We start from the raw sequence: 144,179 nt of genomic DNA, 5'->3' as shown, positions 1-144,179 counted from the left end.
ATAGTAGCAACAAGCACCTGCCAGCCTACGTACGCCCCTGCCACTTCACGATGAGGAAGAATAGTTTGCGCCTTAGCATATGACATTTCTGTGTATTTTATTGTCTGATTATCAAGAATAATCATGTCGCACTTACATGAAAGACATTGCACAAGCTGTAGAAAGTCATAGTGTATAATAAATGTTTCTGCAAACAAAATATTGGCGACAAACAGAAATCGCCAGAAACCTGAAATGTACTTGCTGTACTCTCTGTCAAGAGTGGCGGATGCCACGGCAGGAAAAATAGGATCACAACGCAAAACACGAGCAAAAACTTGGAAAACAAAACGATTTAATAACAAAAGGTGTCCACAAGGTGAAAATACAAACAAGGAAAATCCACTAGAAGGTATACTAACAAAAAATACTGACAGCATCAGGCTGTCAGGAAAAAAGGCTAGAAGTATAACAAAAATCACTGCAGGCAAACCAGACAGGAATACTGATACATACAGAGCAAGTAATGCAAGCAAACACGAGAGCCAGAAAGCAGGGTAAGGAAACAGGGGCCGGACTGAGCGTTAGCAGGTAACAGGGTAACAGGAGAGTACAATCTGGCAAAGGTAAGTCGCTGCTGCCTTGCTTAAGAGGAACCCAAGATTGATGATTGCCCGCAGGTGCGCTCCGGCGTCTCCGCCCAAGCCGGCTGAGGTGCACTGTGGACAAATGGCAGACAGGCGGCAGCAGAGCGACAAGCAAAGCGTGACACTCTCGCTCCTAGTCCTGAAGAGGTGGGGGCGTGCATGAGCTGGAAGGTGCTTGTTACTGTTATCCCTCCATAGAGAGGTAAAGCCAACAGAGGGTTTTTTTTTTGGTAGCAGCAGCACCAGCTGGAGAGCAGCAAGTCGAATACATTATAGATATTTTTATGCTCTGCTGAATGAATGAATTAATTTGACTATCAAGGTGGAGTATTATCCAAACTCAGCAGAAAATGATCAGACTTTTACAATAAAGAACCAGAACTTTTTCTGGGGAAATGATAGGGTGCACGTACGGTACTTCATGAACAAAAGGTAAGACCACAAATATTTTTCAGTTAATAAAAAAATATATATTGTCACACTTGACAATAAGGTACACAAAAATACAGTAGTTATTGAGGAACTAATGAAGAACTAATGAGGAACTAATGCAGGATTCACGAGGAACTAATGACTAAGGCACATACATTTTGACTAGTTACTGAGGAACTAATGAAGAACTATTGAGTAAAGTAGATACTGAGGAACTAAGGCACATACATTTAGAGTAGTTACTGAGGAACTAATGAGTAACTAAGGAGTAGTGGTTAAGGTTATGTACTGTAGGTTTGTTCCTCATTAACTACTGTAATTTTGTGTATTATGTAAGGTGTTACCATAAATATTAATAAATGGGAATGAACAAAAGTGAATTATTCTCTTTTGTTGTTCTCCTCTTAATGAACATCCTGTATTAATATGAACAAACCAGCCATGAACCTCACAGCATCTTACTGTATAAGCAATACATTACAAATAGACTGTGTTACACTGAAACACACTAACTATAACAGAAAATATGTTTTCATGTACTCCTGAACCTTTACTAAATGGTTCTGCGTAAGTTTTAGGTGTTTGACTCCGAATGTCCAAAATGAATCGGGGAAATTCCAGTGTATCATCATTTCAGCCCATTTACGGTGCATATTTGCATTTCAAGTCAAGTCAGAGCCGCCTCCAAACTTATGGTAAAATGTGTTCGTATTTTCAACATGTTCATGATTTGTATTTTACAGGGTGCAACGATTCGCTTTCATAACAATTCAATTCGTATCACGATTCGTGGTTGCCGATACGATTCAAGGATGATATTGGTTAATTTAGAACGATACAGTCAGTAACTTTAAATCGATATAGTAACTTTTTAGCCAAAAATTCATACCAAAAATAAATACCTGGATACTGGACAATGCAGGTGAACTTTCCTAGGTTCCCGTTGTTTTTTTTTTAAGGGAATCAGGTATGAATTAATTATGGATATAAACAAACAAGTCACAACAACAATTAATGGCAAAAGCATTCACACTGTATTTGAATCAAGTGCAACCATGGTTGAATTAAATCAAGTCTGTGATTAATTCTGCCTGATAGAACACGACTTCAACTTTAATTTGATACCTCATTCACTTCTCTACCCCAAGTATGAAAGAAGTTAGAGCGTATTTCATACCGCAGCTCAGGAGCACGCTATGTCCGTTTCCACGCCACACTACAAATTGCATGTACACAGTAATTCTGGGGAAAAACTTTAATTTTCAGATTTTAATGAAATTTCATCTGCAGATAGATATTAAAGTGAATTCATATCCTACATACTTTTTATCTTGTCCTGAAGCTGTGATCCATGAGTTTGAAAAGCTCACAGTCGGACTTAACTTTCGAAGCACTGGTATGACTCGATGTGGCCCAACACATAATATATAAATCCCGTAGGAAATTGAAGAGGAAGAAGTAATCTACCTAAGAAACATGGATACGAATGAAAATCCGCCCGATATCGTATGAAAAAGCTGCATTTTCACGGACGTCCCCACGGACTCTCCTAGTCGAGTGTGCACACAGTGTCAGATTTTATTCCTACAACCACACCGTAACCACAATAGTCGCCTTTACATGATGTCATCCCTGCACCCCACTCAACAGGCATGACTAATCAACTTACACCAAATCAAACTATTACAGGAGTAACGTTTGACATCTTTATCATTAAAAGGGCTAAAAAACACACATCCACATAAAGCTTCTCGTGCTTAAATCCAATGCTTTATTTCCTAGTATCGTTTTAAACGATGTTAGATCGATATATGTCATCCGTCATGGCAACTTGCTGCACACAGATCGATGTAGTTGGATCATAGGAATATAAATCAAAACATCGATGCAGTGGATGAATCGTTACATCACTATTATTTTACACTCCAAGCCAATAGGGGGAAGTATTAAACTAGAGGGTTTAGACATCTTCTCTATCATTTTCAGCTCCAGTTAGAAGCACACACTAATCCTGGGCTTGAATGTTGCTCTTAATGATTTATTTGAACATTTTTTCCAGCATGGAATGGCAATACAACGTACTTTCATTCATTCATGCATTCATTAAATGAATTAAAAGGATGGATTTTGAATTTATTTGGGACTTTCTGTAATTTACACAAGGTCAGAATTATACATATAGACTCAACCACGTACACACAGGCACCTACATGTCCGGAATGTCTTTTAACGTGACAGGGCCAAGCCCGATTAGTGGCCTTATTAAGTGGTGATCATGATTGAATGCAGCTTGGAGTGTCTCTTTGGCAGCATAAAATGATTTATTTGACTGCATTTATTGGATCTGTGAATACTGCAATGTGAAAGTCCAAAGAACTCAGTGAAGACTGAACGTAACGTGTAGATTTACACAAGTTGGAAAAGACTTTTGGAAGCATTTTTAAACAACTGCAGATTCCAAGATCGTCAGTTCAAAGATACTGTATTTGGATATGTCTACTACTCAATCAAATATATATAAAAAAATAAAACAAAAATTCTACCTCTGGTGAAATACACCTACCATAAAGGTTCTGGACCAATCACATCTTTGTAAGAGGGTAAACTTACAAATCCCCATTGTATACCTGATTTTGTCTTTTTCAATCAAAGTCGAGGTTCGCAAATCAGACAAACACATAAACTAATCTTCACACTGAAAATCATCCTCGGTGTGCTTCTTTGACACTCTTTAAATTCAAACCTCCCTTCAGATACAGCCCAGCCCCTCTTCAGCCAAGACTAATCCCTGGTTTAGCCTTTGATTTTTTTTTTTAAACTTCAACTCTCTCCCTTCATCCCACCGTCTGCCCAAGACAGACAGAGAGGGCCGGGATAGAGTGACTAGTCAGCTTCCTGCTGCTCCTCTCCTCTTGATCTTTGGTGGCTTTAGACCCTTTAGCCTGCCTCTTTGCTCCCTGCATGCGGACACACAAGTCACACAGGCACACGTTATAGATGCCCAGTCCGCACATGCATATGCGTGTGTGGTGTGATCTGGTTTCCTACAGGACCCTATTATGTCTGGGCAGCTAATCCAGTTGGAAACAGGTAATCCAGTCGTAGCCAAGCCATTTTTGAGAAAACGGGTGGGGGTTTTAAGAAATTTGTTTTACCATTTGGGAAAACAGTGTAATATTTTGCTATATACTGGACCCTTCACCTTTGGTTTGGTTCGGTTTGATTTATTTTGAAAATTCATTTCACTTCACTGTAGATGACATGTCACAGTTCACAATTCCACATGTTCTTAGAGCTTATTCCGCCCTACCCTACCATTGAAAACAGTGATTGTTTCAATACATGACAAGCAGAATTTACTTCAGTGTGTGAATAGTGGCCAGTTTGTCACGGAAAAGCAAAATGTTCAACTAAATGCTTGAAACACACAACTGAGGCACAGCGGCGTAGATCACAAAGTCAGTTTGGAGGTGGGAAAATGACTTAATGCCACAAATTGTACCGTACAGCACATAAGCCGCACTCACTAAACTGAAAGAAAAGAATTGAGGTGGTCCATGTCCATGTCGTAACATGGGATATTTAGTCTACAGAAAGATGCTACACATAAAGATTTTTAAAAAACTTTTAATAATAAACACCTTTTTCCAAACTGTGCCAAACACGGCTGATTAAACAGTAGCCTACCGGAAAAGTAAGTAATCGCTGTCCTCGTCCTCCTCCTGGGAAGTAAAACCACTAAAGTCATCTTCTTCACTCTCAGAACCGAACTACACTCTCCTCACCACACACTTCACTAGTATCTCTCTCTTTTGTTGTCGCTCCCAGTGCCAATTCAGCCCCCGATCCTGTGCTGTCCTCCCCACCATGCAGCAGTGCAGTCTCCTGACACCCGCCGGAGACCCTCCTAACACCACTCCATGATGACATGATCCACCGGCAGAGCCGAGCAAAAGCTTCAACCTGACAGCCGCATCACATGCACCTCTCTACGTGGATGAGGGCGTGTGCAAGTGCAAAATGACCACAAATTAGCCGCATCGCCACAGGGTCCAAATGCCTTGTTGTTGTACAGCCAAACTGTGCCCGAACCACATATTGGTGGCTTGGTGAAGAATATATAGTGGTTCTTTTGGAGTAGGGACAGATTCCAGCCAGCTAATTCTTCAGTCAACTTTATTGTATGTGTGTGTTCTCTACCTGTTCGTAGACACCACACAGAACGATGAACAACTCAGTTTGTCTCCTTTCTTCCTCTAATTAAGTCCTGTGCGATCAGAAAATTATTATGCCAAAATGCCTAATGCCTTTCTTTTTCTCTTATCCACTTATGCACGTGTAATGATGGAAGTGCACGAGTTGTGACGGGTCTGAAAAAAACTAAATGTAGAATATTTTAATTGAAATTTTCATTTTGGATAGGATTTAAGTCCTGAGTACTAAAAGGCTGTACAAGACTATGATTTTTAAACTTTTGTGCGACTTTTTTTTGTAGTTGCTTCCTCTTAGTGGCAAATTGTTGCCAGGCCTTACATCTAGAACCCCATTTTATTGGAGATATTTAAAGAGACTCATTTGAATGGCCAACACTAACATTTTTTCAGTTTCGAAAATTGCAAAAATTCTTTTCTTTTTTTGAGAATCGCAAAAGGTAGTAAGACCATTTTAGTTCTCCACCAATTCACTTTCTCATACAGACAAATGTGTACAGAGACACACATGCACACAGCCCACATTATGGTATGGTCATGGCGCCCAGCATGACACCATTCATTTGACTTCCTACTTCTGCTTTGTTTGATCATTTCACAAGGACCAAAGTCAGCAGCCCACGCGATACATCCTGCACGTGCACGCATACACACATTGACTGACACCCCCGAAAAGAAAGGAACAGCTTGGAAGGATATCCTTATTTCTTCCATATCAGGACTCCTTTGAAAGCTTTGACTCTGAGCTGAATGAGAGGTTTCACTGAAGCCATTCACCTCAATGATCTGCTCTGATCCACTCACAATCCACCATATCTGTTATACATGGCTAGGCCTTTCAGACACCGCCACAAGGGAAAAGAGGACAGCGGGAAAGAAAGAAAGAAAGAAACTAAGGAAGAAAGAAAGAAGGAAATGATATCCGAGCTAAGTCAATATTACACATGCAGACAAGCTAATTAATATCAATTAAGAAGGCATAATGCCAGCATGAAGATACACATACACACACGCGCAGAGTGAACATTTTGCAAAATGGGGGACCTGTCTTTCTTAAGAAGATGGAAGCGAATGTGAAAATCCTAGAGAAAAGTGAAAAAAAGAGCAATACTCTTATTTAAATGGAATAATGGACTGAAATGTTTACTTTTTTATGTCATGTGATTAACATTTCTACAAGGGAAAGACAATATCACCTCGAATATTTTCATTTTCATTGTTTTGGGTGTCTCCTGTCAGCATGGGACGGGGCAACGAGGCACGGCTAGAGCAATCAGCAATCAGGACCATTCTTAATGAAACGCCGCGTCCCCACCAAGAAGATGCCAAACTGGTCTTTGTGCTCTGCCCTGTGCTGTTCTGCCTTCGGTCACGTTCTTGTTTCATCAGCACCTGTTTAGGTACCTCCAATGTATTCGCTGCGCTAGGAACATGTACCCAGTCGCCTGACATGGGATATTTAGTACACAGAAAGATGCTACACAGAAAGATTTTTTAAAACTTGTAATAATAAATGCCTTTTTCCAAACAGTGCTGAACACGGCTGATTAAAAAGTAGCCTACCGGAAAAGTAATTAATCGCTGTCTTCGTCCTCCTCCTGGGAAGTAAAACCACTAAACTCGTCTTCTTCACTCTCTGAACTGAACAGCTTCACAATTTCCTCACCACACACTTTGAAAGTATTTCTCTCTTTTGTTGTCGCTCCAGCGCCACCCCCGCCCCAAGGTAATTCAGCCGCCAATCCTGTGCTGTCCTCCATACCATGCAGCCGTACAGTCTCCTGACACCTGCCGGAGACAGTGGACCTCCTAACACCTCTCCATGATGCCAAGATTCGCTCTCTTCTTTGCTTGTGAATTGAATATCGTTAGCAGCGGCGCCATGACACTCCACGGTTACTGGCATTGGTACTGAAACATGGTACCATTTGATTTTACGCGAACCGGTACTCGGCAGTACCGACGAAATTTGGTCGGTGCATATAAAAGTACCATTATCCATACCCCTCCCGACATATAATATAATAACATATACAGATATAATCTAATATAAATACTATATATAATAAGTAATATAATATAATATATTTAGGGCTGTTAATCGATCAAAATCGTGATTAATCGTATTTAGTCCATAGTTAACTATGACTTGCATTTAATCGCAGATGAAAATTTTTTCAAATCTATAACAGGGGTGCTCACACTTGTATTTATTGAGTGCTAATGTGCATATTTGTAGTACACAACCTCTCTGAAAAACAAGTCTAGGCTCGTACGTGGATGGTGGGTCTGTATTCATTTAATAAAATTTGTGTAAAATGTTCTTTAATTCTGTTCCTGTCATAGTTTTACACAATACATAATAAATAAGATAAATTTGATCGTTATAATGTACATATGTTTTATTGATGTGTTGATGACCTAGTGCGCCGGTTATGCTAGCGCTGCTAGCTCTTCCATCATAGTCACCTTGACAGAAGCCCCCACGTAGCTGTCCTCGGCTATGCTTGTCATTAACTAGCAGCTCATACCCAAATTTTAGCTCGCAGTTCCAAGCAAAAAAATCAGATGAGAGATATAGATTCTTGGTCTTGCTGCGAGAGCCATCTGTCAGGGCTTTGAAGTTTGAAGTATTTGCTTCCGCTTGTAACTGCAAGGTCACCGCTGCTTCCTCAATGTAATATATATAATATATTATAATTGAAAAAATATGTTCCTTCGTATGTGTAAAACATGCGGTATTTGTTTCTGAAACAGGATGTATTTGTTTGATAGGTACGTTTCTTATTTGCAAAACAAAATGCATTACTTTGTGAATGATGCTTTGTCTTTGCAAGCCACACTGAGTTTGTTTGTGAATCACTGGGCATGAGTAAAACATGTTTTGTGTGTTTGTGAGGTTATGGCATGATTTTAACTCCATGCAAAACTTTGAAGAAGGCTGTGTGTAGAGAACGGGCATTTCTTAACCGAAGATCTCAACTTTCATAGACGTCTTGTTTCAAATGTCAGACTATACAGTTCTGAATCTGTCACATAAAAAACATATATACTGTTTACACAAAATCAACATTTGATTCATTTGTGTGTGCGTGTGTGTGTGCGTGTGTGTAATAGAGTGTGTGGGGCGGGGGCCCTGCCAACATCCTTAATCCCTTTAATTGAGTGGCGATCATGAATTGGCCTCAAGTCTTCCCAAGCTGCTGCACTAAACCATATGTTTGAGCGCCACAGCCCGAAACAATTTCTCCTTTCTTCCCAAAGAAACCCTTACTTTGTATTACTTCTTTTCACTCATCCGTCCCCACATCCATCCACGTCTTTTTGTGTCAAGATAATTGTTGCTTTTCAACTTTGATGTTGCACAGAATGAGGGCTTGCAGTCGTTTGCATTTGAAGAGCTAAAGAGTGATTTAATTGAAGCGTTTGAAATTGGTTATTTATTAGGGATGCTCCGATCGATCGCCCACCGATCAGTATTGAGTGATTTCCGTGGAAAAGCATTGGATTGGCATATGCCAATAAATGCCTTTCAATGTCGATGACCTCTGGCTCGTACCGTTGTAGCCTGTATGCCGCCCTCCCACTTTCCTTGACACTGCGCGGGTGGGACCAACCCAAAACAAACATGTCAGCTGTGTGGAACTTACCTGCCGTTTGTGAGAGCGATATAAAGTTTCACCTTGCACCTGTAAAAGGCTTTAATTTAACATCGCATTTGAAAAACAAACACTTGATGAAGTATGGTGAGTTTTCGAGGCTCACGATGTGGTCATCGGTCAAACGGCAGCTAAAGCAGCCAAAAAGCTGGACAACAGGTCAGGTCAGGTCAGATTTCTTCATTAATCCCCGAAGGTAAGTTAGTGTGCAGTGCAAGAGAGGCATCATATCAGCAACACACATAAAACACTTACAGTAAAAATACATGAATAAAGATAAAAGATGAAAAGGTGTAAGTTCATTGCAGTTATTGACGACAGGATATGCTGTTAAGAAAGACAATCGCTGCGGGGATAAAACTCCCTGTATCTCTTGGTTCTGCGTTTTGGGACAACCAGTCCCTGTCCCGATGGCAGGTACTGGAAAAGGTGGTTCAAGAGAGTAAGGGACGAATACTTGTCCCTGACCATCAATAACCGTAATCCTTGCAGTTCTCGTTGGGTGCAACTCTCTACAGTAATTGGGCGAGATGGTTTATTTAATGGACTGTTAAGTGCTTGGTGTATATTCACTTTAAGAGCTTTGTGTTGGATATATAAATCTCGCCAGAACTAATGACTTTTATTTGGAATGATTATTTTGAATGGTTTGAGTCTACCTTAATATGAATGGTAGTCTCACACTCGTGAGAGAGTGGCTCCAAGCTCACCTGTGACTGTCCAATCCGCTTGCCAGACCATTTGATGATCTGATTGAGGGCGGTCTTATTGTTTGCAGACATATTTCCAAACAAAAAGATAAAAATGATTCAATAAAAGTGTGATAAACATAGTCATAAGACTCCTGTCCATGTTAAAAACAGACAGTTTCCTGAGGCAGTGCAGACGCTGGTGTCCCTTTTTACAGACCGCCTCACAGTTGGACGTTCGCATCTTAATCTGCGACGTGTGTTCCACAGTGGAAGAAGATGCCAGCGTCTTCATCAGATACACATGAATGCGATTTGTGAGGTCTGCGAATGCATTTTTCTTTTGAGCGCATATTGTTTTGAAAAGCCAAACTCCTTACTTAAATGACCCAGCAACTAAGCAGAGCTACGTTCCTCCGACCAGAACGGGATTCGCGGGACCAAATGGGGAGGTAAGTCACTGTTGAAAGTCCACTGCTGATGGGGATATCATACAGCTTCATGTCAAAAAATCCAAACTATCCCTTGAAATCGGCAAGGTCAGATCGGCAGTCATCGGTAGAAGACTGTCCGTCCACGTCAACTGCTTTCTGTGTCACAAAATAAATAAAAGTACTGTTGTTGCACACCTACCATGTTTATTTGTTTATCTGAGTGTTTTAGCCTTTTTCTCTGAGGTGGAAAAAGCAAATGCAATCTGTTTATTTGTAGGGGCCGTCTGTTATTATTTTGGTTTTGCTTGTATTTTGCTAACCGTAGTTTGATAAAGGCAAGTAAGGAAGCCACACCAAGTTCAATAGCACATTCTATCTACCAGTCCCACATCTCGCTCGCGTTTTGGTGTTGCTCAAGACTAACATGACAATGAGAGAGGAGGTAGGCATTTTATATAGAGTGCCAATTTTCTCTCTCAGTGCGTTTAGTGGCTCTTATTGTAAGAGCTGTCTAGCTACAAGGACTCTCCACAGGCGGGACTGGGGCATTCCTTCTGCCACTCTAGCGAGAAGATGAAGGGATAAGAGGTGATCAAGAAAAAAAAGTTGGGGGAGCCATAGTGGAGTGAGACCAAAAGAAAAAGCGAGGCAGAGAGGGGGGTGTTTAGTTTTGGACTTTAATTAAACTCACCAGAGGAATTCTAAACAAGTCATTTCTAAAGTTTCTTCCTGTGAGCGCAGGGCTTAATGTGTCTGGGCTTCAATGGAAGAGGAATAAGAGAGGAGTTGAGAGAAGAAGGTACTGAAAGCAAACGAGAGGCTGTTTACAGATAAAGCCACTGTGGTTCCTCGTTAATCAATTAACTCATTCAAGGCTAATGAAAAGTCTAATTAACTTTACGTTAAAGGTCATGGGAGGTTTTTGAAGGAAACACTCTTGCTGAATCGGACGCGTACTCAGAGGTACGGAAAAATAATAGTACAGGTGGTTCGTTACGACATTTCATGATACACGCGTCCATAAATTATTAATGCTGTGGGAAAAGAAAAAGAGAACTAGTAAAGAGAATATGTAGGCCGAGTAATACGTAGTCGCGTCACTACACTCTGGAAGGACATCATTTTTGTTCTGTTTAGTTCATATTTTAACTTGTCTCCCGAGTACGAGGCAGATTCTTCTGGTGGCACAGTGTCAAAGAAAAGGAAAGTGAAAAGTGAAGTGAAATTACATATCATTAAATGCTCAGTCGAGAAATCGACGTTGGCTGCATGTCCGGTCCAAGCTGCTCAAGGAAGAGATGGCATCCTTGAACATGTGAAAGGATCTTCTCCTATGAAATGGACAGTGATAACTAAGGAGTGTATGGTGTCATTATTGAGACTCCCTCCTTCCAATAAGTCTGCCTCCCCCTCTCTTGCAATGCCCCAACAACAGGGATAAAAGTAAGAGTTGTTGTCTTTTTTTTACTACTATTTATTATTTTTTGCTGTATTTTATACGTCCTTCATGTGTTCCGAGTGACTTAGGTGTTAATTTAGGTAAGTTTCCTAACCCGAGTCATATGGAATTCGCCTTTATGCACCGCCAGTCCGTTGGAGAGCAACTCACCGAGGCCCCGGAGCTGGCAGCCATCAAAGCCAGAGTTCAAGAGTTGGAGATGGAAGAAGAGACTGAAAGACTGAATTCACCAAGCGTTGGATTGTTCGCCCACTGATATGGAACGTGAGCTGGATGTAGACCGCCCTGAGACAGGCTAGTTTTACCCTCTTGATGATGTGATGTTGGAATAGCAGTTGTGTTTACGTTAAGAACATGGCCATGCTGGTGGAGCAGCAAGCCCAAGACATCCTCACCCAAACTGCTCGCCCTCTTCAATCCACGCCGCCTCCCTCTCTGACCAGTAATAACGGCCCGGCTCGTCCAACTGGGAGACGCACTTGAGACGAGATCAAACGAACATGTTGAAATACTATTGCAACAACACATCATCAGTAGGATAAAACTAACCTGTCTCGTGACAACCACCTGTATGCATAATGTAAGTCGTTTACAATAACAACACTTCACAACATTAAATATTTGTTTATCAACAAGACTTTTGATGTTTTTTTTTCTTTTTGCTTTAAAACACCTTCCTACCCAACACTCTCTCCTTTTCAAACCAAATGTAGTGTCAAAATTGTGCAATTTTGGATCTGTTATTGCAATGTGAAATTACTCAAATGTTTTGATCATCGACTCCATCCATCCATCCATCCATTTTCTATACCGCTTCTCCTCTTTAGGGTTTTGGGGGCATGCTGGAGCCTATCCCAGCTGACATCAGGCGACAGGCGGGGTACACCCTGGACTGGTCGCCAGCCAATCGCAGGGCACATATAGACAAACAACCATTCACACTCACATTCATACCGCCATAACAAAATTAAGTAACTGGTCTTTTCTCATAATTGCATTTTTGTTTTTTCAGTGTGGCTTTAACAACGACTAAAGCATGAATAAATTGATGAATAAATGATGATCGCATGAATAAATTGATGATCACATGAACACAAGTGCAGTCATTTATCACAATTGGTTCCAGACCCGAATGTGATAAGTGAATTTCTGCACAGTAGAATCCCTTATTTATAAATCTAATATTTTCTTAGTTAGAGCATTGAAAACGTGTTTTCAACCTTCTAAAACAGATGTTTTTAACATTATTAGAGCCTCCTAGACATGAAATAACTCTCCTATAGTCGCCTTTACGCTAATATTACATAACACAATAGATATAATCAGAGAAAATAAGGCATTTAAGACATAAATAAGATTCATGCGTGTTTGTTCCGGATGTGTGTAGAACAGGAAGTGACGTTGGCAGTTCAGAATTCAGTTTTAGCTTAGAGTGGATTACAGCCGCAACAGTAGCCCGTGTTATGAGTATGATTATTATGTTATTATTGTTGTGTCTGTGGTGAGATAATTCAAACCTGCAATAAAAGGCTGTTGTTTTGAAGGTCAAGTCTGATGATTGTGTGCCTCACGGAACATTACAGGAACATTCCTGACATCCAGTGACCAGTGCAGAATACTTCATAGACCATAGACCATCTTTGAACGCATCTTGGGAATGCCATTTGTATGCTTGAGAATGCCTAATTTAGGCAAAAATATGTCAAATGTTATTACATATTTTTGTTTGGTTTAGTTTATTTGAACATGCAGGTTACAATGGAATACATCTAATGAATCATTTTTTCACAGTTCCACATGTCCAAAAGGAGTAGGAAGAAGCAAAACTTATTTCATCCTACCCCCCCTGTTTTCTGTGATAGTCAGAATAATACATAATAGATAATGGTAAGACCCAAAAATATAATAATAATAATAATAATAATAATAATAATAATAATAATAATAATAATAATAATAATAATAATAATAATAATAATAATAAATACATATTTAAAATAAATATGAATAAAGAACAAAACCTTTTTTTTTACAAAACAAAAATATATTTATTGACATATATTGACACAAATATCATGATTTATTAATTCATCTATTTTTGGAAAACGTGATAGAGTCAAGGGAAGACTGCATTCACATTTAAGGCCCCAAAAGCATTTTCCTTGACGGTGCTGCTCACTTCCCAGTAAAATCAGTGAGAAGTTACATTTGTGGAACCGGGCATCCACACCCCTTTCAGTCAGATAAAGAGGAGAAAAGAGGCACTGAGGCATACTGGAGGGTGTAGAGTGATCTGCAGGGGTCTTCTACCTGAGAGGAAACGCACACGCACCACACACACGCTCCAAAGGAAAGGGCTGCCAAGTGCAGCTTATAGAGGCTGTGAGTGGGGCAGTAACAATTGGCTCCTAGGGTTACTGGGTGATCCCTAGGAGTCTATAATTCAGAAAGGGGTTCGTTTATCCTTCACACGCTCACACTACCACACACACTCAACAGATACACAGCAGCAAGATGGGCAGATCCTTACCAGACAGGAAGAGGAAGAGGAAGAAAAGAAAAATAGGCATTGTTTATTATTATTATCATGAGTGTTTGCTTACGACTTTTCACCGTACCGGTCCACTTGCACTGGGACCAAGTGGGGTAGTGACCAACCAGATCCAGAAGATGGAGCTGCACCTCCAGGTTGAAAGTGTAACATTACCTTGCACATTGCGGGATTTCATTCAAACAAGTCAGACTGGGATTGTACCAGTGATGTGCGGATCCATATGGAAATATTGATACTTCTGATACCAGCTCGATACTCGATACTCAAATGAAAATATCAATATGTTTGATACTTCAGTCATTTGAGGTCATGTTTGTCTGAAACGTTTTTCTGTTGAGATGATGACCAATCGTGAAGGGAGCCACGTGTGACTTGTGAATAAAGTTTTCATTCTTATAGTAGTGTCACGCTTTGCTTGTTGCTCTTCTGCTTGCCGTGCACTCCGTCCTGCGGAGGCGGGGACTCCTGAGCACACCTGCAGGCGATTACCTCTAGACCTTCTTAAGCACGCCAGCAGCGATGACTCATTGCCAGATTGTACTTCCTGCTTCCTCGCTACCTGCACACCGCTTAGTCCGGCTCCTGTCCCTTTTCCCTACTTTCTGGTCTTTTTGTCCTTGCTGCTAGTGATATCTAGTCCTGCTTTCAGCTAAGTACTATTCTTGTTACTAGATTCCTGCCTAGGTTTGCCTGCAGTGTTTTTTTTGTTATTCTTGAGCTAGTTTTTCCCTGTCAGTGTTTTCTGTTTTTTCTACCGTTGTGTACTTTCCTGATTAATGTTGTACTTTTCCCCTTGTGGACACCCTTAGTTTTATTAAATATTTTTTCTTAGACATTTTTGCTTGTGTTCTTCTGCGTTGGCATTCACCTTTCATTTTGGCGTACGCCAAACGTGACAAGTAGTTGTTAATTATTGATCATTTAGTTTGACTATTTATTTTTTTATTGTTTAAAATACTATTTTCATATATTTTATATGATTTTCTCCTCTGTTTTGTTTGTTGTTGTTATTAGCTTGGCTATATTGTAACCCCCCCCCCACTAATTAAATACATTAATTAATTACTAAATTATTTGGTTTGGTTTAGTTTTATTTGAACATGCATGCAGGTTACAATGGTTCAAAGTTCCACATGTCCAAAAGGCGTAGGAAGAAGCAAAGCTTATTTAATCCTACCCCCCCATCCGTTATTATTCATTTCCATGTAATATTTTTCATACAATAATCAGCGTAATAATAAATTAATAATAATCATAAATAAAAACAAGCATGACAGAAGTTTTTGGGTAACAAGTTATTAACTTTATGCGTTATTTTAGCTGTTTGAAAATGTACTAAATCAGCAAATTTCAATAATTGAAATGTCTTGTATTCTTTACGCTACGATATGAAATACACTACCTTTAAAAATTTACCAGACACATTAGGTGAGTTTGCACAACTTATTGGGATCGGATCGGTATCGTCGATACCAGCCTGAATTTTATTCAATATCGGATCAGAAACGCAATCAGTGGAACCGCACATCACTAGATTGTACTGAATTGGTTGAGGTCTGCTCTCTATTGAGTGCAATTCTAGCTAAGCTAGGAAAAATGACCTTATAGTTGGTAACAATTTGAAATGACAACATGACACTTAAATGAAGTCAAATTGTCTTTGCAGAACAGCACATTTAGCCAACACTTGGACTGCATCGTGTCAACATATGGTTATTGCTGCGTGTGCGTGTGCGTGTGCGTGTGTGTGTGTTAGAAGATACCACACAGAGCTGTGACGAAAGGAGCAAAATACAGACATTTCACACACACACATACACACAGATACACACACAGAGAGGAGTTTTTCAGCTCATTAGGCAGAGGGCTGCGTGTCAAATCAGGTTTTGTATGGAGGGTGCAGGTTCATTATGATCTAATTTACCTTTAGTGGTTATTCAGCTGGGCAGACAGGGAGAGGAAGGAGGAGGGATGGAAGCGGGAAAGATGGGACTACAAGGAAGGAAGCTAAAAAGGGATGAAAGCGAGAAGCGAAACAATCAATTGCATCTCCTTTTCCTGGCGTCGTTAATCACATTGCAGTATCCATATTTGTATTATAGGACAATCATTTTTTTGACTTTCTGAAATATTTCTATTAGGTTATATTAGGTTATATAGGTTGTTCGTATCACAGGTGTAGACTCGAGGCACGTGACTTGGACTAGAGTACAGTAACATCAAAGTCTTGCAACTCAACTTGGACTTTGACATCAATGACACGGACTTCAGTCTGATGTCTTGAAAATAATTCCGATTTTTAGTGATTGTGTTGAGTAAAATGTGTCCCCATTCAAGGTATTCAACTAACGTGACCATTGTTATACAGCGGTGCCTTGGTTAACGTCATTAATCCGTTCCAGAAGGTCCGACTCAAACCAAAACGAACTCTAACCAAAGCAAATTTTCCTGTAGAAAATAATGTAAATCCAGTGGATCTGTTTCAGACACCCAAAAATGTTAACACAAAACACGTTTTATAGACGATAATGTTTTAAATGCAGAAAATGATGCAAAAATAATTACAATGGATGGATAACTGAACATTTAACATCACTTTTACCTCGTTTTATTGGGAAAAAAAACACAAAACCATCAATTAACAAAATAATATTCTTCTGCAAACACAATTTGCAAAAATGTAAAAAATATATCAACATTCTGCAACCAATAAACTTGTACCTTGCCGTTTAATACAGAAAACGGGAAAAAAACGAGTGCTATGTTTGACTGCGGATGCCACCCACATGCTACGGATGTAAAATGAGACAGGCAGCCTCCATACGCCACCTCGTTGATAGGTGGACTATCGACGAGGTTGATAGACTGTTACGTGGAAACCAGAGTCGATGTGTGTGCAGACAGCCGATGACAGAGACACTCCCGTCACATTTACACTCCTGCTCACAGAACACACCAGTTTTTCCAGTAATTTACTGAAATTCAAGTCGTTCAAGTCCAGTGAATAGCTTGAAATGGTACAAAGTGGTGAAGTGACAGAGGTTGAAAACAAAGTAAGGTTACCCAAAAAGAAAAGTAATGTATATTTCAGAATTATACTGTACAAAAAGGCCTGTTTTAGGGGCCGCAAAATGGTTCAACAATTTAAAGCTGTTCTACCGAAATGGAGGTTGATCAAGCCTTGGCAGTTGGTGCAACTAATTCCTGCAGGTGCTCCAAGTTCTGGAGTACTTACTACCTCCTCTGTCTGCATAAAAACAGTGTTCGAAACACACTGTGGTACCATACCCTCATGAACATCAGTTGAACAGCATAGTACTGGAGAAAATGGCAAGAAAAAAGAGAATAAACAATGGAAGAGAGACAGACCATCTTAAGACTTAAAAATTTTGTTTTTTCTTCCAGAGAAATTGGAATATTCTCAAACTTTTGACTGGTGGTGTACATACCTCTGAAATGACGACGGTCTTGCTTTAAGCTGTAAAATTCTGAGGTACGGTCCATTGCTTTTCTTTTTTGTGTGCTCCAGGTGCTTGCTACGTTGTGTATTTCTCTACGACTACAAACGCTGTTGTCCGAAAATGGCGCCGGTGGCCCACAATGCTTTGTGGGCCACGGGCTTGAGTCTTGGGCTTTCGTCTTGTGCGTGCGATCCAAGGTGGCGACGTAAACAAACCGGACGGTATTTTGGACGCTAAAAACAAGCGAGCAAACGCAAGCGAAGGCACAATTTTAGCAAACCGAAAAACGCACGTTAACCGAGGTACCACTGCATAATTTCCAGCAAGACAACAAATTTTCCCACAGAATCTGCAGCAAAGAATGCGTTTATCAACATCCAATCAGGTTTAAGAACAAACACGGGTGCAATTTACATTTCTGTGAGCGCCAGACAGCTGGAGAGTGGTAGAAAGTCACTCACGTGCACATGCGCACACGCCACACACAAAGTTAATTAATTAATAAATTAAAAATACTTAATTAATTAATCCAAAACAGGCGGAATTTCTGAACAGGAGAGGTGACTCATCTTTATTACGCGTACGGACGTGATGAGCAAACATGCTGCGCGTTTGACTTTTGGATTATTTTGAGTCTTAAATTGTGAATTGTGTTGGTTGTCATGAAGAGTCTGCAAGGAGCCATTGCATTTCAGTCATTCAGTGACACGGCAACATTGCCTGCATGCATGTGGGTATGCATGCAATCAAGGGTGCCAGCAGGAATTCTGGGCCCCATGTGACACAAAATTACATTGGCCCTTTTTGCTGTCCTGGCTCCTCAGTGCAATATCTGCAATGCAATTAATGATCAATTACAGACACAAATGAATTTTGATGCTACAAGCATACTGGAACACCACGAAAATGACATGAAGCTGACACAAGACACTTCATCCTAGTGTCTGCAAAGGGTTACGTCTTTTTTGCACTGCATCCATAGTTATTAAAAAAAAAAAGTGTTTTATCCTTTCAACCGTCAAAAAAGCACTTTACCAGCGTTAACCTTGGAGAGCAGGTGCTGATGTAATTCTACACTGTTCTGTGAGACCGGAACATGTATACATAGGGGTCCTCTGCCTTTGTATGAGTGTGTTAAATGGGTTAGACTGTGGTGTCCAGAAGCAGCAGTGTGTGTCCTGGCCAGGGTGCAGGGATAAAGGCCTCCATATTGTGCTGGTCACTCAGCTCCAGTAGCCAGCCAGAGGGGCCGTCCAGCTGCCAATCACACCGAACTCAAGCAACAATGGGGAAGAGTTACCCTGAGCTTGCACACAAACACACACACACACACACGGAACATGAACTGGATGGCCAACATGGAAATGATTTAAAAAATAATAAAAATAATAGCCCTCTTTTCAAGTCTTACTGGACAACATATGAACAATATTAGCTACTGTGTATTAGCATATCCATGATCTCAAGGATGTCACATGCCACAGAGTGCCCTACCGTACTGGCCCAATCACACACAATGAATCCCAGGACATTTTCATCTCTTTCTAAAAAAAAAAAAAGGATTGGCCAGGACAGGGTGTGAAAACAGAACAGGTCATGGCCTCAGAAAATAGGATATTTGGTCGCCCTTGTCAATAACATCATGAGCATTTGGTTCAAGGTTCTCCTTTACAAAGCACATGATCTCATTCCAACAGTAACATCGGTTGCTATACATTGTAAATCCATCCATCCAGTTTGGCTTATCCTCACCAGGGTACCAGGTAGCCTATCCCAGTTGACTTTGGACGAGAGGCGGGGTACACCCTGGACTGGTCGCCAGCCAATCGCAGGGCAAATATAGGCAACCATTCACACTCACATTCATACCTATGGACAAGTTAAAGTCTCCTGTTAGCCTAATGTGCATATTTTTGGAATGTGGGAGGAAGCCAGAGTACCCGGAGAAAACCCACGCATGGGGAGAACATGTAAATTACAAACAGAGATGCCCAAAGGGAGATACAAACCCAGCTGACATGATAACCACTCAGCCACCATACAGTCATTGTAATTGCAATTGCATTGTAATTGTTGCAATTCAGCCACATTTTTCAAATTCAGCCTTTTTAAGGTCATGCCACAGCATCTCAGTAGGATTCAGGTCAAGACTTTGACTAGACCACTCCAAAGTCTTCATTTTGTTTTTCTTCAGCAATCCAGAGGTGGACTTGCTGGTGTGTTTTGGTTGGTTCATTGTCCTGCTGCAGAACCCAAGTTGGTTTCACGAACAGACAGACGGACATTCATGGTTCAGCAGAATTCATGGTTCCATTTATCACAGATGCTGAAGCAGCAAAACATCCCCCAGACCATCACACTACCACCACCATATTTTACTGTTGGTATGATGTTCTTTTTCTGAAATGCAGCGTGACAGCCAGATGTAATGGGACACACATCTTCTAAAAAGTTCACCTTTTGTCTCGTCAGACCACAGAGTATTTTTCCGAAGGTCTTGGGTATCATCAAGATGTTTTCTGGCAAAATTGAGACAAACCTTAATGTTCTTTTTGTTCAGCAGTGGTTTGCTTTAATATGCATTATTTTTGACAAACAATAGGTCGTATTCAACCACAAAACAGCAGTCATCAATTATTCAAATGATCCATTATTTTAGGAAAAAAACGCAATGTTGGAAGTGCAAAGTGTACCTGTATACATTGTAGAAATATTGTAAAATATTACGGCCTGGTGTTTAACAAAGACATTAAGAAAAATATAACTTTTTATTCCACTTCTTCAAAAGTCAGCCAACTTTCTTTTGGGCGTCCTGCTCATGTCTTACGATTCCTCATGTGTGGCTCCTCTGGAAACCTGGTGAACTTTCCGTGATTTCTTGTTGCATCTGTTTTATGGTGCTTGTATTTTTTGGTTTGGGATCGTTTTCGTGGCCCACCATAACTTTACTCGCGAAATTGACAGGATAGTGACTTTTGTCAACACACCTACTGTATAATTCAACCACTAGGCATGGACAGCCACTTAAAATACTCATGTCTTATTGTTCACACACAAGTTGTGGAGGAATTGTACTTAAAAAACAAAAAGAGATGAAGATGTCGGACTAGAGACAGACTTGAAATGCGGTGAATTTGCAGCAGCACTCCATGCATGGCCCTCCTTTAGCTCCATTTCCAAACCCTTGCATTAATCTTTTGTGATAACACTTGAAGCCTGTCGCTTGCCCATGAGTGCTGGGATTGTGTTTATCTTCTGAAACGCTTTGAGAAGTAAATCACTGACAAGCATTCACTTCAACTACGCTGCCACAATGCAGTTCCGATCCAAATCACAGCCTCTTAATGACCGCATTCTTTTGACACTGAATTTCAACTATTGGCAATTCTTGCCGGAGCTTTCGGCACATTTGATCAGAAGATTAGGAAAAGCACAAAATTGGTAGCAGGATAAAAAATAAGAAAAGCGTCTTTGCGAGGCGTTCAAGAATTTCTATTGTGTCTGCTGACAGAGGGCAGGGTGTGTGTGGTCGAGTTCCTCAAGTGCTACTTCACATCTTTGGAAGGATTGGATCTGCGTGGATCAGTAACAAGAAAGAACCTGCATTTAAAATCCAGTATAGTAATTTTGTAATGACTCAAGAGATTATGTCATGGAAAAGGAATTCAAAAGGCCCGGAGTACCAGAGCAAACAACTATCATGACGTGATCCATCACTTTTTTCTCAAATTAGCTGGTGGGTCCCATCGAGTTTCTTTGCCCGTATATGACCGACCTTCTGTGGGATCTAATCGTTCCAACACAATCCCCGACTTCAGAGAATAGTGCCTTGGGAACAGAATAAAGAAAAGTAGCAGTTTCAAATCCCTTCATTTGTACAGGTGTGTAATAATGCAAGCGTGACAGAGGTGCAGTTGGAATAGGTGCTGAGGATTATGTGGATGTAGTTGAAATGCCGCGGGGTAACACTTGTTAACACAATATCCATTATCATGCATACAGTGGGGGGAATCGTTGTACAAAGACATAAACAGCCCAATTTTAACCGAGAAAGACAGAATATAAATAAATCTTAAACAAAAAATAACACAGAGATTGTAAATTCAATGTTATTTAAATTGAGTGGCATTGAAGTATTTGAACCCAGCTTACCAGATATGTGCCCAAGACGGACACACATTACAAAAAAGATTCAACACAAATACTGTAAATGAAATACAACACCAACATGTCCAGGAACTCGTATTACCGCTAATTTTTTAAGCTGGGGAAAAACTGGTGCTGTGGCTCTGCTAAGGGTCCTGGTGACCAACTACAAGAAACATCTGACCTTTGTGCTTGTGAAGTGGGGTGTTATCGTTTTTTAAAATGTATTTCTCATTTTGTCAGGTGAGGCAGAGACTTTAGGTCCTCCGTGACCTGCCCTGAACAGTACAAGTGTTATAGAAATGGAAAATATACATACAGGAAAATGACTGGTTTACTATTAGGACAACATAGAATGTGTGTCCAACATGTCCATGTAGGGCAAAGTGATTATTTGTTTGCATCCAGTCTGTGTTTATTTCTTCATAAGAAGAGAAGGTGTCGACTTCCACCCCTACCTGATTTCTTGTCCTGGTCTGAGAAGGTTGGGCCCTCAGAAACCAGCATGGTTTATCAAAGCAATCCCATGCTCAAGGCAATACAATGACAGTGATCATGTGAAGTGAGGATTGCAGTCCAGAGAGCAAGCAAAGCATGTCATGATTTGACATTTGACCTCAACTATTTTAGATCAGAGCTATTACATCCATAATCCTAGAACATTGGAAGGAGACATTTGTTCACTTTTAATTCTGAATAGTAGTCATATTTTACAAAGGAAACTCATTCTGAGAGTAAATTTATGCTTCTCATTATGGACCCTAGGGCCTAGGTTCCAAAAGTGGGGCATGCCTACCCCCAGGGGTGTACCAATTGTACTAGGGGGTATGTGAATAAAAATGAAAAACAATTAGCACCTAACTCTCACAATTACGAGTGCGCCTGAACGCCTTATGGGGCTAGGAGAACAGAGCATGATGTTGTTTATTGCTCTGTGTGCATCATATGAAGAAATAAGTTTGATGATTATTTTGTGCATTAAAAGTGTTTAATCTTGAAGATTTAATTTATACTGGTGTTCCAATCCCCGCATGGCGCAGCGGTGAAAACCTGCGAGTGGGATTTCTCTGATATGGCTGAAGGGGTAAGCGACTGTAAAATGTGTAGGACTCACTGCCCAAGGGCACGATTTTGTGGTAATTTGCTGCCACCTTGTGGCGAATTCGATAGCTTGGTCATCGCTCACACACGTTACTTACATTAAACCAGGGAGTCTCCACCCTTTTTTGTGTGTATTCTTACAAAATGAAAGTGGCAGGAAGCCACTCATTTTTGTAACATTAATTTTCACAGCTTATTTCACACCAAGCATGGTAAAGTCAGTAAGACTGTTTGATCCCTTTGCAGAATGTTGGTATCCCCACATCTCGCATTTTGTATTCAAACGTCCACAGAAAATGTTTATCTCCATGTTGTATTTTGGGATGTATTTCCTTCAAGTGTATCTCACATTGTTAACTGGAAACCTGTATGAAAACCATGCTGTGGTTGTGGGCGGCTACTGTTAATGGCCCCGCGTTATACAGCGTATTTACAGTGCAGTAAGGAACACACGTTTCACAATTCATATATTTGAGAAACACAAGCATCACACAATTGCTTATCCATCCGTTTTCTATGCCGCTTATCCTCACTAGGGTCATGGGTTGCCTATCCCAGCTGACTTTGAGGGAGAGGCGGACTGGTCGCCAGCCAATCGCAGGGCACATATAGACCACCAATCATCCACACTCCCATTCATACCTATGGACAATTTAGAGTCGCCAATTAACCTAGCATACATGTTTTTGGAATGTGGGAGGAAACCTTGACTTTCTGCTATGTTTCAATTATATAAGCAGAAAACATAATGACACGCTATAATCCTGGTTCAGTACACGCCTCGGTTTTAAGGTCACATTTAAGGGAACAAAATGCAAACCGCTGTACGGGTATAGATCTGCCAGCTTGTTGGCTCTAGCTGCACGGCTCCTGCCCACAATGTGTGATGACTTTGAAAAGCTCTGAGGTAGAGGAAGTGATTAGAGGTAAGGGAAGATAAGCCAACAAATATACATATGTGAACACTAACAAAGTCCTTTGACATAATAAAACAATGGTGTTCGGAATGAAATATTTTCCACTCTGTGGTAGATAAGCATGTTGCTGTGTATTTGCTATAATGTTCCAGTCCTAATAGACAGCAAGGTTTGCATAAGTACTGCAAAGTAACAACGTGACAATGAAATCTTTGTCACACAAAGAGTGATGAGGACATGTATTTTTATCCGTTTTTGTTAAAACAGTGAATAAAACAGGCATTCAGGTGCTGAGGAATCTGACTATGTGAGTCTACATGTAGTCTATGATGCACTGCCTTGTATGATGTCCCGGATCTTTTGTGTGTCAGCCTGCAGTGGCTCATTGTTTGGGTCAATCTTCAGGGCAGCTTGGTATTCTTGGAGTCCTGTGAAAACAAGTTGGCAGGCGGATTAGTTAATTGCAAATAGTAAAACATGGATGGACTGGTGCTTCATAAGCATAAGTCATGGGTTTAAATGAGTAGGCTGCTACGTGGTTGCACTATGGTCGTGTGCATTACTTGTAACCACACGCTAAGCAGCTTTGTGTCTAGGTGTTTGGAGAACAGTAGGAAGGCTGTTCTCGCAATAAATTAGTACTATTTATTCTGAAAAAATAATGCATAGAATTATCCGGAAAAAAGACAAAAGGGTTAGGGTTTAGGAAGTTTGGGTTAGGGTTAGAGTCTTGCACTCAACATAAAAATGAAATTCTCTAATAATCTAATAATGTAAAAAAAAACTTACTTATAAGGTTGTAAACAGGTCTGACAACTACAAAAACATTACATTTCTAAATAAAGAATCCTACTTCATAGAAATTCACTTATCAATGGACCAATGAACCGTGATAAACAAGGGATTACTGTGCTTAAATTTACATACAGGTTCCCACTAGGGCTGTCAATCAATTAAAATATGTAATTGTGATTAATCACATTTTATTGCCTTACTGAGTTAACTAATTAATCACAATTTATCACAGATAGAAATACGTTTTTATCTATAATAACTGCATCTTTTAAAAATCATTTTAAAGTTTTTAATACACCTATCAACATGAGATTGGATAATATGTTTGCGTTATACAAATGTTTGTTTATTAAACAGCTCATCAAACCGGTCGTGCACATGTTAATCGCGCGTCTGTTAATCGGTTAACTCGTTATTAACGCATTAACTTTGACAGTCCTAGTTCACACATAAACTCTTCTGACAGCAGTTCAGGTTTAGTGGGTTGTTCATACAGTATGAGGATGTGGTAGGGTTTGATAAGCTAAATGTTCACAGCCAGACTGGTGCAGTACATTTCAGACCTTCTGTATAGAGCTCAAGCTGGCAGAAAGCAGAGCCTCGGCGCACATGAGCTCTGGCTCGTGCAGCAGCATTGGCGGCAACGGCTGGAGTCAGGAGTTCAAGGGCCTGCAGAGAAATACAACAGCAATATCATTAGAAATACTGCATACTGGACAGATACTTGCTGTGAGTCCATCCACATGACACACCATTCAGACCACTCTGACCTTAGAGGAGTCTTCAATGGCTTTGTGAAGGTTCCGTAGCTTCAGATGACACGCAGCCCTGTTTGAATATAGAGCTGGGATCTTTCTGTTGAGTCTGATAGCCAGGTTGTATGCGTTCAGAGCGCTGAGGTAGTTTCCAGCTGCAAAACATTTGCTAGAGGACAATATGATTTCATTTTGTGATCTCAGGTGACACCAAGCAGTACATGATTAGAGCGGACTTGACTCACTTTCCTTTCTCTTTCAACCAGTCCGGATTTCTCTCTTCCTCCCTTAAGTCGTTCAGCTCTTCAACATCTGCATTGACTACACGTCTGGCCTCTGCTTGTTTTTTCAGCCACTGTGGTTGGCCAAGACAAAGTCCACGTCTTCGATAGAATTTTTTTGTGTTCGATTTACTCTAACTTGGACTCAAATGTTACCTCCTCCTCCTCAGCAACTCTTGACTCTCTGAGGGCTGTGGGGAAGACTCGAGGAGTGAACGAAACCTCAATGTTTCCCAGACGTCTTGGAGCAGGGAGATCCAGGTGTTTTTTCTTGCCCTGGTCCTCATTGACACTTCTTTTATCTAAATACATGAAAAGAGCGCTTCATTCAAACCCAAATAATATGATTTGTGGCAGGTATGACATGTGGAAATTGCTCACCAAATTTGACTTTTGTTCGACCTGATTTGCCTCCGTCAAAGTTGTCTTCAACAGCTTTTACTTTATTTCCATTGCCTGTCTGACTCTGGACTTTTAGTTGGGCATGGTCTTCCTCAACTTTCTTCTTCTCCTTCAGTTGCCACGCTTCGAGTTCAGCAGTGGTTGCCTCTCTCGCATCATCCTTCATTTTCTGGATTCTTTCTCGCTCATTCTTTTCAATCTGTCAGCAAATGCATATGTTCATATACTGTATGCCTCTTTCATGATATCTGTGGAGATTACAAATGGTTAGAGCTTGAGGGTGTCTTACATCCATCATTGTCTTCAGAGCATACTTCTTTTCTTTATGCTTTTTCTCCGCTCTGGTTCGGGCCTCTGCAGCAAGCTTTGCCTCCATTTTGGACAGAGCCCTGACTCTGATTTCCTTCTTTGTTTCTTTATCGTCTGGAACACAGTTCAGGCATAAAGAATGTTTTAAAGTTCTATTCATAAAGATTCAAAATATAAAAAAACACTTGCATATACAATCAAGCCTCGTTTTTCGTACGCCCATGTTTTCGTATGATTCGGTTCTTGTCTACATTTTTGCCAAAATTTTGCGTTTTTTTGGTACGATATTGCAAGTACCAATCCAGTCAGTTTGCCCTGTACTGTATCATTCCGCAAAACTGACTGCCCAAACAAAGCATCCTATGCGTTGCTGACTCACTAGCCGTGCAAATTTTTATTGAGTATGATTGCTAAATAACCCACAATGGGACCCAAGAAAGTTACGAGTGCCAGAAATGTGATTAAGTAGGTGAGAAACACTATTAATTCAATCTCACCAGGGCGTACGGGAAGTCTGCATCAACAATAAGTTCCAGTTTCCTCCCACATCCAAAAACATGCAGGTTAGGTTAATTGGTGACTCTAAATTGTCCATAGGTATGAATGTGAGTGTGAATGGTAGTTTGTCTATATGTGCGCTGCGATTGTACCCCGCCTGTCGCCCGAAGTCAACTGGGATAGGCTCCAGCATGCCCCGCGACCCTAATGAGGAGAAGCGGTATAGAAAATGGATGGATGGATGATTTCCTACGGGAAAAACTGCCTCAGTTTTCACATGTTTCGTTTTTTTGTCTGAGCTTTTGAAACAAATGACTAAAAGGATACCACAGTATTTGGGGTTTTGAACTGTCACGAGTCATGATGTGTAAAAGAATATGCTTATTTCATGTATGTATAATTAGTAAACTCACTTTGTCATTTTAGTGTAAATAGCATACAATGAGTCAGTTCATAATATGCAGTCCTACATGTGCTGATTGCGAGATGCTCCCACAGTTTGTTGGTTCTCTTTGACAAACTGATGACTGCGACCCCATTTCCAATCTTTGCTGAGCTTTGCTCATCATCAACAAGCTCAGACAGGAAGACCTCCAACAGAAAAGGTGGGAAATGAACCTGTGCACAAAACAAAGAGTCAATAAATAATAACTGAAATGAGGAGCTCACGCTGAATAAAAAACAACCTCTAGAAGTTGCATGCATTTCCTACAAAAATATGAGTAAATGGCAGGCATGATGTATATCTATGATACGTGGAAAGTATTTTTAAATTATTATTTTTTTTCTATTCTTGACTGTGTGTGAAATTGTGTGACTAGACATTTCTAGTACTTTCAGTTCCTGTAATTTTGAGTCACCTTTTTTATTTTGAATTTCACCAATAACTTGTTCTTAAAGAAATGTAACTGATGTTTACGGAAGAGTAACATAGTCTAACAAAGTCTGTCTCTGCTTTCACAGACACCATGTGATATATTCATTTATTAACAATAAGTTATGTATGTGGTAAAGAACTGCACTGTGTCCAATGAGAGATGTGTTGAATATTTTAGTTGCCTTATTGAGCTACAGGACAAGGCGTTAATTTATTATTACAGTGGAATGCCCCAAAAGTGGTGCAGTGTTAAATATGCAGGGAAAAAATGGTCTCTTAAAAAGTCAAAGACAAAACTTGGAGCTTGATCAGTCATCGTGTGTGATGTCACGCAAGACGATGAATCTCATACTTGTAGTCTTGGTTGGTATCTAGAGAATTCACTCCACAAGTGTGTTTTGCTTTTTGTTTGGCTTTATTGTGTTTTTTTGTCACACTGCCACAGAGTGGCACGACTGATGGCAAAAGGGATAAATGTAATGATAACAATAGAACCCAAAATGGACAGGATCAGGCAACTCAGTACATTATGAGCAAAACAGTTAACCAATTAAAAGGATTTTTCAACCTACGACAGTTTGTTGACATTGTTTTCCTCTATCTGTGCATATTTTAATTTTGATTCCTGTTACTCTTATCTAACACAACTGTTGCAGTAATTTTGTTGTGTCTGGACTGCAGTGACAACAAAGCTTTTATATGTGTGCAAATCTTTCTTCCAGTGGCTAACCTAAAAAAACTAAATGGGTGTATTTGGTTACTTGCTGTATTAGAATCCAGGTTAGTATGTCCATGCTTTTATTTTGAAGCTTACTTTGCATTGAATGGGGAATCACTTTTAATGCTCTGTAACTTGCAGTGATGAGAAACTCGATTCCTTTTATCGACTAATATTTTGGTGAGTCACACAACGCACAAGCGCAAAAAAAAAAAACACTCACACGGAGACTCCCATAGGTCAGTGTTGCAAACTTGGCGATTTGTCGCTAAAACTAGCGACTTTCCAAACCCTCTTGGCAACATATTTTCTCAAAAGCTACTAGCGACAAATCTAGCATCGTTGGAAATGTTTCTCGTATTTGGAGACAAAGTGAAAGCTTGTATTGTTCTGCCTTTTCGGTTCTCACTGAGCAGCAGCGGGTGTTGCTGAGAGGTCCGCCCCGCCCCAAAGCAGTCACAAGTGGTCAGTGCACAGCCCACTGCACACTGAGGCCATAGTGGAGATCTAAGAATGCAAAGTGCAAATGAATCACACATGCGAGAGGTGCGATGCCGCTGGGGTGGACCTCTGCGCTTTAAAGAGCGGGATCTAATACATAAATGTTTCTTAATCTTCATTAAATTACTACTCATTACACTCAAGCATCATTCGGACTCACTTACCTGTCAACGTTGTGTGATCAATTAAGCAAGTTGTCGTAACTGCAAGATAAAAAGGTGAACGCGAGTCCGTATGTAATTATTATGCTGTCTAGACTTTGAGAGGCGCTGGCCGAGATAAAATATGATTTTATTTTGATAAAGTGATGGCCAATTTTAAATGAACAAACCAAGAGTCAAGTACTTGTAATTCAAAACGTAAATAAGGTGTTTCCACTTACTTTTTTTGTCTCCACAATGTGGTTATGCTTTTTTCCTACAACACCATATGCAAATAATATGCAAAGTAGTCTATGATGTAATCACTACTTTTCTTACTGAGGAGTTGGCAACAGCGCAGTAGATATACTGTACATGCAAACACCTCATTGAGATGGTTGGTCGTACGTTTGGATGTAACAGATCTGCCCCTTAAACAAATGCAAGAACATTTACTAAACTTAATAAAGCTCCTTTCGACTAAGTTTTTTCAGGCTTGTTTCACCACAGGAATCCGGCACCCCGCCACAAAGTCAACAAATTGTGTTCGTAAAATGATGTTATAATGGCCAAATACAATCAAAAGTATCCTTCAGTCTCACCTGTAAAAGGTCAGATCTTGTTTGGACTGTAAATCGGTTGGTACAATTCCATGCAAGCATCTTCCCGGTTCGCTCTTGCCACATCCAAGATGGCAAGGACGTCGCCGTGTGATTGAGCGTTCAATGCGGCGTCTTCGACGCCAGAGAAACTCGCACATGCGCCACAAGCCCTCCTACCCGACTCACTTCGTTCGTGAACCCAGCAAAACTCACTAAACCCGTTAGCGCAGAGTTGATATGAAGCAGGGAGCAGATCTGTTGTTTTTTCCACGCGGTTAATACGTTTATACAAATGCAGTTAGCAGAGTTAGCAGTTAACAGTTGCAGAGTTTATGCCATATTCCTTTTTAATTTAGAAATGTGGCTAAGTGAACAAGTTAACAAAGACGAATACCCGCGAGTTCTAGTTCGGTTAAAAAAAACTTTCAACGACTCGGTCGATACTCGACCAACACTCGTAACTTGACTGTAGTAAAGTCGTTTCACGTATGCCGCTTACCGATAGTAACGTGCAAAGAGATCGATTTTTAAGATAAATTACACCATTGAATCTAAAATTATGTGGTACCAAAAAGCATTTGATACCATACTTAATTTTACATTTATACATATGACATATTGAATTTCGAGCTACCTTCAAGTACTCGTCTGAAGACAAAATGTCCGCCTTGGTGGCTCCTTTCAGAGGCACACTAATGTAAACCATTGACTCAGTCTGTGTCCAGGAGTGATCTGTCACTAGCAGAGGCATCTTCTTCGGTGGCCCAGCTGCAAGTACAGAAAAATCAATCATCAAATCATACAAAAACTTGACGACGCATTTAGGTATGATTATAGTTGGCTGCACATGCGCTCTTGTTGTCACAAAAACCTGACACATAAAAGTATTTTCTCACCAGGATTCCAATACTTCTTTCAGTACGTTACCACCAACGTGCCCTGCGACGCTAGTTGTTGTTTGTGGTTATATATAGTCACAGTTACTGTTGAACGAGCATTAGCATTAGCATTGTTAATAACAACAGACACCCGCTAACTGTGTACAGTCGCTATGGAGACTGACGGTGGGCGGATTGATCCAAATAACGATGGTTTCGATACCAATGGTAGTGTCGGTATCGCGTCGATATTAGCGTGGTTAGAACAATATTTTTCAGTTCTCATTTTAGTTCAGTTGTTATTTGTACAAATATCTGTGTTGGTGTGTTGAATTGTTCATTTTGCCATATGTATACAGTATATTGTTATATTGTTTACCAACTCAGAGAATTAAGTTCTTGGTCACGGGTGGCTTTGCAGGCAAAAAGCCATAGGATTTGTGAATGAGAATATTTTTTTGTTTAGTTATTTTACACTATTGACTTTATTTTGCTTAAACAATTGTAAGTAATGAAAGGGAACACAGGAATACAATTGTATTATGTTGCTGATGTTGTTACGTAATGTAAACAAATTTGTTAATAGAGTCCAGTTATTTCACAATCATAACTTATGCAATACAGATCACTTCCATCCCTTAAACATAATGTCTTATTCTAATGCTGATACAAACAAGCTGAATCATTGTACTTCAATAGAATGGCAATTATTTATCTCTAAAGCACTCTAACTTTACCAGTTCATTCATATATTATATGACATATATTATATCACATCATACCTTCTCTTCTGTACGTTATGTCCGTTAACTTTTACGTCATTGTGCTTGACTCAAACACAATTTTTTTCTTCCACGTCTTATACTGTATTACTGGTTTGATACTTAAAATGCGCTGGCATGAGCATTACTCTGGATGATCAACCATGACTACGTACAGCATGCAAAGTGTTGTTGAAAGAGCTTACATAATCTGATACTTTGCGCTTCACTTTATATAATCACAGTCCTTATGTTACATCTTCCTGGTGTCACTTTTGAAGAGACCAGTTGCCCATTTTATATTGTGTGCAAAGTTTATGATACAGTATGTATCATAAAACATTTTCCATAAATGTGCACAACCTTGTGACTGTTGTAATCAGTCAGTGTGTTTGAAAGCCCTTATCTGGTGACCATCACCATTGTAAGACATGGAGTAAATGATTCATTTCCACTTGCTTTTATCGTTATTGTCAGATTAGGACAAAAGCTCTTGACCGCGGGGGTGTTATAAGCCCCCTTCCTGATTTCTTTTTTTTTTTTGCATGTTTGTCACACTTAGGCCCTGTCCACATGGGAATGCTCCTGAGATTTTTTTTGGCATCCACACTGTGTAAATAGTACTAATAGTAAATAGTTGCATCACTGAGTGAAAAAACAATGTAATACATAAGGCACACCTGCGTGTGGCGCTGTGAGCAGACACGCATACGGAAACACGTGACACACCCACCCATAGAAGAAGAAAGATCGCACGCGCATAAGTCCGTCGTCTTCCGCTTTCCAAGGCTTGTCTAGACTTATGAGAATGTGGAATTATATGTGCATTATTTTGGGAGTATAAAACTAGAAAATACCAGGAGAATATCGACTGTGGTGAGTCATGACACTCAAAATATTTAGCTATTATCTTGGCTTGTTGTGAAAGCTCAGTTCTGGTCAGGTCGCTGACGTTGTCGTTTTAAAAAAGAAGTGATTGCTTGTTTATATGGAAATGACGAGCCGGCGTGGCCTGCATGGCAGAGTTCTGAGACAAAAACCACTGATGAACAAAAGAACATTAAGGCTTGTCTCAATTTTGCCAGAAAACATCTTGATGGTCCCCAAGACCTTTGGGACAATACTCTGTGGTTTGAAGAGACAGAAGATTAACTTTTTGGAAGGTGTGTGTCCGATTACATCTGCCGTAAAAGTAACGTCGCATTTCAGAAAAACAACATACCAACAGTAAAATATGGTGGTGGTAGTGTGATGACCTGGGGCTGTTTTGCTGTTTCATCACCTGGAAGACTTGCTGTGATAAACGGAATGGATTCTGCTGTCTACCAAAAAATCCTGAAGGAGAATGTCCGGCCGTCTGTTCATGACCTCAAGCTGAAACCAACATGGGTTCCGCAGCAGGACAATGATCCAAAACACACCAGCAAGTCCACCTCTGAATGGCTGAAGAAAAAAAAAATGAAGACTTTGGAGTGGTCTAGTCAAAGTACTGACCTGAATCCTATAGAGATGCTGATCCATGACCTTTAAAAGGTGGTTCATGCTGGAAAACCCTCCAATGTGGCTGAATTACAGCAATTCTGCAAAGATGAGTGGGCCAAAATTCCGCAACCGCTTGATTACAGTTGTTGCTGCTAAGGGTGGCTCAACCAGGTATTAGTTTTAGGGGGTAATCACTTTTTCACACAGGGCCATGTAGGTTTGGATTTTTTTTCTCCCTTCATAATAAAAAGCTTCATAAAAAAAAGCATTTTGTGTTCAGTTGTGTTGCCACTGACTAATATTTAAATGTGTTTGATGATCTGAAATCAGGAAGGGGGCAAACACTTGTTCCACACCACTATAGTAGGTTGTATTGAACAGATGATATGATTACAGACTCCATTTTTCTGTGCTTTCAGAAACCTCAGAGGATGATTGGGCTCATCTAAACTCACCACGCAACACTTTTACAATTTTTAAATTCCAAAAAAAGTCACATCAGTGTGTCATAATAGTGTACTTTAACTGCATGAACAAACGGAACATATAAACTCTTTATTTCCTTTAGCTTGTCATTGTAGTAAGAAACTCGAGATAAGAGATCAGAGATAGTAAGACAATAACCGAGCTGATAGGACGACCTTGTCTTCAACCTCATATACTTTTCCTACTGACAAGATAACGTGTAGGCACTGTGTGTAACAACCCGAGGACGCTTGTGTAGGGTTATTTTGATAATAGTGTGAGATAACTGTATAAAATTCTCCACCACTTTTCATCTGTTAATTCTTCTAGTTCTTATTCTGCCTCATTGTATGTCTGCTAACTCCTCCCACATTTCTCAACCGATACAAATCAATCCATCAAAATGTTCAGCTCATTCAGGACACGTTAGCTCTCTATCAGGACTTTCCAAAAAAATCCCCCCGTTTGCTGGACTTTCATATTTTCTGTGACAATTTTCCCAATGAAGATGAATGGACAATTTATTTGGCACCCCCAACTGGTGAAAAATAATTTTACATTTGCAATTACTGGAACTGCTTATTCTACAGGGTGACATGGCTCGGTAGGTAGAGTGGTTGGTTCCCAACCCAATGTTTGCTTGTTCGATCCTCAATCCCGCTGTAATGATTCAACATGCAGTCTGCATTTTTACTTTCCAACAGTTCAAATTCTGCTGTTTTTAGAATAAAAATGAATGGGCAAATTATATGGTGCCCCCTATTGGTGAAAAATCCTTTTACATTTTTCATTACTGTACCATTCAACTTATTCTACAGGGTGACATGGCACAGGTGGTAGTCTCCCAACCTGATGATTGCTGGTTCAATCCTCAGCCCTCGAGTAGTCGTTCGACATGTTTACACATTTCAACAATCATTTTTACATTCCAGCATTTCAAATTCCGCCATTTTTTGTTTGATAACCACTTTGGTTGGGAATCGAGCATCGATGGGAACTGGGACTAACATTCCGATTCTCCTGGGATCGTTTTTAAAACTTGTAAAAATTTTGATTCCTACTTTCGATGGCCGACCAGCCCGCCGACCGAAAAAAACTCCCACTAACCATTCCAACATCAAAATGTTCAGCTCATTCAGGACACACTGGCTATCTATCAGCGACTTTTATACAAATACTAACATTTTCCATGATTCATTACTTTGACATATATATATATATATATATATATAAAATCCATCCATCCATTTTCTATACCGCCATATTTGAAAAGTAAAATAAATTCTTTATTAATGAGATATATTATTAGATCATTTGCACTAATTTGCTTTGTCACCAATAACACAAAGCTAAGATGTTCTTTTTTTTTTGTTCAGATCGTTTAGTATCTTAGCAGCTTTAATGTAAAAAATGTATCAAAGTGGCCCCTCACATCCTTCAGTTATTCTCCTGACGTAAAGAAAAACAGGAGGAGCCCAGCCAATATCTTGGCTTAAAAAGAGCTTGAAAAAGCTTCTTTTTTTTACTAGGGTAACATTTGTGTGCCAGAATTCTCACTGAACATTTTGACGCTTGTTGGCATTATTAGTATAATGCCATGTAAAGAACAAATAACAATTAAAACAAAGAAAAAGGAAATAATGAATGATTAATGGGTTTTTGTTTTTTTTTTACACAATATTCCTTACCAAAATCTCACATCTTAAAATAGGACTAAATCCTCATTGTATTTAATGTGTAAACTGAATAGGAATGTAAGAGTAGATTTCAACACTTATTTTGTTTTCTGGAAGACACTAATGATCCTCGTGATGAAGTCCATTTTGGGTGGGTTGGGTTAAATGTCACTGTTAATGCATCACTGCCACAGGAAAAGGGAGGAGAAAGCCTGTGAAGGGCTTCAAATAAAAGTTGACCTTTTTCTATTGCATGCACTCTTTCAGACCGGGGTGCAGTTGCAGGTCCAGAAATGGGGAAAGGGTTCTTCATTAGCAAAGGCGTTGGGGTAGTTTGTATCATCCTTGGAGCTGGAGCAGTGGCCACTATAATAGCTCTGAGTGTGGTTTACTCCCAGGAAAAGGCTAAAAATAACAATGAAGTATCCCCAACTAATGGAGGAACTACACCCAAGCCCACTACCACGACTGCCGCCCCATCCAACAATCCTTGGGACAAATATCGGCTGCCCAAGAACCTGATTCCAGACCACTATAACGTCTCACTGTGGCCTCGTCTTACTGCAAATGAAAGAGATGGACTCTTTTTCTTTACAGGTAAATCTTTATTTGTCTAATCATTTCAAGGTTGGTCCTGCGGAAGAGGTCCATTCTTGAGGTCTTGAGAAGACATTTCGACACCCATCTCCTGTATCGCATTGTTTTGATTTTCAAGATTCAGTTTGATATTTTCATTTTTATTTTTCAATTTTCTTGCACACTGTTACCATTAGATGGAAGTTACATTTTGTGCAAGTGAATTAGTGGTTAATTCATATTCTATAGTGGAAGATGACGCAAGAAAGTGACTCATATTTTTTGACATTTTGACAAAATATTTCATGTCCAAAGTGATTCATACATTTCTCAACAGTATACAGTGGAACCTTGTTCCAAGAAAAAAACAAAACGTCCGAAAACTGAAGCAATTTTTCACTGAAGAAATAATGTAAATCCAATTCTTCCTTTCCAGACCCCCCAAAAATATTAACAAAAACACATTTTATAGGAAATAATTATAGTTTTACATGCAGACAACAATGCAAAATATTTATAAATGATGAATGGATGGAAGTTATTGTTGATGCGAACTTGCCGTACATCCTTTATCAAATTGCTGGCACTTGCGATTTTTTTATGTAGCAGTATGTCAATAAAAAATGCACAGTAAAAAAGCAGTGAGTCAGCAATGCTTTGTTTGATTTAGTGAAATGATACAGGGCAAACGGACTAGTTTTGTACAAAAACCGAGGCAAAAATTTTGCATACATTTTTGTTGAAACGCGAAAACTGGGGAGTACAAAAACTGTTTGACTGTAGTTGATTAGAATGTTGTAAATTATGCTGGAGGTTGCGAGCATCTTTACAATTGTGCAAAGAACGTTGGGATTCTTCTGGCAAGATCAAAGATATAAATTTTGCGAAGAAAAACAATTAATATGTTTTTCTTGAATACATCGAACACCAAGATTTGTGCCACTTTTTTGATTTCCATCCAGAAGATACCGATTTAGATAAATAAAAATTCACTTTGGCTCAAATTATGGCCAGGGTATGAGTGACATATCTATTAACTGTATATTTCTGTGTGATTTCTTGATTTTTTTTAAAACATTGAGGTTGTGGGTTGCGATTGACACATCGGTTGAATTTTGCGTCAGGTGCTAGATGGTGCAGTAGTCAGTACATAGTGTCAGCTATGCCCTGCTTGCAAACAGACACATGTTCATCAAAAGATAAGTTCCTCAGTTCCAAAACAATTGTCTGGGGTACAAAGAGTTGAAGGTTTGAATCCTGCTTCTTGGTTCTGGTTGTTACCGTTAGCCAACAATGAAGTTGGCTTTCAAGACTTTGTATCATGCCTGCTTTGTTGAAGATTCCTTGTTTTAAAGTTTAAATGATGTCAGAAGTCTGTGAATGCTATTGTATCATTCCAGGTGATTCCAGTGTAGAGTTCAAGTGTGCTGAAGAGACAAATCTGATTCTCATCCACTCCAATAAGCTGAACTACACCAAATATGAAAATAACCACTTAGCGATGCTCGTCTCAGTGGACGGTGGAAGCAAAGCACCATCAATAGTGTCCTCCTGGCTCCAGACAGAGACTCAGTACTTGGTCCTGGAGCTGGACGGTAAACTGACGAAGGACCACATGTACCGGCTCCACACAAAATTCACCGGAGAGCTGGCTGACGACCTTGGAGGCTTCTACAGAAGTGAATACATGGAAGATGGCGTGAAAAAGTATGCGAATACGGTGTCTAATGTGCTTGAATCAGTGCAAAAATACACCTTTATGTATGTAAGATTACATTTGCGTCCCTGTTTTCATGACTCTACATTGCACTGGACTTGGTTGAAATTTTTCCGAGAACTGTACTCGATGTAGTGAAATGCTAATTAAGCTGAATGTGTTTTATCACCCAGGTTTTTGGCCACAACTCAGATGCAGCCAACAGACGCCAGGAAGGTTTTCCCTTGTTTTGACGAGCCAGCTATGAAAGCCGTTTTCCACATTACTCTGATACATGACAGTGGAACTGTGGCACTGTCTAATGGCGAAGAAAAAGGTTAAGATACAAGGCAGTGATCGTTCACCTAGAAAACTGGTGTGCTAATGTTTTTGTTGTTGTTGTTGCATAATTGTTATATTCCATCGTAATGTTTTTTTAATGCAGAAACAAGCAACGTTGTCATCGATGGTCAGTCTGTGCTACAGACGGTTTTTGAACCAACTGAGAAAATGTCCACCTACCTGTTGGCGTTTATTGTCAGTGAATTTGCCAACATCAGCAACACAATTGGTGGTGTTGAGGTAATTTATTCATTTGATTAATGACAGCTATTTTATTATTTAGCTCTTTGTTACAGAGCTTAACATAGTACCAGTAGACCAGTAGACCAACAGACCCAGCGATGTAAATGTTTGCATATTGCATAGGTACTGTAAAAATAGCAAGTGTTCAAAATTAGCATAAGTTTACCCGATAGGAAAATCTCTGATTTGGTATGCACACAACTATCACATTGGCCTGAATACAAGATGGTCCCTCTTTAGCCAGACTCATTTTTAGGAATTTTCAAAAGACAAAATCAAGATAATTACTTGTCTCTTTTAACTCGTTTGCTTACTCACCTCTGCTACCGTTAGCTACATTAAAAAAGGAAACGAGCATGTCCAAGTTTATGTGTATGCGCTCTGTGACGGGTGACTCGGGTTCATTGAGTACCCGATTCACAACTTGCATGCGCAGAGCCTTGAGACGTGTGCATGCACTGTGACGGGTGACTCAAATGAATCAAGTTCCTGATTCACTTCAATGAATGACTCGCAAGAACTTGAGTCAGTTAAGGAATGGCATTGGTTGAATTTGGAATTGTACAACCTGAGGGGCTTACGACTTTTGAAGTTGCATTGCAGGCTTAAGTTTTTTTTTAAAAAACGGCAGAAGTAGAGGTTTGAACTGCTCATCTTCAATTTAAATCTAGTGCACCGCTTGTAAACTTTCCATGAAACATTGTTTTACTTGCCCCAACATTTCTTTGCATTTAAAATCTCAAGCTGGATATTCAGACAAAAGCACACAACACAGGGAATTAAACCCATACTATTAGAGGAATTGGATTGGTTGTACTGCATGTCATTTGTGCATGTGCTTCTGTTCTGTGTTCAGATCCGAATCTTTGCTCGCAAGTCTGCTATTGCCGCGGGCCAAGGAGCGTATGCCCTTAACAAAACTGGACCCATCTTGAAGTTTTTTGAACAGTATTACAATTCCAGCTACCCTCTGCCCAAGTCTGGTAAGTCAAGTGCATTTCATTTCCACTGTGTAGATGTACAGGTAGAAGGCAAATCACAATCTTCAGCTTTCATTTGGGCTTAAATCACCAGTGTTTTCTGAAGAATTTTAAAAGATGTATTCTTAGAAACATCTCAAAAACACTCAAAGTGGGCACAGTTTTGTCTCATGCTCTCTGACAAAGTCCCCCGGTTCCCCTCAAAGGGAATGCGTCTGCTTTAGGTTGGTGAGAGTTGTGAAAACGCTACTGAAGAGAGGTGCTGTATAATTTAAGGAAAGAGGAGCGGGGGATTGAAGGGTTTGGCTACACACCGGTTTCGTGCCCTCGTGAAGGCGATGGAAGGTGTTTACTTCTTCTAATTAGGACAAGCTGATCCACACTTAATGTTTAAGAAAACAATTAACCTAAGAACACAGGTGTCGTTCATGAAACGTTCTTGACAGCAGACGTCAGAAAAAAGTAGGAGCACAATGGTGGATTAAAGTCATTAATATAATGATGAAGATATAATGTTATTACATATATTTCACAAATTTCAAATTGACCATCGTAGAAATATGCTGGAGCCGATCCTAAAACGTGTGAAAATTCTGTCTTCAGGTATTTTTTTTGGGCCGAAAATGCTTCAACTTCAACTTGTGAACGCTATTCAGTGCCGGTCGTGTTTCAGCCTTCTTTACCTTGGCCTTGACAACTCGTGCTCCAGGACAGGAGTTTGACGTTCTGGAATATGGTGGCACTGGAGGATAACGACCTCCTGATAACTTCAAGTGTTTTGTAGTCAGTTGCATCTTTTCGTTTTTGTTTCTTGCGTTGTTGTTTGTTGTCGCGTAAAATAAATACACATCTTGGTGATTTGTGAGGCAATGTGGCCAGTGGCTTCAGTCTTTACCACCACATGCTTTAAAGCACAAATGCAGTCCTTATGCAGACATCAGCTCTTCCGATAAACTGATGTGTCAGCCTCATTCCATCAATCAGTTATCAACAGATACTGCATGTACGTATGTGCTCATCATATCATTTATCTCTAGGTGTTTGGCTTTTATGACATGACATTTTTAAACTGTATCAGTGTTTTGGCGTACATTATACACTACATATTAACTAACCTTTAACAGACACTACAAAGACATTTAAAGGCTATCTTGTGCAAACACAATGTGCACTATTGCTTTGACATCCAAATGTACTCCGAAAACATGTTTGTAGATATAAACGCTACCTTTTCCCTCTCAGCTAGAGCTGAGGTTATCTTTAGTTTCTTCATTCAAGCAAGCAAAGAAGACATGTGTTGTTATTGTAAGTGTAAAAAATATCTTCCTGCATGCAGATCAGATAGCCCTGCCAGACTTTAACGCTGGAGCCATGGAGAACTGGGGTCTGATCACCTACAGAGAGACAGCGCTGCTTTATGATGAACATTTCTCTTCCAACTCCAACAAAGAGAGGATAGCTGCTATCATCTCCCATGAGCTGGCTCACATGGTTCGTTTTTGCATCGTTTTAAAGAGGTCTTATCACTGATATTATTGATTGCTCTATGCTGCTATTTTAAGTTTTGTTAAATATTAGATACGTCTGTCATTTATGAATTGGATACCTCTTCCAAGATTCCATGCATGATTGGTTTCTTGGTACAACAGTTATATTTTCTTCTTGTGCTTCTTCAGTGGTTTGGGAATCTAGTGACCCTGAGGTGGTGGAATGACTTGTGGCTGAATGAAGGTTTTGCCTCCTACGTTGAGTACCTTGGAGCACATGAAGCTGAAGAGCAATGGGGTGTGGTAAGGACTTCCATTCAAGTTCACAGCCTCCATTATCACTAGCGGTGGGTGAAACTGCAAATTTAAGTTTCGATCCCATACCAAGTAAATACAAGATCAGTATTGCCCGTTCATATAATGATACTGATATGTTTTACTTTTTTCTATCATGTATTTGATACAATTTAACAATACAAATACAGTACAGTAGTACCTCGCATAACGTAAACCTCCTTTTAAGTAAATTCCACTGAACGTCAAGAATTTAAGTTTTTGCATCGTACTACGTAAGAAATTCCATATAACGTAAAGGGTCAAGTCGGTGCATGTTCAGAAATTCGATTTGAATAGCTCGCGCGACAGAGACGGAAACATTTTCCATGACTAACAGAGTACACTTGGTGACGCCTTCTGACGCTTCACGCTCTCATTGGCTGATTATCGGGGCACCGCCTACGCTCTCATCTCATTGGCTGATTATCGGGGCACCGCCTACGCTCTCATCTCATTGGCAAATTTATACAGCGCGTACGTGAGTTTGTGTGAGAGACAGGCTTCTCCCTTCAACCTCCCTTCCTCATCGTAGTCGCCCTTAAACTAGTTGATTGTTTTTGTTTTTCAGTTTTATTCATTTACAGTAATCTTATTTATTACCTTATTTATATTGGAATGTTACTGTACTACAGTATGTTTATACTAAAGTTTTCTTATATTTTCCCACCATATTTGGTGGACTGAATATTTTGAAGAGCCAAAGGGGTGAATTTGGGAAGATCTTGGCATGGATTAAGCTATTTACATGTATTTTACGCTTCGTATAACATAAAAACCCTATAATGTAAACGTTCTCGGATTATTTACGTTGTAGGGGCGTCTACTGTATGTAACATAATGTAACAATATCAACTAAATACTATTACACTATTACTAATACTATTCCAGCTGAGTTTTTGGGCGGGAAGAGGGGTACACCCTGGATTGGTCGCCAGCCAATCGCAGGGCACATATTGGCAAACAACCTTTCACACTCACATTCATATCTATGGACAATTTAGAGTCGCCAATTAACCTAACATGAGTTACAGCCGCCATAGCAGCCACACATGACTCATGGTCATGTGTGTTGCTGTAAATGTGTTCCGGGAGATGAGTGGGGGAGGACAGGAGTTGACGTCGGGGGTTCAGAGTTGACATTTAGCTTGGCGTGGGTTACGCCTGCAGCAATAACCCACGCTATTATTAAGGATGTTTATTAGGGATTATTGTGCCTGTTGTGAGATCATTCGACCCACAATAAAGCCTGTTGCTCTGGCGATTACGTAAGTCTGGTGTTTGTGTCTCACCAAACATTACAGTAACATTACTGACGCCGAGTGACCTAATACTAGGTACTAGGAATACTAGGAATACTACAGATCATTCACAACGTCTTTTGAATGCCTTATATTTGTATTTTAGTTCACTGAGCCATTTATATGCTTGAAAATGCTTCGTTTAGGTATAAATACATTAACTTAAATATGCATATGTTACGGTAATGAATATATTGTTGAAAACAAATAATAGAGTGAAGTGGCGAGGGACGACTGTCAAGACAACGTAACTATATGAACAACACCACTTAAACCACACGCAGATATTTGTGAAAATAAACAGAAAAATATCAATCTCTAATTACTGACCTATTGGATGGTAAAGCCTGTGATCAGTAGTGGTTCAGTGATGGTCCTGTTTCCTCCAACAGAAAGATCTCATTGTGCTCAGTGACATACACAGGGTGTTTGCTATTGACGCATTGGCCTCTTCTCATCCTTTGTCCTCCAAAGAAGAAGATATCCAGAAACCAGCACAAATCAATGAGCTGTTTGACGCCATTTCATACAGCAAGGTAACCTCGTGCACCGAATGGACTTTAACATCTCATTAATACAATCAAGTTTGCATCTTTTTTATTTAGCAATTAACAGACTATGACTATTCCCTCGTCTGTAGGGAGCATCTGTTCTGAGGATGTTGTCAGACTTCCTGTCTGAAGAAGTGTTCACAATGGGACTCAGGGTAAGGACTGTATGCATCGATATTTACCTAAGGATGATTAGTTGAACTCCTGTGTTGCTCCAAGGAATCACAAGTTTCACAGTTTGGTATTCATGTACGTGTCAAATATATATAATTGGAATTTAGCTACAATGGTCAACTCTCAACCCAAGCATGAGATAAAAATAGGTATTTGTATCTACCGTGTGCATAATGATGGTGAATAGCTAATTTACTAATACAAACGGCACCCCACACAGGAGCACAGAAAACGTTGTAAACAATGACTATGTTTACATGCAGTCAAATAATGCTATCATAACCGCAGTATTAGCAATAACCCGGTTGCGCACGGCCATGTAAGCACCAATAACCCTTTTGAAAAAACGAATATGCTCATATTCAGGTTTTTAAAAACCCGGATATTACCCCGGGTTACTCCTTTTTTAACCAGAAAATCGGGTCATGTATACGCCTGTCGGGATATCCCGATCAAAAGGAACATTCATTTGTGTTCTGCGCATGTTCTATTTGAAAGGAATCTTGTGTCTTTGGCAGGAACTACTTGTAAACATGACGACACGCAAAACCCCACACTTTTGGAGTGAGGGGGAAACAAGCCACATCATTAGTGTGGTGAAAGACACGAACATGATTATGTCTTTTATAGATGGTAGAAAGTACCGGCATAGCCAAATCTATCAGAAGGTGCGTGAGAAGTTATGTGAAGCAGGGTTTGTATGAACGCATCTTCAATGGTGTACGGGGGGCTCTGGGAATATCGCATGGATATGGATGGCACGGCCCCATTTCACGTCACGCATGTAAACGGGTTATTCGGAATGTTTCAGAAACGAGAATATTGACTTTAACCGGAATATTGACTGCATGTAAACGTAGTCATTGATAAACGTGTCAGATGAAAACAGTATTCCTAACATTTATTTCCCAGCTTTTCCCTCATTTTGTCTATGTCCTGTAGACCTACTTGGCAGAATTTGCGTTTGGAAATGCCGTCTACACAGACCTGTGGAAGCATCTGCAAATGGCAAGTCTCATTGTCTCTAATTACTGTACAGGACTTCAACCAATCAATAGTGCAATGACAAGCAAAGGTTTTTATTTAAGTAAGTCACAAAACAATGCAGGTGCGTTTTGAAACAGTCATGGTCTCACTAATTGACACTAAATGAAATGATTGTTAACATTTTTTGATCCCATATAAACCACTGTTATGATAATAAATAATAATAATACAATATTTTTTTTAATGTCACCTTTCGCTCTGTAAAGTAGCGGAATTGGCATTTATGACATGTACGTATTTTCTCGCAGGCAATTCGTACTATCTGTCAAAACGCTTTTCAACTGTCGTAAAGAGCAGCATTTCTTTTGCAATGTATTAAAGTACACTCACTGTGAACGCACATCATTTTGTATTTTTTTTGCCAACCAAACGTTTCAGTGAGTGTTGACGGTCAGTGGTAACATCTTCTTCTATTGAGAGGTAACCAGTTCAAAGATTCATACATGGAGCAGCGATGAGTCCGACCGATATTGGCACCTTAAAATAAATCTGCATTAATTACTGTAAATAACATTTAGGGGTTAGAGATATTTTTCAAAAGTGTTCTCATAGACAATGCCAGCATAGTCCAAAATAGTAAGTAATAATTGAGTGACAATTCTTTTTCTGATCTGAAAGTTAAAATAATTTATAGAACGGTAGAGTGTGGCTAGTTTACGACTTAATTTGTTTGTGATGGATTCAATGTGATACTCAAAAGAAAGCAAAGGATTAATCCAGAGGCCAAGATATTTAAATGCGCCATCAGTAAAAGAAATGGTCAGATCAAAGGCATCACTGAGACCTGGTCTAGTACAAAACAACGTACAACATGATTTATTTTTTTCAGAATTAATTTGTTTGATGAGAACCACCTCTGAACTGAGCAAACTCATTTTGCAAAGTGTTTTCAGATTTACTGACACGAGATGAATAAATTACGACGTCGTCAGCACATAGGTGTACATGACAATTAGAACATATTTTTGGAAGATTTGTTCATGAAAATAGAAAAAAGAAGTGGTCCTAAGGATGAGCCTTGTGGTACTTCCTTCATAAGAATTGCATAATCAGTGTTTTGTCCATTAAAACATACACACTGTCGTCTATTATGAAGATATGAATTAAACCAAAAAAAGCTATTTTGAGAGACACCAATAGAGTAAAGTTTATCAAGTAATAAATAATGGTCAACAATATCAAATGCCTTATTTAAGTCAAGAAATATTGCGCCAATGTGTTCCGGTGCTAGGGGAGATGAGTGGGGGAGGACAGGAGTTGACGTCGGGGGTTCAGAGTTGAGTTTTAGCTTGGCGTGGGTTACACCTGCAGAAATAACCCACACTATTATTAGAAATTTTTTTAATGGATTATTGTGGCGGTTGTGAGATCATTCAAACCTGCAATAAAAGCCTGTCGTTCTGGCGATCAAGTCTGGTGCTGGTGTGTCTCACTGAATATTACATTACTGACACCTAATGACCAGTGTAGAATACTACAGATCATCACAACATCTTCTGAATGCCTTATATTTGTATTTTAGTTCTTTTAGCCATTTTTATGCTTGGAAATGCTTAAACCCACGTCACAACTGGAGGGAACGTGAAACTTGTTCTTATACAGAAGTTTACTTTCATAGTTCCTAGTTTTGTTTAGCTTGTCATCTAATGCTCTGATTCTGCCTCCACAGGCCGTCGATGCCAGCCACACCAATCTTCCTGACACAGTCCATAACATTATGAACACATGGGTGCTGCAGATGGGCTTCCCTGTGGTTACAGTAAACACAGCAAATGGACTTGTGTCCCAGGAGCATTTTCTCCTGGATCCAGACTCTGAAATTACCACTCCTTCTCCCTATAAGTACGAACAACACTGCCTGTATACAACTGGGAACTGCATTTGACTTCCTGTTAATATTAATTGTAATGTATTAACCCAACTGCTATTTACAGCTACATGTTTTTTAGTGATCCCCGGTAGTGTAGTGGTCAACTTGCCAGTATTTGTTTGACTAGGTGACTGTGGGTGTGAATGTGAGTAGGTGTAGGTGTATTCTGCCTTTGGACCAAAGTCAGCTGGGATCGACTCCAGCTTTCCCAATCCTACAAGAAATTGATGAAGGGATGTTTTTCTTAGTATTAATTAAAAGAAGTGCCCACTTTGTTAGCAAGATACGGTGACTGCAGGTGTTTTCAATGAAATAATATGCTTGTGAATATTCCCATTCAGCCAGGTCATTGTATTCTCAGGGCACTGACTCAATCACATCTAGGCTATTCACGTTGTCCTAGAAGAGGCTTTGCCTATCATCCAAGCAGCCTTCGTCAGTTCATGCTCAAAGACTAGGTAGGACTTTGGAGTGTGGTCATTGGATTGAACGACTGTCGTTATGCACCACAAAAGAGTAAAACCGTTCTTGTCTGGACATGACCTCTACATTTTGAGGATAAATAATTCCTGCACCAATCCCTCAGACTAGAGCTATCCTATCTAGTCAGACTAGAGCTGTCCTACCTAGTCTTTGAGCATGAACCGATGAAGCCTGCTCAGATGACAGGCGAAACGTCTTCTAAGACGAATGAAATATTAAAAAGCCAGTAAAATAAGTAAATACAGTATATTATTATTCCTTTGCTAGGTCGCTACTTTCCAAACAGAAACAAAGCATAAATAACACCAGCAAGTAAATATAATATTTGTCTTTCAGCTATGAATGGATTGTCCCTATCAAGTGGATGAAGACTGAGTTCTCCCAAACTTCAAAATGGTTAACTGAAAAAACAGGTAGTGTAAATCACGAGTGCCAAACTCATCACATAAGTGCGAGGGTTGCCTTCAGGGGTCCAGTTGTAAAACTTAGATAAACATATAACTACATAGTTTCCTCTGCATTTGGTTTTAACAACACATTCAAAACTAGTTAACAGTTAATTAAACTTTCCTCCGCAGCCACAGTACCGGAAATGAAGACAACAGGCTCTGAGTGGGTACTGGCCAACCTCAATGTGGTGGGATACTACAGAGTCAACTATGACCAAGGGAACTGGGACCGTCTGTTGGATGCTCTGGATGCCAATCATAGTGTAAGACACTTTGTGACATGAAAGCTGTGTTTATCATGGGTTACAGTCATGGCATATTTCTAATATTACTAGTTTTATTTGATATTTTCTCCAGGCTATTCCAGTAATCAACAGAGCACAGTTAGTGGATGACGCCTTCAATTTGGCCAGGTACATGAATGGAACTTTCATTTTTTACATTTATTATACTGATCAGAATCTTTCAAGGGGACATTCAATGTATATACTCTGGTGTATACAGTGTACTTAACCAGTACAGTATATTTTGTGTTGCACACCACACACAACCAGACCACACACACAAGCAGGCATGCAAGGAATCTCTCCTTAGAGTTAGTCATAGTGAGGGGGGGCGCAAAAGGCCTAGGCAACAATGGGACTCAAACTGGGGCCCTCTGGTTCCAAAGCCCATATCCTAACTGAGACGTCTTAAAAAGCAGTTTGGAAATTTTGGAAATTGAAGTTGAAAGAAGTTAACAGTAACGTAAATCAACCTCATCTGTTAAAGCTTGAATTGAAAAACAATTGGTGTTAATAAGGAGTAGGCCGGTTACCAGTTTCAAGGTATAACATAGTATGGAAAAGACACAGTTTCAAAACCACTTCAATTCTGCGTCAGGCCGTTTCTACGATATGAGAGAAAGAGGAGGTCCAGCGCGGCTACTACGTAGAAATACTTTGTCACGTACTGTGTAATTCCTCGCAGTGGAAACAGGACTTCAATGTGTTGAAACCACAGGCATTTACTGTGCTGTATCTGCCTCATTAGTACGGCCGCGCTGTTGTCGCCGTTGTTGGTCAGCATATTACTCACGTCGTGGGTCACCGAATGTGGAGACGTGATTGAGAACGAGACAGGAGTGGAGGATGAGTGGCATACTCTCCACTGAACACCAAGCATTTGAACAACATTTAACAATGTCTCAGTTGCTGACAACAATCACATGGCCCGGAAACGGACGTTTGTGGAAAAGTGTGACCTGCCACTATGAAATAATAATGTAACATTACAAGTTAGGAACTTGGGTCACTTGACTGCGTTTATTTGCATTTTGCTTTTTTGTTTTTGCTAAGAAAATATCTATTGTGTTGTGACTTGAGTTGCAGGATGAGCCACACTAGACTGCATGTTATTTATTTATTATTTATTTTAAAAGAATTCAGTAATTTTTTGCTATTTATTTTAAATACACATCACTTTCATTGTGTTATATTATGTCGTTTTGACTTTTTTCTCTTTTCAATACAGATATTTCAAAATAACACTTTTTAGAACTGTAATTATAATACAGTGAAACTGTGAAACCCTGATTTTTGCCCAAGGTTATCATACCATCAGAATCTCATACCGAGAAGACCATCAAACTTGACTATCTCGAGGAAGTAAAAGTCGTAACAAGGTTTCCGTAGGTGTTCCTGCGGAAGGATCATTACCGGTGCGCTAATCTTAACAACACCTATGATAGTATATTAGTATACTATGCAGGCCACAGTTCAGGCCTATAAGACAATCACTGCACTGTACAGCAAAAAGTAGACACTAATATATTTGTCACCACATTAATCAATAACGTTAGATTGGTAAAAATGTTTTTACTGACCTTGCCCTGGTACTTACGTGCAATATGCAGCTGAGATATATAAAACTGTAGATGTGATAATGTTTCATTCACAATGTTTTTTTGAAGGGCGAAGATCATTCCCACGGTGTTGGCGCTTAAAACCACCAAGTATCTGAATAATGAGACGGAATATATGCCCTGGGAGTCAGCCCTCAACAACCTGGACTTCTTCTACCTCATGTTTGACCGTAGCGAGGTTTACGGCCCCATGCAGGTGGGCTTCCTTTCTGTCATCAGAGACACAAAACTGTACACTGCATAGACAAAAGAATTGGGACACACTGCTTCACCATTTTATCTGCACTATACTATAAACACTCCAGAATGTGATAGAAAGTCTTCCCAGAAGAGTGGAAGCTGTTAGTAGCTGCAGTTAATAGCTTCCAGTTTCCCTTCCTTTAAGAACTATATGTCCCAACACTTTTGCCATAGAGTGTATTTTATATGCACATCACAATGTTATGTCCCCAATGTACAGGGAAATGTAAAATCTGCTTCTTGCTTGTTTTAGGACTATTTGAAGAAGCAGGTTATTCCTTTGTTTAATTATTATAAGATGCTGACAGGACAATGGACAAAAGTACCAGACGGACACATGGACCAGTGAGTAAACATTCAAGCAGAATTGTTTTGACCCTGTGGAGAGAAATAAGATAATAGAATCTACAGTATTACTCTGTGACAGGATAAATGAGACTTGAGGTAAATCATGGTTAACTATCCCATTATGTGTGAGCCATAGAAGTCATGTGATGGATGTTATATGGCGCCTCCCACCAGCATCGATTTACATACGCTTACAAAAGAAATTGAATGGCATTGTTGAATGGCGTTCATTTGTAGGATAACGTGTCAATTTACAGTACATGCTTATTAAATTCTAAATACTGTAAATACAAAAACATGGGACGTACACATAAATACCTACAAAATTAAAATCCTGTAAATAAGTCAACAAAATACAATTTTAAGAACATGTTAAGTGTAACAATCAACATTAAACAGTTTAAATAATCACGGTGTGCACAAAATAACTCTCTGTATAAGCTACATTTACACTACGCCATAACTTTATACTAAGACAAAATAAAATAACTGTCCAAAAACTCTATAAATATCTATATACAACTATATGCAAAACTATGTACCACAATTACGCAAGTGGGGAGAATTATTTTTCATCGTTTGGAGTAATAATAATTGGCCGTTGCTTTACATTTGAATCATTGCAAGCGTTTCCTGATTTTTTGACAACCCCCGGAGGCCACGGCACCCTCAGCAGCTGCCTATATATTGCCTAATGGGCCAGCCGGCTCTGGGAACAACAATACAGTACTTCAAGTCTATGTAACTCAAGAATGGGAAACTTGTAGACAGAGTTCTTGCACATTAAGGATACAAATAATTAAAAACAAAATATTTGGATCCAAAAGTACAATAATGTATTCACCAAAACACATAATTTCACCACAAAAATATAGTCAGACTGAAAGTTATGCTATGTTGACAGTACATGGGGAGACTATATATTCAAAATATACAGTATACAATAATATAATATACAGTACCGTCCATAAAAAATATATTTCAATGTTCATAAAGTGCAAAACTGAACAAACTTGATTTGAAACAGTGACAATATTGTTGTTTGATGCTGTTGCGTTAATACTGTATCTTTAAAAAAAAAAAACAATCCTTACAGATTCATAGAATCCATTGATATTTTGTCCCGCCCCTAATTTTAATGTCACCTTTATGTTGTCATTCATAGAATCAACATAGTCTAACGTGGCCAGGAACAAAGTCGTCTTCAACGTGACCATGCATTGTCCTCTCAGGAATGCATTTACACAAAGTACAAATCCCTACTTCATGCTTGCATTAATCACTTTGTTTCTTACTGCAGGTACAATCAGGTGAATGCCATCAGTCTGGCTTGCAGGACAGGCCTTGAGGAATGCCAAAATCAGACCAAGAAATGGTTCAAGCAATGGATGGATTCTGGAATCAACCCGTAAGTGATTGAGTGCATTGAGTCAGTGATTTCCTACTGTGCTTAACTGATGTTTCTGATGCAATAAACTTCATTAATGAAAGGTAATCTGTTTTCAGGATACACCCCAACCTGCGTTCCACCGTGTACTGCAATGGCATTGCAGCAGGGGGCGCTAAAGAGTGGGATTTTGCTTGGTCAGAATTTCAGAATGCCACCATTGCTATTGAAGCTGACAAACTCCGCGCTGCTCTGGCCTGCACAAAGCAGCCTTGGCTGCTCAATAGGTCGGTTCAGCCCACAGCACTGATATGAGTCATTATTTACACCGGACAGCATGATTACATGTACCAACTCAAATAAATGCAACGCGATCTGCTCAGGTACCTCGAGTACACACTGGATCCCAGCAAGATCCGAAAGCAAGATGCCACCTCCACCATTGTCTACATTGCCAACAATGTGATTGGTCAGTCTCTGGCTTGGGACTTTGTCAGAGCCCATTGGTCATACATTTTTACTCAGTAAGTACAAACCAGTTTTTGTTTTTACCTATAAAGTTTGCTCAGCATCACAACCACAATAATTGACAGCATGACAATGCAAATGTGACGTCATGAGTTAGATAACATATCTACATGACCTTTGACTTACGCTGCCTAAACCAATGAAATGTTCTCACGGTCACAGCTCCATCGTCATTGAAAACAAACAAGCCGAAAGGCAGTTTTACACTCACGATAATTGTGAGATTACTTTTATTGTAACGCTTGTTGGAATTCAAACTCAGCCGTACTATTTGGACAAAAGATGTCCACCAGTCCATTAAAATACAAATCCCTTATAGGGCAGTCAATATTTTAGCCATCATAAGAAGTATGTGACTTTTTTAAAACTTTGAATACTTATTACATTTGAATGATATACTCCTGATGAAAATTTGAAGACTAGTTGAAAAATTGCAAGAATTTACCTATCTGATGGTGGACAAATAAAACATAACATCTCATTACTTGATTAACACTCACCATCATTATTATTGTTTTAATGATTAGTAAGCAATATTTTTAACACATTGTATAAATCAATAACAACATAATAACATCATGTCCATGTCTTATTCAGATACGGCGGTGGATCCTTCTCCTTCTCCAACCTCATTAATGGAGTCACCAAGCGCTTTTCCACAGAATTTGAGCTCCAGCAGGTGAGAGACACCAGAGGGGGTTTTCAAAGTCCGACATTGTGGGCCTCTCTCCGGGGAGCCAAACAGCTACTGCACCCCCTTGAGCTAGCAACCCCTCCAAACAACTAACCTCCAACATACACTCATACACATGCAGACGTAACTTGCCGTTATAAGTAGTATTATTATTATAAGTAGTATTATTATAAGTAGTATTTGGTGGTTTACACACATACCCATAATTTGTACAAGGGCTAATTCCAAATAGTGACGTTACTGTTAAAGCGGAGTGATCTGGCGCCACCCTGTGGAATATTTACAATGAATCCAGGTCAGACTTTAAATTGAATCCACATATGTCAAATAAGATTAATAATCAATAAGATAATCAATTAATCAATAAGATTAATAATCAATATTTCAGAATAATTCCAACTCATATTGGTGGGGATATCTAAATTAATTCCTCCCAGTGATTATTTCCAAGATAAAACGAGTTAAGGCCAGGCTGGCTTCTTAAAACTTAATTGATGTAAAAATGAGCTTTTATCATTATCTCCCACCATCACCCAACTAGCAGTCAAGCCTAAACCAGCTCATATTGACTCACAATTCCCTCCTTTTTATTTCACATTTTCATAGTGAAATAACTTGTTTGAGACTCTTGGTGCCGGTTATAATTGATATAATATAATATTAACTATTAAATGTTTTATTTTTGAGCAATCCCTGCTGTATTTTACATTTTTTAACTTGTAATTAACCCGAGGGCCATCAGCAGCCTCCCCCACACTACTACATGTGGTTTGATCCACATCACATGGTGGACATTTGATTAAGTTTGAGCAGCATGGGAGCGCGAGTATCCCGCCTGTAGAGGGCGCCCATTTTCCCCCTAGGGAATGCAGCCCTGGCGGCCCCCAGGGGAGCCACACATCAGACTATGAAACCCCTGATTCTAGATCATTATCCATTCATCAAAGTTCAGAACTGTCTTTTTCAGTAGTTGTCGGCCATTAATCTGTATTGTAGCTTCTGAACACATATCAACAATGCCCGTACTAATGTGAGTGTTTTTTTGTGGAAAACAAGCAGTTTTCTACAATAGATTACATGTTGTGTTATTTTGCTCAAACCTACTTTATTACATGATGACCATCATATCCAATAATTTGTCTTTATTTTCCATTATAGCTGAAGCAGTTCAAAGCAGATAATGCCGAGGTTGGTTTCGGCTCCGGGACTTTAGCAGTGGATCAGTCCATCGAGAGAACCATTGCCAACATTAAATGGATCGCAGAGAACAAGAACAGTGTCCTGAAATGGTTCCAAGACGAATCAAAACCCTTATGATACCCGCACTTTCTCTCTAATGCACAAAGAAACACATCCTTGTTTAGCAAATTCTATATTTAAAAAAAGTTAGTTCTTTGTGCTTGACAGAGTAGGTGTACAGAGGCAAATAAGATTCTTATATATTTTAATTCCTTTTGAAAACATAATCTTATATATTGCTTGGGTCCTATTGCATAAATATAAATGAAAAACTTGCACGTACCCAGTCATGGTAACACATAGCCTTAATTGTCCACAGAATTTTTTATTGATAATGAAATAAAAATTGTGTGTTTTTTAAATACATTTTTTATTTGTATTAAAAATTGTGTTAAACATAAAAATGGCAAACTGTCTAAAAATGAATACCATTATTTATTATTCTATTGTATGTAATGTGTCCTAAAGCTTTTCTGGGTTTGTCAAAGTTTCTACCATCAATGTTCTTCAATAAATGCATTTACATTTACTCACTCGCTTCTGTTTATTTTTGTCAAACTGAAATACTGGTACCATGTACAGAAATATTTCACTTTAAACAGTAGAAAAACTACCAGTTTTGTTTGATACTGCATATTTATAAATGTACTGGGCTATTGCTTCAATGTAGAAGAGATTCAACTCTTCAACTCAAGAATTGTATTATGTATCTATCTACAGTATGTCTATCTACAGCTTTGTGTAGCAGGTTATTGCTTGTTTTATGCATCATTTCAGCTGTTTGAAGGTTTGCCAGATCAGCGCATTTTAATCATTGTGATTTTAGGACTAAAGTGTGTGTTCTCTCCAACTAGCATTGTGGATTATCCTAACTGACCTTTTTTGTAGTACGGTTGGTGAAGTGTACTTTCGTAGTTCCCCATATCTGCACACAATAACTTAGATATGGCCAAACCAGAGTATGGAGTGATTTTTGGTCCCGAATTAATTTTGCTTTGTTCAGTACTGAAGTATTTCTTGCCGCTATATGTAGTATAACACCTAGAAATGTATTGTCATTGTCTACGCCGTCTATTTGCATTCGTGCGAAAATTTGACTCAGGTTCAGGAATAGTCTGTTTTTATCAAACCGTCTTTCTAGTGTAGTCACGTCATCTGTAATCTGCTCCGTCTTACCCATGGCCCTGAACAGGATAAGCAGGAGGAAATTAACAAAGCTACCAATGAGGATAAGAAGGGGTTGAATTATCATCATTGTGCGATAAAGCTAATAAATCTTTGTGGCATTCATGTGTGAACTCTCATGCGGTGTTTTATGAGGGCTGTGGGAACATGCACTGAACATCGTTATAGATAAGTAAGAACAATATATTGCTCTTATCACACACCGCATAGTTTAGCTGCACACTACTTCCTCATAAATCATCCATTTTTTCCCGAATAGGAAGAGGACTGAGTTACGGAGGAACAAAGGCATACCTGTAAAATGCTTGTGATAACAGCTTCTTGTCACTTTGGATCCGAGACCCTGGAAAGTAAGCATACTTTGGCTAAAATTGCCTTTTTCTTGTTGATCATTTACCGCTTCAATGGACGGTTCAGGAATTCTTTGTTTTGGTCATACGCTGTGTCCAGTATCTCTCACTGATTCAGTCTGTTTGTGTTGTTTATCAGGCAATGGAGAAAAGACGCAGGGTCAGCAAGTTCTATATTGTGTGTGTGCTCTTAGCCCTGGTCTCTGTAGCAACCATTGTCACGCTGTGGACTATTGCCCTGACTGGAGATGATGAGGTTGATGATGTCACAGCTTCTTGGGACAGGTAGGATATTTGTCTCATGTTTAACAGATCAGCAACATTCTTTTTCTTTACATAAGAAAGCGTAGTTGCAAACTCTGAGTTGATTGATCGTTCTGGTCACACCAGACCAAGTGTTCTTCCAAGCGGTGTAGAAGACATGTCCATCCATCATCATCTATGTTGCTTATCCTCACTAGGTGTAGAAGATATGAATAAAATATATGTGCTAACACAATTGAAAGCATCACCTTCTTGGCAGTGCAAAAGTGTTACCTGAAGAATCATATATTTTTCTGAATCACATGCAATTATTGGAATCCGCCTGTAAGCGTACATACATGTGTCGTTCTATCCCCTCAGGTACAGCCCCCCCACTTCTTTGGCCCCTCCCTCCTACAACAGTACTGTGTGGCCCTCTCCCAGCTCGGACCTTGACAGGTCAGTCACAGCCAGGGCCAGGCGGGCATTTTCACTTCACTTTTGAAAGAACGCAACACTTTTGTTTTTGCTCCCATCTTTCATGAGCGGAACTCAAAAGATCTAAACAGTTTTCTAAGTGCAGAGAAGGTCACAAATCTGTCTAAATCTGTGTTAGTGAGCACTTCTCCTTCGATCAAGGTGCTGGTTAGACAGCATGATTCTTGGACGGATGTGCCTTAGGCTGGCCACAGTAAAAGGCCACTTCAAATGTGCAGTTTTACTGTGCATTTGTCCCTCACCACATCGTGATTCAAAGTTAAAATTAATTTAAATAAATTAATTTATAAATAAGTTTAAATAAATTAATTTATAAATCATGCTGTTTTATGGTTGAATATGACCTGTTCGAAAAAAAGGCATACTTAAGCAAATTGTACATATTTTTCCCTCTAAATTAAGCATTTTCAAGCATAAAAATGGCTAAATGCACTAAAATACCAATAGAGTCGTCCATCGCTACATCACGGTTTGAACATCGCTCCCTCACTCTATTGCGATTTTTCTGTGGCCTATTATTAGTCAAAAAATATTGGAAGACATGTTATATGTAGTATTCTGGTCACTAGGCGTCGGTAATGTTACATTGATGAGACATGACTTTCCCGTCACACTGCATGGAATCAGCCATGGCATGTCTGAGATGATCGAGTGAAAAAAATTGATCCTCCCATTGCGTGTGGAAGTGGTACATTTTTGGCTTCTTACTTTGTCCTTCTTGGGGAGGCTAACTAGTTAGCTCGGTAGCTTGCTATGACAGAGGAGGCCCTCTCTTATGTCCCTGCAGGGATCCTGTAGCCTGTGGAATGTGGTATAAACAAAGAATACAGTCAGCTCTCGCAAAATTGCGGTTCAATTGTCAAAAATTAATTAAGGAATTAAATTATTTTCTGGGTTATTAGTAATGTGTTTTTGGATTATGATTTCTGGATTATGATTTCTGGATTAAGGTGATTTTATGGTTCCTTTTTCCATATCATATAGCCAGTAGCAGGGGTGCAGCCAGGAATTCTGGGTCCCATGGAAAAAAATCACTTTGCCCCCCCTTTTATTAATTAATTACTAATTAATTACTAATTTTATTACTGTTTTTGGGCCCCCAGGTAGTCAAGGGACCTTGGAATTGTCCAACTTAAAATGTGATTACAGTTTTACCACCTCATCTCACGCTTCCCCCAAAGTGCTCTGGTGCCTTCCTGGGGACTTTGAAAACCTCTGTACTAAATCATTATCTCCTGTTTCATCAAAGTTCAGAATTGTTTTTTTTTAGTTCATTGGGTATCAATCCCCATTGTAGCTTCTGAGCACATATGAACAAGATTATGTGCTTCCCACTACATCATGTACACTCATTTGGCTGTATTCTGCTTTTGTGGCAAACAAGTAGTCCTCTAAAATAGATTACATGTTGTGTTTTCTGCTCAGACTTCCTTTATTACACGATGACCATCATTTCCAATCATTGCGCTTTATTTTCCAGCTGAAGCGGTTCAATGAAGATAATAGCCAGGCTGGTTTCGGCTCTGGGACCTTGGCAGTGGATCAGTCCATTTTGAGGAGTAGAGTACCATTGCCAACATGAAATGGATTGCAGGAAACAAGAACGACAATGATTCAAAGCGAAATGAAAATCCTTACGAAGCCCTCATTCTCCTTTTAATGGTATTGAATAAACATAATATTATTGCTTTGTTCTTCCTTTGCTGTTAGTCAACAGGAAGTTTACTGGATGCTTCATTAGAAATGTCAAATACAGGACTGCTTATTTGTAGGATTTATTGAACCTACTGCTAATTGAGCCTGACCACTAACGCCGGTTCCTTATTTTGCAACTTTCAATATTATATTAATTATTATATTATATTAATGGCTGAACGGTGCGCCATCTTCACAATGCAATTTTTCTGAATTCTGCTTCCCATCGTGGCAGCCAAACTGGTGCAGGGCGCACTACGGAAGTGAATGCCTCGTAGACTGTCTTATCTATCGAGCATCTTAGCTGATGATGCTGCTGTGCTCTACCTCGCTGTAGAAGCAGTTGTATGCACCTGCCAGCTCACACACGCCCCCGACCCTTTAGGTCAATAAGGCATAGTCACTGTACAATCTTCTGAAATTGACGTGTCTGCCAATGAAATCAAATGCTTAAAGTTGTCTTCCAATCAGATCTGTCCAGCGCTGCAAACCCCACCTAAAGGTGCTTTGTACTCACAAACTCATTTGCAATGTTACCAATAAAAATAAGATTTCGCCTCCACATTTTAAAAAAGGCACTAGGTTAAACAGAAACTTAAATCTATTCAAACAGAAACTTCTGATTTGAGTCTCGCTTCGGATAAAAATATATTTCAAGTATTTGTTAAAGAGATGCTTGCCTGCTTCCTGAAAACGGCTGATGTCCCCTTCAGCGAGGCACCTACCCCCCTCGACCTTAGTCTGAGTGTGAGTATGCATGTGATGTATTTTCCTCAATAGAAAGAAAAAAGTCAAGCCCAATTATAGTGCACTGACAATTTGGATTTAATGGTCTGATTTGTCATTGCCACAAATAAACACATGTAATAATAAATAGCATCCAAATCAAAGCACCTATGACATGAAAGACAATCACTAAAACAAAGAACAAATGGTGGCCTTTGCTTTCTCTGTTTCCAGACACAATTGAAGACACAGGGAAACCAAAAAATGCTATAAACCATTGGTTGGTTATTTCGCTTTCATTGTCACAAGATATTTCATTATTGGTGTTTTGACAATACATCAAACAATCACTACATTTAGATGCACACAATATTCCAGTTTGAAAACTTTTGAGACATGCAAACACCTTTTTCAAATTGCCAATTCCCAATCAAGGTCATTTTCCGATTATTAAAAACCCAATTCGGACCCCTGGCATATGCCTGAATAAATGGTTAGTCGGATTGTGGGATTTGTTTGGATGGCATCGGCGGTGAGGAGGACACCAATGTAATGATAGATAAACTTTTCTAGATGTATCTGAAAAACCTAAACAAGTCAGTTTCGTTCGTTCAATTGATCAAGTAATGGTTTTGATATGAAGGCAAGAATTTTGTCTTTGGGGTCTGGCTTTTTGTCGTCTTCGTCTGACTTCAAGACGTCCTTACCTACGATATTTGGACATGTAATCACACGGAATGTTCTTATTTCTTACAGACACAAACATGTCTTGTCCTAAAAAGAATACGAACCTTAACCGGAATTTGTGTGCATGTAAACATGGTCAATGAAAAGCAAAGACTCTCAGCGTCCTTGATTTACGCTTTCTAGCTGCACTGCAGCAACACAATACAATAAATAATGAATTAAACACCTTTGCACATCTCAGCCAGCAGTAAAGCATGAAATATGAAAATATAAGCAATGTTTAAAAAAAATGTTTTTTAGCCCAATATGCCTGTAGAGAACTAATATGGAATATTTTGTTTTTCTAGGAGTTGGACTTTAGTACTTAGATTGTGATTAAAAACCAATGATCTAAGGTTTGTATTTTGATGGAGTGTACCTATAGAATCACTGGTATTGTTTTCAAGTGCGGTAGCTATTGTCAGAGGCCCGTCTTACGCAGCAGTGATTTCATGATGTCATACCTGTACATGCTGCAGTGGTAACCAACACCTGTGTAAAGATTCTAGTAGAGTAGTTCAGTGATTGCTATCCAAATAAACAGCAACACCATCGTTCTGTTGACTTGAATACAAACAAAGCGGTGTAGGGGGAGTTCTTTTAACAGCAGAATGTATATTTTTGTTTGGGAAGAAGAGTCAACAAACAAGGAAATCTTCTCTTTGGAGAATGTTTCAACGTGTCATGTAGCTTCTCACACAGAGTAATATGAAATGTGTGTCGCATGCAGAGAAATTGATAATTTAGATCCACAATCAACAGTTCTCAGTTCTCAGGAAGGGGCAAGGGAGGCAAGGAGACAGATGCTTGCACATGTTGACAGACATAAACACGCCAAGAGAAAACATTAGACAGTCATGCAGTCAATCACTAGCCCACCAATCCAAAAATACATGTCGACGTCAAAACTGTACAAGAAAAATAACAACAAAGACTGCATCATCCACACGCACGCACACGCAGCAGTTAGTTGGGGTGTGTTACTGATATACAAAAAGAGCTTTGCATCAGTGTAAATATGGTATTTGTATATCATTTGACCATGCATGACAAAAAGACCCAGGGCCTGATCTACTAAAGGTTTGCGTGTATAAAAACAGGTGCCATCTTAATAACGGGCGCAAAGCTGATCTACTAACAGACTGCATTTCTCCAATGAGCAAAATAGTATGTTTGCCTTCTTGAATATGCAGAATAGATGCACATTATCAGAAGTCACAAAATAAGAGCAGGTGCAAATGTAATAACTTAACACTCACTGTGTGTCGGTGTTTCTGCATTTATTTTTAGCGCGTTTGAAAGGCAGGTGCAAACGCTAGCGTTACGCACAAATGGCTGCGGTCATTGTGGAGGAGGCGTAGGTGCAATGATAGACGACACAGAGAAAGACTCTTCCGTGCACTTGTCAACATATCTGGACTGTCAGAAATAAAAATAGTAGACATATTTTCTATCCAGCAATGCCATTTTAGAGCTGGTGGAACAGCACTGCATCTGGATCGCTCTGCCCACCGTCTCATTTAAATACGGTGACTGGCAACACTTTCGAACCTGTTAAAAATGGCACGCGCACTAATAGTAGGTGCGATTTTTTGTTTTGTTGACACAATTTAGCACTCATTATTTGGGATCTTAGTAGATCAGGCCCCAAGTGTTTTATATGTCTCCACCTTGCCTTTTGCTAAAATCACCACCATTTAACAATCTGATCCAAACCTCCAAAAAATGGGAAGCACATGGGAACTGTTGGACATCTGTAAATAAGTATGCTTATATTTTACATTGTATGCCTTGATGAAAATCCAGTTCAATTATCATCACGTTTGCTCCCATTAAATCACTTACACGTCAATGTTGGGAATATACTAATATTTTTTTGCCTTTATAGAAGTCATTTTTCTAATTTTGACTAACACTGTCAGGTGAGTATTACTCAAACAATATGCTTAGGATTGAGGTCAGTTTTATTTTTTAAAATGGATATCTGCATATATTATGTAATCATTTAATATCTAGTTTTATTGTTTTTTGGGAATTTGACAAGCACTCATATCTCTGATCTTTTTCACCATTTCAAAGGAACCTCGTGACATGTTCAAGAGCACTGTACATTTAGAACATTGGATATGTCTGTGTTTGGACATGGAACCATGGCATACACTTAACATCTCTCAGCATGATGCTGTACACTGCCAACACAAAATAAATATATTGTTCACTCACCGATCTGACAGTGTCTATATAATGCCACCATTATGATTGGGAAGTTTATTAATGATAGTACACAGACGGTTGATGTCAAACATATCTATTGCCATTGCTATTGACATACAATAGTTTTGTTTTCATTTGCCAGTTAATAAAACTATTACTTATTAGGATCAGAAACTGCTTGAAGATACAGAGAAAATAGAACAATACTGAAAGTCAAATATGACATTGTTCACACCATTTTAGAGAGAGACCCCTTTAGAAATATTTGGACAAACAGCATGAGGTTGGTAGTTGTCCACCGCTGTAAATGTAAATATTGACAAACTTCTGGTCTTTAGACTTTTCCAAAAAAGGTTGTCTGTTTGTGATGTCATTCCCCATCATGCATTCAACACAGAGCAGGTGGAATGATAACCGAATGGATGATGTAATTATGGTCACTCAAGTAACAGCATCATCTGGAATATGACTTTCACACATCGTCCTGACGCCTGAGCCTTAAAACAAACTATCCATCTGTGTTTTTTTGTAATCACACAAGTACTAATCAGCCCCTGAAAGCTCATTGCTCAACATGAAAAACATCACAACATGGCATTTTAGATTTTAAAGGTGTTAGCTGTTTGCGTTCTTGCTTTCGAAAGAAAAGTGCAGTAAAAGTCCAGTGGTGCTGCAAAGACTTCCACATCAAGCAAACACTGTACGCAGGTCTTGGAACACTCTTCTTTTTAACAGACCTCACTGGAGGATCTTCTCTCGTGTGTCAGGCAATTTGAGGGCAACCAGACCGCCGCAGACCAACGCAGCAAAGGACAGCAGGATCGGGATGGCTTTGGTGATACCCACAAAACTGGCAAAGATGGAGCTGCCAAGAACCGCAGCTAGCTTACAGAGAGCATTCAAGACGCCGAAGGCTGTAGCCCTGGGATACAGACAGATGCAAAATGACTTTGTGATGTCTTTGGTCGCCAGTCAATCACAGAGTACATATAGACATACATCACAACCATTCACACCATAGTGGGGGTAATAAGTATTAGCATTTGCATCACTTTTATGGTAGGTTTGTTTTTTGTACTTCATTATTTCAGACAAGGATTGGGAGAATATGAAGTGGTCAAATGAGACCAAAATTGATCTCTTTGTTATCAATTCAACTCGAATTTTGGAGGCAGAGAAAAGCTGAATATGACCCCAAGAAAAACATGGAGGTGGAAACATTCAGATTTGGGGCTGATTATCTGCTTAAGGGTTCAGGAAGACTTCACCGCACTGAGGGGCTGATGAATGGGGCCATGCACCATAGAATCTTGGATGAGGACCTCCTGGCCTGTTCAGAGAACACTAAAGATGGGTTGTGGATGTGAGTCTTCCAGCATGGACAATGACCAAAAACATGTGGCTGATGCAAGAAGAAGAAGCACATTGCGAGTCTCGGGGCCTTAATCCCATAGAAAGTCTCCGGAGGAAGCTGAAACTTTGAGTTGCCAAGCAGCAGCCCCAAAACATTCTTGGACTGGACTGCATTTATAAAGAATGAGCCAAAATCCCTCCTGTGTGCAACAAACTTGATTTCATTTGGGCATTTTTATTTAGATTTTTTTTCCTGTAACATTTGTCTCTGTTAAAATAATGCTGCCATAAAAGGACTGTTAATGTATTTGTAAAGGGGTAAACTTAACAAATGTAGCCGTAATTATTTCCCCAACTGTATGGGCAACTTAAAGTGCAGTTAACGCAACATGCATGTTTTTGGACTGTGGGAGGAAACCGGAATACTTAAAGAAAGCCCACTTAGAGGTCCAGGTTGCAATTCAAACGCAGAACGTCTGGTCTCTGAGGCAGACATATGAACCACCTTGCAGCCAATAACTTATCGATGTGTGACATAAAACAGTTTACTGTGTGGTCAGCACTGCTAAATATGGATATCATTCATACAGTTGGGACAAATCCTGGTACCTTTTAGAAGCAGGGTACAGTTCCACTGTCACCACCTCGATGCCATTCCATGCAGCCACACTGACGCCACAGAAGAGACACTGTAAAGCGATGATTGCTGATTGGGTGAAGCTCAGGAACAATAAAAAGGTACAGCCCGCGGAGATCAGCATGGAGCCACCTGGGTAAACGCAGTAAGCATATCTATTACAAAATATCAAAGTAGCTCTTGCATCCTGAAAAAATGTTGGACACCCGTATTCTATTCTATGTAGATTTTGAATTTGTCAGTTATAGGTGAAATTAAAATTAGATGGTTGTAATTGTTACATTATTGAGGTATAGTGACGATAAAATTAACCTTGGACCCTGTTTGGTGTCTTGTTCATTTGATGATTTAATTTAATCAATTTAAAAAAGGACACAAAAACCTGCCACGAGTATCATGGTTTTATTGAGTGGCTCTAATATTAACAGCAATTGCATTCTGTAAAATGATTTACAGTGGAAGTCATTGGTGATGTGCCGTGTGCAAAATATGCACACAATTTCTGCTACACAAATAATATTGACAAAATACAGGAACTTTGGAAACCCAATAACAATCGTTACCTTTCGTTTCCGCCCCCATCACACATTTTAAATAGCGTGAGAAGCGCCTTGAGCGCCTTCTGTTTTGCTTGTAACACACAACAGCTGCGAAACAAAAAGCTAGGCTATAGACATGGGGCCAAATTAGTCCACGTGAATAAAACGTTATTGAGTTAATTATGTATTGATATCTAAAATCATGTGGTGTCCAAATCATCACGATTGCTATCACGGACATGAATATTTTGGGAGTGCAAGGTATTATTTGCCACTATTTTTTCAGGAAATTAACATTGGGCAGTTATCTTTTTACATGTTTTTTATGATGTGGGCACTGCAAAAAAAAGTTTTGAGTGCACCACAACTTTAAATTTTGACTCCCGCAGGTTTGGAGAAGGGGTCCAATATTTGTAACACAATGTGGTCAAACATCTTTTTTTATATGACCTCTTAATCTCATAGGATATTTACGGTACAAATACAATATAGAGCACAATAAACATCACCTATAATCCTGACTCTGCCAATCTTCTCCATGAAGAGGGCAGAGATGATGTTGCCAGGCAACACAGCCAGACTGCCGAGGAAGCTGACCAAATATATGAGGACGTCATTCTCTTCAACAGTGTCAAGGTGGCAGCCACGTTTGTTGTGCTCAAAGGTGTTGTTTTCCATTTTACAGTCAATGAACTTCTTCTTCAGGTCTGCAGAACATAGGAAGACGATCACACGTGAGGCGGACGATATTGTAGAAGATAAGGGTGTAATGCATACTAGCTACAGTAACTGGACAAAAAGAATATTTGCAGCTAAGTCGGTGTATCTGTGGGCATGTCTGTCCTTTATCCAGAAGGACAGTGATAGCAGAAGTCATTTGTAGACGTATTATAATTGCATTGTCCACATACAGATACACACACAGATTCCTGTCATGTTTTATTCAAGGGCATTAAATGATCAAACAGTGTTGTCACTTGGGCGTTTTAAACAACACAGCAAGTGAGTGGAGTTTTTCTACTACCTTCAATGAAGCTGAGCTCAAACCAACCTGAGCTGCTCCATCCGAACCCACCTGTATTGGTGAAGAACGTGTTGCGTATGGTGCAGTTCTCAAACACCGTGTCAGTGGACCTGATGTCCTCAAAGTGACAGTCTTCAAACAATGAGTCCTCAAACTTGACTGACTTCAGCTCTATTTTGATGAACCTATGGGTATGGGATGGGATACAAAAACAAGCCAACAGACAAAGAAAACATGGACTCCGACTTCTATTGCTGGGGCTTTGCAGAATGAGCAGAATGGTCTCAGTAATACATAGCAGTCGATCTCTACTGGATAGTACTGCTACGGAAACAAGCTTTGCCGCACGTGAACGCCACATTTAAAAATGGCAGCATGATGGTCTACACAGCCTCCAAGCGGAAAACTTGTTTGGAACCTTTTACTGTGTTATAGTGAAGTCCCATTCTGTCTGATTTGATTCTGCACATAGCATAGAAGTCAAGTCATATACAGTAGTAGTGGTTACATACTGTATATGGAAAACTGTGTTATATGTCATTATATTGATGATGCAGAATGCAGCTACAGATCCCCAGCCATATGAGTATTTTAAACAGCATTACTCACAGTTGATCATCATATCACAGTTCATCCACCTTACACGGGTGGCGTTTCAAGATGCATCATTTAGACAGCATGTTTACTGCACAGGTGTGCCACAATAAAAGGCCACTCCAAAATGTGCAGTTTAACTGCATTAAACCAGTCGGTATCTGGCGTGACTACTGTTAGCCTCAAATGCTGTACAGTATATGCCGATCCAAAGCATCCCAAACATGCACGTGATTAAACCTTCATCAATTTCACAACTGCAGTAAAAAATGCAAAATCACCAATATGCAGCTATTGTGTCTCATACACATAAGCACAGCATGCACGTTGTGATACCGACAAATGAAATGGATGATATGCCGCATTAGTCCTTGTGTAATCAGCACAAGGTTCTAGTGATGCTGTTCAAATGCAAAGGCAGGAAATGCTGATACCGCCACATATATAATGCAGCAGATGCACGCATCCCATTAAGATTATTTACAGTACATTGACTGCGCAGGATTATGCAGAGAACGTGGAAGGAAATTAAGTTCAACACTTTAATATTCATCCACTCAGTGTAAACAGACTCCCTCTATGATTGTATCATTATATTTGCCTATGTATGAATCAGGAATGAAATAAGTTTAGTGTCCAGAGGGTGGCAAAGTGGCACCTACTTGTCATGGATGTATTCCCCTTCTTTATGGACTTGGTTCTCCAAGGAAAAGTTGAAATGAAAGTTCTCTACTTTTTCTTTATGGAACACCTAAAAACATCAACCGGAGGCATCATTATTTTGTGTGTGTACATCGATGTTATTTGCATACCTTATGCTGTATATATTTTTCATTTGGGGGTATTGAGGTGAAAATGTGATCACGGCTAATAAAACCTACAATTGTGACAATAATTTACGTAAGGTAATAACACCACACACATTACCTTGACTTTTAACTGATACTCTTCATACTGAAGGTGCTTGATCATGTCTGGGAACCACACAGAAAGGCCATAGTAACTGTGACAAGACAGTGTGACATGAAGGCATATGTGAGTTGCTTTGAAATGCAATGACTGCAAAGACGGTACAATGTGAGCTAACCTGAAAGCCATGCAGAACCAGATAATGGCCATGAAGAGAGTAGCAAACCTCAGTTCAGCAGACAAGAGAGATACGACGTTCCTCACCACCTGGGACCGGAACACAAGCACACGTTCCATATGTGTCTCGCTACAGCCTTCCATGTTGAGGTTGCTCTCCTGTACTGGTTGTGACGTTCATACCAGTTTACAGAGTGTAAGGGAGCGGACTGCCCATCGTTGCACAGCTGTTCCTGTTGCACTTTGGATCTCGATTAACTCATCCTCTGCTGTTTTAGGAGCCTTGATGTGTGTAACCTAAAGGAAAGCAAAAAACAAGTAGCCGTAAACAAAATGCTGTGTGATCTTTATTCAACTACCAATGAAAATCCCAACATCGCCAATTGTTTTTTTTTCAACAAATTAGAAGCAAATGCTGTTTTGTTTTTATTAGGAATCAGACTATTGTCATGAAAATGAGACTTTTGAAAAAAATATATATATTTTTTTCGACTGATAATGACATCGACGGTGAGTGATGACGCGCTCCACACAGCAACAAGCTTGCTATACTGAGCGTATGTCCGCAGTCTGGAATGATTTCCAAGTTTGACCTTTGGATTGTAAATACAGTCGTCCCTCGCTACATCGTGGTTCGAATATCACTCCCTCGCTCTATTACGTTTTTTTTCAAGAATTAATTCATTCATACATGATCACTGTTTTGTGGTTGACTAGGATCTATTATTAGTAAAAAATATTGACAGACAAGTTATAAATAGTATTCTGGTCACTAGCTGTCGGTAAGTAAATTGGAGAGGCTAACTAGTTTGCTCGGCAGCTTGCTATGCTAGCAGCGTCCGTCTCTTATGTCCCTGCAGTGGCCCTGTAGCCTAATCTGGTGTAAAAAAAGAACTATAGGAGTGTAAAGGTGACTATAAGGGTGTTATTTCACGTCTACAGGGCTCTAATAATGGTAACAGCCGTATTTAGAAAGTCATTAACAGGTTTTCTATGCTCTAACAATGAAAGTATTATGCTTATTAATATTAAATCTTACTTCGCAGAAATTCACTTATCGCGGTAGGGTCTGGAGCCAATTAACCGTGATAAACAAGGGATAACTATGCAATTTGCAATGAAAGTGCTGATTATGCAAGGCTTCTGCCTTTTATACTTCTAATCTAATCTGTTTCCATCATGCTGCATTCATGTCTGGCATGCTAAATGAGCCCAGTTTATGATTTGATTGGATTAGTTGACAGTTTCATACTTTGCACTTTGCACAATTGCAGCTCAATGGTCGAGTCCGGGATGTCGTCATTAAAGGAAAACTGCACTTTTTTTGTAATTTTGCCCATCATACACAATCCTTATGTGAGACATGAACACATATGTCTTTCTCTTTTCTGTGCATTATAAAAATATAAAAACAGCTAAAAGAAAAGATGCAGCTAAGAATGAACTTAATGGGAATCACCTATTCCGCCTATAAAGTCTTCTGAAACAACGCCAACAATGCTGCATTTACATATAACAAGTAAGTGCACCTTGCAACTTAACAGCCTTGTTATTTCCACACCACACTAGCTGGCTAGCGACTAGCAAAAGGTAACGCGACACACTGGAAGTGACACTGCTGCTGTGTTTTTGTTTTTCCATCCATCTTCTATGCCACTTACTAGGGTCACGGGTATGCTGGGGTCTATCCCAGACTGGTCGCCAGCCAATCGTAGGTGTGTGGAATGTGGGAGGAAACCGGAGTACCCGGAGAAAAACCACACACACACAGGGAGAATATGCAAACTCCACACAAGAAAGCCCAACGGAGATTCGAACCCAGATCTCCTAACTGTGTGGCCAACATGCTACCCAACAGGCCACCGTGCGGCTGTATTTTTCTTTTTGAGTTGTGAAAAGTTAATGCTAGGTGTAGGCGTTCGTTTCTATGTTGCTATGTGAGATCAATGCACCCAGGAAGGAAGTTTGGGTACTGCTTAAAATGCCAAACCAAAATATGGCAAAATACTGTAAGTATTACATGTTATCATGTATGTGCCTGTCACTACATGGTCACATGATGTACAGTATATAAAACCATAAAACCTTGTTGGAGGTTTTTGGAGGTGGTGGCAGTGTAGGTGTGCCCCATTACGTGTACTAATGAGCTGCCTCTTTTTATGAATTTTTACATCTTTAGAATGCCCAGAAAAGAGAAAGACTTGTGCTCATGTCTTACATAAGGATTGTGGATGATGGGCAAAATTCTCAAAAGAGTGCAGTTTTAGCTCTATGTACTCACAGTGAAGACTTTTTCTGGCTGTCCTTTGGCCCTCCAGTTAGTGTCGTGGACCTGCTTCAGAATCATCCATGCCTCATCATGCTTGGCATTCTGCTCCAAACACATTGGCAATGTGATAAAAACTCACTCAGTCACACCAGTCATCCTCAGATTCTAACTGTATTATGGGAATTTAAGGAAAAACCTCAGGCCTCACCTCAAGCAGGAAACGCGGGCTCTCAGGCATGAAAGTAAGTCCGATCAGAGAGGCTATGGCAGGAAGAGCCGCAACCAGAACAAATAACCTCCAGCTGTGAAACTGGAACTCTGTGCCCATGCTGAACCCCCAACCTGCACAAATACATTTACAAACATTTATGACGAGGTGAATGCACTGACATTTGGACTTGTGTTGAGCAATCAACAACGTCATTTAATACCATTACATTGTGTTCTTACCATATCTGGGAATAATTCCCCAGGCAGTGAAAGAGGCGTAAATCCCACCGATCATCCAGAACATACACAACCAGGACAGATGCTCTCCTCGCTTGTCCATCTGAAGGAACTCAGAGAAGTACGAATAGACGATTGGCACTGTGCCACCAATGCTGAAAGGGAGATGCAGTTGTTTAATTACAGCTGGTACAACCACAGAATTGGCATTCAACTTTTTTTTCTTCACAGAGAAAAAATATCTAAAGTAAAAAAGTAATACATTTCAGAAGAAAAAACAACATTATAATTCAAAGACATGGGGTGGTTGTAGATTATAGCGATGTCATTAATCTAATTTAGTAACAAAGTGGGACACTCGCAACATAAACATGCAAAAACTTCTAACTACAGTATGTTATTTTTGGACTAAAATAATGGCCCATATTTCCAAAACTGGTATGCATTTTCATAAAATTTTATTTAGTTATTTACAAATGTATTTTTTTTGTGTGTGTGTATATTTTATCATTGCGCCTGAAAGGTTTCCTCGGCCCAGTTCGGCCTGGTGGTTGGGGACCCCTGGGCTAGAGTACTGTAACGGCCTTCTCACCGGGCTCTCCAAACGAGCTATAAAACAGCTTCAGTACATCCAAAATGCTGCTGGCTAAAACCAGGAAATATGACCATATTAGTCCAGTACTCAGGTCTCTGCACTGGCTTCCCGTCGCTCAGAGAATAGACTTCAAAACAGCTCTGCTTGCGTACAAGTCTTTTCATGGTGTTGCACCAAAGTACACCTCTGACATGTTAGTGGCACATAAATCATCTTGGGCTCTGAGAAGCTCAGGCCGGCGTCTCCTGCAGACGTCCGGAGTCAGGAGTAAACACGGTGTTGCTGCGTTTCAGTTTTATGCTGCCAAAGTCTGGAACAGTCTTTCAGAAGATGTGCAATGTTCAAATCCAGGCTGAAAAGAGTTCTATTGAACTGTGCATACGACAACTGAAAGTATTTGCACTTTTCAATTTTTATTTATTTTTAATTTTTTGGTTATATGTAATGATTTTAGAGTGATTTTCTGTTTTATGGAATGATTTTATGAAGTGATTTTACCCTTCTTCTCTGCAAAGCACTTTGAATTAGCTTGTGTACAAATTGTACTCTATAAATAAACTTGCCGTGCCTTGCCTAAAAGAAATAGATATACACATGAAGATCCATGACAACAAGACAGTGAGGCAGGCCATGACAATCTCCACCGACAAGACATGTATTGATGTGGTGCAAGCTGTTTGTGGCTGGGAATCATACACATTGTGCTGTGACCTGATTTCTGAGTGTGCGAATCCCAGCGGAATTGTGTTATTCTGAGCTTAAGCACTGTGCTTGGTCTTGCAGTGGAACATCAGTCTGTGCACATGGAGTTTTAAATAAATGATATGAGCTTCACAGTACCAAGATTCAAGATTCAAGATTCAAGAGTTTTATTGTCATGTGCATGGTAAAACAGCAGTTATACCATGCAATGAAAATCTTCTTCTGTTCATACTCCCAAGAAAAGAAAGGAAACACAAGAAAGAATAAGAACATAAGAAACATAAACACATAAACATATATACCAATAAATTAAGCAACAACAACAGAAGAGACATTAATACAAGCAAATAATACAAATAAATAAATAAATAAATAAATAAATAAATAAATAAATAAAGTGCTATGAGTGTGTGCGTGTGTTGCGTGCGGCGTGTGCGAGTGCTTCGTTGAGAAGCCTGATGGCCTGTGGGTAAAAGCTGTTTGCCAGCCTTGTGGTCCTGGACTTCAAACTCCTGTAGCGTCTGCCTGACGGTAGGAGTGTGAATAATGAGTGTTGTGGATGTGTGCTGTCCTTGATGACCTGGTCTCACAACACCCAACAAATTATGAAGAAGTCCCAAAGGAGACTGTACTTCCTGAGAAGACTGAGGAAATTTGGCATGTCCACCACAATCCTGAGTTGCTTCTACAGATGCACTATCGAAAGTGTCCTTACCGCCTCCATCACTGTTTGGTACGGTAACTGTACAACACGTGATAGGAAGGCACTCCAGCGGGTGATCAAGACCTCACAGAACATTGTTGGGGCAGCCCTCCCCTCACTGCAAGACATTTATAAATCTAGAGTCCTACGAAGTGGGTACATGGATAAATGAAAATAAAGCCATGCATCCAAAAAAAAATCTTCAGAAAAAGCTATGATGGTATGATGTTAACATGCTCTATACTTTAAATGCCATAATAATCACATTGCTACATTTATTACTGTCTTCATAGCTCTTGGATCTCAGTAGTGCCTAATTTACATGTGTATTTCCATCGCATGTATTTTATGGTACCTCTGCAAAGTGCTAGAAGTCCAGTTAGTTTATATGTTGCTCTGTTTGTGAGCAACTCGACGGGTAAGATAGGTACATGTTGACCTCACAGAAACCCTTTCCAGACTTTCACAATGTGTTCAATTGTGTATTTTCTATGTGCATGTAGGGTTGAAAATGGTCAAAAACAAAGCTTCATCCAGATCTTACTCAGATTTAGCATTTGACAGAAATGTAAAGTTATTTCAATCTGTGGAATGGGCAGTGAGTCAAAAAGCAGTCAAAAAATGCAAGGGGAAATGCAAGGTAAGGAAGCAACAAGCGTCACTTCACCTCACCTCAGATTTCCACTGTGTTGATACCTCAAATTGTCGTGTGCCTGTGTAGTGTGTTTGTGACACATGGGGCATAAAACAGTGGTGGGAAAGCGAAGCGAGGCAGAGAGTACTGAACCGTACTGAAGGGGCAGATGTGAGCCCAACAAGGTACTTCTTTTATGCAGAACTCATCTTTTGGGTGCATGTACAGTACAGTGGGTCCTCGCAAAATTACCACATTCCCGGAGGGTCCCAGAAATTTTTTTTGACAAATTTTGTAATAATAATACACCAAAAATGTACAGCATAAATGTACCATTGATAAAACAATCCAGAATCTTACATGTTTATGGAAAGTCACTATAGTGGCGAGGCATACGGGCGTGTTCGGTGGACAAAATGCGTGCCTGTTGGTTGCTCTCTGGGAGGTGAGGGCACTGATATGATAATACATTTTTTAAAAAATGTTGTCATGATCGACCCGCAAAGTCCCAAAGATCGACTAGTAGCTCACGATCTACGGGTTGGCGACCACTGCTCTAGCGCATAACTCAGATTCATCAGTTCTCATGATCATCATTATCATTTAATAGTGGTGGTTATCTATACACTTGGCAATTTAAAATGTGTCTAATAAAGTGTATGAGGGATAGTTAGGGCTTAAACCTGTGGATTTGTCATTTAGCTTGGTAGCTTCCATTGCAACTCAATAGTGAACAATGGCAATTGAAGAGAGAGGGTTCTGGAGCTGAATCTAATCTAATAATTCCAACAGGCACTTTCACTGCAAAGGTTGATCCAAAATCAAAGGAGAACGTCAACATCAAGCGAGCAGGAGGGTTTAGACGGGTAGGAGCGAGTCATGTGTCAAACATATACATTTTTATGGATGTATCAATTACTCATTGATTTTTGACATTTGCTGGTAGGCGAGGAACGTAACCCCAGAAAAAAGTGGGGATCTACTGTATTTGTATATCTGATGGAATCAGTGCCTCACCAGTCATGAATCTCAATGCACGTCACTGGTAATGGAAGTAGCAAACGGATAGTTACCCGATGCCTGACAGCAGCCTGAAGAAGAGGAAGAAGCCATAGCTTTGTGCAAACGAGGACAGGAATACAAAGATGCAGTTGATAGCTAATGCCACAACCAAACAGCGTCGACGGCCAACTTTGTCCGCCAGACCACCCCACACGAACGCGCCGACCATCATACTGAGGAAGACAACCAGACCTGCAGAAGGAAACGGAAGCAGTAACAAATGCTGCTTAAAGGTGTTTTTGCATGTTACCTCCACGAGTGACAAATCCAACGGCTTAATTCTAACCAATTCCATTTTAGATCACATGAGAAGCAGGGTTCGCATCGTTAACAGATCGACAGAGACAACCAGTACTCCTTACTTTCACGCCTAAGGGCAAAAAGTCATCCATCAACCCAAGAGGCCACATTTATTCATTATAGTGGGTGTTCATTTACACAACTACAGAGAGTATTAGTCTTTTAGTGTCTAATGGGGGTAGGACATTTTTCCCATTGATTTTTTTTTTTTCTGACCCAAAAAGCATTTGCTCAAAGCCAGGTGGTTCTGGTTTTGAATGCCCAAATGACTGACTCGCATAAGGCGACTCTGGAACAAACCCCAGTGTGCAGATGGCTATACAACAGGGGGGAGCAGTGGGAGTAATTTCATAAAGTTGCCTCCTTTTATTTTGCATGTATGTTATTGAATTAACAACATGCAAACACATGAAAATAATTCCTATGAATGTCACAGTCTAGAAATAATGCGTAGACTAAATTTATGAATATAGAATCTATGTCGAATGTCGAATAGATCATGTTGGCTGCACTGCATGCAGCACTTTCTTTGCGCCGCCCATATTTCTTCATTTCACCACTCCATTCGCCCTCTCCTCATCCCAAGCCCGGCTAAATCATTCACACACTCTTGTTTTCTACGCATTCCCCCTTCTGCTCTGTGCTGCTATTTATTTTCTGTATTGTTATTAGTCTTCCTGTTTAGTTGCTTCGCCTTTCTCCCCCTAAATATTTGCTTGGACTTCACCACCCTAATTTTGACTTAAAGTTCTACATATGAAAAATGTACAAGCATGTGCTCTTTCACTTCTCAGCAGACACTGCATAACCTGCAGCATACAAATAAGCAACTAGAACATATGCAGAGCAATAAATATGCGGAGCAATAAAGACACCTTGTCGGTCACCGCAAGCTATCTCCAGCTGCAAGCTGATCATTTTTGCCTCCTCGGTGCCCACTAGATAGTGTGCCTCATCAGTACTGCACATTATTGACATTTACTATGATTCCTGTATGTGTAGTAAAGTGTTTTTTATGTGATAAAACTGCTCAAATCCAATTACACTCCTGATCTAAATTTTAAGTCCAGTTGAAAAATTGCAAGAATTTACATTTTGCTGGATCTGAAGGAGGTTCTGAGCAGTGCTTGGAAATGCACAAAGAAGAAATGGGAGTGAGACAAAAGCAAACAACCATTAAAGTGAAATAAGCTGTTAATCAGCTGATCAAAGGTATTAAAAGACAAAATCTTGGCAAAAATATGGATTCACACTGTCATGATCTGTTGATGGCAAAGACAAAAAAGGCTTTCCCTCTTTGAACGCGGTCGTACTATTGATCGTACTATTGATCTATCATAAGCAAGGCCTCTCGCAGCGTGCCATTATTGCTGAGGTTGGACACACTAAGACAGTCATGTGAGGGTTATGAAAAAAAAAAGTCAAGTGGTAGACCCAAAAAATGTCACCGGCCCCGAGCTGGAGGATTCGATTGACTGTTCGTCGAGGAATGGGACTATCCTCAGCCCAAATGGTGCTGAGTGCAGTCCAATAACCATCAGACGGCATCTGCGAGAGAAGGGTTTTAAGAAGACATCTTCAAAGGCCTCGTCTCCTTCAACACCACAAAATTGCTGTTTGGAATTTGCACAACAGCACCAAAAACGGTACACTGAAAGGTGGAAGAAAGTTTTATTCTCTGATGAGAGAAAATGTGACCTTCACGGTCCTGATGGCTTCCAACGTTACTAGCATGACAAGGAGATCCCACCTGAGATGTTTTCCACACAGCACAGTGGAGGGGGCGCCATCATGATCAGGGGTGCTCTTTCCTTCAATGGAACAATGGAGCTTGGGGTTGTGCATGGGTGTCAAACGGCTGATGGCTTTGTGGAGATGTTGCAGGGGGCATCCCTCATGACTGCCCTCGTTGGTGAGGTAATGACTAGGTTTTTCAACAGGGCAAGGCTGCAGTTCAACATGCCTGCCTGACAAAGGACTTCTTCCAGAGGAATAACCTCACTCTTTTGGACAATCCTGTGCGTTGCCCTCACCTAAATCCAATTGAGAACATTTGGATGGTAGGGGAAGTTTACAATAATGGACATCAGTTTCAGACAGTGGATGCTCTTCGTGAAGCCATCTTCACCACCTGGAGCAACGTTCCCACTAGCCTACTGGAAAGACTCCCGGAAACAAATTTGGGGCATTAAGCATGCCCAAACAAATTTTTGAGGTGATTAACAAGAATGGCGCAGCTACTCATTAATGAGTCCTTTTCTGAAAATGTTATTTCTATTTTAGAGGGGTTTCGGGGTTTTTTTTAGCTATGGTCTGAAGGTAATTTATTTCAGTTTAATGGTTGTTTGCTATAAATTGCTTACTCAATTTTTTTTTGTTTTCTACTTAGAAGCCTCCTTGTGGTCCAACTGTGCAAAATGTAAATTCTAGTTATTTTCGACCTGTCTTAATATGTTGATCAGGAGTTTCTATCCAAACAAAAAAATAATCTTGAAAGAAATGTTTCATGTATTTTTCATTCAGTCCCCTTTTTTCTGGTGCAATGTTTATTCTGTTTTCCGTGAATATCAGGAAGCTATGCCTTATAACACCTTTGACCCAAAATAAGGGACAAAACCTGAAAGTCTACAAACTCTAAATCATACCTGGAGAAAACGTAATTAATTAAAAGACATGATGATGGGGCTGTGTGTGCAGCTTGTCATTACAACTCCATACAGTAGATGGGATCGTAACTCTGGTTCTTAGCACACCTCATATGCTTAACAGCCTCACCCTGCGCTGCCCAGCCCTGCACATGCCTGGGTTCTATCCTGTGACCACACATTCCCACTGACTGAGAGTCCAGCACACATTGGCTAAAAGCCCAGGCTAACAACTCCACTGACCAGCTAGCCCTTAAGGTGTCTGGGAGTGAGGTTTACTTAACATACATCGCGCCATTGTTGATTTTGTCTACATGAATACATGTTTGTGAGCTCTATCCCTGACTGACATAGGAAATTTGATTGCTACGATCAAGGCGTATATCAAAGGCAGAGATCTAGATCTTGACAATCAAATTTCCTGGTAAATGCTGGGTGTGTCAGTTTGGTGTGACTAAATCAGTAAAATACTTACCCAACATCCCTTTCTCTGCATTGGATAGGCATAGATCCTTTTCTGCAGATGGTAGAACAAAGGCAACCACAAAACATTCGACTCCGTCAGCCATCAGAGCCAGGCCCAGCACCATGAAGAGCATCCACTGGAACTTCCCATGGCCACAGTCCTCCATAATATCCTCATACTGTTCCGATAACTCCTGCAGTTCAGAGACTGCGCCGGCAGCTCGAGATTTAGCCCTGAGATGGGGTGAAAAAGTGCAACAGTTACTGAGGTTAAATCACTCCCAGAGCTATATGAACATTAAATTATCATAAAAACACATTCATGATGTTAATTGTAATAATACAGTTAAAGCTATCAAGATGGCATCACTACAATGTGCATGCGTTGTTACAGTAGAATTGTAAATCCAAATTAAGTAAATTAAATCTCCCACGGCCACCCTTGGCCACTGCTGACTCATAAAACTAAGTAAGACTATAAAAAATATTAGAAACACCCCTTACTTTGAAGTACTGAATAAGCAGACTGGATCGTGTCATTTCCACCAGTCTCACCTTGAAGCTCTCTGTGCAGCCTTCACCTCATCAGGATGTGGTATTCCTTGATATTCTCCTTCGTACATTTGGTCCTCTTCATCATGACCTTCAGTCACATCACTAGCAGCATCCTCTTCCTGCGGAGGGTATTCGGCCTGGTAACCATATCCATCATGACCATCGCCAGCTTCTTCTCCATACGTCCCATAGCTGTCACTGCCACTTTGATGGTATACGTTGTTTTGGTAACGGTCAGCCATGCTGCCTGCTTCTATCTTCTCTGGGCTGACCGAGTTTACACCAAATGGCGTATCTGTATGCTGATGTGTTTTGTGAGATTAATGAGGTTGCTCGACCTCTAGTAATGGAGGTTGCAATATGTGAGATAAACCTTCAGTTAGAGCATGACGAGTAAATGAGTTCAGTCAGAGTCACCTGCCACACTTATTGCACTTGTTGATTTTTTGCAGTCAGTGTGGAATAATGCATGCCTGTCTCATGGCCTAATGTGGGCGACTGCAGTGGAGTATCAGTGACTCGAGTCTGAAACGTGTCTCCAGTGGCCACGCCTAAAAACAGAAACATAATGGTTAGTTCGTTTTCAAAACACAATGAGATTAAAACGATAAAAAGCCATGAAAACACACTTAAATGTATATACCGGTAGTCAAATAGTATATATATATTTCTATATTTACTTTTATGAAGTAAAAAGGCTCAAAGAAGGTATATGTATTTAAAGACAAAGCTGCGTATTATGAGTAGTATCAACATTTCAGCCTTTACAATTCTTTACAATGTGCCTTTTTGCTCTATTTTTCACATTTTTGCAGTTTTTTAGGTTGCTGCAGGCTGCACTTTGGACACCCCTACTCTACAGCCATGACATTCATTTTCCATCCATCCTTTTTCTATGCCGCTTAACCTAATTAGGGTCACGGGGTTATTTTTCGGAATGTGGGAGGAAACTCACGCACGCTATGAAATCATACATTTCAACTTGGGTGAACAAAGCCCAAATATCCTTCTCTCTAATCCAGTTTTCTGTAATCAGTACTGTAGTATACCGTTTTTTGTTTGTCCTGTAGGCGCAAAAAAAGCTTCTTTCCTCAGTCAATACACTCAATTAACCGCTCTTGATCTAACCACATGCATTATACTGTACATTTAAAACATTTTATTATATTTTATAGTTACGGTCGACCCTCACTATAGAACGGTTCGAATATTGCTCCCTAGCTATATCGTGGTTTTTCAAAAAATAGTTAATTCATAAATGATTGCTGTTTCGTGGTTGACTATGGCCTATTCAATTGTAGGGACAAGCATTTATACGAGCATTCAAAGCAATAAAACCCAAAAAGCTAAAATGTTTGAGGGCTTTATGTTGTTTCACCTACCTCTGAAGTGTACATGTTAGCTAGCTTCCCTTTAAAGTGATTAACAGTACAAAGGTACATACTATTTCTATAATGAGATGTCCTACAGATTAGATTTTCCTCTGAAAGTTGTTAACTGAATGACATACAGAAAGTGAAGAGTCAGCAATCACAATGAAGGCTTGAATGAATGAATGGTCCTTGTACAGTGTAGAGTAAGACCCATCTATCTATACATGTCGTCTGAGGGTTTGTCATAATAATTTATTCATGAATTGATTTATCGATCTGCTTGTGTTGTGTTCATTGAGCCCGTTTACATGCAGACGGACACCGGCGCAAACACAGCACGTGCACACATGCACACACGCAGCACAGCTGAGTAAAATAGAAAATGTAATCCCTCCTTGCCAGTCACACATGATAACCACTACTTGATAACCACTACTTTCATAATAGAAATCAACAGCAAGACTCACAAATCCACCAAGTCAAAACCCATCACACACTTGGCAAATGGTAAAAGCATTTTCACTTGTATAGTGCTTTTCTACCTTCAAGGTACTCAAAGCGTTACGACACTGCTACCACATTTGCGTACTGATGACACAGCATAAGGCGCGACTGGGGGTCCGGTATCTTGCCCAAGAATAGATGGAGATGGTCACAGGAGGACGGAGGATCCAACCAGCACAACGACCACTCTTTCAGCTGAGCCATGCCACCTATTGTAGAAATGATCCAGTATGCCTGTTTACATGACCATATACTGTACATCTGATATCTGGGAGTAGTCAGATAATGTAATAATCGGATCTGATGAGGTTACAGGCACTTCAAAAATACAATTAAATGAAAAAATCAGGTTTACATATTGTTGCAGTCAATTTTTTTCCCGTACATATGTTATGACATAAAACTCAAACTTCCTTGGTCTTGTCTTGTTGAACATAGCAACACTACAGTGTTAGTGTTAGCTGTCCTAAAGTATGAGCTAATCGGCAGCATGTCCCTCCCTACACGCAAAATAAGCGCTGTGCGTAGTGCCCCATGTTCCACTTTGCGCAAAGGGAAGCATTCTATGCAAATGCGCAAAGGATGCACATTTCTGCCGTGGGGCATAGAGCACCAAGTCAGCCCGAGGCATGAGAGGAAAACAAAGAGACGAGTAATCCGACACTTTGCTTGTTGCCACAAGGATCGACAACACACAGCAGAATAAGAGACGAAGCTGAATTCACCCAGTCATCTGTCAGTCCCTGGTGGTGTAACGGTACAGCTGCTGCTGGGCCAAATGTGATTTTTTTCACGGGGCCCAGAATTCCTGGCGGCACGACATGATCACTTGAATAATCTGACATCTCCAGAAATTGCGTGAGTGTGCATGTAAATGATTCCATCTGTTCGACCAATCATCTTTCATTATCATTCAATTAGAGTTGAGTACCTATATACTGTATGTTATAATTTAAAGGGCCTTTATTATGTGTGTCAGGCTTATTAAACGCCTTGAAGCTGGTTGATTTCTAATATATAAATATAACAAGTCTGTTGACCGTGTGACTCCCTTTAAAGAGCAACAAATCCCGTCTCTACACTGTTGATGCGATAGAATCCTGTCAGAATCTGGACCCAACAGACAAATGCACTTTCACAACATTCATGCAGCTTTTGAACTGCAGCTAAACACTGACAAGCATGGTATAACAACCTACGTGAGTCCCTATATACTGGCCATTTCAGCACAACAAACAAGTCTTAACTCCACTCACAAAACTCAAACATGTTCAATAACAAACAACACCAGCCAAGTGCATGTAGCCTCCTCCAAACAGCAGGGGATAAAGTTAAGCTGTTAAGTTGTTCATATTTATTAAGGGTAATTCATTCATTCACTAACTTTATCAAGAAATATTGAGCCAACCCAAAAAATGTATTATGATTAATTATATCACAGTAGGATGTTTTGTTCAATGCATTTTATTTTCAAGTGCAAGATTTATTTCAAATACATTGAAGACATTGCTTTTGTTTATTCAAGTTCAGTGCAAAACCCAACGATAAATAACTTTGGAATACTTGAAGATTGCATCTTGTTTAGGAATTTAACCAAAATATTTAGGACTCTATCATAATGCTTGTTTTTATTACGATGTTGGTAAAGAAAATGTCCTGACTAACTGGAGCTCTGAAACTTTTATTTGAGGCCCCCTGATTTACATGGACAGAAAATTAAGGAAGTGATAATGACTTTTTTGATTGACAGTTAACCAGCATTGATCCAACCTTCCAACAACTTGTACAGGCTATTTGCAACCGACAGATGGCCAGCAGGAAATTACATTCTGAACGGCAGCCTCATCAGTTCACCATTGTTACACAGCCTGGCCCAACCATATCTGCCCTCTGTCTTCTCATAACACACACATAATTAATCTGATAGCAGAGTCAGCAGCAGGGCGGTCTATGGGTTTCAACATCTTCAATACAATCACATCAGACTCAGATATAATGGAATGAATATACTTCAAATTGTGACTAATTCCAGGTCGTGTTTACCTCTTTACTAAGTATCATTGTTTATTTGGAAATTCAAAGCAAGAATCATATCTTACATAGAGTAGATACATCGTACATACTAGGTGTCCAAAGTTGGATTAGGATTAGAGTACGTGTACCCCGATTGTAATTGGGGTATATCAATAAAAATGAAAAACAATTAGCGCCTGAACACCTCACGGCGGAAGGAGAACGGAGCAGCAAGGAGACAGAGCATGAGGTTGGTAATTGCTCTGTGTGCATCATATGAAGAAATAAGTAAGTTTGATGATTATTTTGTGCATTAAGAGTGTTTAATTGTGAAGATTTCATTTATACTGGTGTTCTAATCCCCACACAGCGCAGCGGGGAAAACTTGTCACTGTGACTGGGCATTGCCCCTAAAATGAGGCTTTATTGTTGGTTGTATGTTTGTTTGTTTTTTTAAATCAGATACTACATTATTGTGATCGTGAAACATTCCCTTTCAATTTGACATTGAATTAATATGCAGGCTTAAACCATAGCCTTCGTGAGTGGACAAAAAAAAGTGATGCACAAATTCAACTCGTTCAAACGCCTCATGCGGGCAGTTTTTCACTACCGGTGCAGAGAATGGGGGTTCACTTATTTTGCCTATAAAGCCCTCTAAAAAAACATCACTTCATCGCTTCATTTACATGCCGTGACCTGCATATTAACCAAGCCATAGCGGCATTGTTATTGTAGGAGCTAACACAGACGAACCACTTTTCTGACTCTCTCTGCCGTCTGCTCCGACATTTCACCCTCTCTTGCTTCCCGCTCACCTTCTAAAACCTGTGGCTCATCCTCCGTACATCCAGGCTCAAAAAGATACGATTTTGGATCCTCATTTATTCCAAAGTAGTCGTCATTATCGGCTATCACGAAGTTTGCCATGATTAGTTCTGTGCTCTGTGGCATCAATGCGCCCAGGGAAGAAGTTCCAGTAATACTTAAAATGAGCATTGCACGTTATCATGAACTTAATGAACCTGTTACTACATGGTTACAGCATGTATATAAAATGTTGTTGGAGAATTTGGGATGTTCTTGTAGAGGGCTTTATAGGATAGATTAATCCCCATTACCTGCATTGTTAGTGAAGAACTGCCAGCTTGAGGCGGCTATCCAGAACACACAGAAAAGGGAACGATGTGTGTTTTTGTGGAAGATGGGCAAAATTCCAAACAGAGTGTAGTTTTCCTGCAAGATACACAATGCATGACAGTGTAGATTCATAGAGAAAGAAAACTGAAATCAATGGAAAATGAGTGTGTTAACAGAAGATATACAGTACGTGTGGGATCACACCCTTAGTAATTCTGTGTGTAAAATGTGAATGCATGTATCAGCTGCAGTTCATGCTGCTATTTTGTCTGCCTCATCCTTTAATTAGTGGCTCAGGAGATGTGGATGCTTGAACAGATGTTGGGTCAGATTGGAATCTGATGGCTGACTGGTTTTTAAACTTCGTTAGGAATTGTACACAGTAATGCACAAATGCTCTCACACACGCGGTCCGAAAATACTCTTATTGAGCTATCTTCTTGTATAGTGCATGGGGCATGTAAATGTAACACACCCTGTTGCCACCAACAACCGCACTTCAATTGACCCCTGTGAGTGGGGCTGCATGTTCTATCCAGTGGATCTGTTTTGTTTTGATTGTATTTTAAAAATCAGCAGCCATGGTGCTGAAATCCCAAGCTGTACTTCTTGGCCCATTGGAGCACCTAGTCCTGTCTAAAAGAATAATCTTATAATAATCTATAAATACACTGCTGGCTTGATAGTGGGATGCTTCTGAATGGAACATTTGTGTTTGAAAAATATGGTCATCCAGCCTCTTTTTTGGGGAGCTCAAAATGTAGCATGTCTCATCTGAATGGTTGGCAACTCATTGTTCATGCAGTCATTGGACAGGCCACATGCCAATCATTACAGTATGTAGTATGTATGCATAAAAATGGAGCAAAGAAGCCCATGTGATAAATGGCATCTATTTATAGTACATTTTTGCCTTCATGGTACTCAGAGTGCATTTGTTCACCTCGATGTGTTGTGGCAAATACTCCATGTTAGTGCTTATTATTAACTAATAGTGGGGCTTGTCCCCAGAGTGTTTCAGAGTATGAGTGTTGCTCTGCTCCAGCTAACGTTTGGCCTCTACTTACTAGCGCAGCAGACAGATAACAGACTCCAGCTGAGTTCCATTTCAGAGCCGTTACTTTGAAGCACTATGAAACTGAACATACAGCAATAAATGTAAATTATGACTTTCAAACAATTTCTCTGTGGCATCAATGTAAGCAAAATACACTTACGGTAAACAAATGTGCTAGCTGGATGATTATTTGCTTTGGAAATCCCATATACACGCTAGTGATTAGCATTAGTGATTTATATGGCAATTTTGAACAGATATGACAGCTAATTAGACATTTAAATGTGCATTGCACTTAAACAGATGATACATAATAAGCATTACATACTTTCAGGCAAACATTTTCTACGGCTCAACAAGAGACATGACTGGCATATTGCACGTCCCAATATGAATACTGCAAGAGTGGGGGCAAACAATTTCTGTCCCCTTGGGGCGGCATGGCAGAAAATAATTGGGAACCACTACTCCACGGCAACTACTTTTTACTTTTTGTCATCTCCTTTGAGATCAGAGCATCCAAACCATGCCTTTTAATGACCTTGTTTTGTGCGTTGGGTCACAGTCATGCTGGAACAAAAAAGACTTTGCTTGTTCTCACAAAGTTAGAAACATAAGCGGTGTTCACACTTGTGTGCATTTGTCCTCCCATTGTTCACAATTCACCATGGCAATGCCTGCCATTTAGATGGCACACCTGATGAGGCTGAGGACTAGTTTATGCACTTTTTGCACACTAGTTGTGGCTGAAAATGGTTTGGCACAAAATGCCATCCGCCCGCACGACTTATTTACACCTAAGTCAAGTAACGTTTACATCTAGTATACGACAATGTACGCAGGATGCGCATTGTTCCGCGTTGTTTAGGCGCTAATCCGTGAAGCAGTCGTGTCATTATTTGGTCCTGCAACAGCAGGCATCACCCCTAGCTTCATTAACTCCTCTATTTGCTTTTTTATTATTATTTATTTATTTATTATTTTATTTTATTTTTATTTTTTATTTTTTATTTTTTATTTTTTATTTATTTTAATTATTTTTTTAATTATTATTATTATTTTTTAATATATATTATATATTTATAACTCCTCTATTTGCAAGGGACCTACAAGATGTTGAACTCCAGAGAAGAAGTTCTCATTGCAGAAAAGAAAGGTAAGTAGCAGAAAGAGAATGCGGAAAGACCGCAAAGGAGGCATAAACTACAAAACATGGACAGTGTGGGAGAGGGAATTGCTGACTAGAAGACATCGCTTTGGGCATTATGATCAGTTACTAACAGAAATTCACAAGAAAGATCCAAAAGGCAGCAAAAATGACTTGAGAATCCCCCGTGACAAACTCCAAGAGGTGGTGGAAAAGTTAACCCATTCATGTGAATGAGACATGCTTTAATACGCATCGGCCACATTGTTTACACATAGTTTGGAGTGCGTTCGCGGTGCTTTCATGTAGCGTTCTCATATATTATGCATGCAACACATTTTTTGTAGTCTACAGATGTAATTTTTCAAACGTGGCCGGTGAATTAAAATACTCAAAATTTTGGTGAGTAAGCCGCTACTTTTCCCCCCTTTGAATCTTGCGTATAAGGGATGTGGCTCATTTCTGGTCTCACCACATCTCGTGTGCTCCAGACCAGTCATTTTGCGCTTTGTGCAAATGGAGAAGGCACGGGGAGGTGCATGTGATGCAGCTTTCAGGCTGAAGGCGATCGATGTAGCGGCTTTTGCTCGGATCCCCTGGTGGATCTTGGCAGCGTGGAGCGGTGTCTGTGCTTTTGTGATGTGGAGGACAGCACAGGCTAAGGTGGTGCTGGGAGCAACAAAGAAAGAGGGAGCGAAACTTGCAGGGTGTGTGGCGAGGGCTGGGCTGTGGGGCTGTTCGGTTCCGACACTGAAGAAAACTACTTTTCTGGTAGGCTGCTGCTTAACCAGCCGTATTACACGCACTGTTCGGCACTGTTTGGAAAAAAACATTTCTTTAATTAAAAATGTAAAAAATCTCTTTGTGTAACATCTTTTTATGTACTAAATATCGCAATTTACGACATGGACACCTGCGGCTTATAGAGAGGTATGGCCTGTGTACGTACAAACATTTTTTTTTCATTTTAAATATAGTGGGGCAGCTTACATTCAGGTGTGCTGAAAGATGCTACATTCGCCATCTGTCCTGATCCCAGTATTATCATTAAAATGATGGTTTGAAATGCATTTCAGTACACATGCTGCACTATTCAGGATTGCAGAAAATATCAGTATTGCATGCAGGACGTCTTAGTAGTCATGTAGTGTCATTTGCAAGGGACGACAGGATGTGTAGCGCAGGGTGGAAAATCTGGATGTTTTAACCAGGTTAATGTAAGACGTTATAGTTCCCTTTTATAAACAAACGTGGAATTTTGCAAATTTCCAGTTAACTAAATGAATTCCCATGGAATATAATTTGGCACCACTACTCTGTGCCCCCTCACTTACCTTGCAGAATCATGCTGATTTTTTGCAAACAGTTTCTCAAGCCTAGCAAGCAACAACTCAGGCATGTGAAAATGGCTTCAAGGTTTGTCTGCATGGGAACTGGACCACTTAAAACCATATTATGTACTGCAATATTGACTGCTGCTGTGCTACTGAGAAGCAGCCTGTTTGAGACTGAGCTAGCAACGATGGGATGTTTTAGGTTGAGGGGGCTGCGACTTATATAACACTTTCACCTCATAAAGCTCAAAGCCCGTCTAGATATGTACTGTATCACATTATAATCACAGGCCCAGACAACATCTCAGGACGTGCACTTCGGGTTTGCTCATCAGAGCTAGCTGATGTGCTTGCTGACATATTTAACCTGTCGCTTGCACAAGCATCTGTACCGACCTGCTTTAAGTCCACCACCATAGTGCCCGTACCCAAGAAGAGCAACGTGACCTGCTTGAATGACTATCGCCCTATAGCACTCACTCCTATTGTTATGAAGTGCTTTGAAAGAATAGTCATGACCCACATCAAAAAGAGCATCCCGGCGGCAACTGTGGACCCTCTACAGTTTGCATATCGCCAGAACCGGTCCACGGATGATGCAGTCAACACTGCCATCCACACAGCCCTTTCTCACCTACAGGGCCAGGACACATACGTCAGAATGCTATTTATAGACTATAGCTCCGCTTTTAATACAGTCTGCCCCCACAAACTCACAAATAAGCTCCTCACACTTGGCCTGTCTCCCTCCCTCTGTAACTGGGTGTTTAACTTTCTCACAGGCAGACCCCAGTCAGTCAGAGTCCACAACCGCACATCCAGCTCAAGAATTGTGAGCACTGGGACCCCACAGGGGTGTGTGCTGAGTCCACTCCTCTACACGCTCTTCACCTACGATTGCGTGGCCTCCCAGAACAACACCAGCATCATTAAATTTGCGGATGACACTACAGTCATCGGACTGATCACTGGTGGTGTTGAAACATCATACAGAAGAGAGGTGGCGGACCTCATAGCTTGGTGTCGTGATAACAATCTCCTTCTCAATACAGATAAGACTAAAGAGATGATCATCGACCCAAGAACAAGGGAAAAGGAGCCACATAGACCCCTGTTTATTGGTGAGACTGAGGTGGAGAGGGTGAAAACCTTCAAGTTCCTTGGCACACACATCAGCGAGGACCTCACCTGGTCTCACAACACCCAACAAATTCTGAAGAAGTCCCAAAGGAGACTGTACTTCCTGAGAAGACTGAGGAAATTTGGCATGTCCACCACAATCCTGAGTTGCTTCTACAGATGCACCATCGAAAGTGTCCTTACCGCCTCCATCACTGTTTGGTACGGTAACTGTACAACACGTGATAGGAAGGCACTCCAGCGGGTGATCAAGACCTCACAGAACATTGTTGGGGCAGCCCTCCCCTCACTGCAAGACATTTATACATCTAGAGTCCTACGCAGAACACACAACCTCATCAAGGACAGCACACATCCACAACACTCATTATTCACACTCCTGCCATCAGGCAGACGCTACAGGAGTTTGAAGTCCAGGACCACAAGGCTGGCAAACAGCTTTTACCCACAGGCCATCAGGCTTCTCAATGAAGCACTCAGACACGCCACACGCAACACACACTCATAGCACTTATTTATTTATTTATTTATTTGTATTATTTACTTGCATTAATGTCTCTTCTGTTGTTGTTGCTTAATTTCTTGGTATTTATGTATATGTGTTTATGTTTCTTATGTTCTTATTCTTTCTTGTGTTTTTCTTTCTTTTCCTTGGGAGAATGAACAGAATAAGATTTTCATTGCATGGTATAACTGCTGTTTTACCATGCACATGACAATAAAACTCTCTTGAATCTTGAATCTTGATAATCTTCTTGTTTGGCACATAGCACGCTTTCGATTCAAGATTTCAGTATGGCAAATTGCAAGTGATGATCAGAGACAAAAACAACCCTGCTTAGGCCTGTGAAAGATGTGAACAGTGGAAGCTGAAGAGTCAGCCCAGTCATTTAAACACAATTAATAATGCATCGTGTTCCTATCTACAGCAGGAAGACCTCCCTCTTTCACACACACACACACACACACACACAAACACATGCACGCACTTCAGGAGCAGTGCAGTCAGTCTTTTGAATCAAATTGGAGCTGAAGTAACCTGCACTACATTACAGCAACATCCTCAGATCTGAGGCCAGCTGGTTTTGAAGGACAATGAAGGTGTTTGTCCATGCGTACTACAATGCATTGTTTTTACTTAAGTGAGCTACGAAAAAAATGATAGCTGGTCATTTGTAGAGCCCCTTCTCTGTTGGTCTACTGTCCACACCCTTTTCACATCGCAGCATGATTTTAAGGGAGGCTTTCAGCTGTTCTTCCCTGCATCTGCGTTCAATGTTTATCACTTATCCCATTTAGCCATTTATTTCATCCCTACAATCTCTGCTTGCCAAAGCCACGTCCAACTTTTCATAATTTTTTACTCTCTGTTGCTTTATTAATCAATGTTGGGATGTTGGGCTGAAACAAAACTAAAGGTGTTTTCATATTAAAGGTGATGTCTGCCTTGGCTAGATACACATACACGTGCATTAGTTATGGTTGTTGACAGCTAGTAGTAGTAATTTGGCTAAGTGTATCTACTAATGTTAGCTATCATTGAATGTAGCCTATCATAAATACACAATGACTGCCACTTGTCCGTCTCTTCTCTGAGACTGCTTTTGTATATGTGCTCGCGCTACGGACATGTACATATGTACGAGACAGCTATGAGCGAAAGCCATGAACGCCAATCATTTTATACTGGCCGGACAATTTGTGTGTGTGGTTGTTTTGTTTTTGTTTTTTTACAAAGTTTAACTTCGAATTGTGACAAATGTAGGCATTTATTTGTTCATTCTGTTCTTTTAAACCACTATTGGCAAGATCTGCAAGCCGGTGATGGTGTTCTTATGTTTTTTGCTTAAAAAAAAAAAAAAGTGTAGTTTATAGCCAAAGAGGAATTGCACATTTAAGTTTAAAAGTGGATTATTTGGTAAAAATTAGCATTTTTGGTAAGCCAAAGCTAATTGTAAAGGACATTTAACTTGAACCTTGGCATGTAAACAAAGAAGATGGTAGCAAGGTAGCAATGGTAGCAATGTCCTGTTCATGTTTAAAGAGACTGAAGTGTACATACAAAATAAAAATAAACGCATTGTTGAACGTTTATCATTTTTGAAAGGGTCAATTGAAAGGGTCTGCTGTTGTCTTAATCAAATAAATACAAAACTCAGGTCAAAAACAACCAAGATTTGTAAGATGAGGAATGTAATAGGAAATGTGCAGTCATTATATAACGTTGGCAAGCAATATCTGCTGAACAGATGTTTCTGTGCTTTTTGTTATTAATACATTCAAGTTGTGTTTGTCTTACTTCAACAGCATACGAAAGACTCTAAATGTTGGTCACAATGTGTGTGACTCGTGGCCATATAAGTGATCCACAATGACAGCAGAAGTTATGATTATTACACAGTATATATACTCAGTTTGCGCTGTGTTTAATAAAACAAACTCTATTACGTGTGTTGTTATATAATGCAATGCACACACAGCCTTTAAATAAACCTTTGGACTTAAGTAACATTTGAATTAAAAAAAAATACGTATTTGAAAAGCAATTTAAACTGGAATACATTACAAGTAGTTGACTTACCAGGATGGAGTCAAAGTGAAGTTTACGAGTACTCAGTGATGTCCCAGTCTCACAGCAAAGCTACACTACACAGAAGTGCATCAGTCACCCTTGAATCTGAGCTATGGTAGCCTATGGATGAAGAGCATTTGTCAACACAGGCGGCACGCAGACAGAGCTGAGGGATTAGGCAAGATAGATCCAGCCTCTTTCTCTCCCTATCATCTGTCTCTCTTTCTCTGCAGCACTCCTCCCTGCCGCCACCTTCCTATCCACGGCACGGTGGTACAGTCCGCCTCTCCACCGTTTTGCGTGCAAGACCATTCCATTTGTCTTGCGGGAGGGATGAATCCAGAAGTGATGTGAGGATGGAGGGCGTGTGATGAGGGGTTGGGAGAGCGGGGGTTATTAGTTTGAGAGAAGCAGATGGGTGGCTTGTAGATGGAAGTAGGGAGGGGTGAATAGATGAGGAGGTGGAATAACCCAGTGGGGCTGCCCAGTGACAGATGTGTTGACTTAGTGTGAGAGCAGAGATGAATCATACATATTGATGGAAAACCCTTGCAGCTTGCTTTGACCACATATTTGACATGTTCATCACCCGTACTTATGGATGTAAAACTGCTGAGATCATATTTTTGAATATTCCTTTACCTGATATTTGCAACGTACTTTTGAATACAACAATGACGCTCACAGTGTGAATGGTTGTTTGTCTATATGTGCCCTGCAACGGGCTGGCGAACAGTCCGGGGTGTACCCTGCCTCTCGCCCAAAGTCAGCTGGGATAGGCTCCAGCATACTCCCGCGACCCTAGTGAGGATAAGCGGCATAGAAAATTGATGGATGAGTAGGTGAGAACATTAAATTCATCAATGTTGTAATTAAAAACTGCATCCAGAGGTGCTGTTGATTCAGTCTCAGCTAGTTTGTATTCTGAAGAAGAACAACATGATGTCATCTATGGGAAGTTCTGAACTTTTGTTCCCACAGACAGCTTTATACTGCTCCATACAACTCTGGCATTAACATATGAGCTCCGAACATTCAGAGATATTTTTTATTTCATCCCTTATAAATATGAATGTAATATATATTATAATAGTATTATATAATATTACTATAAATAATTATAATAATAATAACTGCTCCTATTATTGGCGTATCTTTTTCTGCTTTCTTTCCTTCTTTTTAGTTAAATATTAGTTATATAAGTTATATAAGTTAGTTATATTAGTTATAGAAGTTAAATATTTTGTGTCAGACCTGTAGGTTGATCTTTAACATTCAACTGAACTTTTTTGAGAGTGTTTAAAACAGTAGAGAAATGTGAGAAAAAGGTATTGATGGTCTGACAAAAGTATATCAAGTGTATATTGTATATAATTGTATATAAAGTGTATGGTGAGGGGTTTTACAGCCTTAAAACATATCATAATTGTAAAGAAATGAAGTTGGCTGCTTTGCGGATTTCACTTACTGCGGGCTGTTTTGAGAACCTATACCCCGCAATAAACGAGGGAACACTGCACACAATGACCATAACCATTGTTGATAGTGGAATTTTACCCGAATTCCCAAAAGAGACACAGCCCGTCCTAGCAACAATACTCTCCAGTACTGTGTTAAAAGTTATGACGAAAAACGCTATCTTGGAATTCACGACCCTCATTTTCCATGAAGGTAGGCTAACAAAATACATAATCGCATTAGATGAACAATTAGGGTTGTTTTTTAAGGTATATTCAAAAAAATTCAGCAGGGACTTCCTTTCCATCTCGTATCCCATCTTTGTGTGTTGACCACCAAGGGCATGAGCATAAGGAAAAGCTCCCGTGTGCTCATTAGAAGTATGTCCAGGCTGGTGTGAACCACACACACAGATGTGACCTGGTGTGTAGTTCGCTGTGGGCTGCTCATGATTAAGTTCACTGATTGTCTAAACAGCCAACACAAGCCTGTCTATTTTTTTTGTGTGAAAAAATCTGCAGTATCCCAATATTTGTATCAAAAAAGACTTTCAGTATGATTAGTTATTTTGTCAGTGTTGTTCAACAAGCATTAAACACAAAAGGAAGTCATGTAGTATCGGTGACATGACTTGCCTATTACTGCTTCAGGGTCTGATATTTATAGATACAGATGCAGATGAAGGTGTTGGCACCCTGCTGTGAAAGCAATAAAACCCCAAAATGGTCACTGAAATAACTTAAAACTGACATTATATTAAAATGAGACGACTTTTCTTATTTCAGGCAAAAAATTCTGCCAATGGGGTAAGCAAAATTTGCTTGGCGAGAATTCTTATACCTAGAATATTTTTCTTGTGACTTTTAAGAATATAATGAGCCCTAAAATTAGCAAGTTGTTCTAGATTTAAGTAAAATGTTCTTATTACAAGGTAAGAAGTAAGCCAACTGATCTTATAAGATTCCTAATTTGAGATAAAACATTTGCTTTTATGAGGCTAGATTTAAGCAAAAATGTTTTACATATTCTAGATGTAGAAGTATTATTCTATTTTCCTATTTATTTTAGAGATTTCACAAACAACCATTCATACCTATGGACAGTTTTTTAGAGTCTCCAATTAATCTATGATGCATATTGTTGGAATGCGGAGGGAAGCCAGACTACACAGAGAATACCCATGGGGGGGAGCATGCCGATTCCGCACAGAGGTGTTCCGACTAACCACTCAGCCACCGTGAAGCTAACATCTCTTCTTGTCGGCATGTTAGTTATGTTGGTTACTTCTTCACCGATTTGGACTTCACACTAAAGTGTGAAAATTTGAGAAACCAGATTATTTCAGTAATCTGACTAATTTAGTGCATGGAAATGCAGTGAGTGACCCTAAACACACAGCCAAAAACAAGAATGGCTAAAGGCGATGAGACATTGGACTATTCTGATGCGGCCTTCTACTGTATGAGCCCCGATTTAAATCTAATTGAACATCTGTGAAAAGAGCTGAAACATGCAATCTGGTGAAAGCACCCATCAAATGTCAGGGAGCTGGAACAGTTCTCTCGGGGGCTTGGGGGGGAGAAGTGAAGAAAAGCTACATTGTAGCTTTATGATACAACCCGGACAGAGCGTGTGATTAAAATTTATGAAGAGTTAACAGGCCTGCTTAATTCTACACCACCCACAGAACACTACCTCTTTTAGAAGAGTCTAACAACGACGACGACTTGTCTTTTTTTTCAATAACTCCTCCTCCTTCTCCACCACAACGTATGCTCGACCACTCCTCTTCAAAGGTAAATAACATTTATCATCACGTATTATTATATCACTTTTATTATTGTTTTTTTCATTAAATATCCTCATTTAATATTACTACTACATCCAAACTCATATTTACATACATACACATATACTGTATTTGTATACATGTACATGTAGTACCTATATCATTGGTAATATTACCTTTTCCCCTACTTAAGAACAATTCGACACCGTCTGGAACCAATTGTGTTCGTAAGTTGGGGACCTAGTTTATTAAGTTTAGGGAACCATCATTTTTGTCAAGGTCAGTTTCATTCATTCATTTTTTTGCAAATGTTCTCTTGAACTGCATTTAAAAGCAATGTCTGGTTTCTCTTTGTTCATTTTTAGTCAATTATTCTGCTTTATCACTTTTGTCTTGTTTCTTTGGTGTAAGGGTGCCAACTATTTCGACCACATGTGTAGGTGAGGTCTGCTCAAAATTCCTAAAATGTTCATTTCATAAAATACTATTTATTTATATTTTCTTGAATATGAAACACAATATGAATTGTTGGAAACAGGAAAACTGGGATTTGGGGATTTTCACTTGCCCCACACTGTGTGACCTGAAATCTGACAGATAATCCTCTGAAATGCAGAAAACTACAAACATAATTGCAAAACGTGCCTCAAACACGGGCTGTGTTTTATGGGAAGAGTCTAAAGACTTACAAGGTTAAGGTCATTTAGCATACCAAAAGTGTATGAACAATATGTAAACATACAATGAGACAATGAAACAGAAATGATAAAGATGATATTATTTTATATAGCAACATGCAGGTGCAAAAATAAATGAGAGTGCACATTACATGCAGCCTGCTTCAGAAGCAACTGAGTGAAAATACATTTTACAGTAAGACTGAAGTGTTGTGTGATAGAAGTAGCTGAAAGGATTATTGGAGGGAGTGTGATGAGAGAGTGGTCTTTAATGTCAAAAAATGTTACACTCTGCAGAAGGGACTGAGGTTATTATTTATTGAAGATTAAAGTCAGGCAGCATTTACTTCCTGCATCCCTCCAAGGAACCCAACATCTCTAGTTGGTGGTTCAGGAGTGTTACAGTCAAATCCATCAAACAGCTGCAGCACTTTCAAAATGGTGCTGCAAAAAATAACAGTCGTATAATCTCTACACTGACTAACAATTTCTAACAAAGTTGATTTTATAATGGATTTCTATTTTCCATGCATCCATTGAGGGGTGCAAATTTTGTACAGAAAGACCATTGCCTGTATTATTCATTTGAATAACACTCGAAACATCATCAAATGTTATAATTGTGACATTTGAGTGAGCTCAATTCTTTCCTCTCATGTCAATATCTGTTGCTTTGCTGTGCTTTGGAGTCAGTGGACCATCTGAAGCAGGAAGCTGAATATGTAGCCAAGCAAACATGCAGAGGAGGGGAGGGATCCTTAATCCCTGTGACACACATTGGCAGAGCAGTACACAGCTGGTGATAGAGGATTACATCAGTCGTCGCCAGTCAACTGAACAGTCAGTCTGCCAGAAGATGAAATACACATAAAAATCAAAAACCTAATTTCATTTTTAGTGAATCTCTAAAAGGCAATGGCAACAGTGTGGTCTATCATGGCAGAGGACAGTTGGCAATGGTGTTGGGGGGGACCTTAAAATGACATGAAAAGTCCGTCTCATTTATGGTAGGTGTCACAATATCAACAAAACATTAAGAAACAAATATTAAATAAATAAAGGTTATCAATTCATTTTATATTTCATTTATATTCCAAACACACTTGGTGGCAAGTAGTTTAATGTAGTTGTCCACCAGATTTTCACACATCTCAAGAGGATTTTGGCCACTCCTCTTTCCAGATACTCCAATACAGTATGTTTTGAGGCTTTAGCATGGCAATTTGAGTTTTTAGCTCCCTCCACAGCTGTTTTTCTCCCCTCCACAGATCTCCAGACTGGCTCGGTCACTCCAGGTTCTTAATGTGCTTTTGTTGAGGCACTGCTTTTTTTCTCTTGGTGCTGAAAGACCCATCAAGACCAGGAGGTTCTCATTCCAGATTCTATGGTACACGGATCTATTCATCTGGTCCTCAATGCGGTGAAGCCTTCTTGTACCCTTAGCATAAAAACAGCCTCGAAGCAAGAATGTTTCCACCTCCTTGTTTAACTGTGTGGATGGTGTTCTTGGGGGTCATATTCAGCATTTCTCTGCTTCCAAACTTCAATTTTGGTCTCATCTGACCACATTACATTCTCCCAAGTCTTCCTCTGATTCATTCAGGTGTTCACTGTCAAACTTCAGATCGGCCTTGTTAGATAATATTATTAGCCCTTTAGATGTAGTCTGTTGGCTCAGCCCATTTTCAGGCTAATAGCTTCTCATACAAGGCCTTCTCGACACACACGCACACTCACACAGCACAACTAGACTTGCACAACACTTACAGATAACCCATGGAAAAGTACCGAGAGGACAATATTGTAAAAAGACACAATATCTTACACAAGGTTAAAGTGTGATTCAAATGTCACTATTAAAGAGACTAGTGTTATGCAAATGGATTGTCAGACCTGTGTGGTTTAAATTTTCAGTTCATTTGGAGCTGTTATTGCATGCAAATATATATAATCCTGTCTTGCCATTTATCTTTCTGCTCAAAAAATACAGAAAAAATGGGCATATTTCAGACAGAGTTGCAAATGGTGATTAATCATGAAAACTGTGTTTAATCTGATTAAAAGTTTTAGTCCTATGCCAACCCTAATTAAAACCAGTCTTTTCGTGGATAAGGAAAAACGGGATAACCAAAAAGAAACAAATCGGATGATAAGTCGTTACTTTGAAGGTGTTGGTTTGCTGATTTAAGACACAGGTTCCAACCGATTCACATAAGAATTAGTAACAGAAAGCTAATACAAAGATTAAATGCAGTCTCAAAACACATCTGATCCGAACTGCATACTTCTCCGAAATACTAAACGCTGTATGCCCTTAACCTGATGCAGAAAATACCATTTTGTCATGGAATATCTGACCCTGATTCAGGGTTCTCCAATGGATTACCAATCTCTCCTTAACATAAATGATCATTATTATGAATTAGAGTGCATAGTAGATAATTAAAAGTGTCCCTTTGAATACCTGCACAGTCATTGTTGTCTAAATGATTAATCCACCCAGAACCCCACAAGTGCCAAATGGGCCAGTGATTTAAAGCCAGAAGGAAAAAGTCAATGTTAATCAGCTAATGTAAGGGTGAAATTCTTGCTTTGACTGAATTACCAACATCACTGTACAGTTTGATTTTTGTTCCGACCACCAGTGCTGCACTTCACTCAGTACATTGATTTCGAGCTTACAATGTTTGCCCATCATGATATTAATTAAAAACGCTCTCATTTGCAAAAGACTATTTGACGTGGATCCAAAAACTGTGATTTTCAGAGATGGGCGTCTATAATCTGGCACATATACGTATATGCAGTAGTAGGATATGCAGTAGTGGATTGGATTAGAGTGGTCTGCCAAATGGAATGCATTTCTCATTCTACAACCGTGCCTTAACAAAAGCAATACTAACTAATGAAAAATGTGTTGATTTGTTCATTTCACACTCATGACATATTTTTCCTGCATGCCATACAGTAAATGAAATGAGGAAATATTTACAGTTGCAGTGTTAAATTTACAAAAACTCATCACAGGCACGAATGTCATACCAGCTTTGGGCCCATAATGATTATTCTCCGGTGGAATAATGATACAAAATAAAACATCTTACATTTTAAAAACAAGAGTTGGGGCAACAAGTTTTAATTTATTTAAAACTGTCTCTCATTTAGACAAACGAGAGATGGAAATTCAGGGCTATTGAGTGCACCTCAATATACTGTATCACTTCCTGTCCTCCACACATCTAAGCCTCCACTAAGGTTCGCTCAGGAACACATTTTAAATGGCACATTTACTCTCATTATGTCTACTATATTGGGTAATACGAGTGTGAAGCCATTTCAATAACAATTGATATTTTATTAATCTCGAAGAGAAATAACCACCGCAGGAAATACGCTGTCCAGAAAAAAAACGAGGAACTGCTAACACGTGAGTCTATGTTACCTAATTTATTTCTAATACGTCTTATTTTCTCTGATTATATCTACAATATTGGGTAATACAAATCTGAAGGTGACTATAGGGGTGTAATTTTGTGTCTCATAATGTCACAAACTGTATTTCGAAGATCATAAACAGGTTTTCTATGCCATATCTATGAAAATATTCCATTTATAAATATTGAATACTAATTCACTTATCTCGGTCAAGTCTGGAACCAGTTAACCGCAATAAACGAGGGACGACTGTATATAGGCTGCACTTGTCAATTAGCCGCAAGTATTCATCTTGCAACCTTGGTTATTGACACAGAAAGACTCTATAAACCTTGCAATCCTGCCTACATTCGGTGTTCCCACAGTCACTCGTTAGCTCCGAAGAGTGAGACATAGGACACTTTTTTTCATGGGAGTTCAAGTGGCCGCACGGTGGTCTCGTGGTTAGCATGTTGGCCAACACATTAAGAGTCTGGAGATCGGGAAGACCTGGGTTCAATTCTGTGTGGAGTTTGCATGTTCTCCCTGTGCGTGCGTGGGTTTTCTCAGGGTACTCCGGTTTCCTCCCACATTCCAAAAACATGCATGTTAGCTTCATTGGCGACTCTAAATTGTCCATAGAATTGTATGAATGTGAGTGTGAATGGTTGTGCCCTGCGATTGGATGGCGACCAGTCCAGGGTGTACCCCGCCTGTCGCCCGAAGTCAGCCGAAGTCTCCCTAATGAGGAGAAGCGGTATAGAAAATGGATGGATATATATATAGGGTCAAATATTGTATTGACCCAAATATAAGACATGACACATTCATTTGTAATCCCTTAGTACAGTAGATCAGATATTTTTGATAATGCTGTAGTTTATATAGTTCTCCTAATTGGATAACCAACAATCACTTTTATATAAAACGGAGGAATGAGAAAAGGATGGATTGAGGAAGCTCTTTACTTACCTTTTCTCTCACATTGAAGAAGGAACTGGGGTTCCCCTTTGCTTTCCTAAATGCTGCTGGAGATCTCAAAGCAATGAAGCAGAGAAAGGACAGAGAGAGAGAGAGAGAGAGAGCGAGAGAGAGGTATCTTGATGCAGTCTAGACAAGGTCTGAATACATATCAGCTGTGTGGTTTGCTGGTGGTGTGTTATAGTGAGGGGTGCAGATTCATTCATTCATTGTCATTTTCTTTAGAATATCAGCACACCTCATCCACATATGAGAACACATTTCGTCCTCACTATCGTATGGCAAAGTAAGACATTAACATTAAGTGTCAGAAGCTGCGTCATGTTATACATAGGAATGTAAGAAATATATTTGGCACATTTCCGCAAAACACAGAAGATTATCGGTTTGGTTCAGACCTGTGTGCAGTTTCTCTCAGGAGGGAAAGTGTTAATGGTTGTTCTTCTACATTATGTGTGAGTCCAGCGACTGAAAGTCCAGTATGGCCCCTACATTTGAAGTCAGCTAGGACTCCAAATCCCGCGGCTAGGGAACAGAATAAGCAGTATAAAATCGGTGAATGTTTGTGTGTAATATACAGTAAACATGATGGGGCAAATAATTACTTAATCCCCTGCCTACTGTATGGAAGATTGCATGTGAAAATGTGTTTGCTCCCTTCCTGATTTTTTATTTTTTTTGCATGGTTGTCATCAAACAAATTTAAATATTAGACAATGACAACACAACTAAACACAAAATGCAGTTTTTAAATTAAACTTTTATTAAGCGAGAAAAAAATCCAAACCTACATGGCCCTGTGTGAAAAAGTGATTGCCCCCCTGTTAAAACATAACTAAGATTAATTGAGGTCTATTAGTCTGGAAAAGGTTGTCAAGCCATTTCTAAAGCTTTGGGACTCCAGTAAACCAGTGAGAGCCATTATCCACAAATGGTGAAAACATGAAACAGTGGTGAACCTTCCCAGGAATGGCCGGCCAACCAAAACTACCCCAAGAGCCCAGCATCAACTCATCCAATAGGTCACAAAAGACCCCACAACAACATCCAAACAACTACAGTCCTCACTTGCCTCAGTTAAGGTCAGTGCTCATGAGCTCGGGAGCCACCAGGCCACCTCCGAGCTTGGCTATCAGCCACCTCTCTTCTCTGCCCAGGAGTCCGAACTTCATGTGCCATCAGTGCAGGCCCATCTTAGCTGAGCCATGTGGGTCTGGAAAGAAGTCTGCGCAACCATGCAGAGAACATCTGAGGAAAATAAGAAGCTGGCAGACAGACGCCACATCCCGGCCCAAGGCAGCGCATTTAGCTCTCATCCAAACTCACACCCATCAAGACGGATGCCCACAAGCTCTCTCCCCGGTTTCTAGGTCTGTTTCCATTGAAAAGATAGTCAATCCCTCGGCATTGAAGTTCAAGTTGCCCCAACCGTACAAACCCTGTATTTCATGTCTCCCAGATCCATCTTGTGTCTTTCAGCCCCTTGTGCCCCCATTCAAGACCCCCACCTCCTGCCCAACTCATTGATGACCAACCGGCCTTCAACGTCTTACGTATCTTTGATGTTCGTCGTAGAGGGGGGCCCACCAGTAGCTACTGGAATGGGAAGGTTACGGCCCTGAAGAGCGTTGTTGGATATCTTGCTATTTCTTCCTAGACCCTGACGTCCGTCACTTACATCATTCCTATCCATACAAGCCTGGTGGGTCACCTCGAGGTGCCTATTTAGGGAGGTACTGTCAGGTTCTTTCCTCTCCTCCCCTCGCAGACCTTTCCTTCTTTTATTGCAACACCCATAAGTCCTTTGAAGGCCGTGATGTGACAGCATCCCTTAAAGGCCTACTCTAAGGAGGAAATGTCACCATTGTTAACTCTCTGAGACTGTTAAGTCTCTCTTCAATGCGATAGTAACAGTTTTGTGTTTTTTGCCACTCCTTATGACTGCCTGCTTTTTGTGCACTTTTTGCAATGGGATTCACTTTCTTCCCTGCCTAGTGAAGTGCCAAGTAGTGAAGAACTCATGCTTACATTTTTAGTTAATTTTGCTTTCTAATTAGCTATGTGATCTGAGGTAATATAACCACATTTCAGTATGATGCAGTGCAGTTCTACACAACTGCAAACAACGAGACATTTATCAAAACTGATTTTTACACATCTCAAAATTTAAAAAATTGGAGTAAATATACTCACTTGTGGTGAACATCATGCAACTGACCTTGTCAGTGTGTAGTTTCCCTTTTGCCCAGAGTCACCTGTGACACACTCCGATTGTTAAAGTTTTTGTCATCCAGACGAACATGAAATTCAACACATAATTTCACAGGAATGAAACATAAACCAAATATACAGCAAACAGAGACCGATTATCCACTAATCCAATCATCTGACTGCATCTTTACAAAAAATGCCATTATATTGTGTGTCATTGTATTGCACCACTGCAAGTGTGACCATTGTACAAGTGTTTGTACCGTTTCATGGACTCTTCTGGCACTCAGTGTGCAGGATGTGAAAAGGAGGCTAAAAATGTGAAAAAATAACCAAAATTTTATTTGCCCTCATTTAATTTAAAGCTGACTTTGTCTTTAAAGAAAATAAATAAAAATTGGGGGATGCCAAATTAAATGTTTACTGAGCAGATCCCAAACTTTTCCTTTAAAAAAATATATATATATCCAGAATGTACAAAAATAGATAAGACGTTTACTGTTCACCTCTAAAGAAAATTAACAGAACCAATCATCAGAATTGGGGGAAATGTCCAAAAGTAAACAAATCAGGAATACCACTAAAAACGACAGTTCATCTCCTGGATGTATTCACTGATTTTTGGTTCTGGGTTGTGGCTCTGACACTTGTCACTTGTCTTCATGGTGCTCAAATTTGAGCAGAAGGTCCTGTCCTTTGTGAAGTTTCTTGTTTTGACACAATCTATTATGGTGACCATCTTTCTCTGCCTGAGTGATAGCACATACACACAAAAAATGCTTGACTTTTGTTTTCATTGAGCTGACTTCTTCGGTACTTGGCTGATCACGTTGCATCCATATGATGGTGCTCAATGGCCTTTTAGAAAGCCAGGCCCTGGTAGCTGTTTTCTCCATCTGCTATCTTGGCATACAAGCTTGATGGTATCTATATATGTAGCTAATGGTTTCTCCACTCGTAAAACTGTATCCATGTCCTGGCTAGGTATTCCTGAACAAGATACTGAACCCACATTTTTCCTGATAGTATGTTATATGCATATGCTTTTGTGTGAGTGAAATGGGAGGTAGGATCAGTACGTAGGTAGAAAGACACTATATAATACTGTAAATAAAGTATGGATTCCTTTGGCATATGCTGCACTTGATGATAAAATGTGCAATCGTAGGAGTAAGCGTCAGCTGTGTTACAGCACTGAGGTCTTGATGAAGATTAGCAGGGTGCTGTCTTAATTGATGTCAAACACTCTAGTATCCATGCATGGGACAGTGAGTTGTAGGCTTTGTTCATCCAGGCACATCTCAGGTTTGTCCTTGGCGCCTAAGGAGTCTTGGCTGTGCAGACTCGTAGCTGATGCTTTGGCCCTTTGGTTCCATTCCGAGTGCCCCACTGAGCTCTGCTAGTGACTCAGCTAAGTTTGCTGCTCCAATGTACTGACAAATATATGCATGTATTTTTATTACATGCATATACTGTGTGTATGCCCAATGTGAAGAGTACAGGGGCCACTCATTTATGTTGTGTTACTGGCTGCAACAGTGGTGGTGGAATTTTCTCTCTCTTTAGTAAGCTGTTTCTGGCAGCTTTGACACCTGTAAAGAAGAGATATGCTATTCAGCCTTTTTGAATATATTATGTACAGTAACAAGTTGTGCTTATCATCATGCAAGGGGTGGTGTTGATCTAAGCTTGCTTTTACGCCACTAGCTTTATCTGGTTTGAATCAGTTGATAGGTTTGTAAATGTGGACCATCTGTTTTTTTTTCATACTGTCAAAATGGATGTATGTGGTAATGTATATCACACAAAAAGCTGACTTATCATAAATAATGTTCAATATTAGCATTTCGAAGAACTCTTTTGGTCACTGAGATATAGTTTGTCAGTGTGTATCACTGTTAATTCAAAAGGTTTCCATTTACAGTCATGGCCAAAAGTTCTGAGAATGCCACAGCTATTCATTTCCACAAGTCTACTACCTCAGTTTTTATAATGACAATTTGCACATACAGAATGTTATGAAGAGTTATATGATGAATGACAATGAATTGCAATATCCCTCTTAGTCATGAAAATGAACTTAATCACAAAAAACACAATTTCCATTGCATGTCAGCCATGCCACAAAAGGACCAGCTGATATCATGTTAGTAATACTCCGTTTAACATAGGTGAGAGTGTTGACAAGGACAAAGGTTGAAGATAACATACTGGAAGCTTTAAAAGGAGAGTTGTGCTTGAAATGGTTGTTGTTGCTTTGTTAACAATCGTTAAGGGCTTCAAAGACAAGAATATTACTGCTGGTAAGATTGCAATTAAATTGCTTCTTACCCAAGGGAGTAGGCTCACTCACAATTTTGCCTAAGAACACAGCCATGAATGAAAAATGGTACCAAAACATCCTCTGAGAGAAACTTCTCCCAGCCATCCAAGAACAGTTTGGTGACAACCAATGTTTTTTCCCGCATGACGGAGCACCTTGACATAAGACAAAAGTGATAACTGGCTCGGGGAACAAAACATTGATATTTTGGGTCCAGCCAGGAAACTCCACAAGGCTTAATACCTTTGAGGACTTGTGGTCAGCCCTCAAGAGGCAAGTGGACAAACAAAACTTCTAAATTCTGACAAACTCCAAGCATTGATTATGCAAGAATGGGCTGCCATCAGTCAGGATGTGACCGAGAAATGAATTGACAGAATGCTGTGAATTGAAAATGACGGGTAATACAGCAATACAATAAGTATTGACTCTTTACATATACTTAATGTAACTGTCAATAAAAGCCTTTGACCTCTATGAAACGCTTGCAATTATACTTCAATATACTATAATAACATCTGATATATAACATTCCATATATGAAAACACTGAAGAATCAAACTGTGTGAAAACCAATACTGTCATTCTCAAAACATTTGACCATGACTGTACAACTACAGCAAATTAAGAATTGACTCACTCATTTTAATAGCAGTCTTCACAGGCTTGATTGTGTCCGTGTTTAGGATCCATGGGTGACGCAAAGCATGTTCTGGTGTTAGGCGCTTCTTTGTATCATATCTGACAAATGATATATATAAAATTAATGGACAGACTCTAAATGACATTCAAATCATAAGAAAAAAATGTGTTAAGGTTAGATAGATTTACTGTACAGTGACGATGTACTGTGCAGTGGAGCCTCGGTTTTCAAATTCCCCAGTTTCAATTAAATGCCCCAGTTTCAATTAAATTTTTTGCCTAAATTTTGCCTTGGTTCTTGTACACTGTGTGGATTATCATACAATATTGTGCGTAACAAACGCTTGCATTTTATTCTTTGACATTGACTCTTGTGGTATTAATGGATAGTGGATGGACTACTCCCAGCATTGTTTGCTTATTCAGCCATCTTGGATCACACACCCAACACCAAAGTACACAATTCAGTAATCACTCGTTTATCGCTGTTCATTGGTTACAGACCTGACCGTGATAAGTGAATTTCCACGATGTAGGATTCCTTAATTATAAATCAAATATTTTTGTAGTTAGAGTATATGACCTTCTAAAGATGCCTTTTATGTTGTTTTATTTTTATTATGTTATTAATACTGTGCCTGTTGTGAGATAATTCAAACCTGCAGTAAAATCCTGCTTTCTATGTCCCACTGTTACAGTAAGATTACTGACACCTTGTGACCATTGTACAATACTACATATCATCAGAATTTGAATGTGTCTTATGAATGCCTTATATTTGCATTTAAATTAATGTAGCCATTTTTATGCTTGAAAATGCTTAATTTAGGAAGAAAAAACGAATATGTACTTTGCAGTATTCAACCAGGAAACAGCATGATTTTTAAAAATGTGTTTTCGATACAATGAAGCCGCAAATTCAAACCGCGATGAGGCAAGGGACGACTCTACTGTGATTCTAAGTAAGGCAGATTCAGTTGGCAAATTCAAATGAAATCTAGTGACCAGTGTAGAAATGTCTTCTGAATGCCTTATATTTGTATTTTAGTTCATTTAGCCACTTTTATGTTTGAAAATGCTCAACTTAGGGGAAAAAAAAGCACGTACAGTTTGCCTAAATATGCATTTTTCCGTATATTCAACCATAAAACAGCATTATTTGTTTTTGAAAACCCATGCTAGATTGAAGCTGCAGATTTGAATAGCGATGTGGCGAGGGACGACTACTGTGGTATCCTGTAAGGCACATTCTGTTGGCAAACTCAAATGAGAATGTTACACAAACTAGTCCATTTGGATACGTATCATTCCACGGACTTGGGTGCCCAAACGAAAACTGCCAGCACTTTGATAAATAAAGTGAGAAAGACTATCGAATGAAAAAAATAACACTACAAAAGTACAACGGTACCGTCCGTGTGGCTCTCTCCTCCCCTCCCTTGTCAGTCCTCATCAACAACAGTCTTCAGTCAAGGTGAAAGTTACGTTAAATGTTCATTTATTCCTTTCATTGGTCATTAATATGAATTTTACATTGTTTTCTGCGTGTAAAACTTAAATTGTTCTACATTAAATGTGTTTTGTGTCAACATGTTTTGGTGTCTAACAGTTTACTTGGGTTTACATTGGAAGAAAAAATCAGTTTTTGTATGATTTGGTTTTAGATGGACCCTTCAAAGGGGGTTAATAACACCGAGGTATCACTGTATGCGCTTCATGCGGCTTTTTCAGGTGTTGCAATTTGTAGAGGATAGAGAGTATGAGCACCTACTCGAGGCAGGACATTATGAAATCGAGAAACTTTGGATTGCTAGATCTTATCCTCATGGCCAAAGTATTTTTGTGCTGCTTTGAGGCATCAATGTCTGGGCTGCCTGCATGACAAAAAAGTGAAAAGGTTACATAAAAGCACTCTTGGTACGATAACTGGGCCTCATTCAAGATCAACTCTCAACAAATGTGTTGTATTGCTACAACTACTTGATGTCCTACTTCAGCACCTGTCAATGTGGCATTCACCATCACATATCTTCTTATGAAGACGCAACAGCAGAATGTATAGATGGTTGAGCAAAACATTAGATTTATTTAATTCTGCTTTTTAAACTGAATGGAACCCATCACAGTCAAAAGCACTAAAATATAATAAGCGGTACTAAAATAAATCCGCTGCTGAAACATAACTGGCTCAAGATTGCATCATGTAGTAGCATCAGCAATTAACACAGAGTTTCCCAAAGTAAGAGATACTATTGCAGGAACGCACGTCAGTGAATGATCATTCACATGAATTAATCAACAGCAACTTCCAAAGCTGGGACAAAAACATCCAGAGTACAAACTTCAAACAAGTTACTAACAGAGCCAGTACACGTGGATGGTTTAAAATCATTGTCATTTGTCAGGAAAATTGGAGGGCTATGTGATTGACTTTTACATAACATCTTTATGAAGAATAATATTAAGGGAAAAATAATGTATTAATGAATGAGGCCGATTGTTATCAATATTAGCTTGATGATTAAAAGCCACACTTTTTTCTTACCCATGCTAAATTTTTTTTCATTTGCGTCATTCTGCATTTCTGTCGGTGGTAGACCCAGCACCTAAAAATAATTCACATTTAATAACTTGTAAATGGCCTTGGTTAAGGGGTAAGGGTTATAATTTCAATCATGCTTACTTTTGTTATAGAATAGAACATGTCTGCTTTGGTATGGCCACCAAAGAGGGCGTAGCCTCTGTCAAGCTCAGCCAACATGCAGCCCAGGCTCCACATGTCAGTGGCGGGTGTTGACGTTTTGCCAAGGAGCAGCTCTGGAGACATGTATGGTAGAGTGTAAACCGTCGGCCTGTCTGTGGTAGATCATAGAAAACATACATTACATTCATGTTTGCGGTGCCTCGAGCAGGGTGTATCGGTACGCCATAATCACGGTTCGGAAGAGGCTTTTCGAGCTCTGGCTTCTCCTTGGCACTATCACTAGCCACGACTCTCTCTAGCCAAAAGCTGGGCTGCAGTGTATTTGTTTAGTTATGCTTTCTGTCCCTCACTCAGTGTTTACTGTGTGGGAACTTGTACTGTACAGAATGTTCCATACCAAAAAAGTCTGATTCTAAATATATGTACCGTTACACCCTTACTCAGGAGTGTCATTTCCTTTTCATGTCCAGTATGGTGAGACTTGGTCCCAATTCACCATATCATGTTTTTTTGTCAGTGCTCCAGTATATAGGTTGCAAATCCAATGATCTGCTCAAAAGTCTAGCTCAGGGGTGTGAAACTCATGCCATGGAGGGCTGAGATGCTGTTTTCTTTCCAGCCCGTCAGTAAAGCAGGTCATTTTAATGATCAACATCTCCCTCAGTTTGAGGGAAAGCGCTCATTAATTAAATCACCTGCTGGAGAAACTGGTTGGAGAGAAAACCTGCAGTGTCTCGGATCTCCACGAGTTAGACACTTGAAATGTGTTCTTGTGAAGATGACCATGGTAACTGAGGTTTAAAGATCAAATTACATTCTGTACATATTTCTTCCAGTAATATACTGACTACAAGATTAAACAATCACAATTTCTATTAGTTTAGTTCAGTAATAGTTCAATCAAAGGTCAAATCTGTGCATTTTGTGCTCTTTTTTTCTTCTTCTTGTATAACAGTACCAGTCAAAAGTCAGTCACAGTTTCTCATGATGTGTCCAAACTCCTTACTGGCACTGTATGTTAAACATTTATTTTAAAACACTAACAATTTTACTTTGCAGCAGATTTATTTCTCTACTCTGTATTTGACTTTTAAACCGATCAGCAAATTTTTGTTTTCTAACAGTAGTGTGTTGACTTCACAGGGACTTTAAATGTTCACCTGTGATATTTAGTGATAAAAGTTGACTTGCCATTGTCTTTCATAAAAATGCAGCCACCGAAATCACTCACTGCAGCATTGTTTTCCTTGTCTAGCAGAATGTTTTCCTGCAAAAGAAAGATTAAATAGTGTAACCAATCATAATGTCACTGGCAGTTAACATTTTATAATATTCTGAGCATCACAACGTTAAAACTCAAAGCCCAGATTTTTATTGGTAGGTTGGATGGAATATCAATGAAAAATCATGGAAAAAAAGGTAATACAGTACATTAATTAGCATTTTATTGGATGTAATAAGTATTTGACTCCCTGCCAACCAGCAAGAATTTGGACCCACGCAGCACACATGAAGCATACAAATTTGTCCTGCTCTTTCAGCAAGAAGCCTGGTGATAAAGAGACCACTGATGGTGCTTTGTATAAAAAAAAGTTGACAATGAAAGAAGTATTGGCATTGCAAAATGTTGGTTTAAAAGATAAAATACAGATATTTTAAGAACTACATTTTTGGAGGATATTTTCTATATTATTTTCAAGACCAATCTTCATTTTTTTAGAGTGTCATTGGTTAGAAATTGACCAGCCTCTGTTGGTTATTGTTTTCCTGATCAAATGGATGCAAGTTCACCTGGAACTCCCAAACCACCGCCAAGTCTGTTTCTCTATTTTTACGTTAAAATCACTTTATGCGGAAAAAAACCCAAACAGAATCGTAGAAACAGCTAAGACACTGCCCAAAACCCTTTGGTAGAGCACCCAAGCTTGAGGAGACAAAGCATGACAGATGATGAGGGACTGGGGCATATTATTTTTATATTACAGTTTGTTTACATGACCTAGTAAAACCTTTGTGAAAAGTTTCAAACAAAAACCCGGTCATTTTGTAAAGACGGAACACAAGTTTGGACTCCAACTGCTTGTCCTCCAAAGTCTTATTCCATTGGTCAGCGTAAATGTGGGTTTAAAATACAGTATGACGTGTGTCCGGAGATCGGGAAGAACTGGGTTCGAATCTTTGTTGGGTATCTCTGTGTGGAGTTTGCATACAATAAATGAAAATGATTATGCAAAAGACAATGCAGCCGAAGTCAAGGCAACATATTTAAACAACGGGCATTTTTCCAATTCATCATGAAATAATAGTTTAAGAAACGGAAGTGTAGAAAAACACATTTCTATAGTGGACTTCATTACTCCACTATAGAAAGCAAAGCCTTCAAACAATTAACTTTTTTCTACATCACTGACCGCCACAAGTGAATGGATAACTTTTGTTATAGATATAGGCATCTTACTGCTGAGTTGGTTTATCCATAATCGGAACAATAAAGACGAAAATTGCATCCTTGTGTGTAGTTTGACATGTGAGGTTCACCATTGACACTGGGGAGGAAGAGCGAATCAGGAGGGGAGCTTAATGACAGCTGACTGATGTCATATGACATCTATGAAGTGACGTTTATGCGAGCGACCCAAACTACCTTCGCAGTCGACCGGTAGCTCGTGATCGACGTCATGGGCACCCCTGGCTTAGGACATTATCAATATGATTTTTAACATTATTAGAGCCTTCTGGACATTAATTAACACCCCTACAGCAACCTTTACACTAGTATTACCCAATATAGTAGACATAATTAAATAATTAAAATGCTGCAGTGAGACGCTCTGCCCCTCCTTTTTTTCTTCAGGGACACCTGTTGTTTGTTGTCTCTGTCTGGGGCCTGTTCATGGACGTCTCCACGGCAACTGCTGTGTTATCGCGATGACATCCTGGCGCCAAGATCGGTAGTAGGCTGGGCGAAACTTCTTCAGGCCTACACATACACATCCAAGGACACTCTCATACACGCACATACGCACACACATCCCTTCCCCCATCCCACGCCTTCACCGCCATCCCTCCAGTGCTGGTGGGTGGAGGCCACAGCTTGCGCCGAATATGTGCTGCATTTGCTGTGGCTGGCTGCCGGCTTGCTCTGGTAACACCACACTCCCCTGGTGCAAGTCTTGAACTTATGTTGTAAAAGTATGTTTATTTGTGCCTATGTTGAGGTTTTTTGCCAGTCCCACATTGTATTCCCCATCAGAGCTTAGTTTGGAATTGTCTTTTTTCCCCTCTCTGCTTGTTGTTCCCTTTCCTTTCTCCCCTTTTTATCGCCCAGGCATCCTGTCCTGTCTAACCCCCATCTTATTGTATGGTATGTTGTATATGTATGGACGGATGATTGCACAATTTCGCTTGTACTTCTGTATAAGTGACAAGTAAAGGCCATTCTGAATAATTAGAGTAGCTATAAATAAGAAATAAATAAGACTCCTGCTTGTGTGTGTTGCTATTAATGTGTTTCCTAGGGGAGCAGAGTGAGTGGCGGACAGTAGGTGATGTCAGCGGTTCAGAGTTGAGTTTCAGCTTGCCGCCACACAACAGTAGCCTGTGTTTTTATTAGGCATTATTGTGGCTGTTGTGAGATTGTTAAAAGCCTCTTCCGGCGATCAAGTCTGGTGCTTGTGTGTCCCACCGAACATTACAGTACCATTACTGACACAGAGTGACTAGTGTAGAATACATATCTCCACCTTCTTTGAATGCATTTTCTGAATGCCTTATATTTTTATTTTAGTTCGTTTAGCCATTTTTAAGCTTGAAAATGCTTAAAGGGATAGTTTGGATTTCTTGACATGAAGCTGTATGACATCCCCACCAGCAGTGGACTATATCAGCAGTGACTTACCCCCCCATTTGGTCCGCGAGTCCAGTTCTGGTTTGATTTCTGTGACGAGGAAATCCGCTTAGTTGCTGGGTCATTGAAGTAAAGAGCTTGGCTTCTCAAAATAATATGCGTTCAAAAGAGTAATACATTTGCATCATAAAAATGCTTCCTCAAAAAAAATCAAAACTAGGGGGAAATCACTGTTGATACAGTCCACAGCTGATGGGGTTGTCATTCAACTTCATGTCAAAAAATCAGAACTAACCCTTTAATTTAGGCAAAAAACATTGGCTTCAGTATGCACGTTTTGACTAATAGGCCGTATTCAACCACAAAACATCTTATTTTCGAAAAACCATGATAGTGTGAAGCCGTGAAATTTGAACCACGCAGTGGAGAGGGATGATCTTGTTCTTTATTTCTACAAAGTATTACCCAAGGTTGTCTCTATGCATTCTTTTTTCAGTACTAGAAACAACAATACTTTTCTTGTATGCTTGTGCTTAACAGTGTGTGGTGCATTATTGCCTGGACTGGTTCCAACTGATTGTGTCTCAAGGTTAAGTATGCAACATTGCTTACCGGTTTCAGGTCACCATGGACGATCTTCATGCCTTTGAGCACCTGAAGACACTTAAGCACATCTATTGCATACTTTCGTATATCTCCGTCATGGAGTCTTCGCATTTTGCTCTGTATTAAGGCTTTAAAGAGATCCTTTCTGAAAATGTTATAGAAAACCGTGCAAGTTAATCTAAGAGAAAATAAACACTGGTACAAACAGTCCATCCAAATGAGCCAATGTTTACTTTCACTGTATGAATCATGTGTGTTAGTCATTACTCAAAAAAGAACCAAAAAGATGTTAAAACTTACTCAAATAGGTTAAAGGTGATGCAGAGGTGGTTGCGGAAGTAAAAATACTCCTTCATGTGGACCATATTGGCTTTGTTACTCTTGTCCAACTTTTGCAGGGACCTTAAAATTTTGAGTTCAGCCTCCGCAAACTCGTGACCCCTGAAAGCAAAGGTGTGTGCAGAATGGTCATTCATGATGTGACTGCCTTTAAATGGAAATTCAGTATTAAAGATACAATCATGCTTGCCAGTCATGTTGAATATTGTTTAATTTACTGGAAAAAATTGTACAAGCTTACTCATTTAATAAAATCAGAAACTGTCAAAACCTTTCACTTGTATTGAGGCGCATTCTTTTTCTGTGTATGACAAATGTAAATTCAAATTTTCGACTAGTACTGGTTAACGTCTCCAAATTTGCTTTAGCAAAAATCAGTTAACCTTTAGTGGATATTGCTTTCTCACGCAGTGGCTTCAATGTCAATAATGCAATCCCATGCTCAAGTCAACACTACACAATCAGCCACAAAACTCTTCACTCTAGTGTCAGTCGGCTTGTTGAGATCTTACTCGACTGTGTTTCGAAACACCTTGATTGCCACGAGCATTGTTGTCTTGTGGTCTTTACACTTGAGGACTTTTCCTGCAAATCCTGATCCAATCACCCTCAGTATCTCAAAGCGATAAGCCAAGTGGTCTCCAACCCTCTGTGGATTAAACAATCATTAGTTCATTGATTAGTGAATACTACATGTCCTGTCTAGGAATTATGGGTAAAATAGTTTGTCTTTTCAAAATACAAACTGTTGATTTGGTATATTAATTTTTAGACCGTGTTAATTTGAACAAAAACAGATGGACACATGGACTTTAGAAATTAATGTTACAAATCCAAAACCTATACCCTTCATGCACACATGCTGTACAGTATCTCATAAAAGTGAGCACGCGTTTTATTATATCTTCTCAAGAGACACCGTGTAGAAAGCAATAGAGTTACCGTCCCCTGAAAAATGACTCAACACACAGCCATTATTGTGTAAATAGCTGGTAACACAAGTGCACTTGACAGTGAACAGTGTGCCTAAAGCATTGATATCTAGTGTGTGCACCATTGTTATCTAGCACTGCCTTAATCCTCTTGGACATGGAATTCACCAGAGCTGCACAGGTTGTTACTGGAATCCTCTTCCAAAGATGCTCCACAGGTGCTCAATTGGATTCAGGTCTGGAGAAAGACTTGACCACTCCAGCACCTTCACCTGTCTGAGGTGTGTTTGGGCTTGTTACCATTTTGGAAAACTATGTGACAGGGAGCGGATACATGCTCTTTTCCAGAATGTCACATTACATGCTGGAATTAATCTTTCCCTAAATGAACCGCAGCTCCCCTGTGCTGGTAGCACTCGTGTAGTCCCATATAAATGACTTTCCGATTACCCTGCTCTTTATTTGCTTCATGGCTAGTAATTTTACAAGGACATGGATTCACAAGCACAACTAAGTAAAAATGCAGCTGTTTAACAACCTCATGAATCAGAGTCCAAACAATGCACAAACGATGTACCCTGAAATATAAAGCTGCTGGCAATAGTCGATACTGCACATCTGGACTTACGGCTTTATAGAATCCTTGGTCATCGTCAAAGGACTTGGCCTCCTCTGATACAGTCTGTGTCCGGCTGTGAATTTTACTATCCTTTTTTCCTATGTACCAGACTTTTCGGTAGTCCTTTATTTCGATCTGCTCATACTGTGTCAGGTATCGCTTGGTATCTTTGAGAACACCTGCACACAGAGTAGCAGATTAAGTTTCACAAAAATACTCATACAAAAAAAAATCTAATGCTCTTACTTTCACATGTCATGCTTGGTAAGGTAAAAGTGAAGAGTTTGTTCCTGATGGTAGTTTTGTATGTCTGAACAAAGATCAAATTAAGAACACTGACTGTAAAACTTACATAAAAGTGCGACATAATACAGATAAAAGTGTAATACTGTTTCGACAGACCTGAATAGCAGGTTTGGACATTCCTTGTCGATGCGTACAGTTTTGTGGGTAGCTGACCTTTTGACATATCAACTCAATTTCAGTTTTCTGTGGAGGATTTGATGGTGGTGGTATCTGCTGAGGACATTTGCGAGCATTTTCGGCACGTTTTATTGACTTTAGGCGGTCGTTGTTATTTCTTGAGGTAGGCTGGATCTAGAAGTTAAAAAAGTAAGGTTTATACATGTTGAAGCTGCTGTGTACGAACTCATTATGTGTACAGTAATCCCTCGCCACTTTGTGCTTCAACTTTCACGGCTTCACTCAATCACGGGTTTTCAAAAATATATTAATCAATATATAAGCAAATTTTCAGCATTTTCATGTATAAAAATGTCTAAATGTAGTAAAATACAAATATAAGTCATTCAGAAGACGCATTCAAACATGTGGTGATGATATGTGGTATTCTACATTGGTCACTAGGTGTCATTAATGTTTGATTACCGGAACAACAGCCTTGTATTGCAGCCTTGAATAATCTCAGAACAGGCACAATAATCACTAACGCAGACTATTGTTGCGGCCATAACACACACCAAGCTAAAACTCCAATCTCAACCTACGTCACTTCCGGTCCAACACCGAAACACATGCACAGCAACACACAGGAGCTGAAGTCTTATTCATGTCTCTTTTTCTCTTATTATGTCTACTATAAAACAAGTAAAGGCAAGTAAAGGTGACTATAGGATGTTATTTAATGCCTACAGGGTTCTAACAATGTTAAAAACTATTTCTAAGGTCTTAAACAGTTTTTTTCTATGCTAACTACTAAAGTATTCCATTTATAAATAAGGAATCATACTTTTTCGAAATGTCCTCGTCACGGTAGAGTCTGGAACCAGTTAACCGTGATGAACGAGGGATTACTGTATTCATAAAACCTGGATTATATCATCATGTATGGAAGCAAACTACTAGGCGCGGGGGTCAGAAAACCAGTCAGTATTTGTTGTGACCGCCATTTGCTTCAAATACCGTATACACCGATCCAGAGCAGTCCAAATGTTCTCAGTGGGTCGAGTCGCCCATGGTGGGGGTGGGGTTGTGGTACGAGCAGGCCTATGTTATGGACAACAAAAACACGTGCATTTTATTGATACCATTTCGAATGCACAGAGCTACCAAGCATGTTTGGGATGCGCTGGAGATCGTCGTATACGGTATTGGAGGCAATTGATACTGGCTGATGTTCGGAACACCTCGCCACCCAAGTTCAGCTGCACATTTTGGAGTGGCCTTTTATTGTGGCCAACCTAAGGCACACCTATCACAACTGTCATGCTGTCTAATTTGCATTTTGATATGCCACACCTGTGAGGTGGATGAATTATTTTATATTAAATTATACAATATTTGACAGGGAGAGGCCTTTTGTGTACATAGGAAAAGTTTTAGATCTTTTGACTTCAGCTCACAAAAAATGGGAGCAAAACAAGGGAGTGTTTATATTTTTGTTGAAAATACAATAGAAAAAATAAATAGATATATATTATTGGGCAGCTGAGGCTCTAGCAAGGTTGCATAGTTTTACAAATGAGGGACATGCATTAATTCGTGGTATAGTTGCACAGTAGAAAGGGTCACATAATCTGATCATTTATCGTTTATCCCCCCTGTTACATCCAATTATTTAACTAAAACTAACCTTGTTTGGTTGTAACATTGCTCTGTAAATGCATTGTCGATTTGGTAACCGCCTCATAAGTGTTGGCTTTTCAAATCCGAAGCATCTCGACCGGAGGAGCCGATTTAAGTCGAGTTGATTGAAAGTAAACATTTGTGTGGAGGTCGAACATGAGTTTGAAACTCTCACACGATTCTGTCACAAGACTTCGTCTTGCCACAGGGCCGATCTCTGTATTAAAGTCGTCTACATCGTCACAGTTTCTTTTAAGACTCGTGTAGTAAACTAGACAATAACTCCTCTGCGCGTCAGCAGAGAACTGGCGTCACAACGTCTGTTAAGTCCGCCCGTCTAGAGCAGCTGTCTGCAGCATGAAATTACTTTAGTTAAATCTGTACATTAATTCAACAATATCCGCAAGATACTCTCGCATAATACACGTTTTGTAAAATGTGTTTTCTTTGTCATGGAATTCATACAGTTTTGTCCATGTGGTTGCTTTTGCTCTCGTTCTACCAGAATAATCTCCAACCGCAAAATCAAATGTGCATTGTTTTTTTATGTAGAAAGTGTTTTGGGCTGTCATGGCAGTACTTCACCACTTGAGGGTAGGAAAGGACAAAAAATATCTACCAGGCGTAACCTGCAATAACGTTTGCACACAACTGCGTATAATAAAGTAACTTGTTTGACTGTTGTTCATATTGATATATCATCATAAGACATTGCAAATACGGAGATCACACGTGACTTATTTCCGATTATATTGAGTATTTTTAACTGTAGTAAGTGTGTGTTCATTCTTTTCTACCGTAATAAAAAATGGAGTGGGTGCCCTTTTTTTTATTTTTTTACTTTTACGACCACAATGCTATCATTTAGTGTTTCATTTTGTGTTTTATTTTGGTAGGGCGGAAGTGTACGGTTGCTCGTGAGGGTGAACTTTATGCCGCTATTCAATTCGGAGAGGTAGGCAACTGTTATGTGAGGCGCAAACAGTTCCCTCGACGCGAGTGCTCGTGCTTTCAGTCAGGTTGTGACAATACTTGGATCATATTATTTTGGCGACGTATCGTGGAATAAAACCAAAGTACTGCGACAGGTCGCTGACCTACTGGAATGGACTCCGAGGTAAGTCGCTGGCAGGCAGTCTCGCTGCACGTCATGTTATTGCGAACTTCACACCTGACTTTAATATCCTGAGTGCCATCTTGTTTATACGTTTTGAACAATCGTGTTAGATATATGCTTTTATCTGCAATTGAATTTATGTTATTTCTCATGCTTGAAGAGGCGCAACAGGTGACCCAAGCAGGCCACAAGCTAAGGTGTAGTGTTCATGGACTTATACAGGCAAGTCGTAATGTGATGACAAAGGTGCCAAACATATCATTGTGAGCCGTGAGTGCAACCATTCAATAATCTGATACTATTTTCAACTACTCCTACTGTATTCTCAGTAAATACGAGATGGGCAGGATGTTTTCAATCACTCTAAAAATAAACCCCACATGCATTTTCCCGAATGGCTATTTTGCACAGGCAGAATTCTGAATTTGAGAGTTTGAGATAGAGCCCCCTGCCACATTTTCAGATTCCTAACAGGTCTTCTGATTTGGTATAGTGTGGTTTATTTGTTTTGGACACACTTAAGTTACATCAGGTCTTATTTAACCCTACCCCATTCTCCATATTACTGATCATTCATTCCCACCATATATTTTACATGTTGACATGTGCAATATTCAGTTTGCCTACATTTTGTGAAAAACCCCAGTTTATCAAGAACTATAAATAGTCAATAGCCCGTCGTTTAAAGGTCAAGGATGAGCTCCTTTTTTATCAAAACTGTCCACACTTACATAAGGTAAAAACAACCCATGAATTCTAATTTTTTTCGATCTCTTTTCACATGTAGACATTAGGCTTCCAATTAACAGCTGGCACTTTAACCCCTAACTTTGAGGCCACTTTAGACAATTACAAACCTGACCTAGACCCATAGCCATAAAAGACACAATGTTGAAATCATTTGTGTGGAATGACACATTCTTTCGGAGGCCAGTGATGACATAATGCAGCTTGGAGGCTGTCTCAGTTAAAGGCTAATTCAAATCCAGTCTACGAATGTGGCCGTCTCCCTTTATGTTACACCACTACTACGCTATCCTTTTTTTGTCCGCTAATGTCCCAAGGTGCCACTGCTAAGTCATGAAAAAAACCTCAATATGGCAATACAATAGGCAGATTTTATTTTTTTTAGTAGAGCTGTCAAAATGTTACGTTAACAGTGGTAACTAAATGAATTAATGGTAAGCCACACCTCTCTGTAATGGCAGGCGGAGGCACAGTGTCACGTCCCCACAGAGTCACACAGTCTGACGCTCTTTTATAGCTTTATTCTGACCTGAACACATCAGCAGTGTGGTCTAAATGAACAAAGACAAAAACAATCAATGGATGTTCTTATCACTAACACTCAAATAACTCACTCCCGTATTAAGTTCATATAACACACAAATGATGAACACCTTCATAATTGTCTTCTTTCCTGGGTTAGGAGCAGAACGTCACTAGTGCTGTAGCATTTGTGTATGCTCAGAAATCAAAGAAAGTACACTCAAAACGTGAACTCAACTTAAATTGTGTGGTGCAACCACTCATTGCTCATAATAACACAGTTAACCCTCTGAGTGTGATTTAAAGTGTTGCACTGTTGAAGAGGTTAGTGGTGGGCAAATACATTTTCAGACATTATTTAAGATACTTGATTTAAATGTTCAGTTAATTTGGAGCTGTATATACATACAAATGTATACAATTGTGTCATTTATCTTTCAGTTAAAAAATCCAGTAAAAAAAAAAAAAAAATCCTAATTAGAATTTTAAGACAAGCTGGAAAAAATGCAATAATTTACATTTTTCACTGTTGGAGAAAACCCACGCACAAACTCCACACAGAAATGCCCAAGCGGCGATTCGAACCCAGGTCTTCCAGATCTCCTGACGGTGTGGCCAACATGCTAACCACTCATCCTCCATGCGGCCGTTATTGCAAACAGTGAAATAGGCTGTTCATCAGCTGAAGCTGAGGTTTAAGACCACAGATAAAAAAAAAAAAAAACCCTAAAATAGAAATACAATATTCAAAAAAGGACCCAGTAATGTGTAGCTGCACTATTCTTGTTAATCACCTCAAAAATTGGTTTGAGCATACTTGATGACGGTGTTTTCAGGAGGCTAGTGGGAATGTTGCTCCAGGTGGTGAAGATGGCTTCAAAGAGCGTGTCCACTGTCTCGAACTGATGTCCATTTTTGTAAACTTCCCTTGACATCCAACCCCAAATGTTCTCAACTGGATTTAGATCGAAGAAACATGCATCATCTGCGTTTGGCTGGCGGCCAGTCCGGGGTGTACCCCGCCTGTCGCCTGATGTCAGCTGGGTTAGGCTCCAGCATGCCCCCGCAACCCTAATGAGGAGAAGCGGCATAGAAAATGGATGGATGGAAACATGCATCATTTTGGTCAGGAGCATATTTCAGATGTAGTTGCAAATGATGATGAAGTCACAGTGGTGTGAAAGCAACACAACTGAACACAAAATGCAGTTTTTAAATGAAACTTTTTATTATTAAGGTACAAAAAATCATGGCCCTGTGTGGAAAAAGAGATTGCCCCCCACTTTTAAAACATAGCTGTGATGAATTCAGATCTAGTCTGGACAAGGTTATAAAGCCATTTCTAAAGCTTTGGGGCTCCAGCGAACCACAGTGAGAGCCATTATCCACAAATAGCGAAAACATGGAATGGTGGTGAACCTTCCCAGGAGTGGTCGGCCAACCAAAATTACTCCAAGAGTACAGCGATGCAATGCGCAGTGATAGGAAGGGAGAGAAAATAACAGAGCGATTGTGAGGTCTGGCTTTCTTGTGTAAAACCGTTTTGTGATGCAAATGTATACTCTTTTGAACGCATATTGTTTTGAGAAACAAGCCTTTACTAAAGTGACCCCACCAACTAGCCAGAACTACTGTCCTCAACACCGAAAGTGGACCAGAACTCGGCAGGATGAAGTGGGGAGAGGGAAGTCACTGGTGATACACTACACTGCTGATGTGGATGCAATACAGCCTCATTTCACAAAATCCGAACTCTCCCTTTTAATGACTGGAGTATCAAAAGCATAGATATTTTAAGAATCGATTTTAGAGCGCAAAGATCTGGTATCTGCATTTCAGGATCGTTCCGAACATCACTACTTTTACCAACAACTCACACCAGTCGCTCGCAGTCTGTACACTACTAACACTCAGCTAAACAGTCAATTCAAACTAGCTGACATCAGACACGTCACTTCCCAGACCCCGTTCTATAAAGGCACACACAATAAGTCACAGATATTGCACTGCTTGTCACGTCTTCTGAATGATAGCCATTTTTATGCTTGAAAATCGATAATTTGGGCAAACAATATGTAAAATTAGGTCAAATATGCTTAGTTTTTATTTAATTTGAAAAACCTTGACCGTGAAGCTGCAAACAATATGTAAAATTAGGTCAAATATGCTTATTTTTTTATTTAATTTATTTAGAAAAACCTTGACCGAGAAGCTGCAAAACTCTATTTAGTGTAATAACTTTATTTTTACAATAAGTAGGCACTTCGAACAAGCTGTGAGCCAAAAATGTGCCGTGGCCCGCACTTTGGATATCCCTTGTGTACATTGTTTCTTTTTAGGAACATGCAAGTGCTACAGTAAGAGTTTGGACAGGGTGATGATGATTTTATTTTAGTACAGTTCCTTATCACCTGAGGTGCAGCATTAATAGTCTCAGCGTGCAGCACCGTTTTCATACTGAACAATGGCAGCACACTGCTTTCATTTTATACACTCATCTTTGTCCGTTTGGTGAAGGTGAAGTGTTCAAAAACACGTGCACCGCACCTCGAGGTCAGTGCCAGGAGAAGGGAAGCTCGGATCTGACGAGCCGCATCAAGAGTCGCATCACCGACAGACTGGTGTGGCACCTCTGCTGACGTGCACGAAGCCAGGCAACAGAAGCGGGGCGCCGCCTGCACGAGGCCAGACGGCAAAAGCGAGACACCGCCCGCACGGCTGTTGTCACCAAGCTCTCTGCTTCCCCACCGAATGCCTTACCTTTTCATCTGCTTTTAGGCAGACTGTTGCTTACTTGAAATACTGTATGTAGTGTGGGAAATGGGGCTTTGCGTTGCGGAGAAGGCCTTTTGTCAGACTGGGCAGGCGCGCGTGCACGCATGCACACAAACAGTGCAGAATGAATTGCAATACCATGGTCCATAAAGGCCGAATGGTCAGGTATTGTACCGCGTACTGTTGCATCCCTAGTATACACTGTGTATACAGTATATATGGTATACAGTATACTGTTACACTATATTCATAGAATTGTGTTAATAGTACTATTAATTGTGTTGTGTCGCTGTTGCAGTTGACGCTGAATCACATTTATTAATTATTTTGTTTGGGTTCATCTGTCATTCAACATATGGGCCAACAAAAAACACACCAATGTGGCACAAGCTGTTTCTTCCTGGAATCACATATCACATATCAGCCTTGGAGTAGAGACCTGATGACAAAAATACACCAGGGAGCTAAGTGCCACTAGCTGACCACATGGATTGCTGTCAGATGAGAAATTCCAAGCTCAATGTGCGTGTTTGATTGGTTTTTACAGTACTTGATTGACTTGACTAATGAACAAAAGTGAAAATGTAATTATTGTATAATTGGACTGGGCACCTGACTAATGAACAAAAGTGAAAATGTAATTATTGTATAATTGGACTGGGCGCCTGGAGTAGCAATTGATTAGCCCTCATTAATACTCTGCTCATATTTTATTTTAATTATTTAATGTAACTTGAAACAGTCATGTTTTTAATACTCAAAATAACAACATTTAGAGATGTCCGCAATTTGTGGGGTTATTTTACAGTTCCAATTGCTTGATTAATAAGCAGTAAAACACAACATGGTGTAAACACTCATGCGGCCTGAGTCGTGCACACACACAACTGTGCTGGCATGCTCTGCTAAACTAAGGCTACGTTCACATTGCAGGTCAGTTCCGAGTTTTTTTGCTCATACGTGACCTGTGATTTTTTTTTTTTTTTTTTCATGTCACTGAACATTACAATTATGATTTTTTTTCAAATGCGACTCAGGCCTCATTTATATGTAGATATCAATCCGATGTGTCCGGGCTAATGCAGTCTGAATGGCGAAGTCTAGGCCTGTCACAATAATCGATAAATCGAACGATAAAAAAAAAGTGATGGCCTTGATAAATTGACATGTGCAGGTACGCCTGTTTGTTTTCTTTGTCTCTGTACCACACAGGCTGGATGACAAGAGGGTTCACTCTGAATGTGTCTGTGCGCATTGGATCTATAGTGGAATGAACGGAGCGAGTGAACCCTCCTGTCAGCCTTTGTCCCAGTACGTGGAGGCTGGGCTACTAGTGAGTGGATACACAAACTGTGCTAGCAGCACGTTAACAAGCAAACATTAATATAATTGAAGGCACAAAAGCGATCGTTTCTAAGCCGAATGCCACAGCCCTAGCGTGGAGGTGCAGCAGGCCTTCGTCCCGACAGTCCACGCTTACTGAGGCGTTTGATCGGCAAAGTAAATATAAAACGAAACAGCAAAATGGTGCATGCTCACAGACAGCGTCGCTCGCTACATTGCAAAAGAAATGCAACCTCTCAATAAAATAGAGCCAACATTTCGGGAAATGTTTGACAGACAGTATGATTTGTCTGGGAAAACGTACATGTTCAGCAATTCCTGAACTGTATAACCGAGTGAAAGAAGACGTGCTAAAGGACATCAGAAACATTGCATTTTATTCCGACACTACAGATATGTGGTCCAGCTCAAATATGACCTCCTACATTAGTTTAACAATACACACAGTGTATTGTTATTATTGGCAAGTGTGTGTGTGGTTATTATTGGCCTTTTTTTTTTCCTTAACAGAGACACAGTCTATTTCTTTATTGTTTTGGGTAGGGGTGCTCCGATAGATCGGCCACCGATCATTATCAGACGAATTCCGAAAAGCACAGTATTGGTACATGATGATACGTGCTTTTAAATGCCGATCCCCTTCGCCGATGAGCTCCGCCTGTAGCCAGCCCATAGCGACCATTTCCCACCCACTTTCCCTTCACAAAGCCAAAAGAAGCATGCCTGCCGTGTGGAACTTTCTGTCATTGTGAGAGTGATATACGTTTTGCACCCTGCAAAAGACGCCTTTAAAAAGCTTTAGTTTAGTGCGGCATTTTGGTGGCGGGCACTTGGCAGAGTTTTCAGGGCTCGCGATGTGATCGGTGGGTGGGGGGCTAATTAGCCAAAACGCTGGAAAGCGCCTCATTGCCTAAGTTTCACCAGTGATTTTGAAAAAGTAAGTCAAATATGTTTTTGTCTAAATTGTATGGTTCCCCTTGTTGTTGGTGACCCCTGGGCTATACGATATATCGTATAGCCCAGGGGTCACCAACATGGTGCCTGCGGGCACCAGGGAGCCCCCCACGACCATGAGGCGTCTGCAAGCCTGCTTTTCATTCAGGTTTTCAGTTAATAATGTGAGAACACTAGAAAGAAATGTATTCTGAAATACAAAATGTGAATTGTGGATGCCAGCATTTTGTTAATGCTCTGGTAAAACAAACATATTCACTTTTTTGGGTTGAAATAAGCTATGAAAATGTTTTTTTTATGTTTTTTATGTAAAAATGTAGACTTAATCTATGTGATCGGTATCAACCGATTTCACTTGTGGATGATTGGTATCGGTACTGGCAGCATAAAAACCTGATCGGAGCATCCCTAGTTTTGGGTTATGATTGTGATTCTTATCTAAGTTCAGTTTTTGCTAAAAGACTGAGTCCATTTTATTTTCATTGAGTTTTTTTTTTGTTTCATTTATTGTTTGTTTAATTTATGTAAACGCTCTTGACATTGAAATTGCAATGTTAAATGTTCTTGACAAATTCAAATTTATTACTTTTGATATGATGTACTTATTGTTTTGTCATATAAAACACTTAGGACATCCTCACTCTAGGCCATTCCTATTGTGACGGCCTTGGGCACGGTTGGTCACTACTCCTAGATAGATGGAATCTTGCTTGCTGGGTATAGAACTGCAACAATAAATTGATGAATAATTGATTATTCAATTAATCGACAACTATTCTGTTTAATTTCTATTTTCTTAGTCATCCATGAAAGCAGACCTATTATCTTTGTTTTAGGCAAAACAAGATATTCATACACATTAGCTTTGACTTTAAAAAAACTGTGACATTTTTGCCTCTTTTTTGATATGTTGCGGACCAAACCACTAACTGTGTTTGGTTCATATTGATTTGGTTCATCTAGGGCCTAACCTATTAATCGATTAATTGAAAAAGAACAATTTTCAGATTAATCGACTAAGAAAATAATCGTGAGTTGCAGCTCTAGCTGGTTACCTTCTTGCAGTTTGTTTGACCGCGATGTAATGCAGTTTCTGTAGATGCTGGTCATCGAATGGTGGTGTAATATGGAAGTATGGGGTATTGTGTCACATCAGCTGCTGAAAAGTTCATAGGCTTAATCCAGACTCCAGCATCTACGGCATAGAGCGTTAATGCTATGAGGATTAGGAGTTTGATTTAAGGCCTTGCATGCAACAGTCAAAGCTGGTTTCTACATGCAAACATATGGTGTTCAGATTAGCATGTGTTGAAAGGGGCTATGGTATATAGCAGAAGTCTCGTTTGGCTCACTTTGTATGGGTTAAATGTTATTTTCATTTATAAGGTGACTCATAAATAATTATAAGTATATATTTAGGTTAAGGACCTACCTTAGCTATACTTCCATTTGGAATATTTAATTAAACACATGAATTTGCTTGCTTGAACAGGGAAATATGTGTTGTCACTGGGTTGATCATGTAAGCATGTTTTATGTTCCTTGTTTATACAAAAACAGGTTTGTGTGTGTGAGGTTTTGCATTTGGCTCATGTGAATTCAAAATATGTCTCGTTTTTCTAGTTCTAAGTTAGTTTTAACTTTACACCTCCTTGCTCTGAAGTCAACCAGACTTGAGGTCTGAGAAGTGAAGCATGCAAAAGATAGCAAATAGCATAATCTCAATCTAATTTAATTAAAGCTATTTTTGCCCTCTTCTTTACATTGGTCGAAGTAGCAAACATGATAAGCTAGAGTGGAAGCAGTATCTATTTTCTATACCACTTGTCCTCATTAGGGGCAAGGGTGAGCTGGAGACTTTACACCCTGGCATGGTCGCCAGTCAATCGCAGGATGTGGGAGGAAGCCAACATGGAGAAAACCCACGCATGGGGAGGTTTCCAATGGAGATTTGAACACTGATTCCCAGAATGTGAGGCTGACATGTGAACCACTAGGCCACTGTACGGCCCCGATTATAAGTCAATTTGAGGAATATTTTTGTTTATCAAACACAAGGCGTCAATGCACCATGTAAAGAAAGGTCACACCTTTTTATCAGTCACATTTTTGTAATGCTTTGTCAAGGAAAGGACACTATGGATTTTGTAGGGTATCTGACCTAAAATGTTTGAGATTACTGGTGTCAAAAGCCATGTCAATACAGTATTTGGTAATATCATTCTTCAGGTTGTAATTTGCAACTGAGTTTTTTGTTTCTACTAATCATGAACTGCTTTTTTGGATCAAGCTGTTTTTGAGTTTTATAATTTGGTAACGCAAGCATGTACAGTTTGTCATTGGCCCCCGTGTGATTGACAGCGTTACTGACCGTTAATATTAGTTCACCTTGAGTAAACTGCGGGCACTTGAAGACATGGTTATCTGCAGCATTTGTGGCAACTTCCAGAACCTCTGACTCATATTTCCATTTGAGTAAGCAAATAAGCACACTGTATGCTAAACACAAACACAAGATGGTGTTAAGTCTGTTGTGGGCATCAAAGGATATAGATGTTTAACCCTATGAACCTGACCTGTTTTCATTTTATGTTGCCTCCCATGTCAACGATGTAATTTCTGTCTGTACGTGGTCACATGCTTTGTGTGCCCCAAATGTAACTGGCGAGCAGTGATCGCATTACATTGTGCGCATGCATGTGTGAGCGTGCTTGTTTCAGTGTTAGCCACCCATGACGCCCTCCCATTTTACAAAGATCATGTAGCTGATGACGGGTGTGTTCTGTTACAACCCCTTATCTGCATGTTACGCATGGGTGTGTCACCCTCCACTTTGGCTCAGTCGGATGTGGCTTATTGATATTTAGCTTCGCCTCTGAAAAACCCCTGACAACTGCAATTATCAGTCATTTGGATTCACAAACCAAGTGGGAAATAATTACCAAACATTTGCTGTGCTTTCTCCCAAAATAGTAAAATTATTGTCTGGTTGCAACATAGCACACTAAATGTCTATATGTCACTGTATGTCATATGCAATGCTAACCATGAAAACATGTTTCGGTGTAGGCACTTAAGAATAGAGCCATCATCCCACAAACTTAAAATGTCTGAAGATAAATAAAAAAATTTCCTCACCTGGTCAACTCCAGCCAGCTATGTCATTTTTGAAAGTATGCACCCGTAATCGTATATTGTATAAACTTCTATTGACCTCATGTGTCAGTGGGAGTTTCGTACACATGTTGACTGGTAAGATCATGAAACAAACAGAACGTGGCTGAGTTCAGTACAGGCCCATTGAAAACCGTGTTTGTGAATTATTGAGTAAGTGTTCTGACCGTTTTACTAGTCATTTCTGTAGACCGCTATCTGTATCTGTTCACCCATCTAAATTACCTGTATCCGTACTGGGAGTGGGCGGGGCATAAACCGGAATTGGACATGGTTTAACCAGAAATGGGTGTGGTTTAAATCGGTACATTATTTTAAGTCTGAAATTGATATGGATTGATCAGAAGTTGCTATATTTATTGTTTATTATTCAGCTATAGAATATGTGTACTGTGTATGCGTGTAAGTGATCTGTAAGTAACTTCATCATTTTTAATGATCTACCAACGCGACACGAGCCGTACACCGCGTGCACCGCGTACCTCCTGCCAAAATGATGACTTATTGATAACACCACTGCTGTGGTCATAAAAAAACATGTTTTACATATATATATATTTTATATATATATATATTTATATGTATAAAAATTGGAATGGAATTTATCCTTTTACTTTAAATAATTTGACTCTTCCATTCTAATTACCAATGTTGGCCAGCAGTGGTATAGATCAGTGCTTCTCAAATAGTGGGGCGGGCCCCCCAGAGGGGGCACAGTGAAGCGTCAAGGGGCATGAGAGGCAGGGAGGACTTTTAATATTAGTGCAGACCTGCCAACATGTATGAATTAGTCATACTAAGTATGCAATTTGACTCTTGAATATGCTTGTATGCTTCACTGCTCCCCATTTTGTTGCATTTTGCTGGTCTCAGTGTCAAGTTCAGTCTGTACAGTACAGATAAATAAATAGATAATATCAATTTCTTGATAGTATTTCAAATCAGGGGGCCCGAAAACATTTCTGTCCCCCAGTGGGGGCATGACAGAAAATAATTGAGAACCACTGGTATAGATAGAGGAATAGATTGACTTTGTTAATCCTGTGAGTGAATATAAGGTGTCACAGCACCAAATCCTAAAATACATCTACACATACCGGTACATTTAAATATCTACATCAATTATGTTCAACCTAAATGAGCAAAAACTAGAGAAAAATACACAAGTAGTATTAAGGAAGAATTAAGTGATTAAAGCCAGTTACCGAGCCAAGCCAAGTTACCCAGAATGTCTGCTGAATGAGCAGACATACAGTACAGTCAAACCTGTCTTAGCGGCCACCTTTATAGAACGGCCACCTGCCTATAGCGGCCACTGAAAAATCCCCCGCAGCAAATTTACATGTTATAGACCCTGTGTATAGCAGTCACTTGTCTAATGCGGCCAGCGGCCACCCATTTTGTCTCCCTTGGTCAATATCTGACCGCATATAGCGGCCAAATTACCGACTCAAGTAGAAGCTTCATGCACGAAAAAGTTTCGTTTTTCAATCAAGTCCTTGCTCAGTCACAATCATTCACAAGATCCACACAAACTGTCAGTTGTTTGACATAAAAAAGCCATCTTCTTTTGAGCTTGCTATTTCCTGGTCAAACATGTAACTTTAAGAGCATTTGCACCAAAACATTACCGCAAAGTAGGCTCCAAAATCTTGATTGTCTAAAGTCGACTACTCAAGTGTTCATGACTACCTCCAAATTTATGTTCAGCGTGCTGTCTTCCATCTGTCAATAAATAACATTTTGTTTTTCAGAACTGGATATGCATGGTAATATCCTAGGACAGAGTTCTGACAGCGTGCAAGGGATCAACGGGAAAAGAAGAGAAACATTGGTAACAATCAGAGGATGGGTGAGACAGAGGATGAGCGCACAGCTCAGGCCAGCCAGCTCTTTGAGAACTTTGTGCAAATGTCCACGTGTAAAGGAACTCTTCAGGCCTTCAGTATACTCTGCAGGCAGCTAGAGCTGGATCCACTGGACTGCCGCAACTTCTATAGCTCACTGAAAGCTGCAGTCAACTCTTGGAAGGTCAAGGCTCTGTGGACCAAACTGGACAATCGGGCACAGCAAAAGGTGTACAACCAGAATAAAGTCTGTCAAGGAACGAGGGTAAGAGAGATACAATTAATAGAAGTTTAAATAAAATGTCTTATTTGATCACCTTTAAACATGGCTTGAGAGTGGAAGGAAGGAGAAGAAGGGATGGCCTAAACCGGTCTTATCAGAACTTTCCATACTCTATGCGGGATGTCAAGGCAGCATGCTTGTTCTGGTTCAGTCTCTAGCTCTGTATTTAGGTAACTCATCATTTTTGGGAACATCACTCAATACAAGAGCACTACAACTGCTACAAGTGGAACAGTGATTTTTTTTGTTTTTATTTACCCAACTATTAAGTATCAACTGACAATAAGTTAAATTGGCTGTGTCTCACGTCGGTAAAGTCAGAGGTCACTGATGTTGGACGAGATGGCCTAGCTCACAAGCTTTGTTGTATTTCACTCAAAAGGTATTGCAGGTTGAGTGTGGGCCATTCAAGTTCTTCCACACTAAACCCATCCAACCATGCTTTTACATGGACCATACTTAGAGTGCACACTTGGAAAAAATCATGTCAGAACAGTAAAAGGTCTTCCCTAAACTGTTCCTACGATGTTGGAAGCATACAGTAGAATTGTCCAAATTGTCTTGAATTGTGTCTTGTACATTGAAGAATTAAGAGTCAGGAGGCCTAGCCAAACCCCTCGCTGAACTGATCTGTAATGTATATCTGTAAATGCTTGTAAAACCTTCTCTCTATGTCTACTATTTTAACACGGTACTTACACGCTACTTGTCCTCTTTTCTAACTATTTCGTTCAGTGTCTGATCATTGGCGGTGGTCCTTGTGGTCTGCGGACAGCCATCGAGCTGGCCCTCTTGGGCTGTAAGGTGGTTGTGATTGAAAAGAGAGACACATTCTCCAGGAACAATGTGCTTCATCTCTGGCCTTTCACCATTGAGGATCTCAGAGGCCTCGGGGCCAAGAAGTTCTATGGCAAGTTCTGTGCTGGTGCCATCGACCATATCAGTGAGTTGAAACCTGCAGGACACACAGTGAATTTCATTTATTTGGAGTGTTGGTGAGATGGGAGGGTCTGACAAACACTGGCACAAACATGCAGGGCAGATGCATGCATGCAGCTTAGCTGTGTATTATAATTGCTCCTTGACAGTTACATTTGATAACAACCTTTCATAATAGAAATCGATAGACTCAAAACATCCTGGGAGTTTAAAAAATAAATAATTTAATTGATCAATTGATCCAAGAGAGCAGAGGACAAATTGTGTGTGGATGCCCTTGGGGAAACACTGCACATCAGTGTGCATCATGCCGTCCACGATAATAACCAGTATAATTTGATATCGTATTAAAATGCCATATGTTGATAATGACATAACAGTGGTACATACGGTATGTTCCTTGATGTGCATAGAGTACATGATGAGCCCACGCATGAGAGAGCGCGGAAGAGTGAGCAGAGCAGCGCGTCAGCGTAGTGTTCCTGTTAAAGGTGGAAATAAAATACATGTTTTCTATACAAAACCATGACCACGCCTTGCAGAACAGCCAGTGTGGTGTGCGCCTCATCAGCAACCAAACAGCGTCGCTGGCTAATTACTCGCTAGTTTCATATAAAAGACAATCTAACACAAAATAACTGATTTAGCTGCATGTTGTTTTGCTTCCACAGTAACACACAGAATGGCTGCAGAGTGTAGACACAAGGTCATTTTATTGTGTTTTTTTTACACCTGTATCTGTATCTGTTCACCCATCTACATGATCTGTATCCGTATCTGTACTCGGAATGGGCGGGGCATAAGCCGGAAGTGGGTGTGGTTTAACCAGAAATGGATTGATCAGAAGTTGCTATATTGATTGTTTGTTATTCAGCTATATGTGTACTGTGTATGTGTGTAAGTTATCTGCAATACTTATTCGTTTTTAGTAGGGCTGTCAAAAAGAGCGGTTAACGGTGGTAACTAATTTATTTCATTAATTACGTTATATTTTTTAGCGTAATTAACGCATACGCATCATGGCAAGACACGGCTCTCTATTATTGACGACAGCTACACTGTAGCTCCCCACAGAATCTGTCTTTCCTTTATAACTTTATTCTTACCTGAACATACCAACAGCAGTGGAATTCAAAAACCATATATGTATTTCCAACTCTAAACAAACCAAATGAAGGTTTCTGGTCCATTCGTCGTTGCAACAACATTTTCTCGTCACTAGACAGACCGTGAGATGCATTCACGGCCACTACGAACATCACATCAACGTCTTTTATTATGCGTGTATGTGTGGTCTAAATCGGGTCACCAACACGGTGCCACGGGCACCAGGTGGCCACTAGGAACCACATGAGTCGCCAGCCAGCCTTTTATGAAAATAGCTCAAATAGTGCCACTTACCGGCGAGCTGCATCTAATTTTTTTTTGGTTGCTATTTTTGTTTAAATCATACTTGCATGTAAACTGGGAATGACAATATATTAAAAAACACTTTAAAAAATGTACAAAAGACTGTTTTAGTAGTGCTCATTCTCTTTTGGTCCTTTAAGTTAAAATATTAAATGTAGCTCCCAATTACGACACAAGATGGGCATATGCATGCACCAGGACAGCCGCGGAGCTTTCAGAGTTGTCGTAACATGGACCTTGTTTTTGATGTTCAGCTAACAGTGTGCGTCTATAGACGTGATTAACCTGGTTATTTATCATTTGTTCAATGCTAGACTGTGTTTTCACCGTTATATTGTATGTGTTGTGTGCCTTAAGCATCCAGCCACCGAGCTGGTCGCTAACTGCTGAGCTAAGTTCGCTGTCAGCAGTGCCGCCAATTCATTATATTGTTAGCATGCTATTTCAGTGTGTTTAGTGCACTGTTGATAACTGAGAAGTTATGTTGCTGTGCATTTGTGATTATGTCTCGGGAGGGGCGGTCGCTGTGTGTGACTGGCCAATCACAGAGCGTGAAGAGTGAATGCATAAGAGGATTTTCCGTCACGATTACGGATGGTGACGAGCTGTACTTGTTTCATGTTCGTACTCGGCAAAAACGCTTTATCCGTAACGGAGACTCGTCTACAACGATTATCTGGCTCATCCACAATTATAAAATGTTGCATGTAAATGTTTTCAACATGTACAGTAAAGTATTAAACAATGAATACATGCTACTGCCTGGACGTCAATACGTCACAGTATTGACGTGCAACACTGTTAAAGGCACGATTAACAATCTTCAGTTGTGTATCCCTATACAGAAAAGGAGAGACAACAGACTTGAACAGTGCCCTTCCTGTGTAATTAAATTTCCTTCTTTAAGTCTCTGTGAATGAAATCAACCAAGCAGATACCGTTTGTGAAACTTAGTGGTCATAAAACAAGAGATCTCTTTACAGAGGCGTCTTTCATTTCACCCATCTATATTTAACGGTGTGGAATTGCTTCCTGTAAAACTGTAACCTGTAAGATATTTCTTCCCCGCTGCTTAGTGTTAACAGCCTTCTGCTTGGTCAGTCAGTATCTTTCTTGCGGTATGTGCAGTATTCCATTGGTGGTGCTTCCTCCCTTACAAAATAGTCTCATGTTCAAGCTGATCTCAGCGGAGAGACGCCATCCCTGACGTCAGACCACCTCATTCATATTCACATGTCCACCCCAAAACGCATTTCTTTGTGGGGTAATGGCTGCCTCTCAGGAGTATAATATACCATAGGGGGTTCATCATTATTCAGTCCTCTGCTGATTTTGTAAGTTACGCACTTACAAAAACATTAACAGTCCATATTTTTATGTTATATTTATTTTAACGGAGAGAGAATGTCAACAAAAAAACCCAGTGAACACATTGTAAACATCCACATAACAAGAAAAAGCTCAGCAAAACCAATTTTACTTTATGAGTGAATTCACTTGTTGGCACCTGATATATTTATCAAATATATGTTAAGGGCTGCACAGTTGCTTTTTGTATACAGTCCTAACAGTAAGTGCTTGTATCACTTCCAGGTATCCGTCAGCTCCAGCTGATGCTGCTGAAGGTTTGTCTGATTCTGGGGGTTGAGGTTCATGTCGGTGTGGAATTCATCAAACTCTTAGAACCATCAGAAAAGCAGGCTGATGACAGTAAGTTTCTGTCACCATGACAAGGGCCTGCATATCTCTGCTATATATGGACCTCCATGCACAACATGTACGGTGATAAAGTGCAAGAACTTTCCATGAGTGAAGGCATTAGCTGAAGGCGTATACCCTTAACATTAGTTACGGGTAGTAAAAATGTATGTTTCTATTCTATATTACTATACTTCTTTGTATATTCTCTACATGTTTTTATTGATCATCATCTTTGTTCCGTTTTCATAGAAGTCAGTCAAACCTTAGTCAACTACTAACTTACATCTTCAGTGTTCCGTACAGTTATTTTTCTCGCAAATCAGCAATTTGTTATTTGAAAGTACACTTTTTCATGATTAAAATACATGATATGAGGATAAGCGGCAAAGAAAATGGATGGATGGAAAATACATTAAATGTAATATAGTATAATGAGAAATGCTACGTTTGAAGATAAGCTGATCAAACTGTTTGCTATGCCTCTCCTTAGGTCATAGTTGGAGAGCAGATGTCCGTCCCTCATATCACTCGATCTCTGACTTTGACTTCGATGTGGTGATTGGAGCTGATGGACGCAAAAACACATTAGATGGTAAAGTTGAATTAACGAGGTGTACTTTATAAACCCCAACATAATGTTGTTGCTTTACATAGTATGGCAATCAAAATGTACAGTGCGGGAAATTATTTGATCCTCTGCTGATTTTGTAAGTTTACCCACTTGCAAAGATATTAACAATTTTTGTGGTAGGTTTATTGTAACAGAGTAAAAGAATCTAAAAAATATCCACAAAAAACATTAGATAAAGGTTATAAATGAACATTTATTTGATAGAGGGAAATAAGTATTAGATCCACTGCCAACCAGCAAGCATTCTGTTCCCCATTTATGTGACCTTGGAGCACATATACTGTATTCGTCTCTCGGTCGGTATCTCCCATTCCAACATCTCCCCCACCATGGGCCAAAGACCGAAGTGTTGACAAAGGACCTCAGGGACAAGATTGTAAACCCGCCCTCGGCAAGAATCTCGGTGAGAAAGAGACTGTTGTTGGTGTAATAATTCAGAAAAATCGCCCTTGCTCTGGAGCTCCATGCAAGATTTCCCCTCGTGGTGTAAGGATGACGCCGAAATGTGAGGGATCAGCTCAGAATTGTACAGAAGGAAGTTGTTAATCATCTTAAGGGAGCTGGGGCCACCGTCACCAAGACAAGCATTGGTAACACTTTCTTCAGTACTTGCAAGGTCCCCCTGCTCAAGAAGGTACATTTACAAGCTGGTCTTAAAGGAAAACTGCACTTTTAAAAAAAAAAAAAATCCCCATCATCCACAATACTTATGAGACATGAACACACATCTTTCTCTTTTGTAAAAAAACCAAACAAACAAACAAAAAAAAATGATAAAAAGAGACAGCTCATTACTGAAACGTAATGGGACATACTTACTGCCTACAAAGACCACTATTAAAACACCTCCAAAAACCTCCACCAAGGTTCTGTGGTTGTATATACATGCTGTAACCATGTAGTAGCAGGTATATTCATGATAACATGTAATATGTACTGCATTTTGTCGTACTTTGTTTCTTTTAAGCATTATTGGAACTTCATTCCTGGGCGCATTGATTTCACATAGCAACATATAAACAAACGCCTACACCTAGCATTAACTTTTACAAAGTCAAAAATAAAAACACAGCAACAACTCCAATATGTAGTTTTACCTGTTGGTAGTCGAGCGAGTATGTGGGGAAGCTAGTAGCTAGCCGGTGTGGTGTGGCAAGGTGTCAGTACGCCAGTAACTAGTTCGATGGCATAACAACGTTAATGATAATAATAACAATGTTGCTGTACCTTTGTTAATCTGCATGTCACATTATGTGCAAATAGAGCATTGTTGGCACTTTTGATTTTTTTTTTTTTCCCCCAGAAGGCTTTATAGGCACAATATGTGTTTCCCATTACGTGCATTCTTAGCTCTGTCTTTGTATCTGTTTTTATATCTTTAGAATGCACAGAAAAGAGAGACGTGTTCATATCTCACATAAAGATTGTGGACGATGGGCACAATTGGACAAAAAAAAAAAGCAGTTTTCCTTTAAGTTTGCCAATGAACCCCTGCATGACTCAGAGAAGGCTTGGGAAAGTGTGATGTGGTCAGATGAGACCAAAATTTTGCTCTTTGAGATCCACTTGACTTACCATTTTTGGAGACAGAGAAATGTTGAATACGACCTGAAGAAGACCATCCCTCCCATCATGGAGTTGGAAACATTCTGCTCAAAGCCTTTTTCAGTAAGGGTACAGGAAGAGTTATACTAGCAGCACAAAGGTGCTGATAAATGGTGCAATGTAATCTATAATTTTGGATGAGAACCTCATAAAATTGGATTTTGCTTTGCCGCCTGGTTTTCTTCACTAAAATGTCTATTGGCTTTTGATAGGTTTTGGCCGCAAGGAGTTTCGAGGAAAGCTAGCCATTGCCATTACAGCTAACTTTGTAAATAGAAACACCACAGCAGAGGCCAAAGTGGAGGAAATCAGTGGAGTCGCATTCATCTTCAACCAGAAGTTTTTCCTGGAACTCAAGGAGGAAACTGGTAAATTAGCAGATTATAGCACCTTTAAACCCTGTGCACTATGTATCCTTCATATATATATTTTTTCTTGGAAGTTGATTTGAAAAAGTGATGGTCTCACCTGAATATTGTGCAGAGCATGTTCAATCATATTACGTATTACATGTCCTTCTGTACTCATGATTTCAGGAATTGACTTGGAGAATATAGTTTACTACAAAGACAACACCCACTACTTTGTCATGACTGCAAAGAAACACAGTTTGCTGGACAAAGGGGTGATTATTAATGTAAGTTCAGATGTTCCTACACAATAACATGAAAATCATCATTGAATTTCACTATTCTTTCTGTCTACTATGCCCTGGTTTTCTTAGGGACAATAATGTTGCATTTTATTTGTTTTTGACTGTAATTTCAAACTATAACATAGGAGGTAAACATTCTTCCAAACCAATTCAGAAATTCCTAGTCTTGAATGATTAAAAGTATGGTACAAACATATGACTCTGGTAACAAGTTCAAACAACCTAAAATGATTTCCGGAGTGACCTCGGGAGATTGCTTCCTAAATGCAAGGCGACATGTTAAAGCTCGTCACTCATGACTGCTGTCCTGCTGACTCACAATGTTGTTGCTGCTGTTCTTAGATAAAAGCAAGTAAAGATAAAACTGCTTCCTGATGGTAAACCATTACACGCTTGCTATTTTAAACACTTTTGTAAACATTACTAAACCTTTTTCCTGTCTATCGCTTGACAATAAGACCTTATATTTGTGCATGCCATGGATTGGTTGATCAATCAGCAGGATTAATTACACACTAATTACTAATTTCACTTCAGATCTTACTTAAAAGTAGATTTAGTTGGAAACATTAATTGACAAGTTTGTCTAATCTCAGACATAACTATTAACTGTAATATAGTGACTGACATGCCCTTAAAATATTACATTGCTTTTTCTTTGTTTAAACTTTTTGTTTGTTTGTTTTTTTTGGGCCAGGATTACATAGAAACGGAGCGTCTATTAAGCACTCACAACGTAAACCAGGAAGCATTACTCTCCTATGCCCGTGAGGCGGCTGACTTCGGCACAAATTACCAGCTACCATCCCTGGACTACGCCATCAACCACTACGGGCAGCCAGACGTAGCAATGTTTGACTTCACCAGCATGTATGCCTCAGAGAATGCTGCCTTGATCAGGGAGAAACATGGACATCAGCTGCTGGTTGCACTGGTGGGAGATAGTCTGCTTGAGGTATAATCTTCAGTGGAAATGAGTGTTCACTTGATACTGTGTGTGTGGTAAAAGATACGTGCTCCCCTTTCGCAGCCCTTCTGGCCAATGGGTACAGGTTGTGCTCGGGGTTTTCTGGCGGCATTCGACACAGCTTGGATGGTGAAGGGATTTGCGCAAGGCAAAAACCCTCTGGAGATACTGGCTGAGAGGTTTGTGTGAGATAGTTTTTCCTTCTCTAAGAAATAAGATGATACATCTGATCAACTGTGGTGTTTTTATCTGGAGAAAAAAATGTAGTAAGGCATATCAACATACAATTCATCATCTACTCTCTTAAATGTGGTTATTTACCCACCCCCCCCCAAAATGATCAAATGTCAATCTTCAACTGTAAATCTGTATACAAAAACTGAATCGATTTTTATACTACTCACAAAAAGTTAGGAATATTTCAACCTAAAATGTACTACTGTATAAACTTTACAGGTGAACTTAACTTGAGATTGAATGTACATGTTCAATACTTGACGCACTTAACGCACAACTTTCTGTTCTTTAGCATAACGGTTGTCCATATCCCTTGCTGTAATTGTAAGGATGGTCCCTGTATTTGGTCCATTAAGCATTCACATTTGAGTGATGTGGCAAACTTAGCCTAAGGCCCATTTCTAAAGCCATGTCTGTTCAACTAATGGGTTGGACATCAACATGTCACATGTTCCAATGGCATTGCCTCCTTTTTCTCCAAACTACAAAATAGTGAGGTTAAACAGAATTTGTGTTAACACGGTGCCTTTGACTGCCCTGATTTATAGATATAATAGAGTTAAACCACATGTCTCTTTGAATAATACCTTTGCAAAACATTGCAGTGGCTGCAGTGTATTTAAAAAAATGTGCTGCTGTTATTTGTTGTATCTTTCCGCAGGGAAAGCATCTATCGGCTGCTGCCTCAGACCACCACAGAGAACATCAGTAAAAACTTTGATCAGTATACCATTGACCCCGCAACCCGCTATCCCAACCTAAATTCCACCTGTGTACGCCCCCACCAGGTCAGTCTAATATAGAGGTTCTCAATTATTTTCTGTCATGCCCTCACTGGGGGCCAGACATGTTTAGGAAGCATATTGAGAAACTGATAATATCTATTTATCTGTACTGTACAGACTGAATTTGAAACTGAAACCAGTGAAATGCAATGAAACGGAGAGCAGTGAAGCATATAAGCATATTCAAGAGTCAAATTGCATGCCGAGTACGAGAAATTGATACATGTTGGCAGGTCTGCACTAATATTGAAAGTCCTCCCTGCCTCTCACGCCATCTCCTGACAGTTCTCACCCCCCGGGGGGGGCGCCCCACTATTTGAGAAGCACTGGTCTCATGCAAATGTTCCTCCCTCATCAGAGATTTCTAGATTCAATATAGAGGGTTCCCACGCAAGTATGATAGAACATTGATTGCAGACACACAGGTCCATATCACTATAGCAAAGTACATTCCAAAAAACCCCCACAAAACACAGATATTCTGTAATCATTGATGTCCATTGTTGGATAATATTGTTTTATTAACTTGTTAGCTGAGTGAGTAATTAAAATAATTACAGGCATTTGTTCCAATGTTTCCAAAAACAAGAGGAATACCTTGTGTCACTCTGGAATGGCTCAAGCAAGCTATTATGATTACAATGTTTTAAATTAACTAATCACTGCATAAATTTATTCATAAAATTCCTTAACACAGCATGAAAGGGGGAAATTGCTAGTTACAAAAACATGGCTGGCACCCGTCCACCTTGGAAGTTTGAGCAAAATTCTGAATGCGTCATTAAATGCCACCTGAAGCTTTTTCATTTTGGCTTTACTGTAACTGCACCACAAATGAGCTGTATAGAGTGGAGTACATTGGACCCTAAAAAGGGCTTTCTTAACATCATTTGTACATGTGAAATTTACATGCCAGCGTATTGGATTGTGCTTACAGTTTACAGCACTGGCGCTGCACATCATCATCATGTAAATCATTCAGAATAATATGACCCAAATATTTGACTTTGTTCATCACATTTAGCACTTTGTCCGCCATAAAAAATGAAGGGAAATCTAGCTTATGATTCTCTTTAGTTTTAGCAATCATAACTACAATCTTTTTTTGGGTTAAATTCAATGTCATACTGCATACCATAATTTGAGCAGATCCTAAGCAGGTGCTGTAAGCCAGCACTCTAAGGAGACGCAACGACTAAGTCATCAGCATACAACAAATGATTAACGAGACTCATCCCCACCATGCATCCAGTCTTACACGCTTTCAATCTTTTGTAAAGATCATCCATATACAAAGTGAAAAGAACAGGTGACAATATTCCACCTTGTCGGACCCCATTAGCCAATAGGAAGGCTAAAGATATGCTCTTACCCCATCTAGTTTCAGTGGTTTGATGTGTATACCAGAAATGTAAAATCTTTATCACATATGGAGGACCCCCTCGCTCTTGTAGTTTGACAAACAATTTGCCATGATTTAATCGATCAAAGGCTTTGGATGTGTCCAGAAAACACATAAATATCGTAGTGTTCTGTCTTGTATACTTACTATTTCTTTCAGTGCATATATGCACAAGTCTATGCTGTGTTTATTTTTGAAACCACCTTGATTGTCAGTGGTTCTTATGTATTCTTGAAGCCTATCCAAAAGTATCCATTCCAATACTTTGGATAGTACACTAGCCAGAGGAATTGGCCTGTAAGTCGCCAAGTCATGTATTCTAAGTCGCTTGCGAGGGCAGCAAAGATGTTTGTATGAGAGCACACAGTAGGTGACGCATCCTGGAAAGCATGGGAAGATTGACAAATTGAATGGCCAGCACTCTGCTCTTGTCCTCCTCCAGTCCTTTGTATGCGCTACATTACCTAGCTAGAATCTGTAATCTCATGGAAATTATAAAATTTGGAAATTATATCCTCACATAATGACATACATATTTAGAATTATTAGACTCATAATAATTAAATAATTACACAAACTGCAAGAAACTATTTGCAAGATTATTTTCTACGTCGATTAATCTGAAACTTGTTCTTTCGATTAATCAAGTAATTGCTTAGGCCCTAGATGGACCAAATCAATATGAACCAAACACAAACGGTTACTGGTTTGTTCAGCAACATATCAGAAAAGAGGCAAAAATGTCAATCACTGTTTACCAAAGTCAAAGCTGATGTGTGTGAATATCTTATGCCTAAAACACAAAGATAATATGGCTGCTTTCATGGATTACTAAGGAAATTAAAAAAACATTCACATTCAAAGGATATTTACATTTTTATCCAATACCAAAATATTGTTGATTAGTTGGTTAAGCTGTGATGATAGACATCTATTTACTGAGTCTAGGGAAAATGTATGGAATATGTCTGGAATTTTGAAATGTCAAATCCATAGAACCCTTGAATATATTGTCATATGAAGGGAGCATCTCATTTCTTGTCTTTACTTTGTACTTCTAAGGTGCGCCACCTGTTCTGTGATGGCCAGTGGGACTCAAATCGCTATGAACGGCACATAGGTAGACCGGTCAACCTTTCCAGAGGAGGTGAGGCCGATAAGCTGTTTATACTAATTGTGAATGTGATGAGGTTACAATGTGCTGTATGTATTTATGTATTGTGTCATTGGGATAAAAAGTCCTGATGTTGTGTTTCCTGGCACCTACATAACTAACATACACCAACGTAAATACAATTTTAAAAAAAGCACGACAGTGATAACTGAGTGCTTACACCACTGTAGACACATTTACATAGAAACGGTAAGAATTCCTAGCCACACCTTTAATTCTACATGAAAGTCTGCTGTAAGACTTTAATTGACAGAGTTTGATACCTGTTTATATTTTTAAAAAAATGACCTTTTTAACAAAAGCTATGAACACTGTGCTTTCTGCAAGTTAAAAACTACTCAATATGGTTATACTGAATGCAATGTTGACATCATAGTGAACCTCAGATTACTAGATTACACACCTCGTCAAAGACAATACAGCCGGATTGCATTACCAAAATGGTGAAGTGATACCCCTCACAGGTGCTGATCTGTTTTATGCTTAAGTTTGTGGGATGTTTCCAGTGCTGCTCTAGGCAGCAGGGCATTCAAAAGTGCTTTAATATTTGCTGAAATGAGTTTGTGATTATTTGTGCAAGAGAACAAACATGACCTGGAGGCGGGAAGAAGAAGGTTAGCTAGGAGGGGGAAGGAGAGCATTTAAGCCCCACTCATACTCTGCAATGTGTAGTGTGCTTAAGCATGCTTGGGACCTTATAGAACTGATTGGCTGCTGTGAGCACTCCATGCTGTATACTGTATACATACTGTACAAAACTTCACATGACTCACATTTCAGAAAACATTTTATTACAGTATATCTTAAGGGACAATACCACATGAATTAAATTTGATATGCTTTAGAGTAGTCCATGTACAGCTGAAAATCACTGAAAGACAAAGCACAATGAGTACCAAGATAATTGTGTATAGCCTACAGCCAAGTATGGTGGTGGTAGTATCATGATCTGGGGCTGCATGAGTGCTACCAGTACTGGGGAGCTGTGGTTTATCAAGGGAAACAATCATTTCAACATGTACTGTGACATTCTTAAGTCGAGCAGGATCCCCTCCCTTTGGAAAATGGGCAGCATCACAGTTTTTCAACAGGATAACAAACCCAAATACACTTCAATGACGACACCTGCCTTGCTGAGAGGAAGGTGAAGGTGATAGACCTGAACGTAATTTAGGTGGTGTGGTGTCAAACAGTCACCAGCTCTGTGATGTCATAATGGAGGAGTGGACGGGGATTCCAATCAAAACCTGTGCATCTCTGGTGAATTCCATGCCTAAGTGGATTAAGGCTTGTTGGTAATAATGGTGCTCACACTAGATATGGCTACTTTCCAAGCTGTACACTGACTACAGAAATTATATCCAAGTTTCATTTCTATAGTATTTTCCCTTGAGAAGAAACAATATAATAAATTGGTTGTGAGGGGTGTACTTACTCTGGCGAGATACTGTATGTACAGTATGTTTCCTTCTCTGGCCCAACACAGTGGCAGAAGGTGTACTCGGGCACAATAAATGCACATGCATCCAACACGTACATGTTAAATTCATGTAATCATTCCTCCTGCCAGTTATTGCTACACTCAAAATAAGCCTAAAAGTCAGGAACGTTACCATTCCTGACATGAGTGTGCTTGCAGGGAGGGGAACGCTACGTGGATTCATTCCATGTATGACAAACACACGAGAGTGTAATACGGCAAAGCAATATACAGTATAATAATATCCAGTATACATGGCCTCTATTTGTAATTTGTTATCCTCAATGCTTAATTGGAGACAAACAGGTGCTACACGCTATCTATTGTATCCGTAACATTACCTCTCATGCAGAATCTGAGGTGCGTCCTGACCGGCTGCTGACCTGGTGTCAGAGACAGACTCAGGGCTACAGAGGGGTTAACATCAGCAACCTGACATCTTCCTGGAGGAGCGGCCTAGCCCTTTGTGCCCTCATACACAGGCAGAGGCCCGAACTCATGTGAGAACACCCTTGTTTTATCGTGTTAACGTTTAATGTGACAAACTAATGTAGCAGTCAAAGTCTTTACTCAGTGCTGCTTCTCGTCAAACCGCACAAACAGATCAGACGCATAACACAAGTCACAGAGGATCAAAATTGAGGTCATTTGTTCACTAAAAGCTGCCTGATACTGGCTCCAGCAGTTAATCCTTTCATGCTGCCTGAAATAGTAGAATAATAGAATAGAAATTGTGAGTCTAGTATTTTTCTTCAATATTTGGTGGTAGCCCAAACTTTACGAGTTACGGGGTGGAGGTGGGTTGAGGTTAAAATTATGACGCTTTTTTTTTCCCCCTCTAATATAAAGTACATGTTGGAAAGCAATTAAACAGGACTACTTTAGGAGCTGGTAGGAAAATGCCACCATGACCCTAATGCAAAGTTGCCTCTGTGCGCAACCATTCCTGTGTACAACCTCATATGCCCATGGGGATTTGGGAAATAATATGACCCTAGTTGATCATTGTCGTCATGCAGATCAGTATGGTACAGTGATTTCTGACAAAGCTGTAGGAGTGAGCTGGAATACAGTATGCAGAGTCTGAACTGTGTTTATTTCAACAGGCTGGTCAATACTATGAAACTGTAGAAATAATAAAGTAACATAATGACAGATGAATGATGTTCATTAAGCCATATCTGGGTGCTACATTATATTTTCAACCATGTCTTTGTGATTATCTCTCCATGTCAGTGACTATGACTCCCTTAATGAGGATGACGTAGCAGCAAACAATCAGTTGGCCTTTGACGTTGCTGAGCATCAGCTTGGTATTCAGCCAGTGACGACTGGAAAGGAGGTGGCTTTGGAGGCTGAACCGGACAAGCTGCTCATGGTTTTATACCTGTCTAAATTTTACGAAGCCTTCTGGAACTCACCTGGAAGCAAAAAAGGTCAGAGTAACAAGAAACCCTCTCAGCAATATGTTATTACCTTTCTTTTTCTCATTTTCCCTCTCTACCTCAGTCCAAAAAATGCTATTGGGGCAACATGGAGTACCAACTATTGGCCTTTAGAGGATGGCTATAAAATATAATTAATAAAAATGATCAATTATGTTAGATTTTTTTTCATTTCATTAAATAACAGAGGCACCACCCTGAGACAGAGAGTGGCCAATTTTCAGAATATTGTCTTATTAGTCGCAATTTGCACTTGACAACAAATGGGATTATAATTAATAGTTAATTAATAGATCATTGATTGTATGAAGACGCACGGTGGCCCAGTGGTTAACATGATGGGCGCATAGTTAGTAGATTCTCCCAGTGGTTGAAATTGTGCCCTCCCTCTTGCCAGAAGTCAGCTCGGATTGGCTCCAGTTTACCCATGACCCTAAAGAGGACAAGTGGTGTAGAAAATCGATGAATGGAAGATTGGTATTACTACTCAGCTTTGTGCGACAGAAAAACGTTGTACTTCTCAAACATTGCGCGTGAGGGAAGAGGACTGATAGGGATGTAACGTATGCGTGAATGCATCGGTTTCCAACCGATTAGGACATTTAAAAAAAAAAAAACATTAAAGACCCAACGTGGACAACATTCATTTCCATGATGAGTGTATGTACACCCACTGGCATATTGGCGTGCATATACTCCTCAACAAGAACCAGCAAGCTTTGAGTATTTGATTGCCTTATAATTGGCTAATACCTTTTTAATGTGAATATTCCTAATTTGGAGCCTCAGGCTTGACGCTGTCTTTCCTTTTAGTTTTGAGTTTCAAGTGTGATTTGTTGGCAGTTGGCTCACGTTCTAAATAGCATTGTGTGTGCATGCAAACAGTTTCAATACATGGCCAGTTTTTTTGTTGTTGTTGTGTTAGATTACAAATTGAGATTTCCATTAGTTTGACATTTATGGGACTGGCCCCAGGTTTTTCCCTTCTTTGTTGATGAATGCCAAATACAGTTTTGCTTGCACTCACTTCTCTTTGAAACTTCAGTTGTCACGCGAGGTAGTCACAACAGACGTGACTGTCAGTGTGAGGCTTACTTCTACTGTAAATATGTGACGAGTTGCAAATTCTACATGAATCAACAACCTACTTCTAATTATGTTTAATTACATAATTAATGTAATATAATGTTTGAATTTGTTCCTTTACATTTCAGGAGCAAAAGAAACAGATGAGAATAGCGAAGAACAATCAGCGCCAAGCAATGTCTGCCACCCCAGGAAGAGAATACCAAGGGTACTGTAACATACCATTATACTATAACTGATATGATATTATGACTTTTACAGCTGGTGTCCATTTGTGTTTTTTCTGAGGGTGAAAAGTTTGATGGCACGGTCATTGCTCTTCTTAAACTAAAAGCTTGGTTAGATATGCTAAAGTCTGGCCAGAACATACAGTATGTCCGTAACAAGTCATATACAAATGAAAGAACGCTTGCCCCACCCTCCAGATAGACGCAAAATATTTATTTATTTATTTATTTTTACTTTTACTGTTAAGGACCTTTGTGCTTGTTCTCACAGGATGACAAAAAAATACACGATGATTCGATGAATAAGAGACGACGAAAGGGTAACCTCTACCTCACAGAGGTAAATGAATCATTTGCTGTTGCGATGAAGCAGAAATACCCTACATTTATTTAAATATAAGTCATGATCTATGTCTAACATTTGATTTTTTTCATTTCAATTTCCCCCCTTCCTCTTTTTCTTCTGTCTCCACTATGGTGTCTTACTCATGTTCACTGGAATCAGCTATCCTGTCACAGTGCGCCCTCAGCAGGTGAGGACAAGGAACTGCGGGAGAACAGGGTCCGCTCCATGGCAACGCAGCTGCTGGCCAAATTTGAGGAGAACTCTACAGAAAAAATGCACAGCAAGGTGGGACATGCACACTTTCAACTTTTCAGGTACACACTGGATGGCAACCTTTTGCGCTTGAGTGCATGGAGTTTTATATTTTGTTTTTTTTCCCCCCAGTGAATAAACTACAGTTTGCAACCCACTCAAAAGCAAACTAATTCTGCAGAAAAATATTTTATCTTAAACCTAACCTTAATCTTTAAAATATATCTTACAGTCAAATAATTTTGAGCATCTTTTGAATTGGTTTTGATGGTTAAGGAATGATATAATGTATTCATAGTTTTCTATAATCACAGTAAGTTGAAAATATCTGCTTCATGTACAGTTGCACTCAATATTATTAAGCCCTCATTGTAAATTCTGTCTATTTTCAAAGTTTATAAACTTGAAGAAGCTTGCAGTAAACCAACCAAACTGAAACAATGTAAGTTTTTCAAATGCTCACGTCTTATTTCTGTTAATTGAGCATCTATTAAAAGTTGACACATTTTGAAAATAAATGTAATATTAAATAATTCTGCAACTGTAAGTAAATAAAATAACTACACAGTTGCAAAATTCACAACGCAAACAACATTAATTTAAAAATCCAATTCAAGAGATTCAAGAGATTCAAGAGAGTTTTATTGTCATGTGCATGGTAAAACAGCAGTTATACCATGCAATGAAAATCTTATTCTGTTCATTCTCCCAAGAAAAGAAAGAAAACAAATGAAAGAATAAGAACATAAGAAACATAAACACATAAACATATATACCAATAAATTAAGCAACAACAACAGACGAGACATTAATACAAGTAAATAATACAAATAAATAAATAAATAAAGTGCTATGAGTGTGTGCGTGTGTTGCGTGCGGCGTGTGCGAGTGCTTCGTTGAGGAGCCTGATGGCCTGTGGGTAAAAACTGTTTGCCAGCCTTGTGGTCCTGGACTTCAAACTCCTGTAGCGTCTGCCTGACGGTAGGAGTGTGAATAGTGAGTGTTGTGGATGTGTGCTGTCCTTGATGAGGTTGTGTGTTCTTCGTAGGACTCTAGATTTATAAATGTCTTGCAGTGTGGGGAGGGCTGCCCCAACAATGTTCTGTGAGGTCTTGATCACCCGCTGGAGTGCCTTCCTATCACGTGTTGTACAGTTACCGTACCAAACAGTGATGGAGGCGGTAAGGACACTTTCGATAGTGCATCTGTAGAAGCAACTCAGGATTGTGGTGGACATGCCAAATTTCCTCAGTCTTCTCAGGAAGTACAGTCTCCTTTGGGACTTCTTCAGAATTTGTTGGGTGTTGTGAGAATTGATATGTTATTTAAAAATAGGATAGGTTCTTTTAAGCCATCGACAGAAACAGACACAGAAAGCTATAGCTTGTATACACATAGTGTACGTACACATACGTGTGCTTGTGTACACATGCACATAGCACATGGTTTCATGATCTGAGCTTTCCCTGCACATCTTTCATTTCCTTTTCTTTTTTCTTTCATTTCAATTTCCCCCCTTCCTCTTTTAATCAGCCTGAGGATGACCTACCTAACCCATCCTTTTCTCAGTCTCTTTCATTTTCCTCCACCTTACTTCCTCTCTCAAATGAAGAGGAGAGTGAAAACCCCCGCTTTGCAAAGCCCAAGGATGACACCCCTCCTTCTCCTACTCTGCCCCCCCCTCAACCCAAGTGGCAGGTATGCTCCCCTTGCAATCTTTGGCAACTCTGTCCTTCAGGAATGTGATGTAGTGCAGTAGAAATTGAGATGTTTGTCCAAAATGATCTCTTTTTATCATGCAACAGATGCATTCATTGTTCATATCTACATCAACTTTCCATTTGCCTTTCTGACTAGAGGTTTATATAATTTATTACTCACTACTATTTATATCCTCCAACCCCCTTTACCATAGCCTCCTTAGCCTTCCATCTACCTGTGTTTATTGCAGGGTTGTCCAAACTTTTTTCCTATAGGCCTATATGCAGAAAAACATTAGGAATGTGAGGCTGCTTTGATATTCTTAATATTTTACCTGTTTATTAAACATGCTAAAACCAATTCAGTGTAGTTTATGGGTGACATATTATGCAATTTATTCATTAACGCTGAGTTAATGTTTGCGTTGTATATGTGTATACTGTACTTTGTGTCTACAAAGTGGACAAATGTCATATTTCCATCAAATTTGAACTTATTTAGACAATATTGATAAGAGGG

General features: G+C 39.7%; 5 protein-coding genes across 13 annotated transcripts in view; 2 read left to right on the top strand and 3 right to left on the bottom strand.

Annotated features, from left to right (window-relative positions):
* Window positions 1-23,284: 23,284 nt before the first annotated feature.
* On the bottom strand, window positions 23,285-30,611 carry dnaaf4 (dynein axonemal assembly factor 4). 2 transcript variants are annotated; one of them, XM_054776902.1, is made up of 10 exons: window positions 30,464-30,611; window positions 30,202-30,335; window positions 27,200-27,347; window positions 26,212-26,345; window positions 25,902-26,121; window positions 25,677-25,822; window positions 25,485-25,594; window positions 25,255-25,408; window positions 25,048-25,153; window positions 23,285-24,117 (listed from the first exon to the last, which is right to left on the bottom strand). In XM_054776902.1, the coding sequence occupies exons 2-10, from the start codon at window positions 30,316-30,318 to the stop codon at window positions 24,014-24,016; spliced, it is 1,239 nt and encodes a 412-aa protein (XP_054632877.1). In that variant the 5' UTR covers window positions 30,319-30,335; window positions 30,464-30,611; the 3' UTR covers window positions 23,285-24,013. The 2 variants fall into 2 exon arrangements, with proteins under 2 accessions (XP_054632877.1, XP_054632878.1); XM_054776903.1 differs by lacking the exons at window positions 30,202-30,335; window positions 30,464-30,611 and adding an exon at window positions 29,568-29,965.
* Window positions 30,612-35,122: 4,511 nt separating this feature from the next.
* On the top strand, window positions 35,123-52,778 carry anpepb.1 (alanyl (membrane) aminopeptidase b, tandem duplicate 1). Its single transcript, XM_054776582.1, has 21 exons — window positions 35,123-35,426; window positions 36,806-37,112; window positions 37,296-37,438; window positions 37,547-37,683; window positions 38,543-38,669; window positions 40,003-40,157; window positions 40,343-40,456; window positions 42,180-42,323; window positions 42,428-42,493; window positions 43,455-43,532; window positions 45,229-45,401; window positions 46,249-46,325; window positions 46,491-46,624; window positions 46,719-46,774; window positions 48,313-48,460; window positions 48,758-48,849; window positions 50,153-50,260; window positions 50,359-50,526; window positions 50,623-50,763; window positions 51,365-51,446; window positions 52,620-52,778. The coding sequence occupies exons 1-21, from the start codon at window positions 35,123-35,125 to the stop codon at window positions 52,776-52,778; spliced, it is 2,913 nt and encodes a 970-aa protein (XP_054632557.1).
* A 4,689-nt stretch (window positions 52,779-57,467) lies between these two features.
* LOC129181440 (synaptic vesicle glycoprotein 2B-like) lies at window positions 57,468-96,610 on the bottom strand. 4 transcript variants are annotated; one of them, XM_054776654.1, is made up of 16 exons: window positions 88,237-88,506; window positions 80,959-81,073; window positions 75,948-76,498; window positions 75,403-75,626; window positions 71,994-72,174; window positions 68,290-68,441; window positions 68,048-68,181; window positions 67,852-67,941; window positions 65,754-65,867; window positions 65,572-65,660; window positions 65,412-65,487; window positions 65,147-65,235; window positions 63,942-64,075; window positions 63,376-63,573; window positions 62,300-62,459; window positions 57,468-61,259 (listed from the first exon to the last, which is right to left on the bottom strand). In XM_054776654.1, the coding sequence occupies exons 3-16, from the start codon at window positions 76,187-76,189 to the stop codon at window positions 61,076-61,078; spliced, it is 2,067 nt and encodes a 688-aa protein (XP_054632629.1). In that variant the 5' UTR covers window positions 76,190-76,498; window positions 80,959-81,073; window positions 88,237-88,506; the 3' UTR covers window positions 57,468-61,075. The 4 variants fall into 4 exon arrangements, with proteins under 4 accessions (XP_054632629.1, XP_054632630.1, XP_054632627.1 ...); XM_054776655.1 differs by lacking the exons at window positions 80,959-81,073; window positions 88,237-88,506 and adding an exon at window positions 96,538-96,610; XM_054776652.1 differs by lacking the exon at window positions 80,959-81,073.
* A 2,797-nt stretch (window positions 96,611-99,407) lies between these two features.
* LOC129181096 (dual specificity tyrosine-phosphorylation-regulated kinase 4-like) lies at window positions 99,408-111,312 on the bottom strand. Its single transcript, XM_054775804.1, has 9 exons — window positions 111,172-111,312; window positions 111,016-111,079; window positions 110,779-110,948; window positions 109,731-109,867; window positions 109,180-109,320; window positions 108,886-109,024; window positions 105,614-105,693; window positions 104,406-104,574; window positions 99,408-99,506 (listed from the first exon to the last, which is right to left on the bottom strand). The coding sequence occupies exons 1-9, from the start codon at window positions 111,190-111,192 to the stop codon at window positions 99,408-99,410; spliced, it is 1,020 nt and encodes a 339-aa protein (XP_054631779.1). The 5' UTR covers window positions 111,193-111,312.
* A 2,381-nt stretch (window positions 111,313-113,693) lies between these two features.
* The window catches only part of mical2b (microtubule associated monooxygenase, calponin and LIM domain containing 2b), a 45,988-nt gene continuing 15,502 nt past the window's right edge, over window positions 113,694-144,179 (top strand). Inside the window, exons 1-17 of one of the 5 annotated variants that reach the window (XM_054776677.1) lie at window positions 113,694-113,971; window positions 125,242-125,599; window positions 126,353-126,560; window positions 129,560-129,676; window positions 130,158-130,259; window positions 132,116-132,271; window positions 132,440-132,540; window positions 133,256-133,513; window positions 133,589-133,704; window positions 134,424-134,550; window positions 137,012-137,096; window positions 138,956-139,103; window positions 139,840-140,039; window positions 141,263-141,342; window positions 141,633-141,701; window positions 141,867-141,992; window positions 143,493-143,657. In XM_054776677.1, the coding sequence (XP_054632652.1) occupies window positions 125,336-125,599; window positions 126,353-126,560; window positions 129,560-129,676; window positions 130,158-130,259; window positions 132,116-132,271; window positions 132,440-132,540; window positions 133,256-133,513; window positions 133,589-133,704; window positions 134,424-134,550; window positions 137,012-137,096; window positions 138,956-139,103; window positions 139,840-140,039; window positions 141,263-141,342; window positions 141,633-141,701; window positions 141,867-141,992; window positions 143,493-143,657 (2,322 nt within the window). In that variant the 5' untranslated portion in view covers window positions 113,694-113,971; window positions 125,242-125,335. Of the gene's footprint in view, window positions 113,972-125,241; window positions 125,600-126,352; window positions 126,561-129,559; window positions 129,677-130,157; window positions 130,260-132,115; window positions 132,272-132,439; window positions 132,541-133,255; window positions 133,514-133,588; window positions 133,705-134,423; window positions 134,551-137,011; window positions 137,097-138,955; window positions 139,104-139,839; window positions 140,040-141,262; window positions 141,343-141,632; window positions 141,702-141,866; window positions 141,993-143,492; window positions 143,658-144,179 lie in introns of those variants that run through there. The other 4 variants (XR_008570437.1, XM_054776673.1, XM_054776675.1 and 1 more) reach the window with 4 other exon arrangements.

The sequence above is a fragment of the Dunckerocampus dactyliophorus genome, chromosome 5 (assembly GCF_027744805.1).
Source record: "Dunckerocampus dactyliophorus isolate RoL2022-P2 chromosome 5, RoL_Ddac_1.1, whole genome shotgun sequence".
Taxonomy (NCBI): Eukaryota; Metazoa; Chordata; class Actinopteri; order Syngnathiformes; family Syngnathidae; genus Dunckerocampus; species Dunckerocampus dactyliophorus.
The sequence above is the reverse complement of the archived record's forward strand: the minus strand, read 5'-3'. Positions and strand labels throughout refer to the sequence as shown.

Bases quoted from the DNA above. Each gene is read 5' to 3' on its own strand.
- dnaaf4 (XM_054776902.1), bottom strand. From the start codon at position 30,318: ATGCCTCTGCTAGTGACAGATCACTCCTGGACACAGACTGAGTCAATG. The intron at 25,595-25,676 runs GTAACATTTGAG...GGCCAACCACAG, and splicing joins GAGTTGCTGAGGAGGAGGAG to TGGCTGAAAAAACAAGCAGA. The intron at 25,409-25,484 runs GTGAGTCAAGTC...ATTGTCCTCTAG, and splicing joins TGGTTGAAAGAGAAAGGAAA to CAAATGTTTTGCAGCTGGAA.
- anpepb.1 (XM_054776582.1), top strand. From the start codon at position 35,123: ATGGGGAAAGGGTTCTTCATTAGCAAAGGCGTTGGGGTAGTTTGTATC. The intron at 38,670-40,002 runs GTAAGTCAAGTG...TCCTGCATGCAG, and splicing joins CTACCCTCTGCCCAAGTCTG to ATCAGATAGCCCTGCCAGAC. The intron at 46,326-46,490 runs GTAGTGTAAATC...TTTCCTCCGCAG, and splicing joins ATGGTTAACTGAAAAAACAG to CCACAGTACCGGAAATGAAG.
- LOC129181440 (XM_054776655.1), bottom strand. From the start codon at position 76,189: ATGGCTGACCGTTACCAAAACAACGTATACCATCAAAGTGGCAGTGAC. The intron at 68,182-68,289 runs GTAAGAACACAA...GTATTTGTGCAG, and splicing joins GGGAATTATTCCCAGATATG to GTTGGGGGTTCAGCATGGGC. The intron at 65,868-67,851 runs GTGAGTACATAG...GCTTTCCTTTAG, and splicing joins AGCCAGAAAAAGTCTTCACT to GTTACACACATCAAGGCTCC.
- LOC129181096 (XM_054775804.1), bottom strand. From the start codon at position 111,192: ATGTCCAAACCTGCTATTCAG. The intron at 110,949-111,015 runs GTAAGAGCATTA...CTCTGTGTGCAG, and splicing joins ACCAAGCATGACATGTGAAA to GTGTTCTCAAAGATACCAAG. The intron at 109,025-109,179 runs GTAAGTTTTAAC...TAACATTTTCAG, and splicing joins ATCACCTTTAACCTATTTGA to AAAGGATCTCTTTAAAGCCT.